This window comes from Coffea arabica, chromosome 10c, assembly GCF_036785885.1.
Source record: "Coffea arabica cultivar ET-39 chromosome 10c, Coffea Arabica ET-39 HiFi, whole genome shotgun sequence".
In the NCBI taxonomy this organism is placed as follows: Eukaryota; Viridiplantae; Streptophyta; class Magnoliopsida; order Gentianales; family Rubiaceae; genus Coffea; species Coffea arabica.
In genome coordinates this window covers 2,620,968-2,757,492 of record NC_092329.1, presented here as the reverse complement: position 1 = coordinate 2,757,492, position 136,525 = coordinate 2,620,968, and the positions used below count along the sequence as shown (strand labels likewise).

Below are 136,525 nucleotides of genomic sequence, written 5' to 3'. Positions count from 1 at the left end.
CTTTCTGCATCAAAGTGATTAACTTTATTCTCTTGCATTTCAATGGAGGTGAACAATTGGCCAAACAACTATAAGAGATTCACAGCCTCACAAGGTGGCACCAGTTACAAAAGAAAGCATATCGACAAAATTTAGGTTGACCAATTTCTCGCACATGATTATACAAAATTATGGTAGTTTCTGTAACCCTTAAAATCAAGTGATACTATTTGGTCAAAAGATCAATGATTGTAAAAAATACTTAAAAGTTCTAACCTTCGCAGCTCATCTATATCTTCGCCTGTAAGAGACTGGGCTGTATTATTATCCATCAATTCTCTGTTGTCTTTGGAACCATAAACTGTAGGAGACTCCTTTTCCTCTTGAAGATCATTACTACCTGAAAGTGAAAATTCAGCAAAATGCTCAACACAGTTCTGGAGAAAGTTTGCTAAAAGAAGTGTTTTTTTTTGGGGTAGGGGAAGGAACCCAAAATTCAAGATAAAACCAAAAGCACCTCTCATGTGAACTCCGAATTGCTAAATTTAGAAGAAAATGACCAAATTTCACCCCCCCCCCCTCACACTTTCCCTGTACGCTACACACATTGTGAATATAAAAGGAAAAACCAGAATTCATTTTATGATTGTGCTAGCCTTCTAATCACCCACATTTACAGTGATCTGTCAAATGCATACTCCCAAAGAAACTTTCTTGGGTACAAAAGACTGTTTTCTGGGGGTCTATGAGCTGTTTGGCATGAAAACTGCCCTCATTCTTAATTTGAAGATATGGCAATTGTCAAGCATCTTGTACCACTTTATGCCATCACTGCAAGTGCAAAATGTAGCCTACTCTTTTCAAGAAGTGTGGAATTTCAAATAATCAGCAAGTAAAGTCTGATCAAATTTGAACCAGGCTTACAGCAGAGGATGATAATAATTTGGACCATTTAATATAATCTGATCAGGGTTCATATTTCAATATTTCCATACAAAATTCATTTTTTTTTCATTTTTAAGTAACCAAAAGAACAAAATAAAGAATCCCTCGAAACTGCCATGGACCGATAGAGTCAGAAGAGGAGCTGAATTTAGATTGGATGTTAAGATAATTGGAAAAACACAAATTAAATTAAATAAGTAAACCTTCTGATGTCGAAAAAATGCGAGACAAAAAAGGCCCATCTGTTCCGTTCTCTACTTGAAACAGAGACCCAAATGGACAATTAATAAAAGGCTGAAGAGAGCACTTCTTATTTCCAACCTTCAATGTACTGCAGGGGAAGGAAATTAAAAACCAATTAACTTAATACTCATCGATCAACATTCCAAAATTTAAATCGAATTTTTTAAAAAAAATTCATGCAATGCACCAATTGCGCGGCTAAGAAAACTTACGCGCCTGCAGTCAAACGTTCAAAAACCATTCGTTCACCATCGTTGATGTCAAGCAAGATGCTGCAGCCTTCCCAGGTCAATCTAGCATTGTTTTTACTGGTATTTTCCTGGATTTTACTTATCGACATCTTTGGATTTTGATTTTGATTTTTTAAAAAAATAAATAAATTTCAATATTGGAAGATTTCAAACGATTATTGAAAAGATTAAAAGAGCTAATAGGCTCTGATTAAGGATTTGGAATTTTTGGGACATCAAAGATTGAAGGACTAAAACCCTAGAAAAGGGTTTACCGGAAACTGGAAAGTAGTAAAACAATCGGCTCCAATCTGTGCGCTTCTGGGCTGCTATTGTTCGATTCTCGGTCTATTAAATGGCCCAACTGTTTGGGCTGCTCAATGGGTAGTCAATGGATGGCCCACTAGGTCCAGTAACTTTGTAGTTCTCGAGTTGGTTTTTTTTTTTTAAATTTTTATTCTGTCTTTTATTCTTGGGATGCATTTTCTACTAAACTTAATGCTTTATCGGCATGTCTGTTTTGTTGGAAAGTCTATTCTGTTGTGAGCCAGCATAGCAATTGGTATTCAATATATTTTGAAATTAACCTTATAAAATTAGGTTGTGGAATAATGACATTTGATTAGCTAATTGCAACACACCCAAGAGGTAATATTCAAATGCCTAATTGATCCATCAGTTCTTCTGTCCAAGCTAGTATGTCACTTGAGAAGAGAAATTAACAGGAAACTTAATTATTGGTTTTACGAATAAGTGGTTTTGTTAGCACGCCCAATTTAGTTATTATGGATCTTTTTATTGCGCTCAACTTATTATGTAAATGCATACATTTACGTTTATTGCCTTCTGCATGCAGCAGTTTATACATTTTCTGATCAACTTTTATTTTAAAAAAAAAAAAAAAAACTACACTCTGTTTGTTTAACTAGACCCATCAATTATATTGCAAAAGCAAATATATTATTAAAAAAAAAAAAGAAGAAACAATGATCCTATCAATTGACTAGTTCAACTTTGGACCTCTCCTTAAAAAAGCCTCAATGGCATTTCTGTTATTGTTATCGCAATTTTAATATCAGGGAAGCTTGACAAAACATTGAAGACTATCGAAGGAAGCATATACTATTTTTCTTGCTTATATAATTTATAATAAAGCCAAAGCCAGTGCTTAAGTGTACAATACGCTTGTGGAAGAGCAAGTTAGTTCTCAATTCGATCACCATCAAATTAAAGAGGACCATCTTTTTAATACTTCTACTGCTGATGGGAATCGTTTACAAGTCGTTCAAGTTACGTTGTGATGAATCAGATTCAAGTTAATTAGATACAAAGTCACACAGGTTCGCATGCGTATATGAGAAAACAAACATGAATAAACATATGCGTCTATCTATGTATAGTTGTTGGCTAGAATCAGCATCACAATATCTGACTTCTAACTGCTCGGATTATCTACTCTTCTTATTATTATTGAGACGATGATGCTTGCACTCAACCAAGAAGATGCCACGCTCTAGTTTATTATATATGTAAATACAAAAAAAAAAAAAAAAAAAAAGGGCATGCCTTGTCGTTGACTGCTGTATAATTGACGACAAAAAAGGCACACCAATAACAATAATAATATGCCAACATGCTCCTGAAATTTTTGTTTTTTGGGTTGCTGACGCTTTAGTCCTCAATATTTGCACAATAACTTGGAAATGCTTTGATATTTGGAGATAAAGAGTGAGTGGATTTTAGGATGCGTAGGAGTGGAGTTAGAGACTAAGCTTAGCACGTTCGTTGTATTTCACATGGTGGCTGAATGATGGTACGTCACTGATGGAGATTCGTCATGGGAGAATTCTAGCCCAGTTTTTGGGCAAATGGGACGGATTGGTTGGATTAGATGTACCAATATATATGGATTAGGAAGAAGACATTGAATATGCAAATACGCCAGTTGGTCAATCGTTGTTTTTGCTCCCGTTGTGTTGTAGCATGCACGACGCCTCTCTCTTTTGGCTCTTGCGCTTTTTCTTATGCTTGTGTTTTGGAATCTTGATGCGCACTACCCATATATATGAGGCTCAAGTTGCTTCAAGAGTTTAGCTATGCCCAGCATGGTAGGAAAATATGCGCTTCGTTTTCAAGGAAAGAAGAAGAATAAACGCACGAATACTAGTATATGATTATAGGCACACAGATAGGTGCGTAAATATCGATAAGAACTATCAACTACGGTTCAATAAAGTCCGATAGTTTTCCTATCAAACATATCATGAATGATAGGAAGAAACATTTCAAAACAATCCACTAAATAGTTCAGAATATAAGTCAACAACTCAACTTTAACCCAAAAATTTAAACCATTAAATCTTGGATGGTCTTTTTCTATTTCTCGTACCAATGTAGGACATATTTCTCGGACCAATGTGGGATATAGTTTTTTACTCATGAATCTAACAAATCTCAGTAACCCCTCACATTAAACCCAAATTTATAAGTTCTTCTTCAAACCAACTATAATACTCAATGTTAACCCATATTATCGCCTAAGGTCACATATTTTCCTAAACATGAACTCGCTTTTTTTCAACATCCAAACTGCATTCTAGACCTCTGCCAACTTTTAGCTCCTTGGTCTAACACCAACTGGACTCCCTGCTAAACCCATGACTTACCTGGTCCAACACCAACCAAACTTCTTCACACTTCGATCCACCACCAATAAGAGAATTTTCACTAGTCCAACTTCGAAAAGGATCGACTTGCCCCATGAGTAGTCCAGTCTCGCAATTTAAAACTTTGATACCAATTTGATAGGGAGAAATATCTCTCGAGAGTACATCAAAGAATCCAATATGTAAGTCAGGAACCCAACTTTGACCAAAAAACTTAAGCCATTGAGTTTCGGGCTTTACTTACGTATTAACCGCTCTTTTTCTATCTATCGAACCAATGTGAGATATAATTCTTTACTCATGAATCTAACAATAAACACTTTATGTCTGTTGACAGGAGTAGCAGTACAGCAGGTGAACTAAGACACTACACATTTGTTCGTTACCCGGTGGACGGGGGCTTGGTGCTTTTTTGGAGGATAATAAGCAAAATCTTCATACGGGCTAGTTAGCGTTTAGTCATACGTTTCTGACAAAAGTTCATGTGTTTGAATCCAGTTAACATATAAATCATATTAGTGGACGATTTGTAAGAATTTTTGCAACTGATTTATGATTTTGAAGTCATATCATGACCTATAGTAGTGATCAAAATTGAACCGGCTTAAACGAAAAGAAATACATAATGTTTTTTCAATTATACATGGAGGAAACCAAATCGAGTAACAAATGTATGCTCAACATCAGTTAACTCGTCGACAATAAGGAATATCCAGTATATATTGAATTAAGCTTGCCGATTTCTGGAAAACAAGCAAACAGCATCCGAGAAGTATCACAATAAGCTAAATACACAAATCAAAATGATAATCCTATAATCTTCACTTGAGCTGTCAAGCACTTTGTTCATCATTTAGAACCTTAAAGCAAAGGCGTCAATTTGGTATCCCTAGGCCTTCCACTGTTTTTCTTTTAGAATGACAGGAAGAAAATGACATAATGCCTTTCCGATGCAAGGCAAATCCTGTTCTGCTAGCTTGCTTGCTTCGCCACTTTTTTTTTTTTTTTCTTTCTTTTCTTGCTTCGCCACTATTATTAAGAGAAAAAGATCAAAAGAAGAAAAAAATGCTATAAAATTTACCATATAAAAGCAGACTACCTGCACGCACAAGCGAAGTTAGCCGGCCTAACCCCTCCACACGCTTTGCTCTTCATACCCAAATTCATAAATTGGTTCATAAATTGGATGATGGGTCCAGCTTAATCGAGTAGTCCTTACCACTTGATGTGCAATGGCTTGACTTGGTCTCCTGAAATGTCAAATCTAATGAGAGCAGAGATTATAAAGTAGGTTTGATTATAAGCTTTTGCTTTTAATCTTTAATATGTAACCCGAATGGATTACTAAGGAAGGACAAACCGCAAGGTAAAGCACATTTGAAAAATTAAAGATGTTTATGATTATGGAAGTCTAATCAAGTAGACACAAAATCCTTTTAATCAGCTTCTTTGTACGTCTTTACAGTCTTGCATAGGAGGTTTGACTGTCAGCACTTTAGACAAATGAAGAGATTACTTGTTAATTCTGAGGTATAGGGGCAAATAGAATGACAAACACGAGGAGCAAAGAGCAAAGAGTAATTGGACCCCATAAAGAAGTTTGATTAAAAGTACATTAGACAAATCAAGTAATTACGGGATAATAGTAAAAGTAAAGGGGCATATTGGAATAGAGTAAAGAGGAAACATTATTGACTCCCCCAGCCGAAATCAAGGCCCGGCCAACTTCTCTTTGCCTTCCCTGCTGCCCCATCTTGGATCCCTCCCCACTTCCATTAAAGAAACGTCCTCCCTCTCAAGTCTCCAAGTTTTAAAAACCAATTTCCCCATTATATTCTTTCTTTCTCTCCATTCCATGAATGAGAGAGGTCCCTCTTCATTACCACAACTTCGCTTGTGTTTTGTAGCTCTACTTTTCATGGCACTGCTCACTTCCTTACCAGAACCACGGAAGACGCCATCAGAGAAGACCAGTCATAATAACAAGAAACATCCATCAAAACGCAGGAAAAAGCAACAACCTCAGAAGCCACCATCATCGTGGGACCAATTCAAGAACTTGTTGACTTGCAAGCAGATCGAAGGGTCAAAAGTTCATGATCCCTCAATCCCAAAGTTGGGGTCTTGCAGCTCAATATGCTCTTTCAGGGATGTTGTTTATGGGAACACGAGCAGGGTGGTCCACAGAGCTGATAATTCTCCTGAAAGCAGTAGCGTTGGACAGGAAACGCGACTTCTTAGCAAGAAATCTTCTCATGGATCATCCTCCAGGTCTTTCTCAAGCTCACTCAGATCAAACGGTACTAGTGTGACGTACAACAATGGGTCCTGTAGAGGCATGCAATTCAGAAAGCTCTCTGGATGTTATGAGTGCCACACCATAGTTGATCCTAGCAGGTCATAAGGCATAGCTGCTTAACTACAATTACTTTTATTTTTTATTTTCTGTCTTGAGAATTGAAGGTTTTTTTTTTTGGGGGGGTTATGCAGGTATCCTTTGCCAAGGACAACCATATGTGCTTGCTCTGAATGCGGAGAGGTCTTCCCAAAAATTGAGAGCTTGGAGCATCATCAAGCGGTCAGGCATGCTGGTACTCTTCTTCTTTCGTTTTTACCATTTCTATATTTTTAACTGTGTATAATTTTAGCTAGGTTGACCCTCCTATAGAAGGCTGGAATCATGTCTTGTGAGCCTATCCCTTCTAGTCTATGGTTTTGCAACAGCATTCGTACTAAAACTACTAATTTTCATAGTTTCCTCTTCTATTCATGGTGACACAGATGAAATTCAGTTTAGCAATAAATATGAGGATGCCCTCTTTGAACGAAAGATGGAGACGAGTGATGACCAAGCTTTTCTCAACTTGGTTTTCTTGTGCTACTATTTTGACTGTTCATTTTGCTGAAATTTGTGTCAACTGCAACATCAAAAACTTTTTTTTCTACAGCAAAACAAAAATCAAAAACTTTTTTAGGAGAAAGAGAATACTGTTTTGTGTTGGTAAAGATGTTATGTAGGAGGAAGTAATACAATACCCTACGGTTGGTATTAGATCGATTGTTAGTACAATTATACCTATAGGATCCCTCTTCATTTCGCTTCTAAGACTTTGATCAATTTATCTTGTCCGGAAAATTAGAAGCATCACACTGTACAAAGTTGAGAACTCCTTAAATTGAGGTTGACCTCAAACAAAATTGAATCTCCAAAGTTTTTGGGGGGAAAATGTGCTGCTAGTGCAAGGCAAACGGCATTAATTGCTATCTTATGGCCATATTAAAAATTGATAGTACGACATTTATGGTTCATTATAAGCATTTGCCTTCCCTTTTCTGCTACACAGACACCAGTACTTCGCCAACTTCATTGTGCTGTGGACCATCGGGTACAAATTTACAGTTGTCACCTCATAAAATCGATAAGTACCCGACGTTCAGACCGTGGCTGATTGTTATTGGTCAACAATTATTATTATCTGATTTCTACGTGTTGCTTGGATGATCTAACCTTCTAATATAGGTCAATGGCTGATTAGGATTTTCTTTTTTTTTTTTTTTTGGGTATCATTTGATTCTTGTGTGCTCTACGACCTCGGACTTTGCCCCTTATCAGTGGATTTTTTCTCTATTTTTCATTTTTTGTACTACACATTTGAATGCATGATATATATTTTCATTTATTAATAATAATAATAATTAATCAAATTTAAAACGATCATATTTTTTTTCAATAAATGATGACACATGTCATACATTACATCATACATCTACATGAGATGTTTATTATAAAAAATGGAGAAAAAATTTACTGAAGAGAACCAAATTCTCCTACCTCTTCTACTTCAAGATGTTATGAGTGGGCATGTATTCCATTTCTAGAAAATGGGAATTACCTCTATATAAGAGTCTCATATTTTTTGAGAAGCTCTTTTTCAATCTTACAATTCTTCCCTTCCATATAACTATTCTCCTTGCTTGTAAAACTAGTTTTGAAACATATGCAGGTGACATTGGCTTTCAATTTGCCACACTGATTTTTTTTAAATTAATTTCAATCCTAGAAGAGTATTTTTGGTAATTAAAACAAAATTGCCATGGCATTAAACTCTCAGTTGCCACAATATCAACTATGTATTATATATATGAAAGGAAAAGTTAAAATTTTAAGAATTAATTTTATATATACTATAGAAACGAGCATGGATGCATATGATATCAAATTGAACTTTAACCCTTTTTTTTTGGGTGTACATGTGGGATGCATCCAGCAGCCTATTAGTGCATACAAGATTTATTCAAATCCTTAATGCAAATCAATTTGCAGTTAGTCTATCTTTGTGGGATATTTTCCTAAAAAAAAAAAAAGGAAAGGGTTATTTACTTATGTGCATGCATGCTACAGTGGGTGAGCTGGGACCCGAAGATTCAAGCCGCAATATCGTGGAGATAATCTTCAAATCAAGCTGGCTCAAGAAGGACAATCCAATCTGCAGCATCGAACGGATCCTAAAGGTCCACAACACTCAACGCACGATCCAACGGTTCGAGGACTGCAGAGATGCAGTGAAGATACGTGCAAACAGCAACAGCAAGAAAAACCCCCGGTGCGCCGCCGATGGCAACGAGCTGCTAAGATTCCACTGCACCAGCCTCACTTGCTCGCTCGGCGCACGCGGGTCCTCCAGCCTGTGCGGCTTAGTCCCCGGCTGTGGAGTATGCACTATCATCCGGCACGGCTTCCAAGGTAACAAGTCGAGTGGAGTCCGCACGACCGCAAGCAGTGGTAGGGCCCACGACTGCCTTGGCCTGGGCTCCGACGGTGGCCGGAGAGCGATGTTGGTTTGCCGTGTAATAGCAGGGAGGGTGAAGCGCATGGCGGATGATGCGGCGGTGGAGGAGGACGATGCTGGCACGTTGGCTGCCGGCTCATACGACTCGGTAGCCGGGTACGCCGGAGTGTACTCGAATCTCGAGGAGCTTTACGTATTTAATCCCAGGGCTATCCTACCTTGTTTCGTAGTGATCTACAAAGCCCTTGAATCTTAGGTTTGGCGTTTTCTCACGTAGTTTTCTGTGTTGTATTGTACGACGCGATTGTAGTTTTACCATTTTACTGTGGCTATCCATATTCCCAACTGTTTTTGTTGGGAAGAAAAGTTCCAAAGTCTGAGGAAGAAAACAGAGGGAAGAGAAAAAGAAAAAGAAAGGAATAATAAACTAAATCTACGACTACAGATGGCTAGGAGATGGACCATTCTCGGTGTTGTACATAACAAGATGCTTTCTGGGTGGCATTTACTTGTCAAATTGTTTACAAAAGAGGAAAAGGTTGACGAGCCTTGTCTGGTTCAACTGCCCCACTTTATGAATAATTTGTGCCTTTTGTTTTCTTTTCAGGTTAATTTGTGATTTACATTGGAGTTAATACCCGGGTTGTCTTTTAATCCGCTTTTCACACAACCGTTGGGTTTGCCTTTGTTGGCAAAAACCGGGAATCCCATTAATTACTTATCTTGACTATTACATTTGTCCTTTTGATACCTCGATTTTTAGGAGAAAAGAGCGCAAAATTTTAGTCGTATGGATTGCTATTTTTAGAAGATTTTTTAGAAAGATATACTACAACGATTTGATGTGTGTGAAGTAAAATAATTGTATTTACAAAAAACGTAAAAATTTTCCGATCCAAACAAATCTGCAAACACTGATTAGTATCTCACCTCCGTAATATTTTCATAGTGATATGTTCTCTTAGTTTGATTCTACTACCCCATAGTATTTCGAGGGAGCTGGCACCATGTCCACATAGTAGTATGCTTGCTAGCTGCGGTAAAACGGGCCGTGGTGGGGGCACGCGGGATGACCATTAAGTGGGAATATGGAAGAAAAATGAGTTTGACCAGAGACTGATCATTAGAGCAAAATTAAGCACATCCTAGTGATCCCTGAGAGAGACCAATCGCATTTGCGCTCTTCCCTTCTTTCTTTCTCTCTCAGAAAGATATTATTGCGCGCACATGCATCCGTGCATCGGCATATGCTGCAGCGTCATTACTCTCCTAGTTTCTTTCTTTCTGGTTAAAATTCCAAGTCTCTGAATTCAAGATAAGGTAAATTTATCTGTCCATTAGCTGATTACTTAGATCTCCACCAATTAATACATTAAACTTTAACCAACTACCCTATTAATCAGAAACTTGCATGGGGGGTTAGGTACGTCCTTCAGTGTTTAATACTAGTACTACAATATGTGTACCTACCTACTGCGGTCGCGGAATAACATGCAGGAGGTCGTACATGAAATTAGATGGAAAATGATGGTTAGCATTATTAAAGTAATTTCGTACACCCATCAGAAACTTCCCGTTTTTTGTCAGTAGTAGTTAATCTCACTTGTAGTAGTAGTATTTGTTAGACGACTGAGATTCGCGTGATTTCTTAGGTAGCGCTTAGCAGTGTCCTTGCGAGACTGTCCTAAATCTAAATGGCGTCTGCTATTTGTCCCCCAACCCCATCTGCTGCAGTAATCATTGGCCCTCCCTCTTTAACTTCTCCCAAAAATTTAAAAGTTTGCCCGGTACCCATCAGCAATGGAAGGCAATAAGAGGTTTTATTTTATTTTTTGTTGGTAAAAAAAATAAAAATATTGGTTCTTCTAGTAGTACTAGTTTACTTTATTCTTTCTTTTCTTTTCTGAAAATTAGAATGGGAATCTAAAGGATGTATCTGGACAAAAGACGGGGTTGATTCCTACAGGCCTCTTGCTTTCCTGGTGGCCTGCAAGCTCCTTTCTTTCTGTATCAAAGGTAAGGCCGAACAAGCTTAATGTGTCGTTGCATTTGCACACACGGGTTATTGCATGTGATCCTTGGAACAATCAAAGAAAGTGCAGACATAAAAGAAGAGATCAATACACGAACAGGAATATGCGATTTAAAAGCAACCATTCAGAGTTTAAGACAGAAGAAGATGCAAAATTAATACTGTAGAAGAAGGTCCTATATACGTATTTAAGTCCGAACGTTTTGCATTGTCTCCAAGCAAAGCATGTTGCTATCGATTGAGACTAATAATCAATGTTTTTAAACCCGGACTGGGAAGTGAACCGGAAAACCTTCTAGTTCAACCGGTTCGACCCCCGGTTCAAAGGTTTAATAATTTTTTATTCATTTTAGTATTAAACATTTTGAATAAAACTAAAATATTTATTTTAAAAAATAAATACTTAATAAAATCGGTTGAACCTCCTGATTTTTACCGTTTTGACCGGTTCAATTAATTCTTTGGATTTTTAATTGAATTGGACCGAAGGCATCGCCGGTTCGTGGTTCAATCGGTCGAACCGGCCAGTCCGGTCCAATTTTCAAAACATTGCCAATAATAGAAGAGGTGACCTGCTTTTCAATTGGGTCGGGCACTGCAGGTGAACCGCGAACCGGCCATGCCTCCAGTCCGGTTTTCAAAACATTGCTAATAATAGAAGAGGTGACCTGCTTTTCAATCGGGTCAGGCACTACAGTAACCTGCATTGTGCATACTTTGCATAGTTGCAGCTGGGATTTATGTTGAAAGTTTACTTGCAAGGAAAAGTTTCTAGTTTGAAACTTTCCCCAAGGATCTGGACTTTGAAGAATTAATGATCACATGAACTATTCGTCGATGGCAATTGTTTTGCAATCTTGAAATTCGAGGATTCATTTTTTGTTTTGTCTTATTAATTTGACGAAAGGATTCATTTGGTGATGGTTTTCATCATTCGTTTTCGCTAAAAATTAGAGTTCAAGTTTCAATAAGTTAGTTGACATACAAAATTTCGATCTTCTTAACTACACCACATAACCTATTAATTATTTATCAAGTAAGTTCCATAAATTAAAGGGATAAATGCGATAAATTTCGACATTCTTGACTACACCACTAGATGTTGTTGGAGATGTGTCAACGATGGAATAGGAAGTGAGACATGAAATAGTTTGATAAAAATGCTTGGCAGTCGATTCCGGAGTGGAGCTTCGTAGATGTACCGCGTGCCGTAACAGAAGATTGTAGCATAACTCATGAAACTCCAAGAAATAATAATAGGTTCTTGATGGCTTTTGAGTTTTAATGCATGAAACCATAGCAACTAACGTTACTTATGGGCCTGCGCTTGGGCAATACTGAGGGCCTGGAGAAAAGGCGGATGTGACAAGTACTCTCAGCTCACTGGGCCAATCTGGACTTATTGCCAACTTTTTTTTTTTTTTTGGATTTAAAAGCAGGCGTGGCAATTTTCGACACGATTTGAAAATACAACATGAATATAATACGAAATTAATGGGTTTGGATTGAGATTTCGTGGGTTCAGGTCAGAATCGGGTCGAACTTGATGAACCCAAAAAAAAAAAAAACAAGAACAGGTCAAATTCAGGTCACCCACGAGTTGACCCAATAACCCGTTTATAAATTAAAAATAATTAAATAAATATAAAAATATTTTATCTAACTAAACTAAGTTATTCTTTTTTCCCCAAAGGCATTAACTACTTAATTCTAAATGAATTTGTTTAACTTATGTGAAGTTGGAATTATTATGTTTGGATAAATGATATATTACATTATTTTTTATTTTTATAGTATTTTAATTTATTTTATATCTGGTTTGGGATAAAACACTTTTATGGTGTTTTAATTTATTTCAGATTTGGTTTGAAATTGATTTATCGAAATTTTTATTACTTGATTATGCAATTAGTCTTGTGCAAAATTGGTTCTGTTAGAAACTAGGGATAATTGCAGAAACCTCCCCTGAGGTTTCTAACACTTGCACTGACCTCCCCTCTAGGTTTAGAAATGACATTCAGCACCCCTGAACAGGAACAATTCGTTGCAGAAACCTCCCCTGAGCCTTGATGTCCCATTAAAAAATTATTTGTAGAAGTGAGATAAGAAATTTCTTCCAATTTTGCCCTGATCTTGCTTGACAATTAGTATTAACAAAGAAGGAGCATAGGCATTAAGGATCAAGCAAGTTCAGGGGGTATAAATGCAACATATTTTTCATTCCAATATCTAGCTTGGTTTGATGAGTGTTTTGGAATTAAATGCAATTAAATTTCAAAATTACTCCTGATATAACAATTATTATAAAACAAAAGAATTACACATACGACAAATTAACATCTCCATAATTGTAAGTACAATAGTTATTAACTTTTTTTATAAAATATAAGAAAATCATAAACCATAACAAAAATTAATATTAGAAAATAAAGGGTGGCGATTTTTAAATTAACTTTCTAAAGGGTGGTGATTTTTGAGTCTCTTCCCAAAGGGTGAAAAACGCATCGAAGGAATGCGTTCTTCCAAATAAAAATGCAACTTTCAAATACGTTATTTTAATTTTCATAAATTTGTTTAAATATGAAAAATTGGTTAAATAACGCATAACATATCAGCTCTTTATGGGAAACTGGCAAGTTTTGTAGTATGTTTTATACCAACTCTTTATGGAAAACATACCAGCTCTTTATGGAAAAAATTGGTTAAATAGCGCCCAAAGGAAAACTAGTATGTTTTGTATTTAACATAAATTAAATATGTGAAAGTAAAAAAAAAAAATTGCCCAAAACATACCAACTCTTTAGGGGAAACTGGCAGGTTTTATATTTAATGTGCTATTTAACCAATTTGTTGGCCTGTGGAGCTAATTAACCAATTAGCGCATTAACTAATTAGTTAATTAGATAAACAGAAATTAGTTAATTAGTTAATTAATTAATTAGATAATTAGTTAGTTAATTAGTTAAGCAGTTAATTAGTTAATTAGTTTAACATGCAAATAGTTTGTTAGTTTCGAATAGACAACAGCTTTAGTTAATTAGTTAATTAGATAAACAGAAATTAGTTAATTAGTTAATTAGTTAATTAGTTTAACTATGCGAAAATAGTTTGATTAGTTAATTAGTTAATTAGATAAATAGAAATTAGTTAATTAGTTAATAGTTAATTAGTTAATTAATTTAACTATGCAGAAATAGTTTGATTAGTTTAATTTGTTTAACAAATTAAACGTTGGTTTTGATGAAAGTACTCAAATCTTTCGTCTAGTAAAATCAAATACAATTGGGGGTACTCTAGTAAATTCACACACTTTTACCTTTTAAATTGGTTTCAACTTTTTCTAGGGGAGGTTAATGCTATTTCAAAATTGATAGGGGAGGTCAGTGCAAATGTCAGAAATCTCAGGGGAGGTTTCTACAATTTTCCCTAGAAACTACAACGGTAAATTAATAAGCTGAAATTATGTTTCAGGTCATTCAGGTTGGCCTGTCATCCCGAAATTTCCGGGTACTGACCCGTTTCGGGTTGACGGGTCGCGTTCGGGTTAGCAGGTTTTCTGTTGTATCCGGATCTCAACCCGATCCGCCAATCCGTTTTTGACCCGATTGCCACCACTATTTGAAAGGACCAATTAATTGCCTTCTTGTCAAATTAGCTACGTCAAATTAGCGGCAAAGCGTCGTTTTTAGACCTTTTCTTTTCCCTGTTTTGAAAGCGTCATTGTAGCTGTAGGTATAAAAATAATCATGAAACAAACAAACTTATTTAAAGAGCTAATAAAGTGTACCATTGAAAAAAAGGGTCGGACAATGAAACGAAGGTTGGACAACGTCGTTTTCTAATGGGCTTGATGCATCACAGTGGTCCTGCGAACCAATATATAAAACTAAATGAATAGATATCACAAGGACCCACAAGTAAAAAGTCTGATTTGTTTAGTCATCCCCTAGGAGTACATGATTAGGGGATAAACAATCAAAGATAGTCGCTCATCATATATGTTGAGTGGTAAAAGTCTCTGTGTTATGGTAGATTAATTCCTTATGCAATTATGCTGATAAAAGCTTGTCTCAATTGTTTGCCTCTGGAGTCTGGACCATTTACCTGCTGTTTGCTAACACACAATTATTTTGATAAAGCTTGTCTCAATCGTTTGCCTCTGGACCATTTACCTGCTGGTTGTTAACACTCGATTATTTTGATAAAGCTTGTCTCAATTGTTTGCCTCTTGGACCATTTCCCCTGTTGTTTGTTGAAACTCAATTATTTTGATAAAGCTTTAGCTTCCATGAGGGGCTTTAGAATCACGGTGCTTAATTATTCCAGAAGTCGATTAGTCACATAGGCTTCTTGAACCATAAATTTGATGCTACAAATATATGTCGGATCTGCAGAATAAGACATTGAACTTCATCTGCTGCTTTCGGATATGAAACTTTGATAAGGACAACGACGGAAGTTAGATTCTCAACTTTGGATAAACCATTTTTATGCATGCTTAATCCTATATTCATCATGAATTCGAAGAGATCGATACCTCCGAAATTACCTATGAAATATTTAAAATATTAACTCAACTCCAAATATGCATACTTGAATCTTCTTGTATACTTGTCCTTCATTTGTTGTACGGCCATTCTTGTATTAATCCCCCATCCAAAACTTTTTTTTTCCCCTTTTGTGGCTTCTGTTTTTCTATCAATACGTGCTGCAAGGATTCAGAATAGGGCAAGACGTCAAGGACATGCATAATTATAGGCGCAACAAAACTGAAAGTTTGACATTCAAATTAGACAAAAAAGAATTCGGGGAATTTTTCTATTTTGGTATGGAAAGCAAGGTTTGAGATTGTAATTGTTACGAGCTTAATAATCAATTGGTTCAACATTTAATTTTTTTTTTGAGGGGGGTGGAGTGTTTTGAGAGAGTGCTTACGATTGAAGATTGTGACAGAAACGTATTAAACTATAGTATTTGGTAAAGACATTGGAAGCCCATGTAAATGATTTAGTCACATGGTTGAGACAACATCTTTTGCTTCTTAATATTAATATGCGCTTCCCTTCGGTCATCATCTCCACATACAACTATTGTAGAATAAAACCGATCTTGGGAAACATCACCCTTTTATTCCCCATATGATAGACATGATAGCGTTTCACTTCCAGGGGAATATCTTCTATCCTGTTGTCTAGCTTCTAGATAGAAATTAGAATGCATAGGACGCAGAAAGAGAGCTTTGTTATTGAAGTCGTTGGTGGCGGTGGTGACCTTCAACTTCATCAGAACCATAAAAGACCTGCTAGTGCTAGGGTTTCTTCTATTTCTCGTCGGGCGAAATTCAGTTTCTCCACCTTCAAAATGAAGCTGTTTGATCGCTTTCGCAAAAGTTTAATGCGCTTCATTCTCTCGATCCCTTCTTCCTCTTCTTCTAAAGGTTCACAAACAACGTCAAGTTCAGCACCTAGACGTAAATCATGTGACACGCGGCCTGATCCTCCAAAGACTTCATGCAGCTCTTACTATTCTTCCAACTCTCACCACAACGAAGCCATTGCTGATTGCATCGAGTTCTTGAACAAGTCCCATCAGGGCTTGTTTTCGGGCCGCAACTCCGATTTTATGGTGTGATGTTTTCGCGTTTTGGAGAATCATCCAACCTTGGGTATGTACGTGATAATAATACACAAGATCATGGCAGCTTTTCTGTTTAACACTTCTTGGTGAAGTTCTCAGCTTCTTATTACCTTGTGGGCTAGTGATCTATTGCAAAATAAGAACAGAAGGTTCCCCGTGTTATGTACATTATAGATTGTCCCATCGAAGCTTCTATTGTATGAAAACGTTTGGTGTACGAACGTGCACGGTATTTCATGTGCCTTTTGATAGATTTCTTCTCATGGCTTTGGTTCTTCATTAGTAAAACTCAAGGTAGAGTGGAACTAGAACAACCTGCTATTGACATATACAGTTTAAATTAGATGAGATAGAATTCTATTAATATTATTCCATCTTCAGTTCTCCTAAGAAAAATTAAAAACGGCACTATAATAAATTGAACAGGAGAACAAAATTCTCTTGATAGTTCGTCGGGGGCCGACAGACTACAGCTAGCTAGCTAGGGACTGAAGGCCGTCAGTACTCACAATTTGGTCAAGAAGGAGTTATCCTTTGCAGTTCAAATGGAAGACATTCGTGACTCGCTTGTTGACAGGGCACCAATTATACAATACCTGATTTTATAACAATTTCTTATTACGTTTAATAAGATTTTATTGCCTTTCATTTCCTCGATACGTAGCTTTTCACCTAGAAACTTTTATAATTTTGAATAAGCCCACTGAACTTTTCCAAAACCATATGAAGCCAGCCTTAATTTTTTTTTTCTGCAACAATGCCCTATGTGTATGACAAATATTAGAAGATGGTTTTGTCCTCAAAGAGCGTCTAGTACTACCATATCCACATTATAGCCCGTGCCTAAGCGAAGCAACTTGAAAGTAAAACTAACATGGTAAGTTAGTAACATGATATGATCAGGGGAAACAAGGGGAAAAAGGTTCACTTGGTCTTACATGATTCAACCACGCATCTCGAAACATATCCTAATTCTCATAGATTCAAGGAGAGATTACCGTCAAAATCTTGCTCAAGTTTTCGTAGAATTATAAAAGGGAAACACATAATTCAATTTTAATTCCCCACCAGGGAAGAAAATCCATTATCGGACACTATAGCATCATAATCAATAGACAAAATTACAATAACTTCCACTGTTCTTATACCTTATTTGAGATTTTATCTGGGAATATATAAATTAATTACACTATTGTACGTATATCATCTTCGTTTTGGTGTCAAAAACTTTAAGATAATGTTCTTATGGTGGGAAATGAGTCCTTGATCTCTTCCGATCGAATGGCATGTGTGCTTTTCATGATCAAGCTCCTGCCGGTCCAACTCCAGAGCTGCCTATCTTCCTAAAGATGCCCTTGATCAGCGGGAGCAAAGGCTTCTTTTTACTCTTCCTCAGAGAAGGGTGCCTCTGTAGTAGAGCATCAGCTGGTGGTACAACTTGGGCTAAAGATGGTGGATCTGCGAAGGTTACATATCTTTTCTTTTGAAACTCCACGTTTTGTTGTTGGTGGATCATAGTTTCTGTGATCTTGACTTGAAATTCTTCTTCATCTTTTATATCCTCAACAAACTTGAGATCTTCAATCTCAAGCTCGAGGGCCCTTTTCTGGGATTCTCTTTCTTTTAGGTGTTGGAGCTCTCTTTTTGTCCGCTGAAGTTCTTCTTGTAAAGAAGAGAGGCAAGTAGCCATGACCAAGCTTTCTGCTTGTGCCTTTTGGAGACTTTGCTTTGTCTCCTCTAGCTCTGCCGTGATATTTCCAAGCCTTGAAGGAGCGTGACCATTCTCGATGCTTCCATCATGCATCTGCTCCAATTTTGAAACACAATTAGGAATATACTTTTCCTCCAACACAATTTGGTCTGACCAGAAAAAAAAAAAAACACTGGTCTACCATTGTTAATTACTCAAAACCATAAAAAGCGCTTGTACTCACGTTGAAGCAAACTTGCACTTTTTGGCATAAATGTCGTCATCAACAAAGTGTAAAGAAGCAGAACCTAAATATATATTGTTCCTTTTTTCCACAATATAGATGGTGAGATACATGCAAGGTGATGGTAGTTGATTCAAGAATTATTATCACACATCAAATACTTGCGTCCTTCTGAAATTCAACGCGATCAAGTTATGGAATTTGTCAAAAATAAATAAATAAATAAATACAAGTAGCACAAGTTCTGTAAACGTCGCGTCGTGGCCCAAATGGAAAGTCGGAAAATGAAATTGCCTTCCTTAATTAGATGACAAGAAGTTGGATTTCAGTACAATGATCACTTAATTCTCTGAACAAACTTTGATTAAGAATAACACATACACAATACTGGGCCATATATCTCAATTAGGACCTCAAGATCAAAGTTTGACTGGTAAATGCTAAACAGTTAATCAATGCTTGCCAATGATTAATTACCTCTTTGAGTTTGTTGGCATAGACTTCGCCAGCCAAAATTCTCTCGCCGAACAACAATACAGCCTCCTGAACAGAACGAAAAGGAGCGCTGGTGTCAATCTCAGCCTTCCTCATCATTATCACTCCCTCCTCATCTGCGCCACCTTGATTCATTCTCGACATTTTCACCAACAATATGTGTATTTATATATGTATATGTATATATATATATATCAGCCTTCTATAATTTCTTCAAATTTTCTTTTGGCTGTCGCTGTCTCTTTATCTACAAGTGAGAGAGCAAGACAGAAGAATAGAATCGTTGGAATGACTTGTCGAAGCCTTTTAATGGAGAGTGAAAAATATTACTTGTCACTACTAAATATATACATTCATGTGAAAAGCTTCGTTACTTCGCGTCTACTTCACTGGAGAATTGTCCTTGCTATTTTTGAAGCTCAAGCTGGTGATCGGTGAACCAGAGGCGGATGGGCTTTCAGGATTATATTGTTCTTGGTTCCCCGGGGGCCCATATTAGATAGTTTGGTACTAATACCATCCAACAGTTGGCCCACCAACTGCATCTATAGGTCTGTTTTGCGGCGCGACCGTCACTGTTATTTCTTTGCGTGATTGGCCCTATGAGAATGGGAAGGTTTTGTGATGCCTTTATTTCGGAATGAATTGGTGTCATTTTTTTTGGTGGAACATTGGATATTAGGGAAAAGAAACATTACAAAGACAGACAAGAGTGTGATTTGAATTTTATTTTTGTCAATGTTAACTCTTACGAAACTACTCCTACTTCTAATCTTATTTCAACCTGTTTAGAGAAAATTCCAATTGAATCAAGGAGATTAGAGGAAGTGATTCTCACTGCTAGATCGAACGGACACATCACTGTATATTCTTTGAATATTACTTGAAATTGATCGGGGGTAAAAATTATGCAATTTAATACAAGAAAGAATTAGAGGGTGTTACGAGAGCAAGAACAAGAGAGGGAAAATTGACTCTAAATGAAATGCTGTCTTTGTTCGTGTTGGCATAAAATGTGGTATAAGCCTTACAACTTTGAAGACCCTTAGATTCTATTCTATTAAAGTTTCTGCCATTGAAGATGAATATGATTTGGCTCTTGAAATAATACAGCTGTTGAGGTGATTCCCAAAGAAGAAAATATCGCTACTTGAGAAACTTCAAGGCCTATATCTCGCATGGCTACCAATTGTTATCCATTTTAATTAGTCACCCCTTCCCTTTACTTTTGATTGCCTGCTCAAAAAATTTTGATTAAAAAATCTAAAGGGTAGATAATCACGTGCTACTTATGCTATACATAAGTGACATATTAATGATGCGAGATACTTTCTAGATGTTTTCTGATACTCTTTATGCATTCTACCTTTGTTTTCTTTTTTGGTAATCTACGATGAGAGAGGCAATTCAAGCGCCCCGGTTGAAGTGTAAAAATAAAGACTTTTATGTGGAAATTTGTTTACAAAAGAAATAAAAATTTTCTCCCAAAGACTACGATGCAAAAAGCAAATTAGAGCGCGAGGCCCCAATGTACCATTGTTCTCTTCGTGCGGCAATTCCTCGTTGAGCAATCCTTGAAATTCTTTATGATGTGCAATGGAGTCAACGAAATCATCAAAAAATCGGATCCAAACAAGAACAAAGTGGAAGAGGGGCATGAACGGTTGTAGCACGAAACATTGTTCCTGAAGGTTCATAGCCAAGATTTGATTAAAAAAAAAAAAGATCTAAATTACATTTTATATAGTATTTTTTATATATTATATGTGAGAATCATAAAATTTTATTATATAATTATACATTGTTAAAAGCAAATTACATCATATACATACAAATTTACATCTCGTATACTTTACACAAAATCTATCTGAACGATTTTCCTAACAACAGTTCGGACCTGTCCGAACAAAGTAGAGATGTTGCATCAACATCGTCTTGTCCGCCCATTGCACCCCCAAACCTGTCTGGACTCTGGTCCCGCAGCACAATCTTGTTTTCCACAGGCCCACAACATTAATTTAATTAATCCGAATCTAATTATTACCAAAATATAATCAAATATATATATATATATATATATATATACACGCACATTAACAATAACAATGAGACTAACGACCAGCTAAGTCATAAACAAATAAACAAACGACCAGCTAAGTTGTCAGCTAAACGAGCCAGACTCAAAAATTACCCACAGAAGAAACAGTTATACTCTTAAAATTTCTTGTTTGTTGTCCTCAAATCTGACTGTTCAAACTTCCCATCACGACACAAAGATTCACGTAACGGTCACAGTTTTAACACTTCATAATTCATAATTGTAGTAGTAGCTACCGAACCCTTTCACTAGCCTGTCTTTCTTGTGAATCACATATTTCTTGATCTCACCGACAATGTCAGTCACCGTTGGCTCACCGGGAGTCCGATCCATCTATGGAAGTGCAATTTCAGCTAAAGCTTTGGGTTCATTTTCGCGGCCCCGGGTGATCATGGCCGTCCAATCTAATGTAATCTCAGTTGCTCCAATCTTAACTAAGTTGAAGGAGGACTGTGCTACTCCCTTGCCAGTCTTGCGCCACCTGGCAGCCGCCATGGCCTCCGTCATGCGGGCAGGCCTCGCTGTCGATGGTGGCAGTGATCTCCCGATGATCCCCAGCTACGTTGACGCGCTCCCAACCGGGTATGTTTTAAGTGAACAATTTGCTTGCTCTCTAGTTTTCCTTGTGTTAAATTTCTCTCGACTTCTGTGGTCTATGGTTCACTGTTCCTTGTCATTTTACTATATTTGATCCTTGTGTCATTTTCCCAATTCTTAGACAAATTTTCACTTATTCTTGGCTTGTTTTCAGAAATCAGCACTGCCGCGTGCCAAACACATATTCTTGATGTACTGTACATCAGTAATACTAGTAAGAAAAGAGAGAAAATTTGGTCAAATAAATGGTTTAGTTTCAAACTTTTGGAGTTATAGAAAATGAAGGCAGTTCGATTTCAATTGCATTATTATGAATTTGGAGAGAATGGTCCATTTAGAAAAGCATATGATATACATGCACTTTTCTTTAACTCAGTCTTTTAGTAGTGTTTGTAGCTAGGAACTAGAGATTGATAAGCTTGCCTGTTTGTTTTCTCTAAGAAACGAGAAGGGATTGTTTTACGCATTGGATCTTGGCGGAACAAATTTCCGGGTGCTGAGAGTCCAGTTAGGAGGAAAGGAAGAGCGGGTGATTGCCACCGAGTTCGAGCAAGTTTCTATTCCTCCAGAATTGATGTTTGGCACCTCTGAGGTTTGTTGATTCTGTACTAATAAGAAATTCTTGTCGACAAGTCATTGTTTGTCATCATTGTTTAGCTAAACGTGCCACACTTTCTAGGAGCTATTTGATTTCATTGCTTCTGTGCTGGCAAAGTTCGCAGAGAAGGAGGGTGGAGAGTTTAATTTACCAGACTGCCAGACAAGGGAAATAGGATTCACATTTTCTTTTCCAGTGAAGCAGACTTCTGTCGACTCAGGCATCTTGATTAAATGGACCAAGGGTTTTGCAGTCTCTGGAACTGTTAGTATTTCTTGACTTGTGTAAGCACAGTGCTTACCAATCAATTTGTTTTTGAAAATTTTTCAATTAAGCTTCATGTAAGTAATACATCCCTCCTTCGCTTCCTGAAGGTTTACTTGGAATTAAATCTTGGTTTCCAGTAAAAATTTCCCAGTAAGAACAGTTGTGACTTTTCTATTGCAGAGTATGCACTTTATGCTTTCGTTCTTCTTTACCAAGAATTTACATATTAAATTTACAATCTGCCTCACTAAATCAATGAATTCCCTGTAGGAATAACAGTAAAGACTATTTCTGCCTATGTTAAATTATCTTATGCATCGGTGAGCTGGTCTCGATTTAGTTCTTTTTACTGTTATTATCGTTCATGCTCTCTAAGACAAGCTTAGCTCATCACAGGCAGGGAAGGATGTAGTTGCATGTCTGAATGAAGCCATGCAAAGGCAGGGATTAAATATGCGGGTTTCTGCTCTGGTACCTTTTCATCTTCTTCCTTCGTTGCCTGGAAAAGAGGGGAATGATAATTTATAGGCAACTATCTTGCAATTTTTAACATCTCTTAGCAACGTTGTCTGTCGTCAAGTTAGGTTAATGATACTGTCGGAACTCTTGCTGGAGCTAGATACTGGGATGACGATGTAATGGTTGCCGTTATTCTAGGAACTGGAACTAATGCTTGCTATGTAGAACGCAAAGATGCTATTCCTAAGCTTCAGTCCCACAACTCAACTTCTGGAGGAATGGTCTGTCAATTTCCGGTAGTTAAATCAAATTCTCCAACACAATAATCTAAGACCGTCAACTTTATTTGCTGTAATGTGTTTTCAGATCATAAATACTGAGTGGGGAGCATTCTCAAATGGCCTTCCTTTGACCGAGTTTGATAGAGAGATGGATGCTGATAGTATTAATCCTGGTGAGCAGGTTAGCTAACAAACTAGGTTATTTTTCACTGGACATGCTAATGTAGTACCATTTCACTAGTCTGCAAGCTGTCTAACAAAGCGTAGGATTGACTGGAATAGATATTTGAGAAAACAATTTCTGGTATGTACCTGGGTGAAATTGTAAGAAGAGTGCTGCTCAAGATGGCTCGAGCTAGTGAATTATTCGGTGACTCCATTTCAGAGAAACTGTTGACTCCATTTATGCTCAGGTTAGTAGGCATACATATAATATAAATGCGAGAATTATCTCCATACATATTAATCACCTCACAATTTATCACAGTGAGCATCTTTATTTGTCAATCAAGGAGTCAAATGACACAGATAACACAGAGACAGATATATGCTAAATAAGCTATGCAATTAGGACTTGGCTATTCGAACTTTAATAAGATGAAATCACTTTGTAACATCATCCAAGGCATCTCATCTTTTCACTTGTTTGTTATTTATATTCAAACTCTGTCACAATGGTTGACAATTGTCAATCTTGCAGTCTCATTTTTGATGACAATTGTACTTGATTCGAAACGGACAGAAAAAAACAATAGTTCATTTTAAAAGCGTGCTCAAATCAAATGAGAGTGAAGGGCTTGTGCACTTAGTCAGACAATGGTTGACATGTTTATTCTTAAGTTGTTGTGTATGAGGTATGAAAATTGTGCTATTCTAAGAAAGAAAGAAGTCAAGGGATCAGTTGTGTTTAATAGAAAGCTGCCAGAGTTCCAGTTCTTGACTTTAGCGGGTGACAAACCCTATGTTTCTTTATTGAAGCAAATTACAATTATCAATTTGTTTTCCATGCTTATAGGATGACTATATTTTCAAATTCATCATTTCATGACATGTTTTTTAACTGATAGTGATGACTCAACACATAAGAACTTAGTCGAAACTAGTCTTTGCAACACTAAAGCTATCTGACTTGTGTCATTTTGTGGTTGATATGGTCACTTAATCCTGGACCAAAATCAAGTCAATATTTGCTTATACACTCTCTGCAATGTATCTTGTAGGACCCCAGATATTTGTGCCATGCAGCAGGACACTTCGGAAGATCTTGAAGTTGTGGGGACAATCCTCCTTGATGTAGTCGGGGTAAAAAATTTCAATCTTGTCTCCCTCGCTCGAATTTGTCAACTTTACGTTGGCTTTGGTCAAATTGAAAACTGTCTGTGGATGCATCTCCTGATGATTAACACTTTCCAAAGGACCTTTAGTAAAATATGAGTCAAGCTAGGAGCATCATGCATCTCTCACGAAAAATGATTATTCTTTGCAATCATTATGTAACTAAACGAGGAAAATTTTTAGCATCTAATTTGTTTCAGTAGCGTTTAAATCAATATCCGTTGGAGTTACTAATGCTTTTAAGGTTTATGGCTGATTTGTGTTTCTCATTCGAAAACACTGGTAAAGAGGGTAGTCATTTCTGCTGACACTGTTATTGATATCAATATCAATACTACTGGACAATGTTTTAACTATTAATCTGGACATCAGGTAAGTTCCAATGCAAGTGCAAGGCAGATTGTGGTGGAGGTATGTGACACGATTGCGAAACGTGGAGGCCGACTGGCTGGTGCAGGAATCGTTGGGATTCTTGAGAAGATGGAGGAGGATTCAGAGGGTCTTATATTCGGAAAGAGAACAGTGGTGGCGATGGATGGAGGCTTGTATGAGCATTACCCACAATACAGAACGTATCTCCAAGAAGCCGTTCAAGAGCTTCTAGGACCTCAAACCTCTACAAACATAGTAATTGAACACACAAAAGATGGATCTGGAATTGGTGCTGCCCTATTAGCTGCTGCAAACTCGAAATATGGACACCACTTTTAAGCCAGTGTTGCTTTTAATTCATTGGACTGGTTATTTTTTCCCCCCCTCAGAAATTCTCTCTTTAGCAGAGAATCGAGAAGGCATTTGCATTTGGATTCAGATATAGGGATTGCAACATCGTGAAATATAATCTGTTAAATGACCAACTGCTGTACTTCTTAATATGAATTCAATGCTTTTCCGTTTATGAGTAAACATGAACTGTTTTTGATTTTATGCTGCTAGGCTATTCTCTCAGTATTGCTAATTTAATATGCAAAAGCTGGGAAAAAGTTATGCTGTGTCTAGAGGATGGGATCCTAAGACCTGTGGGATTGAAACATCAGAAGAGTGCCAACTGACAAATGCAATACTATCCAAAACAGGTGTTCTGAATTTAATCCAGCGCTATATGAGTGTGTTTCAAGTATTTATTTTCCTAATCCTGTAGCACCTACAATTTCTAAGTGTTTATTTCAAGAAGTTGTTATGAAAGTTCAAAGAAAAAAAAAATGCAGGAAAAGACTTGCTTAGCAAGTAGAATTTTTTTTTTTAGTTTTTCTAACTATGTCTTATATTTAAATCGTGCCTAACTTATCAATTTATCACGTGAATATACAGTAATAATTATTGTTACCTTACTTCCCTCTTTAGTCCACTCTGGCATCTCTTCCAATTTTAAAAGATAATTACTCTATTAGATTACACATAAAGTTTATAAAAAAATAAAAAAAAAAACTGTGAGGGCACCTATATCTCATTTCTTTAGATAGACCCAAAATTTGTAAGCTAGTAATATGGATGCCGGATGATATAAGCTAGTAATAAATATCGTCATGAAATTTCCCCAACATACTGCTGTTTAGATGGGATTTTCTATTTTTCTGCTTGAAATAATCACTTTTCTTTTTTTTTCAATCTAAACAAAAGACTATTTATTTTGGTAATAATAGAAATGAATAATAAAAATAGAAAATCGTTCAAAATATTTATCGCATTTCACTAATTGAATTTTTTTTGTCATTCACTTTTAAAATGTTAATTTTACGTTTTTTACAAATTTAAGTTAATAACATTTTGTCAAACCTTTCTTTTTTATGAAAAAAATAAATATAATTTGGGTTAGATTCCATTGAATTTTATAAAGGTCATGAAATATTTTAGAAGTGGATTACGAAGAAATCAACGTGAGATGGTGGTTTTGAACGCTATTCCCCGGCCCGTCTGCGATTTAGTCAACAGTTAGCGGCTTTGACCTTGGACTTGTCTTCCCAAAGTTCCCCTTTTCTCAAGTTGCTGCCCTTCGATTTGCCTCCCTCCTCCATCTCCGTCGCCCGGTTTCGTCTCCAGCTCCATCAACATTGTCCTAAAAAATGGTAATTTTTTTAAAAAATTTAAGGCAAATGAAGAAAATTTTACAAAATTGATCTTTATTCGTAACATTAATCAAACCATTATTTCTTCTACTGTGGAAATAAGCAGGTTGATTAGAGTTTTACTCTTTTTTCTGTCCTTTTTTTTTTTGCATAAATTTGGACAACGGTAGATCCGATTCATATTGCTTCAGAACAGGCAAGGCAAGACTCGTCTCGCCAAGTACTACATTCCTCTCGAGGAATCCGAGAAGCACAAAGTCGAGTACGAGGTATTTTCACTCTTATCATTCATTTCCAATTGAAGATTAGTCTTTTCTTCTTCCTTTTAATTATCTCCATTTGTAATATGGCCGGTAGGTTCACCGTTTGGTTGTCAACAGAGATCCGAAATTCACCAACTTTGTAGAGGTAAAGTATTTCGATCCTGTTATATATGGAAATTATTAAGTTGCTTTTGAAGGTTCTGATTTTCTAAGTTTCATCTTCTTGATCACATACTAACCTGAGCTAAAAGGTAAAGAATTTCGGATCATTTATGTATAACAAGATGATATTGTAGTATCAGTCAAATTTAGGGTATTATCTTGGAAATATGGTAGAACTAGACAAGATTATATTGTAAACATGAATGCAATTTGAACAGAAACTAGATGAGATGCCTTAGGCATTTTTGACATTGACCAAAGGACATCCAAAATAACTGAACTTAAAGTCTCTATAATGCTAGTCCTACAGCAAGAGACCAGAATTTTTATAATACTAAGAAAAATTTTGGCAACTCGCAATGCTAATATATGATTACCTTGCAATGACCGGCACTAGAAACCCCTTCTCCACCCAAACTGATTATCTAAATCTTTTTTTTTTTTCCTTTTAGAAGTTCTTTTTTTTTACTGCAATTCTTAAATTTTATTGTTGCAAAATGTAGCTGCCCATGCAAGAGTAACGTTCCTGCCTAGGCTTTTAAGATCCGTTAAGAATTCAATTTTTCTGTTGTTGTTGTTCATATCTGCTTGTATTGTGGTTGTAATAGTTGCTCAGTTATCTGTTTAACTTTAATCTAAGTTGCATTTTGTTACTCTGCATGTGACATTATCGTATGCCATTATTGGAAAGAAAGGTTTATATCTTGTTGTTTGTATCAGAGAAAGAGAAAGAGATAGACAAGAATATGAACCTTTGTCACTGAGTTATGTGCCTAGTTGACATGAATCATGTTGTGACGAAGATAATTGACTGAATTCTTGGGTCTGCTGCAGCTTCAGAAAATATGCCTAGGGATCGCAATACTTTCATATGGCTAATAGATTTTAATAGACTTTAATAAATAACTATCAAGCTATTCTTTATTTCTTTCATACATGATTGTGCATTGACTAAAACTTGTTACTTCATTTCACATTTGAGATAAGAAGATAGACAGCATGGGATGTAAATGAGATCAATTTAAAATTATAAGGACCATTACGCATAAAGGAAATTTGTAAGGTTTACCCTGAATTCATTTCTGTTCTGATAGTCCTCTAAATCAGTAAATTGTGCACCCCAAAAGGAGGCTGTTTTGCATTTTCCAGTGAAGAATTGCCTCTCCTATTGCATGAACTGCATAGAATTACCTTCTGGTCTTTGGTGTTTACCAGGATGGTTTGTTTCAATCTCCATTGTACTTCTCTTGGCTAACAATTTACGTTAATTTTCATCACCTTCTTGATCTGCTGATGAATTCTACATGATTTTGCTCTCAGTTCCGCACCCACAAGGTGATCTACAGGCGATATGCAGGATTGTTTTTTTCCTTGTGCGTGGATATAACAGATAATGAATTGGCTTATCTCGAGTGTATCCATTTATTTGTGGAGATACTTGATCATTTCTTCAGCAACGTATGTGAGCTAGATTTGGTCTTCAATTTTCACAAGGTTAGTCAAATTTTACTTTCCATGATGCATTCTGTTATCACTTATCTGTTTTTGTTTTGATTTGAAGTTTGTCATCTATCTTTTTATGTAGTTCAAAATTCTACTTTTTTTGGGCAAATCATTTAGTTGTCCAGTTGAGCACATTTTTTGGCTGATTCCGTTTTTTCTTCTGCATACTTTAAGTTTTTTAAAATGCCTACCATGATTTTCTGGATTTCGAATGCTAATTTTTAATTTATGAAAGTGAAATTCAATCTGGCTGCAACCTTTTTCGACATAATATATCGGAGATGGAAACTCTTGTTGCATGCTTAATGCATTAGGTTAGTGACTTTCTTGGGAAACTACAAAGTAAAGTTCAAAGCAAACACCTCCTTGCTGGTACGGATAGAACACATTTTCTTCTCCGTTTTGAAGGTTGAACGAGTGATTAATAGTTGTTAATTTGCTACATGGACATTTCATAATTTTTAGTTGCTTCTGTGTTTTAAAATTGTTCTAACAAGGCCACTACATTCTTCAATTTCATGCCCAGGATAATGTTCGTGGAATTGAATTACAATCTTTTGGATTCTTGCTTTTCCTTTAAGTTCATAACAACTTTACTAGTAGAATACTGTAAATTTAATGATAGACCATAAGGCCCAGTAGAATTTTGCTATGTTTGTGGCATACTTGTGCAAAATGTACTTCTGCTAATGTGAAAAATATGTGCTCTAATGTCATCCAAAAGGGCAGAACACAGCATTAGTATCTTTTGAGAATGGTACAATTGTAGTGATGTGGGGGCTTTTTACCTGAAAGATCTCTCTGAAACGTATGTAGCAAGATTTGCCCCAATGAATATGCTAGTTGTAATAGATTTGGTATGTGAACCAATAAGCTCTAACATATCAAAACTTATGACGTGCATTATTTTGCATTGTGCTCTTTTGGCTATAAAAATAAAATTTTTATGAAATATGCCCTGCTTATGTATGAGGCGTTGATTTGTTTTTTGTCTTGGAAGGTATATCTCATATTAGATGAGTTCATTCTTGCCGGAGAACTTCAAGAAACAAGCAAGAAGGTAATCCCTACCTTTCTTGAATCATTAAGCCTTTGCACTAATATATCAACTTGATTCCCTCATCCCCACCCCCTAAACCCCGCAGTCTTTAGGTTGATAAACGATGCCATGGGTAAACTGTTAATACACGGGATAAAATAAAATAAAATAAAAGTTTAAACAAGATTATGATTTTCTAGCCATGATATTGAAATTCTTATGCAGTTTCTATTGTTGGAAATTTGGGCAACTAATATCAATCTTGAACGACTGCAGGCTATCATAGAGCGGATGGGTGAATTGGAAAAGCAAGAGTAAAGATTAATTTGTGGCACATTTTTCATGAGCTCGAGAATACAGTCTCCCCCTTTTGTCCCCCAATTCGCCAAATATTTGGTCAAATTTTACCATATTTGTGAATAGTGCCCCAGTTGTATTCCTGTTGCGATGTCTGCATTTTTTAAATCGTCCAAGACAACCCTACCACTAGGTTTTGTGAAGATATTTTGACGTTGCTTGGTTGTCTAATTGATTGCGAAGTTCCAGTTTATTTACGGGTTGGCGTGATGGCATTCTCCTGAGGGGAAAAAATGGGTGTGTTTGGACAGGTGATTATTTAGGAAAAATTATTTGAAATAGTACTGTAGCATTTTTTTTTCTTTTTTTTTTTGGGTAATTGAAGATGCATTCAAGGAAAATAAAGCAGTCTACAACATGAGATTAGTTTCCGAAAGAAATGGGAGAACAAAAACAGGACAATGACGCGAAAGAACTTCTTGTGATGCGAAATAATTATGTAGCTTCAAAATCTACTTTTATTTATCGCTTATAGCTGCTTCTCTGAGGAGCTTTTGAGTCCATTTACGTTGTCGTTGCTCTGCCGGAGAAGCTCGTCCGCAGATAGCAGGATTGCAGTTAAAGAAAAGCTCTTCTTTTTGCATATTGTTCACGGCATGCAGGGAGTCCTTCATTAAAAGATTTTAATTTACTTCCAAAATCCTTTTTGTTTTTTGGTTGGGTTGTACTTATTTCCACAGTACGCAAGCATATGCTTCCTCTGGTTCTTCATTCACCTTTTAGTCAGGGCAAATCGAAGTCAAAATAGTTTGGTGGTTGATGTAAAGATGCAAGCATAAAAGTGAACAGGAAGAGCCTCGAGTCAAGGCACTGGTCTTTTTGTTGTTATTTGTTGCCCCTATTGGCTCTTACTTTCTCGTGCTTACTCTGTATTTCAAGAACAAATTTACATAATAGGCATTGGTAATGCACGCAAAGGTAATGAATCATCTTTACATAGAAGCCAGTTGGACTCGTTCTCACAATAGCAAATTTCTGTATCTCCTATATTTGAATTAAATTATTTGTAATAGTTAAATTTTTTGTTGATCAATTTAGCAATTAAATATACTGATTGCAGATTATCCGCAAGGGTACACTGTCAGATCGTACTCCACCTACATTTGCTTCATGGACAGAAGGGAGATGATGATATTGTTCTTTCACTGTTGGAGAAGGCAACAGTGAAGTAGCAGACAGAAGCTGCTGTTGCAAGACTGGAGCATATCTGGCGCCGAGTACTTCTACAGAAGATAGGGAAGGTGAGAAAAGGGTTTGTACATGCTGAAACACAGGAGGAATGTCTGGCCCTTCAGTTTGCTTGTTTGGTATAACTGGCGGGGCAACTCCGGATTTGTAACGAGTCATTAACAGCGAAGCGCGCTTTTGTTGTTGCTCCTCTAGCTGCTGTATTGACGAGAGAGTAGCATCCATAAGGGTAGCACCATAAGATGTGCTGCCAACATTCGGGGGCACCTGGAACTGTCACAAATTAAAACATCGATGGTTAAAGAGGTTGTAAGTTGTAACAAGTAATAAACTGATAGGTTTTGGTCATAATCTGGTCACTGGTGGAAGCAGGTACTCCGAGGTTTCTTTCATAGATTTGCCAGTTATGTTCCCAACAGAAAAATGAAAACCATATAAGTACTCAAAAATGAAGAAAAAAAAAGAACAACGAAGACGGACTTTTTGGGGAGCATCGAGCACGTTAACCTCGTGAACTAGCTTAAAAGATCGATGACAGCATATTTTGTAGAGAAAGAATTGACCAGGAGGAGAAGATTGGAGGTCCATGTCCCAAAGAAAGGACCTGATGTTAGGGTGGTTAATCTTCATCCATTACACAGGATTGATAACATCGACTGTTGAGCGTCTATGTTTGACCTTCCAAGTCCAATTGTAGATTAAATTTAGCAACAAAGACCATTCTATTTATTGAGTTCAGGAACAACCAAAAGTTTTCTTGTTATAGCATCATCCATTTTTAACTTGATGTAGGTGAATCGTTTAAAAATTAATCGTTGTGAAGAATTCCACATACTTCAGAGAGAAGAGCTAATTGAGGCAGGGGAACGTTTTTTTTTTTTTTTTTTTTTTTTTTTTTTGGGGGGGGGGGGGGGGGGGGGGGAGGGGGGTGTGTGTTGGGAAATGATGAATTAAATAAATCTGCAAACTTTCAAGCCTACAAGGCAGAAGTTTGAGTTAACCATATAATAGAGGCTGAATAGTTGTATTACCTTCTGCCCCATGGCTACTGAAGGATGACTAGAGAAAGATGGAGACGAGTAACAATTTTGGGGCACTGGAAAAGGAATGGATGGTTGATTCTGGGAGAGCAGGCCAGGAAAAGGAAGCTGTGTTGAGATTTCCCGACCATTTCCTGCTCTATTAATGCCATTACTAATTTCCAACTGACCACTTCCAGCCAGCAAAGATAAGCAATCTAAGCTCTGTAAAGGAAAATCAAAGACGTAGATAACAGTGAGTGGGTAAATGAAGAAATTCGACGGCAATCAAAAGTGACAAAAAGAGAACAAAACTCGCCTGCTTCTGTGCATTGTAGACCTCATATGGAGCCTGCTGCTGATCTTGAATGAGTCTCTTGTGCAAATGAACAGCATTTCTCACTTCAGTTGCATATTTCTCAGTAGCAGCGCGTCTGAAACTGTCAGAACTAACAACTCCAGTCATACCGTTCCTCCCCTCATTTAGGTTAGCAACAGGTATACGCGCCACTTGCTTTGGTGCTTCATTTGTTCCGAGTTCCGAAGAAAGCATTATTGATCTGTTTTTTCTTTCAGTGATTTGGAGGACCTTAATGAATCGACTAATATAAACATGAGCTATACATCTCTTCCATGGATTCTTTGAACGAATGGAAACTTGAGCATCCTGCATGATTAAAGTTGAAAAGCATGCTTACAAGTGATTCAGAAGGGTGAATTCTCCAGATAAAATGTTGAAAAAGCTGACAGCTTGAGCTCAAAACAGATGTTCTAACTACCTTTTTAGCTAGGACACTACTACTCAATTTTGGAGACTGTGCAGAGCAACTAGTACTTTCAAACCAAGCAGGATGATTAGCAATATGTGGCCTGAAATAGTTTTGACATGTCAATAAGCATAAAACATTATGTTCCAATAAGTATATTGTTCCTAGAAAAGGAAATTACTGCAAGGGAATTCCCAGCTCCTGAGTGTCACATGATGTTATTGAAGGCAAATCTGGCCTCAATGAGGAACCTGTTTCAGAGCATGAATACTGTGACTGATAATCATCGAAATGATCAATATCTTTGACTACCACAAGTATCGCAACTGGGTAAAATTACCATTATTTCTGGTTTCCTTGATGGTATGTTGTACCTCAGCTTGGCCACAAGCAGCTGCAATCTAAAAGACACCAAAAGTCACCACCTTTATTTTCGCCCCTTTGTTTGATAAACTATAACAAAGCTGTATCTTTAATCATAATTAAATGATCAGAAGCAACACAAAATTATACCGGTGCCAATACAGTTGTTGGACACTTGACGCTTGCTAGGCTTTTATTAAGATTTGGCAATTTTGACCTGTCCAATAGATGCTCAATCAAGAACTAAAGAATGATGGAGACAGAAATATGCATAGGCTTTAACAAAAAAAAAGTTAAAAAAAAACACGTACACACACAGACCCACAAACCTTGTCTTGCTCAACTCACTCCAATCCTCAGAAACAACAGAGTCACATGTTTTTTGGATGGTTTGTTGTTTATCAGATTCGAAAGTTGTCAAGGGAAGATTTACTTCAGGAATATCACTACCCACTTCAATGGTTGTCTGCTTGCCAACCAAGATATCAGGCTGTGAAGTGCCATTTTGCCAATGAAGTATGATAGATTCTCCACCTGAGTGTTCTGGATTTGACGAATGATTAGGTGCCTCATCTCCATAACTTACTGCCTTAACCTCCTCTTCCACCTTCCCTACTGCCATGTCTATAGACATTATATAAGTTCACGTAAAGAAGAAACAAAGCAAACAATGATGAAGGCTGAAACAAAAGGAAGCGAACAAACCATCAATTGGAGTTAAAAGACTCTCAGCTTTTGTCAAGTTGGAAGAATTTATTCCCAATTCTTGAACAGCGGATCCAGCCTTATCTGTCTTGTCAGTGTTAGAGAAGACTCCTGCCAAAGCATATAAGGCCTCCGCCACTTCTTCCTCATCCTTGGTGACAGGCCCTTGGGTCCCGTCTGCAACACAGCCATGAGCTTGACTCTGTTTCTGCAAAACCAATTCCAATTGTCAACATACTTATTCTATAGATTTCGTTCTATTTTGTGCAATTTCTTTTTTTTTTTTGGGGGGGGGGGATGGGGGAACAAGAAATGAATAGAATAAAATTAATTTCTGGCCATTATTTTCTGACCATTTTCAGCTTGTATTTCGTGGAACCATCTTTTGTTAGTAATTCAACTCCACCGGCTACACGAGTCAGCTTCTTGCAAACTGGCAATGGTGGAGAAACAGATTCACGACTTCTCTTCTTCATGGCTGTGACATTTGATACAAAATTCTCAATATTGCCCTTTTCTTTTCTAGTGAATAACTAGTGATCTCAATGTTTAACCGGAAATTAATGATCCCAACCCCCACCAAACACGCTAATTGCAGATACCAAAACTTCAACCTCTCAAGTTGAATTGCGGGAGTAGGAGAAACAACTCGAGAATTTCTCATTGCTTGAAAAACAAGGAAAAGCAAAAGAAAGAAAGTTTCCACAAACACCAGGGCTATAAAAATATCAGGAAACGTCCCACAAGACCCACCACATTCAGATCCAAATTAAAATTAGTGGGCTCCAACTACTAATCTTCCCTGATGAATAAGCAACTGAGCAGTAAGTGGATAACAAACCTGATCGTAACTTCCTGGGAACAGAGAGATTACAAACAGTAGTGCAGTCACCTTTCATAAACTGCAAAAAGCTCTCTGAATTTTAGAATAATCAACATTTTATTTACGCTAACGGCCAAACAAATAACAACAAACGCTACGTAGTCCAGAGCACTGAACCAGAGACAATAAACAAACAACTTGTTTACCTTTTTGGGAAACTTAAATCCTTCATTGGAAGTACTATTTCTGCTGCTAAGACGAAGCTCAGCTTCACCGTCCGACCCCACACGCCCCATTCTGAGCGTATGTTTCCTCGATTTCTTCAAAAATGCAAGCTTCCCACCGTCAAAAACAGAACCTTCAATTCACGAAAACCAACAAACTTGAATTGGAGAACAAAAAGACACGTACCCCACACAAAAAGAGCGAGAGAGAGAGAGTGGTAATAAAAAAAAAAACGGAAATGACAATAAATTTTTTTAAAAAAAAAAACCGAAAGAAAGGAAAATCAGACAAGCGGTATATTTGTCAATGCCGCCATCCAAAGGGCCAAAATGCATCAAAGACTAGAAGAAGATAAGCGCAGATAAAGCCAAAATTGCATTGATGGCTTTTTTTTTTTTTTTTTTGGGTAGCATGTTAGCAATAATATTAACTGAAAATTTGGGAAGAATGCATGGACATTTGAGTAAATTGGAGTATGTAATCATGTATAGCGTAGTAGTAGTACTAACCACATTGTTGGTGTTGAGTGAGGTGGGGGTTTGGACTTTGGAGGCAAAAACAACGACGAAGAACCTCCTCCGCATTTTATCGGATTGCTGTCCATATGTGGGACTGGGATGAGAATAGGGACACTAGTGACATGGGGGGGATTGATAATGAATTAAAATCTGACAGCTGCTTTCAAGGCCAACATTTTATTTAGTTTTGACCCTCTCTGGCCTCAAAATTCAATACAAATGCAGCAGTCTATAGATCTTTATTTCTGTCTACATCTCCTACTCCTCCAGAAGAGAGCGGTGGATTAGTATAACCATCAATCCGCAAGCAGAGCTCTGCATGCGCAGAATTATCTGCAATAACCCAAAAAGGAAAAAAAATTTTGCAATGATCAGAAATAATCTAACTGACAGTAAAAATGTGGACTAAAAGAGGACGAAGTGGCATTTAAATTTACAGAAAACGTTATTTAGTGAGTAACTGAGTAACCGAGAAGGTTTCCAGAAAGCAGACCCGATAAATATGGTTTTTGGGTTTAGCTCAGTTCTGTTGTTAAAGGAGTACTATATATCAATAAGAGAAGTTGGAAAGAGAAAAAGAAAAAAGGAGAAAAGTCAATTCAACAGAGGAGGAGGAGGATTCCATGCCAGATTTATCTCTGCCTGAAATTGCAATCTCTCTTTCTTCGTTTCTATTCATTAGCATTTTATCAATCCATCAATCAACCTATCTATCTATCGAGACATATAATCGTAACAAAGGATTTGTAATTTTACTACACATAAGGATGAGACGAAGAGAAGAAGAAATGCATTTAGGTAATAAGTGGGGACTGGACAGCCTCAAAGGCTCAAAGAGAGAGAGAGAGAGAGAGAGAGAGGTAAAATGGTAAAAGCTAAAGAAGGATAAAGGGAAAAAGGGAAAAAAAAAACAGAGTGAATTTGATCCCTTTTCAAAATCCTTTTTTCTTCTTGGTGTAGAGAATCTGGTTCTTCTTCCCCAAATAGGAGTACCAGTAGTAGTAAAAGCTCTCTCTCTCTCTCTCGCTAACAGAAAAAGAGAGAGAGAGAAATAAGGAACGGACCTCAACTAAATTGAATAGTTGTTGAAGAAAAATGGCTGCAAAGCTGAACAACCTTAATAAAAGAAATTGGTTTAATTATTGAAAAAAAAAAGGAAAATATGCATCAACAGAAGTGAGCAGAGCAGAGCAATCCCGGAAAGAAAGTCGGAAGTAGAAAAAGAGAGCTGGAGGTGATAAAAGTGCCTCCTGGTTGCTTAATTGTTGTTTTGGTGATAGAATGCAATAAGAGGAGAGGAGAGGAAGTAGTCCAGAAAGGATGAAGGAAGCAGCCACAGGAATGAAGAATGAAGAATGGATGATGATTATACCTCCACCCCACTCCACTGCAGACTGCAGTTAAACCAACTAAACAACAAAATGCTCTCTTTCTGCTGCTTCTTCTTCTGCTCTATTCATCCATCTATGCAGTAGTGTATTTACATTTCCCTCTCCCTTCTCTTTCCTTAACAGTAACAGTCCCAGAAATAGAGAAAAAAAAAAAAAAAAAAACCAACCTGACTTTTTCCACTGCAAACAGATCCTTTTAGATTTTTCCTTTAAAAAAAAAAATTGGTTCGGACACTGCAAAGTGCAAACAAACACACCGCTTCCTTCCTTCCTTTTAACTAACCGCCTGGGGTCCACAAACACACACACACTCTCTCTCTCTCTCCCATATATATATATATTTTTTTTTCATTTTTCTACGCCTACGTGAAGCTATGATCCGGGGATCATAAAATGCTTGTGGAGTGAGTAGTGTCTTGACTTTTCACGACCCAAAGTTACTTTATAGTGGTTGTAATTAATACACTCCTCTGATCAAAACGTGAACTTATTCAGCTTTAGAAAATGCAGCTAGCTAGTAAAACGGATGGTGGTTCACCGGCGGATTTGATTCTCTGTTTAGCCGTTTTAACCCGCTCCTCCCCCTCAATTCTGAGATGGGTTGTAATTCATCGTAAACAAATTTTACAACATTATTGTAATAGGATCTGAAAATTTATTGGTGTTTACAACAGAAAGTCGGTAAAATACTTCACCTGTGTGACCGATATCATTTTGAGCGACGGGTGAACTTTCATTATCTATTCTTTCTTCTTAAAAAAGGTACATATTAACCAAAAATGTTGTAGGTAGCTGTTGGCTGTTGTTGTATGTCGCAACTGTGTGCCCGTCCTTAGGCCTAATTATACTTGCTCTATAAATGTAAAACATGAAAATTCACTTACCGTCTGACTTGGATCTCAATTCTATACTTAACCACTAAACTGAAGATCAACCTAATTGCGGGCCAACACACGTGAACAACAACAAAAAAATTATGCAGTACACTAATATTTGATTCAATTGAAGTCGTTTGCATAATTGCATCCTTAACGTACACATCATCGAGTCGAATTCAAGCAACACTGTGTTGAAGTTTGAATCCGATGAATTCTCAAGCTATACTCAATCAAGTAAAAACTTGTAACTCATCTTGATTCGTAGGTTAACTCGAACTCGACTCTGTAAGATTCGATTCTATTCTCAAATTTTTTTGAGTTCAAGTACTCAAACAAAAACTCGAACTTTACTAAAACATAAATCTATAATGATCATTTCATAATTAAAATTAAAATAAATATATTGTATAAATAATAAAACTACTCGATTAGTCTTATTGAACACTCTAATAGAATGTAAGAGAATTTGAACTGACTTGAGATCTGAAACTTGAATTCGAACTTGATTAATTCGAATCAGGTTCAAGCTAAGCGTTTGACCGAGCCGCCCGCCGTTGCCGAGTCGCCAGCACTTCTATCTCCAGCCAGACTTGTTTTGAGTAATGATCTGATTCGGCGGTCTTGTTTCGTCAATTTCTAGGCTAGCTTCCTCTGATTGTCCGATCAGCTGAATTGATATGCCCATCAGCGCGTGTCCTGCATGCAAGGCGCGAGGTCCATGGAGGAAAAATTATCATATTACGTACATGTTAATATGTTGTGGTAAAACATCACCGACGATTGATTGAAAAAGACCCCTCTCTCTCCCTCCCTCAGGTGTGTGTGTGTATATATATATATATATATATATATATAGAGAGAGAGAGTTGTGAGAATGTGATGATTTGATATTTTGATTCTCTGGAGCTGCGGGCGTGGCTTGGTCACGATCGCTGCGTGATGTAGGGTATTAATAGAGCTTAGGTTATGAATGAGCAAATGTGCGAAATTTGAAGCGTCAAACAATTCATTCTCTTTTTCTTAGCCCCAGCAATTGATCAAATAAAATCCTGCTTGCTGAGTTGGGTTTTTTTTTCTCTTTATTTTTTTTAATGAATCATGTACTGAATATTTAGAGAAAAAGATAGTGTTGAAATGTATCCAAGTTCATGAATTCACTCCAAACTCGCACACGAGTGGTGGCCTGGATCTTTATTCCTCGAAGTGCTATCGTAGCCAGTTACTCGAACAAAAGAGAGTGTCCAAAATTAAATGGATTGGGCTTCATCACAAGTAAAGATAGCATTTGAATGAAAGAAAGTACGGTGGGTAGCTATTTCTCCTTTATTGGACACGCACATAGTAATAGTAGCAGTACTTAATATCTGATCCGACGAAGAGAAAACGCAAGTTCACCGATATGCATGTACGCAATCTATCTCTATCTATGAAGTTGTCGTGCTGTAAAAAATTTTCATTCTTTTAAAAGGGATTCAAGGGCACTTGTGTCTGCCGCCGTGAGTGGTCATGTTGGCATAGCAGGGGCAGACATCCTCATTGCCGGAAGTGCCCGGAGGAACGCAGTGGCACCGCTCACAGCATGTCCCGCATGCTCTCTTGCACAAATTTCGCCTCTTCGTTTCCGCGCACCTCGCGTCGCATGCAGACTTGCAATCTGATCGACAAAGATGGAGTTTCCTTAGTTTCAAGAAAGATGAAAATTACTTTCAAAGCCAAAAAAAAAAATATATATATATATATATATATATATATATGAAGAAGAAGAACCTATATCATTATTCTGGAGAAGAGAGCGACCAACCGCGTTGCTGTCAATCTGCGGCTGCGGGACGAACAATGTATCAGCCTCCAAATAATCAAAATATGTTAATATGGATTAGAGAACTCAACAAGTTTTGTTAATTTGTTCTCTAGCTAATTAAAAGGATGCATATATAACGTAGGATCTTGTATTGAATGAGTGAATTAATGTAGCCAGCGTTACGTACCACTTGAGCAGCGTAAACAAGGGAAGCGATGATGATCATCATCATCATCATGAGAGCCTTAGGAAAAGCCATGGCTTAATCTGTCTGTAGTGTACCAATTATATAAAAAAAAAAAAAAAATGTGGAATCGCTTTGTGTTGGAAGAATTGAGAAGGTACAGATGCATTGCATGGTAATTAAAGTAAGGCCCCTTTTTCGGGAACAAATTGGGGAACTTGTACTACTAATAGAGTAATTGTCCAACGCGTAAAGCTTTTACTATTTACCTTCCTCCTCCTATAATGTATTACTGGTACGAGTTTACTTTGTCTTGCAGCTAGCAACTGTCTGTTTGTCATGAAGAAAGCGGAAAGTGTAAACAACGTTTTGTGGAGACATTCATGTATTTGAAGAAAAGAATTAAAATTTCATCAAGTATCGGCATATTCAACAAAAAAAAAAAAAAAAAAAAGGTGACCGCATATTTTCAATACTTAATGTGTTAATTAAGCAAGAGAAAAACTACACCAAATTTCTTGCTTCTCTCTTGAATCAGTAACTAAAATGATATTGAGAAACAACTTGCGTGCATCACATCACGGTGATTGATCAAATTTCTCATCATTGTCAGTAGCCAAATCATAAAATCGTACAAATTTGGTGACATAACTCTTATTCAACAAAATTTTATAATAGTAACTCACAAAGTGTTCGATAATTAATTGTTACATCGTTCAAAAAGGGTCTAACAATTGTAACTGTACGTCTACTGGTTCAAAAAGGGTATTTCTGTGTCTTTGCTAATACTTTCTTATTTAGTATCAATGGAATAAAATCACATAATTACGCATTAATGCTACTAAACGAAGACTTTGACGAATGGGTCTATGTCGTATTGTTGTTCCCGGACTGCATTCGACCGTATGTGTACGAGTTAAATGAGTGATCGATCCCTAAGCAAAGGTGTTTTAATTACTCTCTCTTTTTTTTTTGATAATTTAATTACTTTCTTTAAAATCCGGAACAGCCCTATCCCGCTACACTTTATACCTTGCCTTATTATCCGACATAGGATCCCCGTAAACAGAGATGTTTATTAACTAGGGCCAACAAATCCACTTTATCATTAATTTAACGTGTTCTTCAATACAGCCATACTGGAAAGACGAGCAAAAATGTATTACGATATTGGAAATGATGTTGGTGGAAGAAGGACCAATAATGTCTCTGCAAAGGTGCCAGGCCATGCACGAGGAAGATCTTCTCATCTCATCTGGGGCTTCACTTGTTTATCCTCCTCTCCAGGGATATCTCATTCCCAAATGAGATGGATCTTCGGGCATCATTTTGGCAACCAAGTAACCTAGATTAGATGACGTTAAAATTTTAGAATAAAGAAGTATTACCAAAAATGAATTTTCATTTTCTTTTTTGAACTCATTTTACTTAAAATTTCTTAAAAGTTTGTGAAGGTTACAAGTCTTTCCATAAAATCAAAGGAGATAAGCATTATTTTTTAAACCTTAGAGGAGATGGTCACAATTGCCAAAAACCTCAGGGCTAGAGCTGTTAAACGAATCGAACTGTTTAATAGTTCGGTTTCTTTCGACGCGTTCGTGTTCGTGAAAAACTCGTTCGAAATCTTAAACGAACCGAGTTCGAACGAATTTTTTTGTTTGATTAATAATCGAGTGAATACGAGCATGTTCGTGAGTTTTAGCGAACGTTCACGAACATGGGCATAATTATCATTTGACAAATTTTAGGGTTAATTTTATAGCTAGACTTTTATAACTGGAGGGTTTTATTTGTTATTTTTATGTTAATGTTAGTTATATAGTTAATGAATAATAGAATTTAGTCACTTAGTGCTTTAATTATTTTTTAGAATGATTAGTGATTTGTATGGCATATTTAAGGCTTAAAATAATTTGGATTCGAGTATTTCGAGCATGTTCACAAACGGCTCGTTTATGTTAAACGAGCCGAACACGAACACGAACTCGAACTCGAACATGAACTTTGTTTAACGAACCGAACACGAACACAGGTTTGGAGTTCGAAAATTAACGAACGAACACGAACGTTGTTCGAATCGCTTAACGAACAGAGCTCAAACATGAGATATTCGGTTCGATTCGGCTCGTTTACAGCTCTACTCAGGGGTTTCTAAAATTATCTTAATTTTAATTTCAAGAGTGCTAAGTAATAATATTGGAAACCTTAGGGGAGGTTGTGAAATTATCACAACTTGAAATAAAAGCTACTTCTACATTTTCGACCGTTGTGTACTTTACTAAATCCAACGGTCATATGTTCACTCTCCCCGACCCCCACTTTCTCTCTGCACTCTTCTGCCCCGACGGGAAAAAGTTAAAGAAGAAAGAAAACTTGAAAAAAACTCCGAAACCCTAGGCTACTCTTCGCGTCAATTACCCAACAATGGCGAAAGCCAAAGGCTCAAATGACTCATGGGACCGTGAAAAATGCAACAAAATATTTAACGCTATGGTCCACTTGTTGCAGAATCAGCAGACGCAAATTCAATATCTGGCTAAAGACAGGAAGCTTCTTGAAGACATAGTTAAGTTACAGCATGAACGCTGGACTTCTGATGTTAATCTTCTAAAAGAGCATATCTTCCAGGTGAAAATTCCATGCCAAAGTTTTGTTTTCTTCTTTTTTTTCTTCTTAATTGCTGTTGAAATTTATCAAATTAGGGTTCTTCTTTATAAAGTTGGGATTTTTATTTTTTTTTTGGCATTGAAATTGGTGGTTTAGATGAGGAGGGATTTGACCATGCAAGAAAAGGAGCGCATCGTTGAGGCTACTAAAGCTGATATGGTTATGGGTTTGAAGTTGAGGGAGTCTTTCCTGTACAAGCAGAAATTTGGTTAGTTTACTTTTCTTTCTACTGAACAAGAATTAAAGTGTTTTTATTTTTTTCTTTGTTCTTCTTTTATTTTCTCGATAACTCTGTAGAGAGTATGTTTATGCGTTTATTATTGTACACCTGTGGTGTATAGTTTGGATTATGCTGAATTTTTTAAAGATTATTTTAGTAGATGGTCGCGAAAAGCTTTTTAAAAGTTCAATGTAAACACATGGCAAAAAAAGGAGTACCCAAGAGAGCGTCCCCTGCAAAAGAAACAATTATCTTTAAGAGACCTATAGTATGTGCATGTGGTTGTTATAGGTTTAAATTCATATGCAAACTGCCACAAAGATATGAGAGCACAAGTGCTGGAAATTGCATAAACTTCAATTACGTAGTTCTGTGCATCTCTGTTCCATTAGTCATTTTGCGCTGTTATAGTGCTCTTGATCAGTATAGTCTAATTGGAAAGTCGCTCTCTGTTACCTGTATATAGATTAGGAAAGCAAAGAAATGAAATATCATGTCCTCTGTGGTTATTAATCTTGATTTTTTTTAATGCACCTGCTCATGTATTTTCTCCTTTTTGGTGCTTATTAAGCGCAGAAAATGCAGATAGTGAATTGGCTGATTTTAGGGAATGGTTTGAACGCCTTGCTCGTAAGTGCTCGGAAAAGGTATTTTTTGAACCCCTTCTTTAAGGAGATGTAGGTTGTATTTGATTCATTTTTTTTAGTCTCTTCTTCAAAGAGTCACTTGTTTCATGTTTATTTGCAGGATACATCTGCTGATGTGATTAAAAAAGGAGAAGAGCATCGGTATAAAGCTCTGGAGAGTAATTTGAAAAGGCTGCAATGTGAAAATGAGAAGCTTATGTTAGATAAGAATTCAGAGATTTCTGCTCTGCTGGCTGAGAAGAATTTTGTCTGGAACCAGTATAACCTAATGGAGACCAATTTGAATGAGCAATTGAGACAGAAGTGTGCTGATGTTGAATCTGCAAATGAGAAGATATGGGGGCTTCTGTCGAGCATGGAGGATATGCAGTCTTCTAATTCTGTAAAGGATAGAATGATTGCAAGATTAAACGATGACATTGCTAGGCTAAGATCTGACTTAGTTAAAAATGATGAAGAAGTTTCCAGACTATCTAGGGAGCTGGAGGCGTTAAGGAGGTTGAGAAAAGATTCTATGACCCCAGTGTTAGGTCGCTGCACAACTGAATCTGGGAATACCAACTCAAAAGCCAAGAGTGGGATGACAGTAACGACAAAGAAAGAGTTAGATTCTTCCCTTACACTTGAAAAGGTAATTCTGCTTCTAACAAGTTGCTGACGATTGAAATGCATTGCTACTAACATTGCAGTATACCCTGGATGTGTATCTGATGCATTTTATCCCAGTAATTATTAAAATATAAGAATGTCATTGAATTCTTGTTTCTCCTTCATATATAGATTGAATTTGTGCTTTTGTCTGTCACATACAGTTCAAATTGAAAGAAAGAACTTTGTCATACTTATACTGTACGAGTTACATTTTCAAAAACAATTTGCCAGAATAAATTAGAAATATAAAAGGACAGTTATTCTTTAAGATGTTAGTATACAAAATTTGTTCTGGCCTGCAATTTATAGTATGCTTCCCCTTAAGACAGAATCTGGCAGTGATTAACTCTTTAATATATGCTAGCATTGGAAAGATTCCGTTTCGATTCCTCATTTTTTGAAAAACAAGTTTTTCATATACAATAATACAGTAATGCACAAACAAAAATAACTCCAAAAACACCACATCTATACAATATATCAAAAACAACTCCAAATATGCAAAAAAAAATAAAAAATAAGATCTATGCCATTTTCTTCTGCCATCTATCACCACTCCTCTCTTTTCTCCTCTCTCTCTCCCTCCCTCTTCAAAGATTGAGTTGTTAAATTTTGGATTAGCTGTTTTTTGGGGTGTTTTTGAAAAATTTTATTGTAGTAATGTATATGAAAAATTTTTACTATAAAATTTTTTAAAAATATTGGATATATTGTATGGATGGGATGTTTTTTGAGTTATTGTGGTATTGTATTTGAAAAACTTGTTTTTGAAAAAATGACCAATCCAAACGGAGCCTCATATGGGAGCTTGTGCTAAAGTGGTTTTCTTGTCAAGCTTGTTGCTCTTTGTACATGCTTAATAGTCTTGAGTTGAATATTTTTTCTGCTTTTTATGTCTTTGAAGTCTATAATTTTTCTTATTTAAATCTGGTGTCTGTAGTAGAACAATTTAATTGTGGTTCAAAGTTTAAATCTCAGTTAGCTGAGGAAAAGTACATATACAGTCATGATCCACATGCTGAAGTCCTGTTGAAAGCATGTCTGGTTTTACAGGTGTTGGTGATTGCATGATTCAAGTTGAATTAATTGTGGAATGACCTGCTCTTAATCAGATAAACCTTCGAAATGCTAAGCAAATTCCACTATGGTGTTTGTAGGGATGCAAAAGTTCAAAGAGGAAAGCAGTTGATACCATTCAGGCCTCTAACACCCCCAAATTGTTCACGTCCTCATTTAAGGTTCCTAAGCTGAAGAATTCATCTCCAGCTGTCCATTGACCTCCATCACCATTTTCTTCTATTCTTTCAATTTTTTTTTTTTTTTTTTTTTTGTGCAAGAAGGCTAAGCTGTTTGTTTGTGCATATATAGCTTTGAGTTATCTATGTCCTTGCTAATCCTAGTGTAACTTTCCCCTTTCTTTTTGTGCATTAAATTAACATGATTTCTAGCTGAAATCAGATGTAGCTTTTAGTATATGTTAGGGGAGCGGTAGTCAAGTAAGATATGTATAAGTTTGCAAACTGGGTTTCCCCTACTGGCCAGGGGGAAGACCCCCCTAGGGAGGACTTCCTGCTGCCACCAACTCCTGCCCAGCGCAGGTAGTCAGTCATGTTTGTGTGTAGTGAAATGTAGTGCAGGGAGTACGTCTGTTGTTGGTTCTTTGAAACTGGGAGCTTCATCCTAAATTAATGTATGTGGGATCCTTGCACCACATTGTGCGAGGCAACAAAATACTTTGTAGTGATGTTTAATTCCCCCAACTAGTTCCACTCAACCACATTGTAAAATTTGGAAATGTGTTAACGAGAAATTTTGGTTAGAATGCTACACTACAAGGTGCGTACGCACCTATGCAATTGTTTGTACTTTGTACCAGCCTCCACCTGGCCAGCTGAATTGATCTTATGGCATGCAAGTTTTCAGTGTTCGGTTTGGGTGTGTTTATATTCGATTTTTCAATTAATCTTTTCATGTTTATGCTTTAATAGTTAGGATTAAGACTACTATGTTTAGCTGAAGGAAGAAAAAGGGGGTTTTTTTGTTTTTTTTTTTTTTTTTGGGGGGGGTGGGGGGAGGAGGGAGAGGAAGGGTGTGATTCCAGCAGACTCTCAATTACTACAATTCAGTATCCAGCGCCAGAGGCCATTGTGTTCCCAGGTGAAGATTGGGCGGAGGGAGGTCAGAGCTGGAGGAACCCATTACATTTGCAGAGATGTACAAGAGGAAAAATAGCAGGAACCTTGATTTTGCGAGGCTTCAGAAACTCTCTAAAGAGAAGCAAGACTTGAATTGAAGCCCACCACGGGCCTCCGGGAATTCTAGTCGGCGATGTCATGTTGACAATAAGTAAGGGTTTGCTTTCAAGGGTAGCGCCAAGATCCATTTTTCAGTCGTGTTTGAATCAAGAATGTTAAAAGATAATGTTCAGAAAATTACTCCTATCAAACTTTCTCTTCCTTTAAATTGAATTCCGATATTCATTTTTAGTCCTGCATGAATCCTCGAGGTTAAAAGATAAGTGTCCAGAAAGCTACTTCTATCAAACTCTCTCTTCTGCCATACAAATAAGATTAACTTTAGTAAAAAGAAAAAGGGTTTTTATTATTTATTGATAATTCAATTCATTGACTCCAGAATTCAATTCTGCTTATAACCTCATTTTATTTAGAAAAGATCAAGATGGCTGATCACGAATACTCATTACTCGGAACTCAATACAACAGATGTTTAAGCCCCATATCACGGATTTCCTAATGATTAATAAGCGACGCGACCAAATTGGACCAGACTATTGAGCTAGCTAATATGTGGCAGGCTAATCGCTACATACCCAGTAAATCGACAGCGTAAAACAAAAATCACAGCAGCAAAAGATCGTTGGTGTAGCTAGACCCCAACCAGGAAACACAAAACCAAGAAAAGATGTACTACGACGCACCAAAACCACCACCTTGTCTTCCTTTCTGACCATTCCGCAGTTGTACTCGGATATATGCTAGCTAGGACATGTGAAGAGCATGGAGCCTGGATTTTGGAACGCCAAGTACTGTTTAGACAGGAGGTCGAAACCAGCTGGACTGGAAAGAAGAGTGATAATACACTAACACCAAAAGCAGCAGCACCACCAGCACCAGCCCCCAAGGAGGGGAGCTGTTGCCTTGTTGGCTCGTCGACTGATCCGAAACCGGCCTTAAACCTCTGATATAAAACCACCTCCTGCTAAGCATCATCAAATGAACCATCAAAATCAGTAGCAACGGCAGCAGAAAAAGAAACAGCTTGAAACCGGTCATGGTACGCTCCATCTGGGCTTTGTAGTCCCAGTAACTTGCCATACACATTAACGCAGCTACCAGCCCAAATATAACCATCAAAGGCGCGGGTGGTAGTGAGACTGATGCTAAGGTTTGGTCTCTCCAGCTTGTTCCCCTTCCTTCTGTTACAAACCAATTGCCCATCTTTTTCTTTTTCCCACTTTTTCTCCTTTCTTGTCCTCAGAAATCTATCAGCTAAATTCTTTCTGGGTATTGTTGAAGTCGAGGAGTTGAGAACAAGCTTGGTTACTGCATAGAAGATCAATTCTGCAGGGGATAAAGTTAGTGTTCTGAAAAAAGCTAGATGCTTGCTTATAATTTATGTAAATTAGTAATGGAGTTTTAGATTCTATCCCCAACCGACTTCTTTTCTGGATGCATCCAGCTAGCTATCTGAAATGTTCCATATGCTCTAGTGTGGTACCATTTTGCTTTACAAAACCGAGATAAAATAATATACAAGAATGCATTTCTTTTGTAAGTTGTTACTCCGTTATTTAATCTTTTTAAGTGAAACTCTGGAGTCTATTAGGTAGTATAAGATTTATTTCATAGTTAACCAAATACTCTTAGTACCTCAAAATGTGTCAACAAACAGAACAAATAAATAATAATAATAATAAGGTCCTTTTTACTATTTTCTTATTCTCTGTTCTCTTGTGTGACTAGCTACTTTCATCTTTTTACTACTATTATTCGTATATTGTTTTTTTAGTATACTTGAACTTAAGCTTTTTTTTTTTTTGATCTTGTTATGTTTAATTTTTTAGCACTAATACTAATCACAAATATATGTTAGGTATGTGCAAAGCATATCTCATATGGTTTCAAATTATTTAGATACATCTAAAAGAAATGAACTTATAATTAATCAATTATTAATAGTAAAAGGGACAAATAATAAATCAAATTAAAAATGAAAATATTAATCAGTCCATTATTATTTAACGATACTTTGCTTGAAATTTTTTTATTCATTTGAGAGGATAAAAAGCCCATAATTTCCATTTTAATTATAATTTAACAAAAATAATGTATTCAAAATTTAATGAAGAATAGGGGTACTTCTGTTTAATCCGCACAGTCAAAGATTCTATAGGAATTCCAATGAGAAAAGAGAGTTCCATTAACATCTTCCAACTATACACATAGTAAGAAATAAATAAATAAAGATAACTAAAAATACTAATTGTTTTGGTTATTTGGCATTCACTTTCAAACATTAAGTAATTGTACATTCTAATATGTTTCTATATGTTAAGGTAATTAAGTTGTTAGATTATATATGTTTTTCCATTATGATAAGGATATAGCAAAATTTTTTTTCATGCCATATAGTTTGTTATGAATTACAAATAGGGAAAATACACAATCAAATAAATTACAACAAGAATAAAATTATAAGTAGAAGAAAAAAATACAATATTAACTTGAGCATACAATTCGTAATATTAATAGGAAAGGATGGAAACAATGACATGAGAGAAGAAAAACTAAAAAAGAAAGAGAAAAAAAAGGGAATGAATGAAGAAGGAGAAAAAGAAATTAAGGACACCTTTGTCCAACAGATCAGAAAGGAGGAATTAAGTGCCTATTGAAGAAGTTTATGGGATGAAATAATTGGAGTTAAAGTTCACAGAGGTTTAATGCATTTTTAACGAGTTTTTTCTTTTGCTCGTTAAAAATTTGAAAGTTTATAAATAAATAAATCAAATTACATAAATTTGGGCCACGGTGAGAAGCTTGTGTGGACTCGGTGTGAGGCTTCATCAAGGTCACGCCTATTGGAAATAGAAGTGCTTGTTTAGACTAACTTGAAATGCCCAAGTACTACTGCTCGGAAAGAAAGTTGAGCTTTCAGTACTTGCCATGATGTCATTCATCCAGCCTAGAAGGTGAACGATAGACTAATGGGCCTGTTGGACTGCCTTGGGCCACTAATTTCCAGTTTGCAGAGTTGCAAATCAACCCGACCCGTGAGAGAAATTACAAGAATTAACCGGGCGCTCCCGTTCTTGAATTTGGAATCCAACCAACCAGAAGAAAACCCCCTCGCTTCACCTGGTCAAGCATTCCCTTCTCAGGCATCAAGCTAACCGGCAAAATATCCCTCTGGCAGTAATTATTGGGCGAAAATGCCATCCGAGGATGCAAAAACAGTGAAGAAGCAGAGGGTTAAAGACGAAGATGAAGAAACTTTGGATTCCCTTAAGAAGAAAAAGCCCAACAATGCCACCCAAAAGGAAGCCAAAGCCAGAAAAGAAGAAACTAAGAGAGTGAAGAAAGAAGAAGCAGATGAAGATTTTGAGCAGAGCCCTCCGAAGAAAAGCTCAAACAAGTCCTCTGATAAGGTTGATTTTCAGTACACATATTTGTTGGTGTTCTTTTTTGTCTCGATCTTTTTTTCCTCCTAATAGTGTGGGTTATTTTGTTCAAAGGTGCAGAAAAGGAGGAAGAAAGAGGACGAGACAAAGAAGAAGGAGGCTAAAGAAACTGAGCAAACAGCTAAGAAAAGAGAAAAGAAAGTTTATGATTTGCCTGGTCAGAGGAGAGAACCTCCGGAGGAGGTACTTTTTTTTTTCCTTTTATATGAAAATACATGTTTATGTTTTGGGGTATTTTGTAGCACTGACCAAAATAATCTTTTCATTTGCAGAGAGACCCATTAAGGATTTTCTACGAGACTTTATATAAGCAAGTACCAAACAGTGAAATGGCAGCAATCTGGTATGGATATATCCCCCTCAAAGCTTCTCTGTAATTTTTTTTTTTTTTTTTTAATACCTTTGTTAGTAGTTTGTTCCAAAAAGATTTAGGCCGTCGTGTTTGTTGCAACTACAACTTCAAGAATGGCAGCTGGAGAGCTGTCATGGCTAACGATTCTACTTGTCTTAATGCAGGTCTAAAGGAATTGTCATGAACTCTTTAATTGTCTTTTGTAGCTCTTATTGTCTGTTTGGTGTACACTGCCTCTATTCCTTGGTCTCTAAATTAACACCTAAAAGGAAAAAGATATAGCTAGTACGTGTAAATTGTGATAAGAAAGGAGAGGGCGATATGCTTTTAGAGTTCTGTTTTAAATCCAGGCAAGCTAAATCATTTATCTTCTAGCAAGATTACAAGTTAAATTTCCAGTAATGACAATTGCCTGATAGTGGCTCTGCCTTGCATTTTCGGCCAAATTAAACTGGGATGGTCTGGGAATAATTGATGAACCATCTCTTGCTATCGAAGAGAGACAACTTAGTATAGCATCGTTCATGGAAGATTTCAGAGCTTTTTACAACAAACTCAAGTGATAATTGTTATGTTATGAAGTTGGTCTACCTATTGATATTTTCTGCTCTCTGCTTGAGACTCCATTTGTGTACACTCTGTTATACAAATTGTGAATAGATGGCTTGATGCACTTGTACATTATGCAGAAGGATGATTTTGTAGTTTTGATTTAAAAATGACCACTAGCAAAATGTCAGGCATGATGATGATTTTGTTATGGTTTAGACATGAGGATCAGCAGCATTATGGAGCATTTTTTATGCACCATCCAAATAGCCTTATTAAGTGAGCAGCTTATTGAGTTATAGGCCATCTAGGAAAAGTTTATTGAGTCAGCCAAGCAGTGATTTTTTGTTTGGTTAGCGTTCACCAATAGATAAAATAACTTAGGGTTCATTTAGCAGAAAAAATTTTGCTCAATATTACCGGGGGAAAAAGGAAAGAAGAAAGGAAGAGGACCAACCTTGTTTAGATTGAGAAAGCTACTTGCTTTTTTGTCCTTTGTAGTATTTGTTCAGGTAGTGCAATGTCTGTTCCCCCATTATTTGTATATGCCTGGTTTTTCATGAAATCTAAGTTGGAAATCTCATCATTGGAAAAATTTGAGCAAGAAAAGGCTCTTGTTTGTTAGGAGTTAAGAGCAATTCGTCACTTTTTATATTAGATATTCCGAGGAGGTTCTGGTAACTTGAAGGAACTAATGTCTTGTAAATGCATATTTTTACTATGCATTTATGAGAGGTACAGTTTTCTGATATGCTCAGTATAGGGATTAAACTTCTGCGTCGTATAGTTTGTACTTGATGGAGTTGTATTCTTGATTTTGTCTTTAATTAGTGATTGATGAGTTTTGGATGCGATAATTACGTGTCCACCATATGAAAGTTTTTGGCTTTGAAGTGTGATATGTGATACACTAGGAATGTGTTGGTGTGAAATATGATCAGCTAGGAGTGTCTTGGTGCTTGCAGCAAACATGCTTCTTAGACACATTTTTGAGATTAGGCACCATCTCTGATTACCTGATAAAAGCAAAGTTGAATCTCTTTATTGTACTTTAATCTTTAAGCATGTTGTTTAGCATTTTATCATATAGAGGTGAAAGTTATAGCGGACTTAACTGAACAATATTTACACTAGAATTAACAGATGTTCTATGTATCAGTAATTGTTCAATATGCTAAGCCACCTCTGTCTTTTCCAGCCGCCATGTGGTCAAAACTTTGATTGATTGACTGATAGGCTTGTTCTATATCATTTATGTAATTCCAGGATGATGGAATCTGGTCTGCTTCAAAAGGAGGCGGCGAAGAAGATTTTTGAGAAGAAACAGAAAAAGGCTCCGCAACAAAAAGTCAAGTCACCTGTGAAAGCTGTTGGTACCGTCAAGAGCAAAGTTGATTCTGTTACCATCAAGAGGAAAACATCATCTGCAGTTTCAACCCAGAAAAAGAGGACACTGGATTCCAAAGTTGTGTCAAAGCAGTCAAAGAAATGCAAGATTGCTGATTCGTCCTCAGAAAGTGGATCAGACGATGACGATTTTATTCTGAAAGCTAAAAATTCGAAAAAACAGAAAGCTGGTTAAGTACATTAGTGGTTGGTTATATCATTAGGGATTATCGCGTCTCAATTTTCTTCCAGGATTGCTTCTGGAGTGTCGTTTAATTCAAATTGCTGAGTCTTTAGATGTTGGTCAAATCTTGGGCAAAAACCTTTAGCGGACGCTAAACTATTTTGCTGATACGTTTTTAGTCACTCCAGTATTTTTTTAGTATTTGAATAGGGTCACTGAACTCTTAAATTAGTCTATTTATTTATGGCCATTCCTTCAAATGTTGCTGTTAATGCTAATAAAACGAGTTCCATGTGTAATTCACATGCCAAAAAAACAAGGGTAATTTCACCCAACCAAAAAACAAGGGTAATTTCACCCAACCAAAAAACAAGGGCAACAAATTTTATTAACTGCTAATCTATTCAAGTTGTACATTTTTTGCCACTAAAAGATTTTTTGTTTGACATTACCCATTCAATTTAGCGAATTGGTATAATAGTTGCAATGGTATCGGTTTTTTCTCTTAAGATCTTTGTTTTTCACTTGATTCAAAACTTTGATCTCTTTAAGTTTTTTCTTTTTTTATTTAGAGTTTTAGATTTTTCAATAGTACAAAAAATAAAATTTAGAATCCATAAGAGTTGTCTTAGTAGATTCTGATTTATAAGTTTTGACAAAGTATTTAAATCATATAATGAAGTTCTTTGAATTACTTATAGAAGCCCTGAAACTAAATAGAAATAGTAGATTCAATGACAAAATTTGAATGAAGACTGCTAATAAACTACTTTTGCTGAGCTTGAGTGACCAACTTCAAATAAAAAATAATTGAGTGGCTAAAAATATATTATTTGTATAGTTCAGTGATATTTTAATTTTTTTTTATCTTCTGTAGTTGGACGAATTTACTTAGGATTTTTGCATGTATGATGCACATGCAACTCAATCCGTTAGAATTAACATTGAATTTGGACGGAATGACCACTAACATATACATTTACAAGTTGAGTGGCTATTTTAAATCAAAAAATAATTGAGTGGATATGAGTTTATCAAGAAAATAGATTAGTAGTCGTCGGAGTTTTTTGCCCTTAAAATCTAGGCAGCACATGCACCACTTTTTAGAGTTTCATCCATAAATGGGCTATAGAATTAAGAAGTGCAAATTTGTTGTTCCGAATATTACTTGTCCATTTAAAGGAAGAAGTTACGGTGGACTAAGACTTTTTTTTTTTTTTTTGTCATCACAGAGGTGTCCGATCAAGACTCGAAGGCGGCCCGACTAATCCCCTGCGCCCAAGTACACCGCCACCCCAAGCGCACCGGGAGTTAAGTGGGATTCGACCACTTGACCTTGGAGTTCAGCCCAAGACCAGATGGTCTAACCCCGGGGCGTGGATTAAGACTTGTTGGGAATTAGTTTCTATATTGTGATTACACCCCTTACAAAAGCTAGCCTCACCCAAAAAAAAAATAAATAAATAAACATGAAAAGAAAGTGTTTGCCCAAAAAGAATAGGTGAGGAATTAATATTTTATCTGCACCACCACCACCACCTAGTCAACACGACCAATGAGGTTAGTTTAATTCTGTGTGCCCTTAATTTGCATACCCCTTCTTCGCTCTTGCAGCTTTGCTTGTGTTTCTCGTTTTTAGTTTTGCTTATTTTATTATGTGGGGCTTTCTTGATTTTCTTGTTTTCTTGCATGCGGTCCAAATATAACATACATCTTTTTATCGGTTTGCTTAATCTTGCATTAATATTTTGCCTGCTTCGGAAGGGTTGAAGCAGGATTTAAACGACTCGATATAAAGGAAGAATGTTTTTGTGATGATACATTCTTTATTGCCGACTAGAGTTAGTTTAGAGTTTCTTTGAACTAAACTAATAAATTGACCTGCTTTCTTCTAAAATTAGGAGTGAGAAAAGATTCTAACTCATCAAAGGACTTTCAATTTGCTGTTGAAAGAGACCAAGGAACCGAATTTGCAGCAGGTAAGTCCCTTTTTGTTGATTCATTCTCCCTAATCAGAAAAGTTTAATTTTCAATCATTCACAAATGGAAATCTTTTGTAACTGGGTAAGAACCCAAAAGCAAGTTCCAATTAAAGTGGAAATTGAACTTAGTCCAATGTTTGAATTGGGTGATAAAGCATCATCAGCCAAAATAGAAGCTCATGGTCAAAAAAATCAAGAGCTGAAAGTTGCCGGTGAAGAAGCATCAGCAAACGTAAAACTTGAACAGAATTGTCCAGTGCTAAAATTTGGCTTTGAACCATCATCAACCAGTGGACCAGAAACTCATGATCAAAGTCAAGAGTTGCAATGTGGTGGGATTGTACCATCATCGACAAGATCATCAAAAGCTGATGATCTAAATCAAGAGGTGTTATGTACAGATGAAGTATTGGAAAGTCTGGAAATTGATCAAGATGAAGGGCTGCCTTATGGCGATGAACCGTCATCATCAGCCAAATTGGAAGCTGATCAAACTGAACGACGTCCGTCATAACACAACAGGGCAAAGCCTGATCAATATCAACATCAAGACTTCCCTCATTTTGTGGTTGGTTTCAATTTACTTGCGATGTTGTGATAGATAAGTTTCATTCCCTTCAACCTTTGATGGATCCGAGTCTTGTGGAGAATAATCCAATGAATATGAGGATTTCGAGTTTAATTACTTTGCACCATTTAATTGAAGGATTCTTGTTCAGGTGGATGTGATGTGGGTTCTTATTCAATTTTTTGCACCCTTACTACTTAAAATGGGGTAATTGCGTGAGTGATCATGGTACCATATCACGAACAACTAGTATATACGTGCTTTAGAGTTATTTACTACTGTATGTTATCAGTCGTTTCATTGTTTCAAAAAAGAAAAAATTTGTTAATTTTAGTGTCACAGACAATCTAGGAGACATACCTAAAATAGAGGGTGCATAGCCTAAAATCTAGGGATAAGAAAATATACTAGATACCTAATTCTAGTCAAACCCAAATGCATTTGGTGGTTAAAAATTACCATAATCTCCAAAATCGCAACATCTTTGATTGTGCCTTTTTCCTATGTATTATTTAACATTACTTGTTTGAATTGGTTGATAGTTTTCGTCGGGAAGGAAAAGGAGGCGGAAAAATGGTCAATATGTACCCGAGGTGAAGATGAAAAACAAATAGAGGCAAAGGCATGTTTGATCTGCCAATAGATATTAGCACTAGGCTTCATTTAAACCGTGCAACGGCCTGCGATAAGTTTTTAAGGCTTTCGACTCGCATTGCAGGAAAAGTGCAGGAACGATCACAAAATTAGCGTTTTGTAAATTGTGATGCGACATATCGTATGAAACAATTGGACAACTGGTTGATCTCGAAATACTTAGGTAAAACTTTAACCGAATTGAGTTGAATACTTAATCAACAAATAGGGGTATTCGAGATTGAACTCGAACTCATCGAGTACCTTTTACTGAATTCAAGCTAGAACTTGAAATCTAGCTGAATGAAGCATGCTTGATTAAATTAAAACAAATCTAATTGAAAGTTTTCACTAATCAATGTGCAATTACAAAGTTAAAACACTTGAACTAGTATTAAAATGGTAAAACAAAATTAGCCATGTCTAATTGGAAGTAGTGACTCCATCAATAAAAAATTAAAAACTCAAAACTAAAAATTCATAAATATAAAAAATGAAAGTAGACATTAAAAATAAAAAAATACTTGATTAGGCTCGTGAGTATAGAATTTTAAAACTTGACCTCAACTCAATTTGCTGATCAATCTTGAACTCGAATTTGATAAACTCTCGAGTCGAGTCGATTATTTCTTTAAGTTCGGTATTGAGCTACTGACGTAATAATCGGAAAATCAAAATCCAAAAACAATTCAAGTGTCTTTAAAAGTAAAACATCTGTGGAAATACCACACAAAAATATAGGAAATAGTTGGGGCAAACTAAAAAACTAATTTATTTATTTCGATAATCATCAAAACAATATGCAAGTACACAAAATCGGCAGATATCTAAAAGTGGTTTGATTAGTCCTCAGTTACTTGCACATCAAGCACTCGGAAGAGAAACATTTTGCAGTAAGTTTCCAGTTTCTCATCCAACAGAAACTGAGTCAGATTCCAATCCAGGTCCATGTCGAATTGTTAAAATGTTTGCTAAACTATAAAATACCAAAAAAGAAGAAGAAAAGAAAAAAAAGGGTGAGTACTCACTCACTCACAAGAAGCGTTGTGTCCCAACACGCTTTTTGTAGCAAACGTGTAAACCCTAGAGCAAACCCATCATCCCTGGACGAACGACACGTGGCGACAGCCAGCTAGTCCTACACTCCCGTGGATTTTCACCTCTGCTTAAAAGATCCCACTTCCCCTCCAGGAAACAATTCGCCCCTGCCCTCTGCAAATAAAAATCTCTCTGAAAACCAAGGTCTAATCCTTTCCTTTTTATGCCCCTTTCAGTTTTTTCTTCTAAAAAAAAATTTATCTTGTTTAATACTCATTATTGATAAAGCGTGAGAATTAGGAAAAAGGAGAAGAAGAATGGAAGAGAGTATTGCAGAGGCGGAGCGCATTCGGTCTCTGTTCAACGAGGACGAGATTGAAGTTTGTGAAATACTGTTGAATTTAGGAAATCTAGTTGTAGAGTCCGAGTTAAGGCTTCGAACGACTACTCCTCGTCTGAAACCACCATTCCTGGTGAGATGGGGTACTCAGAAAAGATTGATTTGCCGCCGCGGTGGTACGAGGAGGGGATCTTCTACCACTAGCCTTTCTCCTCCTCCTGATAATCCCGCAACCACCCTTTCGAAGTCTTCTTCCCCATTGCAGTCCCTGCAAAACAACAAGATTAGTCAACCAGAAGTCAAAGTTGTTGGCTCTACAAGCCCAGATACGCCGCTCTCTTTCCCGGCTAATGCTAGTTCTGAATCCGATGACAAGTCTTCCCGCCGCAAAAAATCCAAGAAGAGGGTAAGTTTCTTTCCTTTTTTCTTGTTAATCTTCTTTTTTCCCACTAGTTGTACGTATATGCCGTTTGATTCATGGGTTTTTGTTTTCTCGGAGTTTTAAGACGTGGATTGTCTCTGCAAATTTGTTTCCTCCCTTCCTTATGTTTCTGACCTTTGACGTAAACCCCTGTTACAGGGCTCTGTTTTTGCTTATCCAGTTAGTTTAATTGCTTTACTATTTTTTTTTCTCTCTCCCTTTGGTTCGAACACTACTATGTTTTATTAACAGTGATTTTACCTACTGCTATTCTTTCGTTTCAGGCGTTGTTGACGGAGCAGTTGAGAAAGAGCATGGAGGGATTGGCTGAAAGCAGAGAAGTGCTAATAAAGGTTAGCCTTTTTTTTTTTCCTGTACTAAATTCATTTGTCTTCGTTTTTGTTCTGCCTACACCCCCCTCGTTCCTTAGGTTTCACACATTAGAGCGTACTATTTTGTATGAAATACTTACTGATTTTGTTTGGATAAGAGTTTATTTGAGATATTTATTATAATATTTTTTGTGATGTGATGTGTGTGAGATAAACAGGTAATTGGAAAGATAATAAAGTGATTGGAATTTGTGAGGCAAAATTTTTTTTTCCAAAATCTCTCTATCCAAACAAACTCACTGTTTCTTGTTCTATTTCGATTCGATGGTAATGGTCTTCCCAGCGGAGAATTGACAGACTCCGTTTTTCTACTTTGGTGAATTTAATTTAACAGGAGATACAGAACGTGAAAAGTTACTATAACGAGCTGTTGGCTTACAATAAGAAGTTGAAAGCAAAGAAACAACAGGTACGTACGGCTTTTTTTAAAGCCCGCTTTCACTTTTCTGATAACGATGACGTTAGATTTTCTCTACTGTACCATAACCTTTTCTCTCCAGTTTCCACCCTGTAGCACTACTATTCATCGTCTTAATAATTGTAATCATCCATCCTTGCTTTATACAGGTGCTGTCTACCAGTACTCATCGTACAAGAGAGGAGCCCAATTTGGAATTGGGCAAAAGCTTCAATCCTGGATTTAATTGCGTCCGAAGTTACCATGTTCTTGCGAACCCCGATCAGAATCAATTCAACGGGGAACAAATGGCTGCAGAGTCAATAATAAGACCAGCGCTGTTCCACCCATATGGTAATGGCCAAGTGCAAGTTAGACCAAGCTCGTTCTCGTCCAGTACCGGATTGGGTGAGGTCAATGCCGTGGGCCCACCAGACATTTCTAATCTCAGAGCTGCTGCTAGTGCTACTCCTGAGGGTACTTACGGCGTGGCCTCGTCTCAGCCTTTGAATTATTGCAGGGCTTTTGCTGATGATAACAGGACCAAAGCTGCAGAAGCTAGGAGGAACAGAAAGATGATAAACCAACAGAAAACCGTGCTGAGACTCAAATTGAAGGGTATTTCTACGACGGTGATGATGAAGCCACCATTAAGCAGAAGATGATTTTGGCATTTTTCTAATTTTGCACTCTGGTTTTTAGTATTAATCAATAACTATCTGATCTAGGAGATGATTTGTTCAAGGAGCCTTGAATGTGTTGGCATGGTTAATTAAGTCGGTTTGTCCACAAGTGTAGATAAGAGAATCATTGTTGAGGCCTCTATTTGATATTTTTTTTTTTCGTTTTTTGGCAATGCCAGACGGGTCTTACGAATTTTCTTTCAACTCCTTGCTGGATTTCCTTAAAAGTTTAATGCGGTATGTTTCCTTCACCAACTTCTTTTGTTGGTATTTGCTATTACTATATGGGTTTGGAGTAAAAAGCTAGAAGCAATGGCCTGATTTGAACATGCCTATCCATTTTGTAAAGCATTGGTCAAAACAGAAGCAGACGAATTATGCAAGACATTTAAACCAAAATGGAGCACATGATGATGGTGCCAGTAATAAGGAATGCAAAAGAAAGGTGAATCTACTTACTAGAGATTGATTAGTTGAATACTTCAATTTGGTTAGTTTGCCTCTCTTATTTCGGTAAACAACCACACTAGTACTATAGCACTTTTTTGATGATATATATATATATATATATATATATATATATATATATATATATATATATATATATATATATATATATATGAGATAAAAAAATGATTCAAAAATTTGTTGACGATGCAAGTAAATAATTTTTTTTGTAAATAATTCACCATCCAAACAAATGAATCCTAAAGGAGATTATGCTTCTTGTACAATAATGTACTAAGCAAGATTTCAACTTTCAACCTATCTCGTACACAAGACAAGACAGATTTAAAGGGATTCTCGCTTGTCATTGCACCAAGACCCAGTGAATTTTAAGAAGAAATATACGAGGCCTCCGGTCCTCCTCCCGCTCCCCTTAAGGTAGCGGAGGACGGTACAGGGGGATGTTGTGGATTGTTAAAAAATGAATAAATAAATAAAAGGTTTACATAGCTTTTGACTTCAAGCAAATATGTTTCGCTGTCCGGCTTTGCTGCAGCAATAGATTTTTTTTTTGGTATGCAAACATCTATGGGCCGTGTCGGGCTACAGATCTTTGGTCCATTATCCAGTGGCTGGAGTTGGCGGATTAACTAAAAATTTTACATGTAGCCCAAAGTGGGTATCTTTCGTTCAAAATGAAAAACCACCAACTCCACCTAGGGTTTGGCAGTCGCTCGGCACGTGTATATAAGAAAGAATCTTCGACTACTTTCATTGGGGAGGAGTGCCGAAACTCTATCCGTCTCTCTCAATTCTCTTCTTTGTGCCTCCTCCTCCTTCTCTTCCTTGCCCCGATACCCCCGCTAATTCATGAGTTATTTTATTGCCAGGTTGCAGAAGACTGTAGTGTGTTTCTTTTTCTTTTTTTTTTTCAGTCTATGTTTTATTTAATAGCTAGTGAAAGAGGGTGATGCACATGACGATAATTAATTATCTGGGATAATGAGAAGCTTGTTGCTGGGGATATCCGAAGCCAAGCAATGTTTATTCCTCCTACTACTTCCATGACTCTGATGCATCACCACCACCACCTTCACCCTTCCTGTTTGTTTTCAGTATAGTTCCACATTTCCGGCGAATAATTTCGTCTCAATATCCTTTTTTACGCCGTATTAAATTAAATTAATTTGACAGCTTTTTTTTTTCAGTTGGTTTCCTTAAAACAATTTTGCAGTATTATAATCGAGAGAATAAACAAATTGAGACTTGTGTCGTGCAAGGGTGTGAAGTGGGGCGTGGTTGTGGTTGTGGTTGTTAAACAATCTGCTAATCGGCCAGGTTAAATCATTCATTTTTGCAGAAGATAATTATTATGGTCTTTCATATAATCATTGCCTGTCGAGCTACCTTCAGCAGCAGACACCCATTAATGAATCTATATATATAATGGTTCAAAAGTCTTCCCTGTGAAAACAATAATGACGCCAGAGATTTCATTCATTGCCTGCCAAGGCTACATTCTCGAATTTCACAGAAAACAATAAGTGGTGGTAGTACTGATTCCTGGACCATTTAACGTTATTCACACCAAATATCTCTCTCTGCAATATTTCACTCATTTCCACCGGCTGGATTTGTAACTTAATGGGCATACTGAACGACGCAAATTATATGCAAATATGACAAGCGACGAAAAGGTTCTTCAATCAAAACAACGGAAACTAAAAAAAAAATAACGACAAATACATATCCTGAAGAGATTCAGGAAAATGGAAAAAAACACATGCAGACAGAAGCAAGCATCGTCCACTCAACAGCAGCAGATAAACAAGGCCTTTCGCACTCTCTCGTGATATGATCTCATCTGCTCTTAGTTTTCATACGCCTCGTCGGCACCATCGTCATACTCTTCCTCGTCCTCTGCAGTGGCATCCTGGTACTGCTGATATTCTGCCACCAAATCATTCATGTTGCTCTCAGCTTCTGTGAATTCCATTTCATCCATTCCTTCTCCAGTGTACCAGTGCAAGAAGGCTTTGCGCCTGAACATGGCAGTGAACTGCTCGCTCACTCTCCTGAACATCTCTTGGATTGAGGTAGAATTTCCGACAAAAGTAGATGCCATCTTTAACCCAGTAGGAGGAATATCACAAACACTTGACTTGACATTATTTGGGATCCACTCTACAAAGTACGATGAATTCTTGTTCTGCACATTGATCATCTGTTCATCCACCTCTTTGGTGCTCATCTTCCCTCTGAACATTGCGGATGCAGTGAGGTAGCGCCCATGTCGCGGATCAGCTGCACACATCATGTTCTTGGCGTCCCACATTTGCTGAGTGAGCTCTGGCACAGTGAGAGATATGTATTGCTGCGATCCACGGGAAGTAAGTGGCGCAAATCCCACCATGAAAAAGTGAAGACGAGGGAAAGGAATCAGGTTCACAGCCAGCTTCCGCAGGTCTGAGTTGAGCTGACCTGGGAATCTCAAGCAGCAGGTAACCCCACTCATAGTTGCCGAAATCAAATGGTTCAAATCACCAACTACAAGCAAACAAGAAACGACCTTATCATTCACTTAGTAGCAAAGCTTTGGCCTATGCAGCAGAGAAAGGAATTAATTATTAAACTGTTAATGCCAGCAATGAACGATTCACTTACAGCTTGGAGTGCTAAGCTTCAAGGTCCTGAAACAAATGTCATAAAGTGCTTCATTGTCAAGGACCATGCATTCATCTGCATTCTCCACCAACTGATGCACTGAGAGGGTGGCATTATAGGGTTCTACAACAGTGTCAGAAACCTTTGGTGAGGGGAAAACTGAGAAAGTGAGCATCATTCTGTCTGGATATTCTTCTCTTATCTTGGAAATCAATAGGGTTCCCATTCCAGAGCCAGTGCCTCCTCCAAGCGAGTGACACACTTGAAATCCTGGCCCCCAACAGAAAACAAGGGAAACTGTTAACCAAAGCCCATCCATATCACAAGTTCCATGACAATTGGTGAGGGCAAAATAGTCCCCCCACCCTCCCATCTTGGTCGATCACAAAAATGTAATCCCTCGAGCCGAAAGGGCACTAATGCATCGAATATTACCTCAATCTCAGCCATTCAATTACGGTATCCAGCAAGTATATCAGTCAGACAGCAACAATATTTTTAAAAGATTAGCCGGTAAGACCTTTTTTTCCCCCACATGAAGCACCTTCCTTTTGTTCATGATTCTGTAAAGACAGCTAAACCTAGAACTGAACTTTCATTCGAGTTAAGTTGACAAAAAACTATCAGACCTCAGGCAAAAATCCTGTAGATCTAGGGTAGAATATTGAAATGGCTCCAGGATGACTACCATTGCTATACAAACTTGGTAAAATCTCTTGTCAAGGCATCTGCTTTGTACGGTTAGGGAATTTATGGCAGAAAGCGTCGGTCGATCCATAGTACTTCTGAAGGAATTGCAATTATAAATGAAACCAGAAGGTCAAGTTTGAACAATGGAATAACTAATTGTAGCATGGAGATATTTGTCCTAATGACTTGCAAGCAGCCCCAGTTAAGACAAAAAGTGGGCCCCTCCAATAGAGTACAATAGCAAGTGGCAAAATAAAAATACCGTGGAAAATGGTCAAACGACAAGAAATTATGCAAAATCTCTCCTTAGAACCCGATCCAAGACAAAAGAACACAAGTTAAATACTTTAAATTAGCATTATTGCTAGCAGAAGAAATTTTAAACCCCAGATCATGACAAGGATGAGTAAACTTTTGAGCATCTCCCCCACCTCCAAGGGCACCATTCAAAAAAAAAATCTTTAATTTACAACTGGACTGAGCCCACTTCTCTTCACTGGTAGATAGGACAGCAACAAAACGTAGTACTACAAAATCTCATCTCCAAAGATAGCTAACAACTTTGGCGCCTTTTCGCACCTACTTTATCTCCCAGAAAAAGGCGATCCTACAGATCCAGAAATACCTCAGATATTCCACCAGCCCATTCAAAAACGCGAGGACTGTTGGCTGATCCTTTTCCTAGAACATTTAAAGTGTACGATGCAACTAAATTTGTTTACATCCAAAAGTCAGAGGTGCGCACACGACATAAAACGTATACTCTACACCATCAATTCGTCCTATCGATGACAGACTCTATCATCAAACAAATACCATATCAGAAAACATCACAACCACGCAATCATTTTCTGTAGATTCAAAGCAGCAAAATAAGAACACCGCGTAAGTTAATGTTAATACAGCTTGTCAATCAAGCCTACCCAGAAATATTTGAGAAAGAGAGAGAGGGAGAGAATCACGTAGAGAACACCAAACACCTCGATTGCCATTTGACAAAATGAGCAGAAGAGGTGAAAAGAAATCAAAAAAAAAGAAAAATGAATGAAAGAAGGGTGGGAGAAAGAAACCTTGCAAGCAGTCACAATTTTCGGCTTCTTTACGCACGACGTCGAGAACGGCATCGATCAACTCAGCACCCTCAGTGTAATGTCCTTTAGCCCAGTTATTACCGGCACCAGACTGACCAAAGACGAAGTTGTCGGGCCTGAAGATCTGGCCGTAAGGGCCGGATCTGATGCTGTCCATGGTGCCGGGCTCGAGATCCATGAGGACAGCCCGAGGAACATAACGGCCACCGGAAGCCTCATTGAAATAGACATTGATGCGTTCCAGTTGAAGATCATTGGAGCCATCTCCCCTGTAACGGCCGGTTGGATCAACCCCGTGTTCGTCGCAGATTACTTCCCAGAATTTGGAACCAATTTGATTCCCGCATTGACCTCCTTGAATGTGCAAGATTTCCCTCATTTTTTTTTCTTTATTTTGGATGGGAGAAAATTGAAAATGTAGTAGGAGGAGGGAGAAGTTTTTTCTTTTTTTTCCCTTTTTCTCCTGGGACGAGGAGGATGAAGACGAGGGGGGAAAGATATTTGTAGCAGCAGTAGTAGTAGAATAGAAATTTATATAATAGTATGATGTTGGGATGGGGGAAGAGGGAGATGGAGCCAAGAGGAGAGAGACCGACAGAAGGGGGGGAGGGGTTAATGAATCAGCAATGGTGAATATATAATTGTGTGTTGCTAATGGTGATAAAACACTACTACCGCTCCAGTACGTAGAATAAAAATATCATAGTGTTAAAATTGGGCGAGGTGAGAAAAACAAACATAATCGGTAAAAAAAAAAAAATGGAATGGTTGTGGTAGATGGGGTGAGAGGAGCAGGACGGAAGGGGGAGGGTCACGATCATCGTCATGTGTGACAGCGGGAATACAGACAGCATAACCGCTACACACAGTCACACACAAGGTCCGGGGAGGGCCCCACGTGGTCTCCCCCAGCCCCCTCATTCATCAGATCAGGTAATTCATTGCTGCTCCTATTAATTGGGCTACACATTTTATTTCGGGCCAGCACCAGCAGCAGCTAAGCCATGCATGCGCCTCTGCTTATAACTTTGGTTATTACGCTAATTATGTTGTTTGTGGAGTACTTATCATGTTGCTACTAGTATTAATTGCTACTTTGTTATTCTTGAAAATTTTCACTTTGTTTACAAATGGAGTAATCACTTTCCGGAAAATGTTTCCAGAATTGATAAATCACTATTACAATTCCATACATTTTATTCATCCAATTAAATACGTTGGTTGGATATAAATTTGTTTGAAAAATTATTTAAAATAATACTATAATACTTTTATAATGCGATGCATGTAAACTAAAAATGTAATTGAAAATTATATTTAAAATGTAAACTATTTACACAATTTTTTTCTCAAATTATACTACCCAAATAAACATCTTTCGACCAAAATAAATAAATACATTTTATCAGTTGGACGGACCATTTATCTACGATTTTCTTAGACAACTAACCTTTCTAGGGCGGTCAACTCTAAGGCACATTTCTAGAAAAATATTATTGTTAAATTCAAAAAATATTTCAAATATGGTGTTCTGCCTAATTGTTTTCTCCACTTAAATTTACCGCATTAACCAGAATGAGTGAAAAAAATTTGTTTTTTTTTTTCAATGCACCTGCACGGTCACCGCTGTGAAATCGAGTCAGTCGTTGCATCTAGAGCTGCAAACGAATCGAGCCGTTCGCGGGTCGAGCTCGAGCCAGCTCGAGTCAAACTCGAGCTCAGAATATTAAGCTCGTTAGCTCGCGAGCCGGCTCGCGAGTTTGAGTATATATATTTATATATTTTTTTTATTTTTATTTAATAATAAAATTACATATATTATATATAAATATATTTTAATTTTTTATTTTCATAGTGAAATTACGTATATATCCTTAATATTTTATTATTTATTCAGAAAAAAATATTAGTTTTTTATTTTTTTAAAAATAAAATAATTTTTTTTTATTTTTTTCGAGCTCGAGCTCGAAAATTGCCAGCTCGTCGAGCTCGAGCTCGAGCCTGGTAAAATTTAGTCGAGGCTCGGCTCGATTAGCTGAAAACTCGACTCGTTTGCAGCCCTAGTTGCATCCACGACAGGACAGACATGTCAATGCTCACGAGGGCGTACAAATGAAGCGATTGTAAGTTTGATCAGCGGCAACAATGAATTGATACAAATGAGGAGAGACGAATTCTATAAATACTGTACCAAATGCATCAATTCAATCCGCACTGACCCCATTTCTCTCCTCCCTCGCTCTCTCCCGCTTTATACACAAAAAACAAATCACGGAGCTGCAACGATCAATAACTACATTGAGAGATGACAAAATGAAATGTACGACCCCAGGAAAGCATAAACCAAAGCGGAAAAAAGGCTAAGACAGATTTTACAGAATCCTAGTCAAGAGTGCTTGAAGAAATGGCACTAACGCTGTTGAAGCATGGTTTCATTGCAATACCTCTTGAAGTTCAGACATTCTTCCACCAGAAAGTCACTGAAAAAGTAACTTGTGAGATTAGCACCTCTTCACGGGCCACCATTTCAATCAACTTGTGAGATCGTTCAGAAAAAGCAAAAACTTTCAGTACTATGTTTTAGTATCAAGGAAAAAGTAACTTACAATATCCGCTCAGCCATTACTGACGTTTCCCACCTCGGACTCCATGGGTAATCGTTCATGATAGGTGATTTTATGGGCACATTATGAGAGTTAAAATGCTGCGCAAAGACAAACATGGAGATACATCAGACACATTTAAATTTTGAACTTGATATATAGCCAATGCAGAGAAAGAAAAGAGCAGGGTAAGCAGCTACGTCAGTTGGTTTGTACTTTATCACAAACCACACTTTAATCCCCAGTACCATATGCCATAGATTTTTTGAATAAATGCAAGTTCCACGGAATGCAAAACTGCCCGATAATGGTCATTCTCTCATTAAAAATAATTGGTCAGTACCTGAGAGCTTTGAAGCACCAAAACTGGTTGTTGCTTTGGGAACTGAAGTGGGATGGAAATGTGAACCTACATGACAAAAGAGGCCCGTAAGATATCCAGAAATGCTTTCGTCTGCTTATCCACAGGAGAATGGAGGCCGATCTATTGCTCATTCCGTTCCATGTCATATTCTAGCACTATTTGTTTCAGTTATAACTGTTGATCTTTCAAATTCACACATACTTCAGTGTTTTAACTTCTGTAAGATCCCAATAGTTACTAAGAAGCACATATAACTATAGAACATCATCCTACCAGAAAAGCAAACGTCCCAGAGGAAGCTAGAAATGACACCTTCCTGCAAAACACCTGGAATATAAAGAAAAGAGATGTTTAGGGTTAATGCAAGAAGCTAACAAACAAAAATTGCATTACCCCAATGCAAAAAGTGCTCACTGGGTCAGCTTCAATGGGCCGTCCAAAATGAGGAGCTAATGCAGTAATAAACTTTCTTCTAACTTCAACTAAAGCTACGGCCTCTCTAATCTGTAGCATCGTACCAATCAAAATCAAATATTAGCATTAAAGGTGACCAGGTAAAAGATGGTCCATGGAAAGCTAGCATGTTACAAGCAGGTAACCTGATTTTCAAGCATCTCTTCTAAAGTGGGCAGATATTCAGCCATGCACCTATTGCCATAATATAGTATTTTAGACAACAAAGTAAGTCTAAGGTTTTGATAATATCTGAAAATGGAAAAGAGAAGGAAAAAGAATTGACACAACAAAAAGCTTTGTGAAAACAAAATAATATTGACTGATAACGTACATCCCATCCAACCATGCAGGCAGCCTCGACTCTTCAACAGAAAACCAAGATTTCAGCTCTGGAGAAGAAACTAACTTCAGTCTCGGTGCTGATGGTGTGGTTGAATATTTTCTACCTACAGGATAGATAACCTGCAGGTGTCAATGCAGGGTGAGCCAAACTAAATTCAGCAAGAAGGAAGCGGCACAACTGAGGTTAGGCATTTAACCAGATAATTTTTGCTCGCAGCCATGACAAAATTCACAAAAATAAATAAATCAATCAATCAATCAAAAGGAGGAGGAGGAGGAGGAGGAGAGAGAGAGAGTCAAACCAAGTCTATATATCTCTCTACTTGAATATTAAGTATTAGTAGAAGTATCAAGCAGTGTCTAAGAATTATGCACTGTTTAATTCTTCTATTCGTACTTGAATAATGCATACTATTCCTTTCATTTTTTCTTTGGGTGGAGGGGGAACTACCGTCTTTAAGTGATGTGATGATTTCTAGTGCTCATATTAGAAAATAATGGCATGGATGGACAAGTATGTTTGCAGAGCCATATTATCACAAACTTGCCTGCAAGTAAATCTTCTGCTGATGTCGCCAGGTGGAACCCAAAACCATTTTATTTAAATCCATGTCCAATAAAGGTACAGCAAATTTAACCTCTTCAGGCTGCAATAATCCTAATTATCAGGAGAAATACTCGTTAAAAAATGAGAACTATCAACAATTCCCCTCAGCTTTTAGTTACCTTGTCAAGACCAGAACTCATCAACATTTCAATTCCCTGCAACAAAAAGATGAAGCTCTCTGTAAGATACAGTCAACAAACCACAATTCAATCGTCCCAACAAACCACAATTCAATCGTCCCAAGTGATTAGATGAACAACAGAAAGTCGTTGTTTCCTTACGTTTGGGAGTTTAGGAAAAGATTTTCAAGGGAAAAAACAGAAAGTCTAATGTCTAGAACTACCTGAGATATTAAAGTGTAACAGGATGACCTGTTTCCAACAGCAGACTGGCAAGTACCACAAAACAACCCTTCCTCGGGAGAGGACAACAGAAAGAACTGCCTAATACTATTTAATAGGCTGAAGAGCAAAGGGAGAGATCTATTAAAGCATGGGTTTGCTTCTGATCCACTAGCTGTTGAGACAGTAGTTAACAAAGGCAGTGATCAGCAAATAGTCCATGAGCATGATCAGCCACAGTAGGACTAAGAGATGGTTTACACTATAATGGCAAGAAGTACAGGGCCGCTGAGAGGTAAATGTCTCACTAGTTATAAACTTCTTCCAACCAAAATTTATGTGCAAGCTGAAAGCACCTGTAGCAAGAGTCCTCCATTCTACATAACATTACTCGTATTGTTCCAATCAGCTGAACATTAATTATCTAACAAGAGTCTAAGCAAGGCGTAAGTTCAGTATGAACTCTAGTAAGATATCCACAGAAGTGCAAACAACTATTGTCCTCCAAGAGACCACCACTGGAAATAACTATCACCAACCAAAGAATACACTGAAATTCAGGAAAACAGTATACTCCTATCCTACTAAGAGCTACAGCACCTTCTTCCACCCTCTCATAGGTCCTTAAACATAAAATGGAACCAAAATACCCAGTAAAATACAGAACCAGCATCTCTTTCCACAACTTGATAAGCAAATTAATCAAAACCCACCTCTCTTGATAACATTGTGCTGATTTCAAACTTCAATCTTTCATCATCGACCTCTGCAACGCGTTTCTTTTGGTAATCCCTATATAAATCCCTTAAAAAAACAAACCAATAAGTACTCAGCAGACCAAACAACTAGGCAAAAACTTCTTCAACAAACCTAACAATCTTAGCTAATAGCAAAAGTTAAAAAACAAAAATTCCCGAACCTAAGCTCCAGAACGAGAGTCAAAAGTCGAGTGGGGTCTTTACTATTCCAATCAGTGAGAGCATTTTTGGAATCAATGGTACCACGATATGGCCTAAAATGCTCATCTTCAGGTCCGAAAATCACATCGGGCTTGGCCAGCGGATAAATCGCATTATATATTATATCCCCTAATAGAAACCAAAGCGTCAAAATTGAAAGAAAACCAAAGGAAAATTTCAGTAGAATCAGAAAAAAAAATCACAGAATACTAACATCTGACGTATTCAAGGCAAAAAGGGATGACTAAGGTAAAGTGATCGAGGAGGCTAGAGTTCATGCATCCAGACCACATCTGCTCCACCTGAAGATTAGACATTTATGTAGTAGTACAATTTTTCCATGCTTTCGAGGTATCACACACAATCAATGGATTAAACGTTTTACCTTGATGGAGATGGGGCAGTGAGCAAGGAGGTGAGTGAGCTGAGTGGATATAAGAGGAGGGATCCTATCGCTCACCATGATTGCCCTGTCCAACCACCTCCGATGGTTCAGGCCACGACTGGGTGTCCAACTCCGGCGACCGATTCCAGAATAATGGTAGTCCAAATCTGCTCTTTTTTACGAACTCTCTCTTTCTCCTGTTTTACTTTACTTTTCACTAAGTTGGGCGGTTGGGCTCAATTTTTTTTTTTTTTTTTTTTTGCTTTTGTGTTGTTTGAGCAAGCCAGCAAGGGTAAGCTGGTTTGTTCACAGTCTAAAATTAACTCAACATTATACTATTGTTACAAGTGTTTTTCCAACTAGCGCTAAAAGCGCACCCACATGTGTGTAATTTAAGAATAAATTAATTTTTATGAAATTTTGTTTAATAAATTAGTAGTTATTTTGATAATTATCTTAGTAATTAAAGATTAATAGATTAAGTTAACTAAAAGTTAATGGATAAATTTAACACCAAATTAACTCTAGAGACTCTTTATTATTGTATAGATAAGATTTTACTTTCTAGACCATTTTACAAATTGTATATTTGTTCAATTTAATCCGATCATTCTTCAACTCAAAATCAATTTACATATTATGAGGTGAGCTTGAGACCTATGTGCCGAGGCTTTAGTAAGCTCCATGTGCCAGTATCTTAATATTAGAGTTCATTTTTGTCTAAAATTCAATTTTTACATGCATGTCATGAATCTAAAGGTAATAGCGTATGCACTGTCAGTGTATATAAGATTTATTCAACATAAGATTAATCTTTCCTACACTGACAGTGTATACACTATCAGCATTTGATGAATAACAACTATGAAATTCAACTTTTGCACACATATCATGAATCTAACGGTGATAGTGTATACACTGTCAATGTATATAAGATTTATTGTTAAACATATTATCTCACTTTTTTTTGGTTGAATTATTACAAGACAAGAATTATTTCATTTGAATTGTATTTTTTAATAAGTTTTTGTAGGAAAATTATACCTTTCTTGAAATTTAATAAATATAAGGTAAAATAATGGATGAACAATGTGCAAGGAAAAATCTCCAAAACTACAAAAATAAAATAAAATAAAATAAAAATTCACATACATTGCAGCCCAAACCAGAAGCAAAAAGACAAAATAATTGTAGCAATTTCTTACGAAAGGACAAGTTTATCAAATAAGTACATGTATTAGAATGTGTACATATATATGTTTGCTTGAAATTGCTTGGAAATTTTTTTTTTCTCAAATAATGTTCTTGAGCTTGAATCCTTTTTTTTTTTCTTTTTTGAATGGGAAAAACCGAAAAGAATCACCCCTAAAAAATAATGCAAGGTTGTGGGTTGGATGAGGGTAAGATGGTAATTGTAACAGCTTGAAGGAAACCCTAATAACACATCGCCCATCACTTTAAATTGCGCAGATGCGTACCTGCATGAAACAGTCGGATTGAGGATCTTCTTTCATAGCTAATTTCTCAAAGGTCTGATTCGATGGTTGGGTTGATATTCTCTTTATTACTTCTGTCTTCTCAATTGTCTAATAGTTCTCTTCCCCATAGGATAGCCTACTTTACATGTATGTTGTTCATGCTGGTAATTGAAATTTCTGGGGGGCGCCAAAGGATGAATATTGGATTAAAATTCTCACGACGGTCGTCTGAGGCACCCTTTCAGGTGTCTTTGTTGATGCAATAATCCAATTTTTCTGATGCTCTCTGTTGCTTTTTCTGTCCAAAATGTCTAGCTTTCTCTTTTCGTTCAAAAAAAGAGATTTGCTGTTTTTGCCTCTTATTTAATGGTCTAGCAGTAGTTTGTTCTTCCGATTGGGGCAAGCATAATGATGATGAATTTATACTAATTATTCCGACTAAATTCATGAAAAGGAATACTAAACCTCCTACTCATTCTGAATGCTTGCTTTTCCAATCACCCATCTTCATACTATTTTTCAACCTTTTCTTTTATTTTGATTTGATTATATCTATTTTTTTTTCTCTTTTTTGATGATCATTACTGGGCTGATAGGCTACGTTGGAGCCTGGAACAGAAGCTAACGAGGATCTCCTTAATAAGAGAACTAACAAGTTTTGAAATTTTCACCAAGTACTGGAAACTCTAGGTTGGCACCATGAGGATTAGTTTTGGATTGAGATCGAAAGATCTTTGATATTTCCCAGATTTTTATCTATCTAGTCCTTTTCATTCTGAGTGCTGATGTGGGGTTTACAGATCACTCTTTTGGTTTTTTTTTTTCCAAATAAAATAAAAAATAAAAATAATAACAGGTTAAAACATGGTACTGGCTGGTAAGTTGCAAATAATTGAATGGGAAACCTGGTTGAGATTAAGATCGAAACGCATTTAGATAAATTGAGTTTAGGGGTCAAATGTGTTACGGGGCTGGAGTTTGGCTCTTTGGCTGCATATATTCTATATGCCTTAGGGATGAATGCAGCTCCCAACATCACTACATTCCTTCGGTTGAATTCAGGTTGGTTGTTTTAATACTTTCCTGAACATCTGCGAAGGAGACATAACATCGTATAAAGATTCTCATTTGCTATTTTCGTGGTTTGACAGAGGCTTCCAATGACGCTGATAAAAAGTGTTGTATGATTAAGTTTTTACTGAAAGATTCGGATTTGTTTGCCATACAAATCGAAGAAGAGGGAGAAATGCAAGGACGAGGACCTCGAATTTGCAAGCTGGTGAAATTGTCAGTGCTTGATGCATCTGTTTCAACTGAAACCTTTCCCACATAATTTAGTACTAGGAGAATCAATGGTGACAAATGCAGAGAAAAAGAGCTGCAACTCCGCTCAGAAAAGATTAACATACTAAAATGAATTTAAGATTATAGTTAGAACTGGTTCACTGCAAAATTGTGCATCGGAGAGGGCAGGCAAACTGAGCGATGCTACAACCAGCATGAGGCGGCAATCAATTGGCGAACCATTGCTAAGTTTATACAGGAAAACTCTGCGTGTTTCAACATTCAATTTAGCGTCCAAATCTGCAATGCAAGGGCAATTAGTGAGATCCAGTCTTAAAAATGAACGACATTTGACGTCCAAGATAATCAAGAAGTCTGTGGCTGACCTGGATTTTGCCATCGGAGGAACCACCAAAAAGCATTTGTCCATCCATATCGGAAGCTAATGATAACAATTTCGTGTTATTCCCACCGGACATTCTGATGCAACCAATCTTTGTTACTCTTTCTTTCAGCCATACTTCTATTATTCCACATTTTGAAGCTGTAAATATGAAGTCATTGTTGGCTGTTATCTTCTGTATGTCCAAACCAGTGGACAGCGTTCCTAGGACGGCCTTGCTCGGGAGAGAGAACACCTTCATACGCAAATTTTGGGTCAAAAATGATAGGCAAGTCAAGAATTTCATGTTTTCTCGTTCATGTCAGATACAAAAACGTAGATGGTTTACCTTTCCTGCTATTCCATCAACCGAGGAACCGCCAGCAATAAGAAGACCGCCGCTGTTGACTTCCAAGGAGAATATTGTTTGTTTCCCTAGCAATTTCCTTGTACCAGTGTAGAATATGGTTGATGTAAGAGTTCCTAAATCCACCTCCTGTCAAGTGAATTATGAATTTAGTACTAGAAAAACACCAGTTTTATGCTACCTGTGTTTATTGCTGGCTATGCTGGAGCTGGAGCTGTTTATCTCTCCAAAAACTGCATGACTAGGTCAAAAGGACAATTATGGAGGTCATTCAAAGAACTGTACCTGTATGCTGTAACTGGTACAGCCACAATAGATCTTATCGCCCAACAAGGAGATACATTTCACATTTTTGCTAAAATTAACATGCCTAGGAATTCCCGACCAATCATAAACCTGCAAAAACTTGATGTTCAGCAGGGGTTAGCTGTGTGCTTTGTGACATGTTTAGATGAATTAAAAAGTTTGCTGCACTGACCTTTACTCCAGTTCCTTGAGACGAAAAGCAGGCGAAGTTGCTATTGGCATACAACTCCAGCACTGCCTCCTTAACATCATGCATTTGAACACAGTGAATTTCTGCCTGCTTGATTGCCCAGACCTGGATACGAGACTCATTTAGATTGTTTTGGCTATACCAAGGCAATGAATGCCTGGATTATTCAAATAACTAGTTCAGGCGCATTTGTCACAGGAATTAGCAAAGAAAGACACTAAGTTCATAACAAACTGAAGAGCTCATACACAGGGCTCCATTGCAATTTATGGTAATGCTCTTAGGTAGGTGAGTAGGTATATGATAGTGGTTTCTGGAGGCTAACAATCAATTCGCTGTGAACTACACTCAATTTTGCTTGCCATGTAGTTCCCAATCTAAACTGACAACAGAAGTGTTATTGAGTTCAATTTAGCTTTTGTTTCACCTTTCAAGTACATACAGAGGACTGATCTCTTACCCGGATTGTCTTGTCCAAGGAGCCACTGAACAGTTTGGTACCAGATGATGAAAGGCAGAGACATGTAACCGCTTTACTGTGCTCCCGAACTTCTTGAATTAATCTTGGAATCTTCTTTCCGATATCCCACAGCTGAATGAATAAAAATTATTAGAAACGAGAAAATGCTCTTTTAAAACATCCTTCTAGGACTTCCCAACAAAACGGATGTAAGTTGATGAGTGTAAAAACAATAATCACATGGGACTTCCCACCAAAACAGATGTAAGTTGATGAGTGTGAAAACAATAATCACATTATGAGGGAGCCGATAAACTGAAAGAATGTTGGGCTCATACTTTCATGGTTCCATCAGAATGGCTGCTGATAAGTCGGCCTCTGGTGTGAAGAATGGAAAGAACTTCACCATTTATGGATGCATCTAACTCCGGACCTTCAGCGTAGCACCAGAACTCTGCCTGGAATTCATCTTGTTAGACAAAATTGATTAGTTACTCCATAAAAAAGGATGCATAATTCATACTCACCGCATCAATTGATGGCAAGTTTATCAAAGCTTTCAACAAATCATTGACCACTACAGAGTTTCGCTTCAGCTTCCTCAATGTTTTGTACATGTTTTTGGCATATATACCCAGTTCATTAAGTGCACCTTGAGAAAAATGAAGATTGGCCTAAGCAACTTGGCTATAAGTAGTCAACTTTTGATCTGTACATCATCAGCAAACTACGTTTATACCTGGATCAGTAATAAAGCCTCCCAAAGCAAGAGTTGCCAAAATCTTCTCCTCAAGGTTCTTTGATGATTGTAGTATGGTTATAAACTGATCAAGCAAATACTTCCGAGCTGCATCTCTTACCCCAGTATCAGGAAAATTGTAAAGCATATGGATGAGCCATGTGCTGATGACAAGACAAGATTTTGCTATCTCTAGTGAATTGCTCTTGATACACTCCTCCAAAGCTCTGAAAATTGCTCCTTTTTCATGGTTGCAGAGAACAAATCCCACTCTTTTTTCCCAAGATCTAGCAGCTCTTTCTTCTTCTTCCTACGGATAGTTATTAAAAGTTGGAATTTCATCTCCAAATTCATGTTTATGTTTGCATGTGAAATAGAATAATTTGTGAATTTATCAGAGACAGTTAGGCAGGTTACACTTATATACCACAGTTTCGCTGAATTCACTTTCATAAGTTTGTAGCTTTTCTCCTTTCAACAAAGCATTGTAAGGTTGATCAAATCCAGCAAGCTTAAGCAACCAGGCTTCAGTGTAGGGCTTCCCCGAGGTGTTCATATGCCCTGGAAGAGATAATAAGGCATCTAAAGCTGCAATTTGAGAGGCTGGGAATTCCTTCTTGCGAAGTGCTTCTATTAATGCCTCAATTGCCTCTTCTCTATAGATACTCATCTTCCTTGGTTCAACCTAAAAAGAATATCCTTGTTAGCTCAATTTGTATTGCTTTCTTGATTAGAAACAAACCAGTGGCTTTTTAAAAGCAACTAAACAAGAGTCCTTAGAAGACAAACCAGGAGATCCAACTGAAGAAGAAGGGAAGCAATTGCAGGTTTCTGCTCCATTGGAGCCATTTGTAGATAAACAAGAAGCGTGTGCATGGTACTAAATGCTCCTTCATCTTTAATTATTTGCAGAATCCGGTTGCACAAATTTCTCCTGTAGCATAAAAATAAATGAGCTACAATCTTTTGTTATTCCTCTAGAATTTTGGGGCGTTGGCGGAGCTAAAACCAGCATTGTTGCATTAGCATATCAGGCACTTGACAAAGTGATGTACTCTTTTTCGAAAGTAAGATTAACAAGCATATGCTAAGGAAGCCTATAGCACGACTTCCCCACAAAGGAACATGCATCTAAAGTTGTTATGATATAAATATAACAGAGAAACTATGAGCAGAAGCAGCCTAATCAATATATCTGTCTAACAATATTCACAAAGTCTGTTCAGGAAGGAGAATAATATGATGATCACTGAAAGCAATATGATAGACGTGGAATGTGAAAAGGGGAGCAAGTTCTGATATACCTGCTCAAATGCACTAACTCAGAGAAAAATTCTATGCATGTGCCTCTCACACTATCATTTCCAGCATGAAATAACTCAAGCACAGGAGACAACTCAATTCTGCTGGCTATTGTATTTCTGCAACTCTTATCTGCCCTAATGCAGCATAGCAGTATTGTCACACTGGAATGTCTTCCATCCACCCTATCTAGGCACTTAAGCAAGGCAGGAACTGAACCAGCGGATATAATATCCATAGTGATTGTCAACCTGGTCGTCTCATCACCTCCTGTAATGATCTGTTCAAGCAAAACTAGTGCCGCATCCTTGGGCGCTATAACAAATTGAAGATCGAGGGGATCTTCGCTCTTGCTGGAAATGAGCTGTGTCAAAGACGGTATAAGGTTGTGAGCAGAAAGCTGAGAGAATGACGGTCTTAGAAGGTATATAAGTATTGCTGCCTCAGCAAGACCATTTTTCATTAGAGAAGCAAGGCAATCAAAATCAGTGTCCACACTGGTAAGAACTTCTCCAATACTATCATCTGCATATATGAGCTGCGAGAGAATGTGAATTGTTGTTCTGAGAACTTCCCTGTTTAAAGATGCTGACAATATCTCAACAAAGCCATTTACTATTGCTGGTGAAGACAAATAGGAATGAATGCCTGATTCAACCTTTGAGTCGTTCCATATCCTGGCTATTGTCAAGACTGCTGCTTCACATTCTTGTAGATCCTCTGAATTACAGAGACATGAAATGTAAGGTCTAAGTCCATTTATAACTGTTTCCACTGCAGGTTGAGATAGTACGCTGGTTGGTGATGTTGACACTGCAGCTCGCATAAATCTTCGGGGTTTATGTTCTGGATCGTTGTCCATTAATCTTCGAATTGGATAACTAGTCATCCCGGAAGGATTGGAATCTGATGACATCTCATTCAACGAAGGCGTGCTTAAGTTACTTCTTGGAGTTTCAGCATAGGACATCTCCTGAGCAAGATCAGGATGCTGTTCTTTCCAAGAGGTAATTAGTCTTTTTAGGACATAATTTGTTTTGGGCAGTTCAGTGGCCAAGAAAGGCTGCCGGGTAATGGGACAAGTTGTGTTTCCTCTGTCTATCCACTCTTGGATAGCTCTTCTTTCATACGTCTGTCCTGTTTCAAGGGTGACTGGGTCATAGAAGATTTGCCCTGTTATAGGGCATACAAAATCTTTTGGTGGCCTTGATTGAGGAGTCTGCTTGTCGGATAATGGCAGAGAGATGATGCTATTGTTACCTTCATCACTTTCATTTGAGAAGCTGCCATTGTTCAACGTAAAAGGAATATCATTCATTTAATGTTCAGAATGAGAATTTCTGAAAGTAGTTTCTTAAAGAATTGAAGCTATGCTTAACGTGCAGTTGAGAGATGGCAAATTCAATCTTCGTTCTCACAAATTATGGGGGTAAGGGAAAGAAGTGACTTGTCCATCTGCATCCCCATTACCTTTTCTCCAGGACTTGACTGCTCCTTCGAGAATGACTGCTGCTTTTCCTTCCAGATTTCTGCTGCTCCTGAGTTTCTAAGTTTCTTTAGTAAGACTTCATAAGTAAAGTTTTGGGTACATAAAAGTAAAAAAATTGAAGACAAATGCCAAGTAACTTAAGATTGGTAACATACCATCAGTTCATTATCATTATCTACTGAACTAATGTTTGAATGCCGAGATGAATATGGAGAATCAGCCAAAGAAGCAGAGGCTGTCCTTTCCTTGGCTCGGGTGGACACCAAACGCAATAAAGATGTGGATTCCTTCCTACCATGTGTCTCTGGTTTTGAAGGTGACTCCTTTTTTTTGGGAGAATCCACAGGGGAGAAGTCATTGGGTGTTTGGTTTCGACTCCTCACTCTAGTCGCCTGCACTTTCAAAGTCGCTTCTATATCATTATTGATTATAGTGCTGCTATAAGAAGGTGCAGCTTTTACACCTCTGTTTGTAGATTCTTCACATGCCTCAGGCTCATAATCGAGTTCGTCTTCACTCTCCTCGGGAATTCCTTGCTGACAACGGAGAACAAGGTAATAAACAAAACAGGTACTGCCACTATGAGCAATGAAGTTTCACTATAACTATAAAACAAAATTGGTAATCTTACAGTTGGATCCCAACCGGCATAGTCATCGAGATTCTCATCAGATGCAGAAGCTAAATTTAATCTGCTTAAAGTCAAGAGGAACCACATTCAGCAACTTCCGTTCCATAGAAATATGAATAATTTTTTTTTAAAAAAAGTACTCTATAAAGTTAAAGTTACTACCATGAAACTTTCAATAAATTAAGGACGACTGATATGATATTTTCTCTGAGCAATTAATGTAAAATCAGATTTACCTAGACGCTTCGCTTGTCTCTCCTTGAGCTTTCAGAACAGGAGAAAACCCAGCACTCTTGGGCAAGATTGGACCAAATTTGACATAATCAGGGATTTTATGGCTCACCTCATGCAAAGGTGTCATTGGTGGCTCTGCAATTGGCATCATAGGGATCACCTTCTTGGTTGTGGCAGAGTCATAGTTCATGCACTCCTTGTAATATCTGGCATAAAGCCTTGTATTCTCATCCAAAGATTGCCCATAAAGATGCTCTAGCTTTTGCATTTTTTCTGCTTGATCTGGCCTCACAGATGTGATTAGTGATTCATTGAAGTAGTTATCAAAATCGACCGTAAAGGACAAGTCATTAGAATCAGGAATCACATCCATCACTATCCTGTGCCTCTCCTCCGAATACCATCCAATAATGGAACTCATGTGCGGAAGAAACAATGATTTCCAGAGCTCAGGAGCGAAATCAATCCTGGAGAAAAAAGGGTCTATGATAAACATGTCCAAGATATGAAGAACCGAATTCTGAACATTGTTTCTCAACTTCCACAAGTAGGAAAGATTCAAATGTGCCCATGCAGACAAATAGAAATTGGGAACCCCAGCAGTTCTCTGACTAGAATTCAACATTGCACAAACTTGTAACATTTTCTCAGCATAATCTAATCTTGCCATTTTAGTCTCCATGTTGGAAGTGCTAATTGCCTCTTCGAGGGCCTCAATTCCCCAGTCAAGATTTGCAAGGACGGCTTGATCAGAGTACCTAACTTCGGTATCTTTATCAGAGCTTCCATCTTCAGCTGCTAGTCTTTCAGCACAATGTTCTTTTTGCAGGGCTCTCTGTTCTTTATCAATCAACCTATCTTGAATAAAACTCCCAGTGGTTGTGATTAATGATCTCACAATATCTGTATGATCCATCTCAAACCTATAATTTCCAGCCATTTCGTAACCAAACTCACCAAACCAATGAATTTCAAATGATATGCCTAATGTTTTTCTAACATCAGGTAAAATTGCAATTTGTTGGGTACGTAGAAACCTAACCTATTCTTCCACGTGCTACTACCACCAATCGTCTAAAAGCCAACTATCCCAGAAGCTTAAAAATAACTGGCTTTTAATTACTGTACAATGTATGGAGAGAAACTCTCGATAAAAACGATGCTAGAGATAGATAAAGTACTGAAATTGCAGAATGAAGGATAACTCTCTGGGCAGAGTCGTGCTTGCTTGTTTTTGCCTTCTTTCGCCTGAAAAAAGAAGCAGCAATCTCTGAGCTGGAGTGTTTCAGAATTTCAAGAAACCAACTGAAGAAACTTGTTGAAGAAGCTATAAGAGCTTCCGAATTCAGATGATCTATCTCTTGTCTCTGAATGGTCTTTCAGTCATCAGAATCTATGATACAGAAACCGACTTTTAACAGGACTCAAGAAAATCTGAAAAGTACGGATTTGACATGAACAGTCAGCACAAGTCTCATTCATGATGAGCAGGGGGGGAAATTGTAACAAGAAGAGGGAAAAGGGAAGGATGCCGGCTTTTTCGAGGCTGCTAGCTGGCTGCCGGCTCCCTTTGGATTAAGCTCTGTAATCATCAACATTTGATCAATCCAACAGCAAAGCGTGGACCGGGGGAATATAGCATTTAACTACTCAATTATTTAGTAGCAGTTAAATGCTAAAATATTTTATAGGCGACAAAATGGATTGAATGGCATTTTCAGAATTTTTTGCTCATTCGTCAAAAACGTCAACTGTTCCTTTCAAGACAAAATCCTTTCACCAATCCTTTCGATTCAGGAGAATCGGAATAGAATTTTTCCACATTTGGTCGTGATAATTGATCTTGCTTTAGTTGTTAGCAAACTTCGAACTTTGTTGAAGTTTAGCTTTTGTATTAATCGGACAGAATTAAGGTTCAGCTAATGTTTAGTTGAGCGAAAGCAACTTTTGATATCGTTTCTTAATAAGTAGATGCCAAAATTTGTGCTCATCAATCAAAGATTGAATTAAAATTAACGGGTTGATGTTAGGGACTTGGCTTTTTTTCTCATGGGTTCTTTTTCCATTTTCTATGGTTGTATGAATTGGAAGAGAATCCACTAAAAATGAGTCATGTCCAAGATGCTAGTACTTGTTTAAGGTTTAAGACTAGGTTGATTCATTTCTCAACTAAAATTTTTTCACATGTGATTATTCATTAGTGCTCCAATGGTACCCCAAGGTAATTATGAACAGTGCACAAAACATACGAATGTGTATTTTGAAGCAGGTATTATTTCACTATTTCAAACAAATCCAGATTTGATTTTTTTTTTCTAAGCAGATAATTTTTTTATGAAAAAGTGATTCATGCTTGCTAATTGATTGTTGTGTTGACAATTGCCAATTGGCTGCTGATCCTTCGTTAATGTGTTACCTTCACTTCGACCATAGTTGATGGCAAAAGCGCATGACAACGCCCAAGGACCAACCAAGAATCTCCATGGCTTCCTTAAATAGGAAAAAAAGAATCTCCTAGGCTGGTTTGGTCTATTATGATGAATTTATGTTGTAAAATGTTCCCAACAGGCATTCGGAGTTGACTAAGCTCTTATTTAATAACCCAATTCAACATTTAAATTAACGAGTTTAATGCATTTGATAAAAAAAAAATATATCTGAATTACTTAAGTGATACTAAATTTTCTAAACAACGGTGATAAACTATTTACTTATCACTTAATTTAATGTGATATATACTCAAATGTCAGATTTACTATTAATGATTTAGTAACTTAACGAATTCAGATTTTAATTTTCAGTTTTTAGTTTTCAGACTTTAGGTTTATTAAATGCGTCCTAAGTTGTGATAAGGATAAGGAAGCAAAATAGTTGGAATCCAATTGGCACATTAAATTCCCATTTAATTTAAAGGGTTATTATTTAATAAAAAGGTCAGTTGCTTGGTGAAACTCGTTTGGTTATCAAGATTTGTAAAATAAAAAATAAAAAAATTAGATTTTATTCTAATTTAAGTTCAATTTAATATTCGATAGACTCAAATTCGATTTAAGATATCAAAATGCTATTTAATTTTTTAATTTTAATATGAAATTATATATAATATCTATGTAGTAAAATAATAAACGCATAATTTTACATAAGTTATTAATAAATATTTTAAATAAAAATATTAAAAATTGTTCAAGCCTTAACGGGCCAACTATGTACAAGTTCAAATTCAATTTGATATATTAACCAAATCTTAATTCTTGTTTGAATCCGTTAAAATTTTAACTCAAACCGAACCCTCGAGGCCGAATTGTTTGTTAAGGGTTCAATTCGTCCAAAATACGAAAATGGCTCAAAATTCAAAGTGACCGGTGGGGGGGAATCGGGCAGGCGGCAGCTTGAGAAGATACATTTCCGGTTGTATCACGGCGGTTTGGACTTTAGAGTCGTAAAACTTCCTCCATGCTTATTAGTTGTTCATTTAATGTTTATATATTGCTGGTTAAGGTTATTGCTTTCTTTTTGTATTCATTGAACAAGAAGAGAAAATATTCGGAATCCCTTCTCAAACAATACAGGGCGGAAATTTGAGCACCTTACTGATATAACAAAAAATGGGTTTTTAATAGGCCGCACATATAAATCTTAGCATCAACAAAGCAAAAATGATAACCGTTGAAATAACAATAGCGAAATTGCTTCAGAATCTGATGCCCTCGAGATATGTTTATTAGCATAAATTTCACAACTTCCACTTATTAAAAAAAAAAAATTTAATGGGAGCAGGCATGAGTGCGTCATAACATACTTGAGTTACACAACTCTTTTACATAATATATATATATATATATATATATAAAGAAGTTAAACAATTGATTGAAAATCCAAGCGCCATCGAGCATGGACGGCCACTTATATTTAATTCTTACACAAGTGCAGAAGCAGAGCCGGTCCAAAGAAAAGACGCTTTCTTGGACCTTTTTCTTTATTTTTTTTTTTTTTGCGATTTGTCTCCCTCCTTGTGTGATTCGCTTGTTAATTTTTCCTTTTAATTTGGTTAGAGCATAAGTACTATAGTAGTACTCCCTCCGTCCCGTTTTGTTAGTCTTGTTTTTCTTTTTCGTCTGTCCCAAATTGTAGTCAACTTTCCCATTAAGGAATGTAGTAATCTTTCAAATTGTCTAAAATACCCTTATTAAATATCTTGTTATTAATACATTGTTATTAAATACTAACTCACTACATTGAATACATTGAGCTTTTCCAATACATAGATAAATGAAAAGTCTATCTTTGTTATTTATTGGCACTATTGGCGGTAATTGAAACAATCAGGGTGTACTATTGGCGGTAACTGATATTTATTGGCACCATTAGCTGTAACTGATATTAATTTGCACTCTTTGTGATTAGCATAAGGGTATTTTAGGAAATTATTAATCTAAATTTACGTTTTCAACCAAATTAATTACACTTTCTTAATCTGTGTGAAAAAAAAACCAAGACTAACAAAATGGGACGGAGGGAGTATTATTCTATTCTGGGTAGATGTTCTGCATTAATGGTCTTGTCTTAAATTAAAAACCGCAGCACAATGGTACCAAAACTCAAACTGAACATGACAACAAGACAGATGAAAAGTTGAAAACCTCAAATATCCACGCCAGTTTGAATTGAGTTAATTTAATATCAACCACTCGCCCCAAGGCATATGGCGCAGCAATTGAGGGGTCGGTGCTGTGTTGCTGGCTTCTTCACTGATCGGGGTTCGATTCATGCCCGCTGCGCTGCACATCCTGACTCGCCCGGGAAAGCTGTATGGGGCTATCGGCTTCCCTTCGGTTTGGTGTGCCGGCTCGGGTCCAAAGGACTCGGGTTCGGGCATGATCCGGATTACCAAAAAATATATATATATATCAACCACTCCCAGGAAAACACACACCTCTCTGCTCTATTGTTTTTATGCCTTTTAGCCAGTGGTAGCGCAGGCTGCCTGGAAACCAAACGAATCCAACATTTTATACTCTCAAAATCCAAATATAGGGTAGGGTCAAGTAGGAGTTGAAGTAGGTTAGTTTAAATTAGATGTGCCGTTACAAAAAAAAAAAAAAAAAAAGCCAACAATATATCGTTCTCTTTCTTTCAATACCTCATATCAAAATTTAATCCCCAACCCAAAAAAAAGGAGTGCTTTTGACACCAAGTACATGTTCAAAGAACTTTATCATCCCATCACAAAAAGAGTCATGAAAAGAAAATTGCTAAATATCCTCGGGCTTCCAAAATTTTAGTACTAGTCAATTTATGGAGTTCAGCTTTTTTGTCATAGCATTTTCTAATCTGAAAAGTAGAGGTCCTATCATTTCCAATATTTATCCTCCAGAATTTGTTTCTTGCACGTTTTTTTTTTTTTTTCCTCCTGAAGGATTCTTGCACGTCTTTAAGCACAAAAACAAGGCTAAAAGATAAAGATTGGCAAAGGCAGGTAGAAAAAATTTTGAGAGATTTTTGAAGGAACGACAAACTTTAAGCTTTATTTAAAAAAAAAAAAGAAAAAAACAACGAGCCGACTAATACTCCATCATTAATAAAATCCAACCCAAATGAAAGAACCAAGCCCATAAGGACGCTTTATGGCAACCCAATCCAATCCAGAGCAAGCCTCCGTTCGAGCTCATTACTTTCCGCGGAAGGCCCATCAGGATTAGGTTAATGATGGATGAGGAAGATTACCGCATCACGGCACGTGGTGCTTTAGTGGCCCCCACGAACCTCCACACTAACCGACAAAAATCAGCGCATGACATGCATGTGGAGGCCCCCCTTTGCTCTCTCGTCGCCATCTCCTTTCAATTCATGTTATCGCTTGACGACACGTGTCCCGTATCAACGGTCAAGATCAAAAGGATAAAGATATTTCCCGTCCCCCGGCACTATAAAGGGCACCGCACCACATCAAGCCTCCTCGTCTCACTCGCTTTACTCCTCTTCGCACTTGCTGGCTCACTTGGGTTCCAGTCCAATTGTAATCCTATTCCGAATCCTTAACCAGAATGTCCAACCCTAAAGTCTTCTTCGACATGTCCATCGGCGGTAGCCCTGCCGGCCGTATCTGCATGGAGCTCTACGCAGACACGACTCCCCGCACCGCCGAGAACTTCCGCGCACTCTGTACCGGCGAGAAAGGCGTCGGAAGGAGCGGTAAGCCCTTGCACTTCAAAGGATCGACCTTCCACCGCGTGATCCCCGGTTTCATGTGCCAGGGAGGCGACTTCACCGCCGGAAACGGCACCGGAGGCGAGTCGATCTACGGATCCAAGTTCGAGGATGAGAACTTCATCAAGAAGCACACTGGTCCAGGGATTTTGTCCATGGCTAACGCCGGACCCAACACCAATGGCTCTCAGTTCTTCATCTGCACCGACAAGACCGCATGGCTCGACGGCAAGCACGTCGTGTTCGGCCGTATCACGGAGGGTATGGATGTGGTGAAGGCGGTTGAGCAGGTTGGGTCTTCTTCTGGAAGGACCTCCAAGCCGGTGGTGATCTCCAACTGCGGCCAGCTTTCTTAGATCTGGGTTTTTTGGGGGTAATTTGATGTTTTAGACATCAAGGAGGTCTTGTAATAAATAATGGCCAAATCACTTTTTTTTTCCCTATCTACCCTTCTGTATCCTGTTTTGAGTGTTGGTGGGTTTTGAGTCCTTCGGTTTTGGGACTTGAAATTGGATTGGGAGGCTGACCACCACACGATTATCCGTCTATCATTAATGCGGTTGTGGTCCTGTTACTGCTGTGTTTGACCTTTTTTTTTCCTTAATGTGGAAGGTTAGTGCGCTTAATTATGAAATAATTGGTGTGTTCAGGGTCTTGTAAATTTGAGATTAATTGCTTATGGTTGTTTAATTTGATCTCTTGTTTTCTTAATTTTCAATCGGTTCCAATTTTGGTCGAAATTCAATCATTGGCATGTTGTCAGTCGCATAAACTTTCCCCCATAAGACAAAATAAAGCGGTGCGCATCCTGGTTGGATGACAGATGGTATGTACTCCTATGAGAATACAATTTTAAGCTCTCTCGGATAAGGTCCAGTAGAAGCTTCTAAGGGGTAGAAGCTTCCCTTCCAACCTTTTCGTTGTTCGATTCTAATGGGTTCGAGGGTCGGGTAGTTAAGTTCCAAGTTGCCTGAGTTGCCTGCTTTTGAGATGGATTTGGGATTAGGTTTAATTGCTTTACTTGAAAAAGTCTGACAAAAAAAAAAAGCTCTCTCGGAGATATCGTATCGTATAAGAAAATTTAAGATGAGAAATGGGCATTTTTTGGAGGTTCTGAACACGCGACCCCAACGCAAAAATGCCCGGCCGGTATTACTTACTAACACCTGTGGCTGGAGTACGATGGGCTTCCTTCATGTCCTCTTCTAGTCGTCTTCCTCTCATAGTATAAAGAGGGTTGTATAACACAACTAAGATAAGAAATTGACCGGGTTTTTCCTTCTAAAGAATTTCATCCTTAAGCTGGATAGTCTTAATTTAATTTCGTACTTAAAATTTAATAAAGTTAAATTTTAAAATATTCGGATTATTTGGTAACTAAAAATTGAGTATTTAAATTAATTAAATGTTATTGAATTTTTTAGATAATTTTTTTTAAATTAAATGATAAATTATTTATTTATTCAGTCAGAATTATGCATTTAAATGCATTAAATTTAATATTTAATAATTGCATAATTTAATAAATTTAAATTTAAAATTTAAAATTTAAAATTTTAGATTTAAATTTTATTAAATGTGTCTTTAGTTAGTTAAAATGTAATTGATGATTTTAACTCGATATACTTGTAATTGGTGTGAGATCAATCGAAAGTTTGCACGTCCCCTTTTGAAGAAGAAGAGTTAAGAAGTTTATGACTAATCAGAATTTCCGGCCCAACCAAACGTTTCAGCATCATGGCCTGTGTGTTTTTTTCTTCTGGATTCATGCTTTATTCAACCCTTTATCATTCGAATATTGGTTAATTTTTTCAAGTTGATAATTCAGTGGGATCTTGAATTCAAGAAATAATAACCGTAAAAGACTGAAGAAATTTTCAAAGTAAGGATAGCCGATGAATGTAAATACTAAGAGAGAGAGAAGATTTCTCAGCTTTCGACTGATGATACTTGGAAAACCAATCCTGCGGCAGATGATACTTGGTGTGCCATACCTACGTCAAACTGGCTGATTCTCCAGCTTTCAACTGATGATACTTTGGAGTATCATTCCCACAATAAACTGGACGCGTCTTAATGATCCAAGTAAAAATAGTTTGCAATCTTCTTGTTTGGGTTGGTGGTGGCAGGGGAATTGCCCCACAGTCATGTACATGTGACCAAACAAAATTAAATCATGTATATGTGGCCAAACAAAAATTTGAAGACGAGACGAATTCATCTTTTTAAGCAACAATCACCAGATTTTTCATATTAGTCACTTGTGGAAGACGCAGGATAAAAGGGAGACGAAAGGAGCATCTGTCAAAATGAAATAATCAGTTCAACAAATAGAAAGAAAAGTTTTGAGCACCCTTGTATCTAGATCCCAAACCATTGAAACTTTGACTCAATGGTCATTAAATATGTACTAAATCTTTCTTTGAATCGTAGGTTGAGGGTTCAAAACCCACCTATAGTGAAGAGAATTTAAAAGAGGTGTCAGAACACTCATTTGATCTAGTCAAGTCCGTATGCCTACTAATCTCTTACATAACCTCTTTAGGCTTTTCTTTCCTATAAAATATGATAGATTCGATTATACAACTATTATCATTGCTGAAAAAAAAGTATCCAGATCCCACAAGGGAATTCAGCCTCGAGGCAAATGTTACAGGCTAGGCACCTTAAATGAAAAAAAGTATTCAGTAACTCAAGTCAATCTCAAGTGACGCAGAGTTTCACCCTAAAAAATTGAATGGTCTAAAGATATTTTCAGTGATGAAACTACCTATGCAGCACAGCATGAATGCAGGAGTGGGTTCAAGCTTTCCCAGACCCCTTCTTATCAATGAACGCTTGCTGGATCACTTTGTTGGACTTTACCTAGCTTTTGATGATTCCTACTCGTAAGGGCATCTACAGATGTCCCAACCTCCTGAGTAGAGGTTTTGTTCAAATGCTTATTCAAGCAGAATCCTTACATTATGTGAATCTGAGTTGGATGATCCACATCACACTATTACAAGGCACTGATGCTCATCATCCGCAACCATTCCAAATGTAGGTCAGAATTTCTTCAAATATGTTTTTAAATTCATTCAAGATGTCCCAGAGCTCATATTCAAGAAGGATATGAGTCTTGGGTTACTTTTAAATTCATACATATTTTCTTGAGTTGTTTTCCTGAAAAATCATACGGTTGCATACCACAACATCCCCATAATAAAAAATCCTCTCTCGTAAGTTCTATACTACAGTATCAATATAAACTATCGTTTAAAAAACAAAAAAAAAAAAAAAAGTTACCATCGCACTTGGTCTCATAATGTTTAATTAAAATCTTCCCTTCCTCTTGGTCTCACAAGTTTTATATCCTCAAATGTTTACCATGTTTACCCTAGTATGTTCGCAAATTTTGAGTCACAATCATGATATTTTAAGAAATACTTTAGTGTGTTTAGATAATAGATTGTTTCGGATAATTTTTTTTTTTTAAAAATACATGTGATATATGCGAGTTAAAAAAGTAAATGATTGAAAAAAAATATTGATGATGCAACCAAATAGATTTCTGAAATAATCCACTATCGAAACTATTTGATAAATAAGTTTGTTGAGAGGGTTTTGGTCTAATAAGTAAGATTGAGATCTCAAAAATTAAAAATATGAATTCGAGTCCCCCTTCCCCATCACACTTCCTAAATCATATCTCTCCCTTACGAGAAATTAAAAAAGAAAAGATAAATACACAGTTATGCAGCTGAGACCATTCATGCATAGTGCAAGTTTAACCATTCGGTCCAATGAACTAACCATTAGTTTAGGCCCGGCCTCTAACTTGACTGAATAAGGAGTTAACCTGATCAAATTTGAACAAACTTGTTTGATCCGCTGGTTCAACTAGAAATTCGTCCGGTTTTTTAGACTGATTTTTTAAAAACAATTATGGGTCTTTTTTTCGTTAGAAACCAAGTGTATGTAATTTTTTTGACAATGTGTGAACATTGGATTTTCATTTAAATGTGTATAAGACTTGATCGCTCACTTAGTTTTTATTTGATAACCAAATATTTCTTTAAATAAGCTTATTACTTTTTTAATTATACAGTTAATCTTTTAAATTTCAAACTGAAAATGTTATCATCATGTGACAACATTTGAGTAGTTAGAAAATTATTTTTATTTTTTTAAAAAATGAAATAATAAAATTGTTTGTGTAAAAGTATGACAAAATTAAAATAAGTTTTTTGTTTAGTTGTATAAAATTAAGTCATCTATTAAACTTAAAATTAAGGTTTACATTTGACTATATAATTTTTTTGTGACCGTAACTAGATGAGAGGAAGGGAGGGGAGGAGGGAGGAGAATGAAAAGCGCGAATGAGAATGAAGGAGAAAGGAAGGGGAGGAAGAGAGAAGAGAATGAGGCAGGGAAAAAGGGGAGGGAAAAGGGAGGTAGCAGCGATGAAGGAGGGAGGAGGGGAAGGGAATGGTGGTGGTGGTGAAAATTGACAAATTAAAAAAAATTAACCCCATGAATTTTTAATTTTAAAAAATCCCAAAATATTTTCCAAAAGCACTTAATCCATATGAAATCCATCCACACTAGAAAGTTTTTCAATACAATACTATAGTGTAATTTTTCAAAACACATCTAGAAACACGTAATTCATACAGACCCATAATTTTCGATTAGACCATTGAAAAGCATTTACAAATCTATTGAATTTGAGTTGCAATGATTCATCGGAACACAGGATGTTTTTGAAGTTTCAATATTAATTGTCTTTATATTTATTACTTATTGACCTTTTAGATCTGTTGATTTTTAGATTTACATAAATTTATGTATGTATTTTGTATCTTGTTTGATGTAATTTTTGCAAGTAGTGCAGATAATACAATGAAAATACATGTTTTTGATTAAAAAAAAAATCCAAGTAGTATATACGTGCCAAAATGACATTTGTCGAGAAGAATGATTGGAAAAGAACGCATTCTAGAAGGAATTGTATTTCCATTCAAAGCCTCGACCATGGATTTTATTAATGAATATAATAACTGCAGTATAGACAAGCATTGAGATACCTCGAGTGACAAAACCGCAAATTGCTAGATGGCATTTGTTACAACCGCATCGGGCATCAAGAGAATTATTCCACTGATAGTACTGATCTTTGCTTGCTCATTAAAACTTGAGGTTCAAAATTCAACGCATTTCCTTTTTTTTTTTTTAAAAAAAAAAATCGATCAAATCATCACCAAGTAAAATTCTTCAAAACCTTCGTCATCCATTCCCTTACCTAAACGTCGGTTTACTTCTATGCACTTATTGTGCTGTACATTAGAAATTCCAACTTGAATTATGAGGAGAATTCCCCAAAGACGATAAGAAAAGAGGAGAGAGATAAAGTCCGAGCAATCCAGAACGAAAGGTCAAAAGATTAAAAAGCATGGACGTGCACTTTATCTTGATCACGAACTCTCGGTCTGGACCGTGGACCGAGTCAGCTTATGACAGTAAACCTAGCTGGATCTGGAATTTTGCATGCGCTTTTTTTTTTTTTTTTTTTTTTTTGTCGCTGGGTATCGAACACTCCGGACTGGTAATACCGTATGTGCCACTAGTCCCATCGCCCAGGGAGAGCGGACCCCACCGATCCCCGAGAGTATTACCCCGGTTGCTCAAGCTCAGGGTTGAACCCCAGACCTGTCTCACCTAAGGAGGCTACACAGGCCACCCGAGCTAACCGAGGGGGGCTGAATTTTGCATGCGCTTTCAGTTCCAAATATCCGCGTGTCACTGTTATTTTTTAATTTATTTTTTTTAATAAAGGAGGGTTGAGATTTAAAAGATGAGAATTAAAATTAAGAACATTAACGCATTTGCTAATTACTTTTTTTTTTTTGTGCACGTACATCAAATTTTTATAATATATTTTTCTATAAAAATTTCAAAAAATAACAATCCAAACGGATTTCTGAAACCTCAATCTCAGGCGGATCACTACTGCCTATTTGTGTGTGGGTCGGTGTTTTTCTGATTTCATATAAAAATGGGACACATTACTAATTTAATTCAATAGCAATAGTAGAATATAATATGATGACTAGTAAAAAATCATGTGAGGTGTGAAAGGTACTACTACTTAGCAAGATTCTAAATCAATGCTTTGGCGTCTTCGTTGGGCTTGGTAGTTGACAATTGATGTCGAGGACCGGTACGATACGAGTAATCCAATGGAAAATGCCCACGTAAGCAGTTTAACTTCCTCACGCCATTCCTCTTCTTCTTTTTTTTTTTTTATTAAACAAAATAATGTGTTTTCTTGTAAAGGCCAGTTTAGCACTTTCGCGCAGCATTTTTCAATCATGCCCTCTCTAAGAAATTATAATAAAATTTTCCCTTATATTTAAAGACAGCATTTTGGTAATTGGATACTTGAAATAGTCGATTTCACAAAAAAAAAAAAAAAAAAAAAAAAAAATATATATATATATATATATATATATATATATATTGCTGAAAACGAAAAGGGGTTTGAATGACCCTTTCATTATCGTTGAAACGGTAAAAGTACGAAATAATAGTAAGAGACTCAGAGGAAGAGTGGTTGAAGCAGAATAATGGCGATAGACTCTTTTACAAATCTTATGTACAAATCTATCAGCTTTAGTGGGCCCCGACAACCCTGACCAAGTGTAAATGCTGTTTTCGTCAAACTGACCATTATATCCCTTGTTTTGGATTTGGTTACGCTTGTCATTCACCTTTTGGCTTTGCTACAATAATATAAACTAAACTAGTATAAAGTACTGTACCGATGGGCAAAAAGTCAAATTCGTGATTTTCTTAAGCAAGAGCATATTCCTTTTCTTTTCTCATTCCTTTTGCCTTTTTGCAACTCCATGTTGACTACTAGATTAGAGTTTCATATATGGAAGAAATTCATTAGGTGGCGCCGAGTGGGCACCATACCATGGTGAGCTTATTATACCTTTAAAATTTTGATGTCCAATCTGTAGAATTTAATAACACGCAAAATTACTTAAGAGTAAATTAATCTAATATTAATAATGTTTTAGGGCCTGGATTTAGTGGTCTTTCATGAATTTAAATATTTAACTCAAAAGTTTATAAAATATATACTGTATTTAACTCGAAGTATGTGTGCGTGTATATATTACTCAACCAATAGAGACACATAATTGAATTTGTCAACTTTCTTAAAATACCTGTCAATTTGGACTTGTTCTGTTGAAAACAAAATTGCTTAAGTTTCATAGAACATTTACTACTCCGCAATCAATGAAACAGAAATAGTAATCTGCATCATTTACAACAATATCCTTAATCTTTACACAATTATCACAAAAGTCAACAATAATACTACTTTTTTTTTTTTCTGTAGTCAAAGGCTAACCATTGATGTGAGTATTCTTTTGTTGTTTGGGCCACCATCTTATTAGCATTCAAACTTCAAAGTCAGTAATTGTCTAGTGGAGAAAGAATGCCCTTGAGAAGATGATCAAATGATGTAATGCCAAGTTTTAATTCTCTACTTTAGCAAATGTTAAAAACAAAAAGAGCAAAACTGTGCAATTCTTTTCTTCCCCTCGAGCCGATAAAGACGAATCAAACCCAAAAAAAAAAAGAGATGGAAGTTGAACGGAAGTTCCCAAGTTCCTAACCCACAAGACCAATAAGGCCATTCTTTGGGTCAATGCCAAAACCAGCACTATTAAAAGTTGGAATAGTAATGATCATTTCATCTTATGAAAAGGGAAAAAAAGAAAGGGTTCAAAGAGCTTCTTGCTTAAACCACATCTCAGCCAAGGATTAACATAAGCAAGAAAAAGGGCAAATAGGTAAAAGAGCAAGTCCAAGACTGAATGTGACGTCAGATGCTCACCAAAACCCCCAAACAAGGTAGGCGGGGAGGGGCGGACTGGCTGACTGACTTCACAAATCACAAAATCACAAATCTCATCCCATCCCATCAAATGGCAGCCCCATTCAGACCCGCCCAGCAAGACTTTTATTTTGCCCAGGAATTTACCACTACTGCCACTGCTGCTGGGAATTCAACTCTGCCACCGCTCCATTCCCATTGCCCTTTCCGATTCAATTTCCATTTCCACCCGGAAATCAAATTTTAGTTCGCAAAAGAAAAGAAAAGACAAAAAAAAAAAAGAGCAGTCAAGCGTGTCTTTTTGCTGACTCCCTCCTCTGCCTCTCTTCCGTGTCCGCGTCTTCTAATTGGTTGTTGTCCTCCTCTGTTCTTATTCTACTCAGTCAGCCCACTTGGCTGCTCACCACCGTTCATCCCCAATTCTTGAATCTTGATAACCCTCAGACTGTATTTTTGTAAAGTCCAAATTTTTTTTTTCTTTTTCTTCAATCAGCTGGTAACGATACATTTTTATTTCCTGTTCGTTGCATCTGTAAGTTTCAGCTCTGCCATTTTTCAAACACTTTTCAGTTTTTCCTGATATGGGTTGCTGACAGTTTTCATTGGTATTGTGTTTTTCCAGGTGTTAATTTTAAAGATTGTAGCTTTTTGTGGGTTTTTGAGTTTTTCTTTTTGTTTTCTTGGGGGCACGGTGAAGAATGGGAGGAGTGTGCTCAAATGGGATAAACAAGAGGAGTATCAACAAATCGGAGCTAGAGGAAAGAAACCATGAGCATCACGACAAAAGTTCTGGGTTTTCTGGAAAGCTCAAGTCTGGGAAGAGTTCAGGGGGAAAGCAGCAGAATAAGATTGATGATTCTTCCCATGCATATCCTGATTTCGATGCTTTTGAGAAGACTTCAAATCTCTATGATTCTGGTGAATTGCAATTATCTTTTTCTAGAGAATTGAAACCTTCTACCCCCGCAAGGACACCTGCAGCTGCCAAGGTACAGATGAAATGCATTTTCCCTTTTTTATGCTTAAATATCTTGTTTGGTTGAAGGGTATCATGTGATCAGAATTTAGTTTTGTGTGAACAATTGGGATTGGAGAAGATGGTCATTTTATGCCAGCATAGAATGGTACTACATGGATCACTTAGCATCCCTTCGTATTATTTTAGCTTTTGCAGTTTTATGCAATCGGCTGAAAGTGATTGGCTGTTCAGGTAATTGTAGAATAAGAGCGTTTTGTTAAAGGAGGAGCAATGAGATCGAGGATTAACTGCTGGAATTGTCAGTGGTCTCTCTTTTATGTAGCTAATTGTTACAGTTATGTGATTGAGGAGCTTTTGAAACGCATTTCTATCAAGTTATAATCTTGGTGATTGGAGAAGTTAAGACTCAGAGTTTTCATGGGATGGCAGAAGGATGCGTTACTCTACTCTGATCGACAAAATGGAGAAAGTATGTCTCTGGACTGCAAAGGACAATGTTGGGAAATGAATGCCAGAGGTAGACTAAAAATAGAACGAGTTGGAGACACATAGAAGTGTGGATGGTGTATGGTTGTCGCACTTTGGTTGGCAATTCTGGCTTCTATTGATGAGTCAATATGGATAAGCTTGTTACTGTCAAAAAATTCAAAAGAGTGCTGATGGTTTGTTAGGGAGTTGAGATCATATTGGAGGCACTTCATTTAGTCTTGTGCCCTCTTCTGCTTCTAACGCCATATATCTAACAACCTGCTAAATTCTTATGCCGTGGGCTTATCGTACAATGTTGTTTCAAACATCATGGTTATGGTAGATCCTGCAACAATCAGTATGACCTTCCAGAAGTCTTCTCTAGCCAATTTCTGACAACAGAAAGGCTCATACATTAGGAAAAATTGTGGGAGCTAGAGCTCTTCCCAATAATCTACAAATCTTGATTGAGGATACGTTCTGGCATAAATTTAAAGTAATTTCTTGGTCAGAAGATACTATACATATTCTGTCGCTTTGCATGTAAGTAAAGCGCCTAAGATCGATAATTGGTGCTATATCATGTGAAAATATGGAGAAAGTAAATGGTGCTAAGGTGATGGTAAAATTTTTTGTCTGAGATTTATGAAGAAATTAAATGGTTTCATTGTCTGATATAGGTTTGTGAAAATATCAGTTCAAATTCTTAAGCCTTGGGACGTGCATCAACAAAAGCTACTAAAACATGAGAATGATAGGCTTTGAATCATTTAGGAGCAATATTTTTGCTCTTTGATAGTGCTACTTGGCATATGCTGGAAAATGCCATGTTAGTTCAAAGTTTGATTTGTCTAAGCGTAGTATTCTGTAAGCCAATTCATTCACAATGAAAATGGAAATGTATTCCTGGAGTGTGCCTTTAACAGGAATATCTCCTTGTACTTAAGGTGATTTACTAACAAAAGTTTTTGAACTAAAACGATGTGAATGTGAAACTAATTCATGTATCTGATGTTCATTTAACAGGGGCCTCAAGTGAGCTCATTTCTTGGAAAGGCTGGGATAGCAGGACTAGAAAAGGCAGTCGAAGTACTGGATACATTAGGTAGTAGCATGTCAAATTTAAATAACAGTGGATTTATCGGTGGCATGGCTTCAAGAGGGAACAGAATAGCTATCTTGGCATTTGAAGTTGCCAATACTATAGCCAAAGGAGCAAATCTATTGCAATCCCTTTCTGAAGATAATATCCGCTTTCTGAAAAAGGAAATTCTACATTCTGAAGGGGTACAACAGCTAGTCTCTACTGATATGAAGGAGCTGCTCAGCATTGCAGCCACTGACAAAAGGTTTCTAGCTTCTCTCTGATCTCTAGTTTTCTTCCTGGTTTATGTTTTCCCCCTATTCAGTATGGGTCATTGTTACCCGCACAAACAAATTTTCTAGATTTTGGTTTTTGAACTTCATTCTGGATTGAGCAAAAAAATATAAAATAAAATAAAATAAGAAAAATCTTATGTCATTTATTGGCTTCTGCATTTTGTAGGGAGGAATTTGATGTCTTTTCTCGAGAAGTCGTTAGATTTGGGGATCTGTGTAAAGACCCACAGTGGCACAACCTGGGACGATTCTTTTCAAAGTAAGCTGGATTGCTTTAGCCTTTGGCAAGGCTCTCTTGTCAAAGATTCAAAAAATTGTTTGCTAATACGGTCTTAATGTCTTAGGTTGGACTCAGACCCTGTAAATCCTAAGCTACCAAGAGAAGAGGCAGAAATGACCATGCAAGAATTGACATCGCTGGCTCAGCATACTTCTGTGAGTGTTCTCGTGTTTTACAGTTTCGTAGTGTATTAAATGGTTCTCAATTTTCATTTTCGGATACTTTTTACATCTTATTGCATTGCTGTTGTTAACTGGATGGCATTGCTACTAATTGTGTTCTAAACATGGTTAGTCCTTGTTGTTTGTTTTTCTTTCCTTTGAGACACTTTGCATACAAGTCGTATGAACAACTTGAAGGGACATTTTATTTACTAATATTTGCCCTGTTCTAGAAACTTAAGATTCAATTTCCACACTCAGCTCACTATGCAACATTCAAGAGTTACAAAACTTGATTCTGTCTCATTGTTGAATATATTCTGCTTACCAAGTTTATGTGTTGAGGGATGTTTAATAGCCTTGCAATGTAATATTGATGTGGGCACAAAAATGAAAAAAAGGGTTCTCAATTTACTAATAGCAGGGTATCAATTGCCTTGCAAACACAACCCCTTTTGATAATCTTTCATGCTTGTAAAATTTGGGCAGCAATTTAGATTTATTCTTACCATTTGTACTTGATAACGTCTGCTGCGTGTTTTTTGGGTTTCCAAGGGTTTATTCACACACCATAGCATTGTTACCTTGTTTGATTCAAAATTTCTTTGTAAACTTGTTTGCTGTAAAGAGTACACAATCCAATATGTATGAAGCAAATTTTGAAAAATTACTTTATACCAATAAATAAATTGTGCATGGTTTGTTCTCTGTGATTGAATCATATCAAAAAGAAGGAGACATTTTAAATTGAGCCTAATCTATTGAACCAAGTAGAAGTCTCTATTGCTATCTAATTTGGGGTGGTGCACCTGTTTCTTTGCTGCAGGAACTATATCATGAATTCCATGCTTTGGACAGATTTGAACAAGATTATCGTCGGAAGCTTGAGGAAGTTGACTCCTTGCACCTTCCTCGGAAAGGTTTGGGCATGGATACTTTTCACGTTTAGTTTTGTGTTTTCACTCTCACTTGGGTTTCTATTCCTTTATATCCTTTTTTCTTTTTCATTTTGGGCGGGGGGTGTGGGGCGCGTAATGGAAAATGAGAACTTGTTGTCCTCCTCCTGTTCAATGCCTGTAGCTTTATGTGTCTTTTGGACTTGTGCAATAAAACAAATATCTGTGGAAATATCAAATTACCTGATTATTATATGAGAGATTTCATGGTTTATGTCAATGGTAACACATATATTTTGGTATGGATTGTTTCATGTGATAATTTAAGTGTACAACTAAAACATTCTCAACCTTTACTTCCTATATCTGGTGTTGGAGGTTCAATTGATGTTTTTTATTTTTGCTAGACCTCTCCTTGTACCATCAACAGCTTGTACCTTGGCTTCTTCCCCTAAATTGACTCATTACACTACTTCCTTTTTTTTTTTTCAGATACGATTTAGTGAAATCATTTTCTGTTTATTTCTGAGAATACATGTGGTGGAATTTGTTCTTTACCATTACCGATGACTAGTGCTGATAATTGCTCTTGTTAAATGTCTCACAGGTGAAAGTCTCATGATATTACAAAGTGAGCTAAAACATCAAAGAAAACTCGTTAGAACCTTGAGAAAGAAATCTCTGTGGTCTAAACCTTTGGAGGAGGTATTCAATAAAATCACTTGCTTTATATTCTTTGCTGAATGCAGCCTTTTTGGGCAATCTAATAGAGGAGTGCGATGTTCATTCTTTGCTGGACCCAGCTTTTACATTAGCATGGATTTATTGTCTAAAGAGGACATTTACGTCTTAAAAGAAGAGTATTGCCTGTTGAGAAACTGTTTGCTTTATATACCAAGTTTCTCATTTTAATCTGTGCCGCTAATCATCTGCTTTTCTTTTTGCCCTGTGTGATGCCACTGCAGGTTGTTGAGAAACTGGTTGATGTAGTTACCTTTATACATCAAGAGATTTCAGATGCATTTGGAGATAATGGTATGAAAAATACATTTTCACATGTTCATTTTTTGTTACGGAAATATTCCATGCTAGTTCTGGTGTGGAAATAGTTCATGCTAGCATGCTTGGACACAAGATTCTCAAAGAAAAGAACCGATGTTACATGTGATACTTTGCTATCAAATTTATGATTGATCTACAATTTATATTGCCCAGTTTGAATGGGCATAATCTGTTTTTCATTACAATACGTTTCACCTTTTCTCTTTTGGTAGTTTTCTCTCCTAGCTGTCTGTTGTGCTGCAAAATTGATAAATCGGAAAGAGCCTAACGACATTTTTATTACAGGGTTGGTGGCTAGTGGGAGAGAGCCTACTAAACCAGAAAGACTAGGTGTAGCTGGTCTTGCTTTACATTATGCTAATTTAGTTACTCAAATTGATAATATTGTAAGTCTCTCTCTCTCTCTCTCTCTCTACATGTGTGTGTGTGTGTGTGTGTATAATTATTTTGTAATTTTAACTTTATTTATTTATTTGTTGTGGTGATATCCCCATGTGCTTTGCCTGTGTTTATGGTACTCTTCTGCTAATAAAGTTGATGTTGGATTTTAGGCATCACGCCCGACCTCTCTTCCTCCTAATATGAGAGATACTTTGTATAATGGGCTGCCTCCCAGCATCAAGACAGCTCTACGCTCCCGGTTACCACCAACAGATGCCAAGGAAGAGGTTTGCCCTCCAGACCACACTTCCCAATATTGTTTTCTTCTCTTCCTTGTTTTTATTCGTGTTTGGTGCGCTGGCTTGAAAATTGTGAACTTCTCGTGTAACCATAACCTTCATGTACATAATTTATATGTTCTTTCGCAGCTTACAGTTCCTCAAATTAAGGCCGAAATGGAAAAAACTCTACAGTGGCTTGTTCCTGTTGCTGCAGATACTACAAAGTATGTAAGATGATTGTCAGGAATACTACGTTATGAACTGCTGTGACCGTCTTTTAAGTAAATAATAATCTTCCATATGATGTTTGATTAGTATGACTACTTCAAATATGGTGTTACCAAGATTGTTGGTAGGCATGGCTGGAAACTAACACTGGCATTTTCTTACTTGTGATGAAAGCAGAGCGCATCAAGGCTTTGGGTGGGTTGGAGAGTGGGCAAATTCAGCAGGGTTAGTAAATTTGTTTATATGAACCAGCTATAGTTGGATTGTTGTTAAAGGATCGAGAAACTGAAAAGCTGTTTGTCTCTGTGGCAGGACTGAATTTGGTAAGAACACGAACAAAAGTACCAGCCTCATTCGCTTGCAGACACTGTATCACGCTGATAAAAAGAAGATGGATACATACATCCTTGAATTGGTGACTTGGCTTCACCGTCTCATCAGCCTGGTAAAGTATCGGGACACTGGAGCCAAGGTTCTGCCAAGCCGGTCCCCAACTCGCAAGGGGCTGAATATGCAGGGTGAGGTGTTAACCAACAACAGCAATGTCCACGGAGCTCAACTTTCCGTGGAAGACAGGAACCTGTTGGAGGAGGTTATGAAAAGGAGAAAAGTAGTTCCTGGGAGAAGCAAAAGCCAGGAGTTCGTTGTGGCCAAGAAGGGAAGCAAAAAGGTGTGGGCGCTCAGTCGGAGCACTGGAAGCTCGCCAAGAATAGAGTTGGGACATCCAAAAGCTAATGTTTTAGACATACTAGACGGGTTAGATAACTCATTTGGAGCTCTTCCATAAGATTTTAAAGCTGAGCATTATTTATTTTTTATTTCATTTGATTCTTCTGCTCCTGCTTGTCAAAATAGTTTTTGTGTATATATATATTTATATATATGTAGGCTTATTAGTAGTGGTAATATATATATATATATATACATGCGATGATGTGATGGCGATTATGTGAAAGTGTTGTTCATCATTTCGATGACTCATTGGAGTTGCGTATTTTTGGAGAAAAAAAAAAGGAATGTCTGTATTGGACACATTATATACAAAAAAAATATGTCCAGGTTGCATTTTGCATTTTCTTTGGCAAACTATTGAGTTCCCCGGGCACAAGTTGTATTAATTTCTCTGTGATGTCAAATTGTTCTGTGTTCATACCTACGTGGTCAGGTGCAGTAATATGCGTCCATTTGATCCTGTTCTGTTATAATTGATTGGTCTACTTCGGGCTCTAATCAAATCTGAAAATTCATTTCCAAAAGGTGCAGAATCCCTTTTGAGGAAGATTTTTAATCTTTTCTCTGGAATGAAATGATCAAACCAAAGAGGCATATATATTATAGAAAAATGGTTTTGGCAAATTGAGGAGGTAGTCATTATCGTGGACTGTAACCAACAAGGGAAAATAAAAAAAAAAACAAGTTTTGGGTTGGATGGGATGGAATGGATCCAATTGAAGAATCATTTAAAAGAAAACACAAAAACAAAAATGGTTTTTTGGATTTGGAAGGGCTGGGGTTAAAAGTAAAAAGGACTCGCACAAACCACAATCCCATTATGCCCCTTCTCTTCTCCGGTTACAAGGGACTCGGCAGAAAAGCAAAAGAAAGAAAGGACGAAGGGATCAGATTGGTAAATATGGGAGCGCCCGGGTTGTCGTAACCAGGCTTTGGGCCGGGCACCCATCTCGCATGTTTAAATGCGAGCTTTGACCGCTCATCACATCCCCGTAAACTGCCTGAAGGATCATGGTTTTCTCCCTGGCGCCCATCTGGGCCTTTTATTTATCACCCCATCAACAATCTGCTTCTCCTCCAGTCGGTGTGGGACTCTCTCTATATTAGCATATATAGCCGCGCCACCCAAACATAAATGAACTCTTTTGAAAAGCTGGGTCAAACGTAAACACCGGCCTGTGATTGTGGGGGGGAGTCGTTGATTACCTAAGCATGGAAATCATACCAACAATAAAATTAAATTTGAAATTTGAGGAAGTGAATTCCTTCAATCTCATTACTCTGCTAGATAGATGAATAGTCGAAGATTCAAAGAAGAAAAATGTCAAGCAAAATCAAACATGATCGAATGAACAAGCCCTCCAGTATAATAAGAATAACAGAGTGAGGATGGATTTAAGAAGAGAGAGCCAACATTTATGGCCTCCAAACCTACCTAGATTAAAAAAACAACAAACATCTAATCTTCTTTAACTGGAGGTACAAGTTTCAGGTCTTGAAGTTTGCATCCGAAAAGGGTTGGTCGACCATCTTGTGAATGGAAAGGAAATTACTCAAAATAGAATCCAATGAAAAACTAGAGACAGTCCGCAAGCTATCCCCTGAAATCATGAAAGCGTCTGCTAAGTACTAAGTCGCTGGAATTGGCACCAGAGTACAAGCTTCAATTCTTCTTAACCTTTCATGCTTTTATTCTTGTTAGAACAATTTTTCCAGTAAGATAATTCGTGACTTTGGATTGGATCTACAAGCACAAACGTTCCGAGGATAAGAGAATAAAAAAAAAAAAAAAAAGAAGCAATAAATAGTTGCAGAATTAGGTTGGACATCAAGCATCACCGTCGCCATCCATTATCCATACTCACACGTCATGTTTGTGTGTCCTCTGTTATCCGTTTCTGCAATCTAAATTCATGCCAAGCCTCACACGTATGGAATACGTCCAAACACCGACTTCTGAAGTCCTTCGTCCCCTGCTCGTATTAATGTTCACATAAAGCATTGATCGTCTTGGGCCACAACCTGCATCTCAGTATAGGAAGATCAGAACAAGTAAGACGCTAAATTTAGTAGCAACAATGGTCAAATTTATTCATTTCAATACTCAATATATTGTTCTGAAATTGAAAACAGACATTCCCTAGATTTCGATTATCACTCTCAACGCCCTAATATAAACATCCACCAGTGTCCGACCCACCAAAGAGGTTCCCCTAACTTAAGTTGATCTAATGTTTTACATAACGCTGCATAATCTTCCTTTTTTTTTGAATGAACGCTGCATAATCTCGACACACATAATATATACTCCCTCCGGCCCAAATTATTTAATTATGTTTCGGGAATTCAATTTTTTAAAAATAGTAGTTTGATTGTGATGTTTGTGCTTCTCTTTTTAATTTTTTTCCTATAAATTCAAATTTTAAATTTAAATGGTAACATGCAAATAATTAGAAAGAATCGTGCTGACCATTAAACCTTAATTTTTTTTTCTCATAAGATTATATATAAACTCACAATTGACATTACAATTAATTCAAACTACAACTATAGCTAAGTTCTACGCTTGGGTGGGACATATACTAACACAAAGATAAGAGTTGAATTGTTCTTCGCATCGAGAGTCGCCAGTAGGGATGGCAATGGGGGCGGGGGCCCGCGGGGGGCTTTCGGGGCGGGGGTTGGGGCGGGGGGTGGGGCGGGGGCGGGGGGGAATTTTTTCCCCCCACTTAGAAACGGGGCGGGGGGCGGGGGAGTATACCCCCGCCCCATCCCCCGCCCCGCCCCCCGCAAAAAAAATATATATATATATATATATAAATATATATATAATTATATATAATATGTAAATTAATTAGTTATAAACTTATGATAATGATATTATTAGTTAGATGTATAATATAATGTATATTAGTTTATGTAATATAATTGATATTATCAATTATATGAATAATTCTACATGTCTACTAATATAATTTATTAATTAGTTATACTAAATTTACTAATACATTTATACTAAATTTCTAATTACACTTAATAGAATAACACTTTTTTCTCAAAAAAAAGCACAAACACAATAATGAATTAGTGATTGCATTTGTACTAAAAGTGAAAACTTGACTATTTTAGTTATATTTATTTCATCATATTGGATTGTATTCAAATAACTTATGTTTGATTGTTTTTATGAGTTTCAATTGTAAAATTACAATGAATAATAATTTGGTGATGTGTTGATATTTTAGTACTTGATTATTTATTAAAATTTAATTATAATAAAATTATATAATAAAATTTTATTAACCCCGCGGGGGAAGCGGGGCAAGGCGGGGCGGGGGCGGGGCGGGGCGGGGGGAGCAGGAGGCGGGGGACGGGGCGGGGGACGGGGGGAACTAATAGGCAACGGGGCGGGGGACGGGGGAGGGGTCCCCCGCCCCAACCCCGCCCCGTTGCCATCCCTAACTACTAATCTAGAGATTAGTCACATCAACGAGTATTGGCACTTTATACACACACATATGTATATAGGAATTGATTAGGGATAATTTTAGAAATTTCCCTTGAGGTTTCTGACAATTTCACCGAGCTCCTCTAAAGTTTGAAAAATTGCACTTACCTCTCTGAATTTGATAGATTTAGTAACAAAATCTTAAAATAATATTTGACTTTGTCAAATTTTTAAGTGAATACCCAAAAATACCCTTATGTAAGGAGTTTTAATTTATTTTTTCTATACAATTATAAGATTATCTAGTATAATTATAAAGAAAAGATGCTAAAATTTTCATAACTATTATTTGATAAACAACTATATTAATAATAATTTTATCACTATGATATGATATTTTTTATGGTATTTTGTTATGAATTTAGATTTATAAAATAGAAAAGAAAATGTTAAAATAATTCATTTAGAATTTATGAATTTTTTGAGTAGTGGGATTATCATAATTTAGTAGTGATTTTGGGCAATTTCTTTTTTATTTATTGGTAATTTTAATACCAAAAAATAGTAAACAAAGATCATCAAAGCATTGGATTGCATATAAAGTTAACTCATTAAAAAAATCACTAGTTTGACATTTGATTACAATGGAAACTAGAGGTAATAGTGGTAATTCTATAGTTTTATTGGCAAAAAATTTTTTAAAAAATGAATAAGGAGGAAAAAGAATGAAAAAAATAATTTTAAAAGCTATTCTTAGTATAAGCATACTAAACAAGGGAATTTCATTAAAATATTTAAGGGTAGTATTGTCCTTTTAAATGACAAGGGAGGTATGTATAATTTTTAAAATATCAAGGGAGCTAAAGGAAATTGTTAAAAACCTTGAGGGAGGTTTCTGAAATTATCCCAATTGATTAAAATGATATTTCTGCAGAAAAGGATTGGGAAGAATTGGATCCACATATTAGACTTAGACTGTGAAGCTAGGATTCTTCCGCTTCATCACCACCCAAAATGATAAATAAATGACAAACAAATGATACTAAAAGGACCAAATTCCGAGATTGCTTTCACCTTTTTTTTTGCAATCCAAAAATATCATCATGATATTGCTATGTCTCGAAATGCAAAATATTAAAGTTATCTAAGGAAATATCATGCAGCAGAGGAGAAAGAAGCTTTGCCCTCTTCAATTAGATATAACTCATACTCCAATAACCGATCTTATTATTGTGATGAAATTGAGATCCATCAAAGTAAAAGGGGTCACTGATTTGATATAAACTTTTCTTCTCTTAAAAAATGATGATTCTAGGATGGATTTAGGCCTTATTCAGTCATTCATCGTGTTGAGAGAAAACACATCTAAACTTTAAACACAACTCTCGTAACAAAACTTGTACGAGCTAGTTTGGCACTACAATTTCTAACAAGATTTCTTAGCCTAAACTTGGGTGACTTTCCTTAAAAGTGAATTTAACATTCAAATGTTAAAACACTCTTGCTTCAGCAAATCACCAAAGCAAGAGTGTCCGTGTGAAGGTGTGATTAAAATTAATGTAGATGGGGCCTCGAAGATAAATCCTGGAAGACCAGGTGTGAGAGGGCTGATTAAGGATGACAAGGGGACGTGGGTTGGGGGGTTTTGCAAAGACTATGGACTGGCAAGGGAATCGGCGATCGCTTCTCCTTACCATAATCTGCTTAAACGGATAAGAGGCATGAGTGACAGAGACTGGTCATGTACCCTGCAGCACACCTGGAGAGAAGGGAATAGATGTGCAACTGGCTAGCCATCTCAATCACAGCTATCATATGATGGACTGTTAGAGGAACCACCACCAGGACACGAGCAGCTCTTAGGAGCCGATGTGATTGGGGTCACGATCCCACGTTTAGTACCGCGTTAAGGGGCCTTTGCCTCTCCTTTGGATATAAAAAAAAAAAAATTTATGCCAAGTATCCCCGCGGGGTAGCTCGAGCGGTCCGCTCCCCCTCCTTAGAGTATGGCGACCTTCCTGGCTTGTCTAGGGTTCAAGTTCCGCTGTTAATGTGTTCGGTGTGGAGTGGGGTCTCCTTTCCCGGGCCGCAGAGGATTAGTCAGGCCCCGTAAGGATTGACCCGAACACCCCCGTGTCGACAAAAAAAAAAAAAAAAAATTAAAGTTGCCCAACTGATTTCAAATGCAGGTTCAAATTCCCAGTGCATTGCTAAATGGGAAACTATATGTGAACGCAAAGCTAGCACGAACATTTTCTTTTCATTTTCGACAGCATATTCTGAATCTGTATTTTTATAGCGCTACTTTTTTAGAAACACAAAAAGAAAAGGAAAAAAAAATTAAAAAGGCTCAAGACATGGGCTTCCAATTGTCTGTTCCCAATAGGCAACAGGAAAGGTAGGCCAGTATGGTATGTATGAATGCATCGTGATGTTGGTCCATTACATTTTCAAGTTCATATAATCATTTGAGGCCCAAATCCAACTTAATGGACAGAAAACAATATGAGCCCATAATGATGATTGCAAACCCATTTGATTTGGGCGTAGCAGCACCTTCTTCTGAAATCTGAATTTCGAGCAACCAGCGACGAGTGGGTCAGTCGCTCCAACTCTAGGCTCTAACTCAGCAGCAATGGCGCATGTTTTAAGGCCTCTGGCGCGGTTGCCCAGATTACATCACCAATGCCACTGCTCCGCCGGAGCATTCTATTATTTCCTTACCTCCTGCTCCCTCCCTTCCGCAGAAACCACCGCCAAATTCCCCCACCAACTCTTACTCATCAATTCCTCCCCCCTGGTCTCTGCTCGCAACCTCCACTTCCGTACACGCGCTCTCAAATTGCGTCAACTTCCCTTGCCGTCCGATACCACTGAGAGCGACAGCGACTCTTCCGACGACGGTTCCGCCAAGAAGAGCCGCAATGAGAAGAAGCGCGAGGCTAAGCGCGCCGTCCGCTGGGGGATGGAGCTCGCTAACTTCTCTCCACCTCAAATCAAGCGCATTCTCAGGTGCATTTCCATTATTACTCTCACTCTCCTTTTTGATACTCTCAGAAATTTCTCATCAAAATGATCTGGTGATTGCTGCTAGTTGAGTATTTGAAGATGAATTGCTTGTTTGGTGTTTTGAGTGCAGAGTGGCCTCTCTTGAGCGTGAAGTTTACGATGCTCTCATGCTAGTTAAGGTAGTATAATCACTACTCAGTGTTCTCTTGATTAGTTTAGTTTTGTTTGTTGCAAAAAATTTACAAGTTATTGCGGTGCTCTGGTTGAGGTGGTGAGTGAGTAGGGTGTTTTTGTGAAATTGTCGCAGAGGCTTGGTCGCGATGTTCGAGAAGGAAAGCGAAGACAGTTCAATTATATAGGTATGCGGCTTGAATTTCTAGCTCGATACTTTTCCCCTATGAATATTTTACATTTTTAATTCTCACTATCCGAAATGTATGTAGGAAGGTATTATATATAGTAGTATGTAACGGTTGTGAACCGATGGTACGGTGGAGTTTGAAGGGTAAGACTAGGAAGAGGAAAGCAATCATTTCGTTGTTCATTGATATCAACTAATTCGGATATGTAGGCAATGTTGGCATGCAATGTTTGATTATAGAGGAGAAAAGTTTGGTCACTTGGTCACTAGTTAGTTGCCATGCAGGGCAATGTGTGGATCTTTGCATCTTTTCTCTTAGTTGTCCTGAATTGAAAGGCTCGTTGACATTTTGCATCTCCAGTGAAGGAAAGTCTTTGTGCCTCGTGAGGGAAAGCTCTAGCATCATATTTGGATTCGAATTCCTGATATTGTCTGCAGGGAAGTCACAAGTTTCAATGATAGTGAGAACTGAATAAGTAGGGACAAGTTTAAAGAAGTTATATCATCATTCTTATGAGAGATAGGATGTAATCTTGTTGACAAACAACAGGGGATCATTGAAGGATTACACGTTTTGAGTAGGAAAAGGGGAAGAGAGAAAGGAAGTGAAACAATTCTTGTATTAGTTTATGACCATGTTTTTGCTGTTTGTTTATTGATTTTCCTCCTTCCTCCTGTATATAACAACAAACTGGTAAAAATGTTGTTCAATCTGCTCGCTGTTGTGCATAGTTTTAGTAATTCTTTGTTCAGTAAACTGGACATTATTTTTGTCTGATCACATAGAAATCTGTAATGATAGTTAGTATAATGGACAGATTTTGATGTCTTTCATCTCCATTTCAGGAAGACTGCTCCGAGAGGTAGAGCCTGAATTGATGGACGGGTTAATCCAGGCCACAAAGGACGGCGACAATGGCAAGTTTCAAACTTTATGTGGTCCAGAAGCACAGGCAATTGAAGATAGTGATGACACAGCAGAAGAAACTGAAGATGAGTGTGAAGATGTATGCCCTGGCTTTTACACGATAACTTGAACTTATATTGGATGCTATGATTCTCCCTCCATTTTCTCATCCTCTTCTGTTATTTGAAGTAAACATATTGCCAAAACGAACATGTTACAGAACATAGAATGACCTTTCCCTCTTATGCTATATCAGAATAAGGCATGATGTGAATTATTCCTTATCTTATGGTACCTGACATAAATAATAGGATATTCCCTCTCATGCTGTTGCAAAATAATCTGACATGAATCCTCTGCAAAACTCAATGCTTCTCCTGTCTTTTAATGAAATTAGTTTTGATTTATTACTAAAAAGAATTGCCCTACCTTTCTGGATTTTGTTGACTCAGATCAACTGCATCATGTGAAGAACAGTGATTTACTTCACCAATGTCTTACTTTCCTTAGCTTTTGTTTACAGGATCCAGAGTATTGCATTGAGATAACAACCAGATGGTTTGAGGGATTGATCAAAAAAGATATTGATGTTATGAATGAAATCTACTCACTTGACAGCGTTGATTTTGACCGTCAGGTTAGGTCTCTTTCTTTTCCATCACTTGGTTATTTTTTAAACATTGATTTTCAATTGGATGATCAATTTGGCTCTCAAGTAACTTTCAGTGAAATTGAAAACTGAACACATGCAATTTAATTAAAGATAACAAGGGCTGGACACTGTTGAGTGTTGCAAGGTTGAAAATTGAGACTCTGAGTTTCTCTAAATACATGTCAAACATAGTTATAGGGAACTTCAAGCGTGTTATTCTGAATTGACCTATGGGTCAATTATCAATTTAGTGATCATCAGTTTCTAGCATGGTGAAAAACTTCTGTACATTGGGGGTGTTAGTTTCATGCCTGAGATTTGGTTTAAGGCTTGAGATCAAATTATTTGGGTATATATGCAAAGTTTGCTGGATTTCATGTGTCATTGAATTCTACTACAAGTTGGATATATGAAATCATGAGACACTTAATGGGGATTTCCCATGTGAAGCTTTAAATCACTTCAATTTAAGGGGCTTTTTCTTGGGGATACCTTGCACAGTTATTGCAATGGTGCGGGTTCTACCTTCTTTTGGCTTCATGTAGACCAATTATGGAGTTGATTGATTTCTTGGTGATATGTAATTACGAGAGTAGTTTACTAGAAGAAAGGCTCTGTCTGTCGTAAAAGTGGGTAATTGAGCTTGGAAAGACAATGACTCTCCTAGTGCTATGTGTGTGATAATATGGTGCTTGTTGATACTGCTGAATACTATCCTGTGTTCCAAAAACAGTTTGCGCATTTCCTTCAAAATTAACAAGCAATGCTAAATTGCAGTTCTCTGTTGGTTTGTCTGGATAGATCTGAGGAAGAGGAAAGGAATTGGGTTTCTTGATTAAGAGGAAGACAATTCCTCCAAGTAGTTGGCGAAGATTGTCCAAGAATAGTTTTTAATATATTATTATCTTTTGTACCAACCCAAAAAAGGAAAAAAAAAAAAAACCAAAGCTTGTCCAAGGATTCCATGCACGAAAACTTAGTTGCAGTTCAGTGGCTCTTTGATATTTATTTGCCGCTTGATTCCGTGTCCAGTATTCACTTTCCTTTGTGTCCTCATTTAACAAATGATATTTAGTTGCTTTATATGAAGATATTGGTACAGATGGAACTATGCTTTGTCATTTCCTATTATTTCAGAAGATTGGTGATATAATTTTGGAATGTTTGAGGTTCCCCGGTGTTTGTGATATTGCATCTCAGTGTAGAGAAGTAATTTGTGTATGTTTCTGCTGTGGGAAACTGAAAATAAGAAGCTTGGCACTCGTTGAATACATTTGTGCTAGTAGATATTCAGTGAAGCTACAGACAAATTGATATAAGCGCAGCATCACCTTTTCAGAATGATCAGAGTTGTTTAAATTTTTTATGTAATGGTGCTTGGACTATTACATTTGTCTCGGTTTTCATCTACGCTTCTCAATTTCCTTGATAGGAACTAAGAAGGCTTGTAAGGAAAGTGCATGTCATGCAAGAGCATCAGGTCAGCTCAGAATCAGAAGAGAAGGGGGAAGAAGTGGAAGCAAAGGTCGTGGGTGCTAAAAGGCGCCTCACTCGTTTCCTTCGGAGCCTTGTAAAGCAGCTTCCCATAGAATAAATGACTTAGTTGTCTAGTCTGTATACCTACGTCTAATTTATCTGTTCTGTCCAAGCACTAATATGACGGTCTGCCATATCAAATCCCATTTTTTATACTGTTTAATCCAGTAAAAAGGGAAAATAGAAATGAAGAATTCCCTTGGGTAATATTTAGTTTCGTCGCAGGATCTTTATATTGTCACTGCTGTACCACAGGGTTTCGTAGAAAGTGAGGAGGCGGTGGACTGCTTATGAGGAGAATAGGAAAGAAAGTTAAAGACACTGAAGGATTGGTGTTTGTCCTGTTGAAGACCATATGATGGTGGCTTTTTATTTTGTTAATATCATCGATTGTGATGTGATCACGAGTCGAGGACAAAGACTTCTTTTGTATCGGTTGAAATCTCCAATCTATCTGATGATGTTTTGAACTTTTTTGTTTTTTGTCATGTCTTCCCGTCACAGCAAATCACGCAAGGACAGAGCGAGGCATGAGAAAAGGAAGAAGAATTAGAGACCCTCCATTTGGACTTTAGAGAGTGTTTTGGCGGAGCAGATGTTTTCTGCAAATAGAAGGTGACAATTGGAAAGTACTTGGTGCAAATTACACGCTAAAACCTGTCCTGTGTGATGTGTGAACTGGATAATTGAGTTAGGTAGGAGAACTTCAAAAACCTTTCTGATGTTCAATTGTCTATTTTTTTTTTTAAAGCAAGAATCATGTGCAGCACTAATTTGGTGTATCCGCTGACGAAACTCGGTACAGGAGTGGTCATGCGTCTGCTTATATTCAAAATTAACGGCAATGGGCGTGGTCCGGGATGCTTTCACCATCCGATCCACGGTAGTCGTCCATTGATCTAACTCAGCCTCCTCCTCAGAAAGAGGTAACATCCCACATATATATCGTTATCGTTGGTGTAGGAAGTCCTTGCGTATTCGAGTTCTCATGCATGAAATCGGCCTGAATATCTACTATGGTCTGTCTAAACCGGGAACTAAAATCGTGCGAGCGTCCTTCCACAATTGATGTTTCTACTTTCTACCACCAAAGTCGTAACACGCACTACTCTCTCTTTGAAAATGCATAACGAAAGCAATAGGTCAAATTAAAAGGTTACAGTGAAATGATTTTTTTCATGTCACTGTACATTCGGAAGGCAGGCAGCCCGGATGGGTTCCGCCATTTATGACTGGGAAAAAGAACGTATCCTTTGCGGTAGCAGCATCATCCGGCTAGAAGGTTGAAACTAAATCAATAATATTACTACCAATAATGTCCTGGAGCGGTCCATTAAATGTGAGCAATAATAGTGGGTCAAATGAACCGGAGTTAATTAACAGCAGGAGTATTGGTTTCACAAGAGCTATGATCAAGGAAAGAAACCTGATATTCAGGGTTTTTTTCACTGGCGGCTCATTTTAAGTTACTACTCCCTCCGGCCAATCTTGGACTTTTATCTGCTCAGCTGTTACGGTGATGGCAAGGCAAGCTTCGGTTCATTAGACAGACATTAGTGTCTTTTATGCATATATGTATTTCCTGTAATAATTCCTTGCTTACCTTACAAAGCTAGCTTACTAATGCGAAGGAATTTTCCGTTGATTGCACACTAATTTGGTCTAATTTTGTAGCAAGAAATCAATCAAAATTGACTAAATTAAAGAGGTAAAAGCTAGGGCAAAATCGAGTAAACCGGTTATTATATATTTTTGTGATTTTTGGTGGTGTGGATGAAACTAAATCGGGTTTGATGTCCAAACCAGATATCAATATCTTCTTTAAAGGTAGATGTTGCAACATATCAAAGTGGGATGGAAGGAGTATAACTTATCAACCACTACCCCAAAAAAAAGAAAGAAAAAAAACTCTTAACGTATTTATGATCTTATGTTAGTGTGTTTTTCTAGCACCTAACTCGTAGAACATGTCGGCCGGCCCCGCAGGAGGGAAAATGGAGTCTACAAAGTGGGGGACAAATGCAATTGAGATAAGATAAGCCCACAAGACGCATTCTTTTTTTTTTTTGAGACGATAAACCTATTTTATCCTACACTAAGGGGGAGGGGGCGGACCTAAGGAGGTCCAGGAATAATCCGGAGGCAGTGACGGAGCCAGGATTTTTTTTGGGGGGGGGCCAAAATTTTTTCCTAATAAAATTATCTTAATATATTATGTTCAAAATAATTTTCTTCTATTTAAATATATGACATCTAAAAATATCAAATATTAAATTTAATTATAAAGGTATGTCTATTCATAAATATGCGGTATAGTCATAACAAAAATTAACAAAAAAGATAACTTTTGATTAAACATCTTATAACATCACAAACCATCCAATTTGCACATTATGAGAAGATGCTCTCCAATATGTCACCTATGCAATATATATATATATATATATATATATATAACCGTGTAATATAAATGTAACTATTTTCAATTGAAAAAAGATAAAAGTTATGTTAACATAATTTGAAATTTCAACATCTTTTTTTAGAAGTAAATCGAGCTCTACCCTCTTTCATAGAACTAAATTCATCTATGATTGAATCACTGCTAAATTTTTCAGCAACTTCCTTTTCTATATACACAGTTAGACAATTATTCAAGAAATTATCTTCCGTCTTGTTTCGGAGCTTTGTCTTGATTATTTTCATAATTGAAAATGCCTGCTCTGTAGTTGCAGTTGATATAGGAAGAGTAAGAACAAGTCTAATAAATCTGTCAATAAGAGGATATATCACTGATTTTCTTGTCTTCACCAAGTCTTGACATAACTCATGAATACCAGATAATTCTTGCAATTCGTGATGATTTGGAATGTCGAGCTCAAAATATTGAAGTTCTATTCTTAGACGTACTAGTTACAATTATGAATTGGGTCTTTTTAGCCCATTAACAATTATGAATTGGGTCTTTTTATTCTAATACATCACATTGGGTCAATTTACTATGGAACATCAAATTATACGTTTAATTTTTGAAAGTTAAATAATTAGTACAATAAAAAATAAATAACTTTTTCTGAAGAAAAAAAGTAATTCAAAGATAACTAATTCATATATATATATATATATATATATATATATATATATATATATATATATATATATATATATATAACTAAAATTGTAAAAATTTAGGGGGGGCCGATTTTATTTTACACACATATTTATATATTATGAATTAAAATTTTCAAAACTTAGGGGGGGCCATGGCCCCCTCTGTCCCCCCTTGGCTCCATCATTGTCCGGAGGGGACTGAACATACCACCGGACCAAACGGATGCACAGCACACTCGCCTGGATTTTTTTAAAAACAAGCCACTGAAATGTGGCATTTTTGGTGGGGAGGCAAAGGCTGCTAATTTACGCATACACAATCTACAAATGTTTCTTCATTAGCAGTCAAAGCTCCCGGTTTCCTCCTGGTTGCTGGTTGGCGTTTCGGAAGTAGTTACGGTCCCAATGTGGCAGTTTCATGACGACGGAGCATTATTTTAGCCAAATACGATTCTACAAGTTAAGTTCAATGTTCAAAGTTGAAACCAGATTCTGTCTGGAAGCCTTCAGAGTTCAGCCTGTGACGATGTCTGGTAAGAGTCAAAATCGTATTATAGGATGGGAAAATGCGCATTGGATTGGATGAGCCATTTGGTTTTGACCAAGGTTTCCACATACAAGCATACTAATCCAAGTTCCAAACGGGTACAAGCATACTAATCCAAGTTGTACATTTAAAATCGGAATCAAACACTGGAAAATTTACAGATATTCATACATTTAAGAAGGTAGCCCGGTAAGCATGGAGAAACGTCACTCCGTCATTCCTGAGTTTGGCCTCGACACAACTCCCGCGTCACATCATCTTTTTTTTGTTTTCCACCAAGAACTACTAATCTGTGCTCTTCATTATTTTAATTGAACCGGACCAAAGCAAGCACTACCGCCGCCTATTAAATATTAATAGAAGGTGGCGGCAGTTCAACGAATGAAGAAACAGACCGTAAATGCAGGTAAACTAAGCTACCACTTGACAGTCAAATGTTAGCTCCTAGTCTGCTAATTTGATCCTTCATGCCTGCCTTCCTAGTACTGGTAATTGTCGTAATCCGATTGATACCCCATCCGTCAAGTGCATGAATTGATGAAACATTATTATTTGTTTGCTTAAATTGAGCTTTAAAAAACATGAAAAGATTTTTGACGCCAACAATCTACTTTACTCTTTTATTGTGATAGTAATATTATGGTTAGGTGAGACCGTGAGAGAGAACAGAGGAGCCCAATTGGACTTGATGAGACACCGAAAGAATGGCATCTTTGAGCTTTGAAGTCTCTCGAATTGGTCGATGGAAAAAATATCACCAAATGGGGATTCTTTCTGTTTTAATACTACAACTGCTGCTACATTCAGCCGCCAATTTTTCCCACCTAGCACAGTAACTTCAATTCTCGAAATCCCCTTTTTTTTTGGAAAGCAATAATGATATGGTCTCGTTGACATTTCCTGTTTCGTGGTGTGCTAACTGGATTGTGGAGACGAACCAAACGTTGTGCCAGGAGCTTCTTCCCCCCAAGTTTAGTGGTATTGAGCAATGATGTTTATCTGTTCAACCAATTTATTAATTTGTTTATTTAATCGAAATACCAAATGTGATTGGCATGCTTTCTACATATTTCCTGTGGGTTGTAGAAACAATCAGAATCATTGATTGAATGCTCTCCTGAAAATACCAATTTGGCTTCAACTGCTCGTGTATCTCTTGATCAATATCTCTACGACAACAGGGTCCTCTTTATTTAATGGTTAGCCTTTCAAAGTGGGGACCTTAGCAACGGCCAGCCGACGGTTGTTTCCGGGCACACTATGGATAGAAATGTCTTCTAAATGCTTGCATAACAGCCAAATTGCCAATGTAATTACGCTACAGCGACTGATCCTTTGAGATTTTTTCTTCTACATCTACGCCCTTTTTTGTGTTGCCCTATCTTTTGCAGGATGGGGTTTTTATCCCCCCTCAAAACCAGCCCTACACTCAAAAAGCTTTGCGTTACATTTGAAATTTTATGCCATATATATATATATATATATATATATATATATATATCTCGGTTGCATCATGCCCAATCAGCGACAATTATATTATTGAACTTGGATTGTTTTTTCTCTAATCGGCTTTAGAAATGCGCTTAAGTTCGATCATAAAACTGTTTCGATCAATGTCGAATTGAACTAAAATATCTTGAAGAAGTTATGGATTCTAATCCCATTTCCTCCTCTTCTCTTCTTAAATCTCGCCCCTTTTCTAAGTAAGAAATTTTTTCTTTTAACCCAAAAAAAAAAATGGTAAACACACTTTAAGAGTGCTAATTGGCATGATTCCTTGTGGTTCTATCATGTGAAACCAGTTCCAAAAAGCATATTGCATAGCAGTCGACTGTTGTGGTGGATCCTAGTAGTGAGCTTTAATTATTTAAGCTAGCTACCCGGTAGTTGATGCTTGCAAGCATTCCTCTTATCGCTTCGTGCCTCCAAACAGTTTTGTTTTTTTGTTGATTTGATAAGAGTAGTCCTCTTCAATTAGAAATTTTAAGCAGACAGCCACTGATGTAACATTTACATGTCACGTTCTGCGTCTGCCCCCATTTTTTTCTTAAAGTTATTGGGAATAATGATACTCGCATAGAATATCTTTAGGAAGCTGTGATAGGAGTCTTTTTTTCTTTTTTTTTGTCAGCAATGATACATTTGTATAACTTACTCTATCCCAATCTAGGGAGAGGGGGAGCCTAAGGAGGCTGTGGTAAGGAGCTAGTGGGTATACAGACTCAACTAGATCAAGGGAGTGTTATGACACAACCCTTAGATTTTTTTCGCTGGCTAGTGGGTATACAGACCCAACTAGATCAAGGGAGTGTTATGACACAACTCTTAAATTTTTTTCGCTATATATGAGATTTGAACCTCACCTACAGTTCAACGAGGGACTTAAGCCCCTCCCTGGTGATAGGAGTCTCTAGCTTAAACGTTTCAAATATTTCAATTTTGTATCTGTAAGTAGATGCAGATACGGCTACTTCTAAACTTTGCTTTCCGTGTACTCTACATTACATATTCAATCCACATACTAAGTACATATAGCACCCCAATCTGCTGAGGTAAAATATCGGTAAAAATGAGATGTATAGAAATTAGAACATGTGTCTTGACCACATTGCCAAGGGTCAAACATCATCTATATATTTTTGGACTTGGGTCCCAAAACAAATAGTACGTGTTCCACACAATCATCAGATCATCATAACTTCTTCTTCTACAGTACGTGTTACTTTTGCACTTTGGTTTGGAGTCTCTTACAAACGGCAAATTTGACTGAAAGGCAGACCTCCTGATAAATGCACTCCCCCCCAAAACACACTGGTCCTTCTTCATTTCCATTTCTCTTCTCAAATGGAAAGAAAGAAAGGAAAGAAAATGCACTTATCACTTATCATCATCAAAGCCAAAGGGCTGCGAATCTCTACAGTGTCAATTTCAATCGTGGAGCAGAGTGTAATGCATGTATCAGTACGCTAATGCTGAAACTAAAAACAAGAAACAACGTTTTAACTTCTGCATCATTCACCACAACCGCAAACGTAAAAATGTGTACTCCAAACCTGAAATGACGACTTAAATTTACTGGAAAGCCCATTTAATATTTGCTAAATCCATTCCATTTTATCAGCAAGTGTCCAATTGGGAAGCTATCTGCACACATCGCAGTGTTAATTTAGGAAGAGGGCTTTCTTGTTAATACTGAGCAGTAAGTAGCCTTTACAAAACAGAGAACGCCTTGCTTTACAAAACAGAGGAAGGCGGCGCCAGTTACAAACTCAATGACGCTGGCAGCCCAAATTCATCATCCCCCACCTCGTCTCATGGGGGCCCATCACTACTGCAAAAACTACCGATCGCTCCTACCTTCTGATTCTCTATATATACACCCCTGCGGCCATCCTTGCCCACCAGAACCCCCTCCCTCTCTCTCTTCACACCACCCCCCCCACCACCCTTGCATTTCCCCTGCTTTCCAGTTTTCCTATAGCAGCAGAAGAAGAAGGTTGATTTCCATTGTCTCCTCCTCTCAAGCCGCCACCTCCTTCTCCTTCTTTCCATTTTTCCAAGTGTAGTAGCACGATATCATTCATGGCTCAACTCTATTTATTCCCCCTGCTGTTTACACTCATTAATCAATTCACATCAGGTAACTAGCCCAAGCTAATTTGCTCCAAAAATCACGGAAGAGGAAACATAGCATTCACTAGCCTGGAATTTGAATCAAATTGATGCTAATTAAACGAAACATTGTCCATCTTACTTATTTACAGCATTCATTAGAATTTTGAACCGTGCAATGCATTTGCGCTTCACACATAACAGGATTTATTTGTCGTGTCCTACGATAACGCAGGAATTTATGCATCAGCAACATTTACATTAGTAAACAAGTGCCAGTACACAATTTGGCCCGGCATTTTGTCCAATGCCGGAATTGCCCCGCTTTCCACCACCGGCTTTGCTCTTCAAGTTGGAGAGTCCAGGACCATTCAAGTACCTTCCTCCTGGGGTGGCCGCTTCTGGGGTCGGACCCGCTGCACGGGAGACTCCTCCTCCGGCAACTTCAGCTGCGTCACGGGGGATTGTGGCTCCGGAAAGGTAGAATGTGCTGGCGGCAACGCTGCTCTGCCCGCCACCCTGGCTGAATTCACGCTCGACGGGGCCGGTGGCTTGGACTTCTATGACGTCAGCCTGGTGGACGGCTACAACCTCCCCATGCTGGTGGTCCCGCAAGGTGGCTCCGGTGGCAACTGTACAACCACGGGGTGCGTGGTTGATTTGAACGGGGCGTGCCCTTCGGACCTGAAGGTCACGAGCAGCGACGGGGAGAAAGTGGCGTGCAAGAGCGCGTGCGCGGCGTTCGGGCAAGCTCAGTATTGCTGCAGCGGCGCGTATAACACTCCTGATACGTGCAAGCCATCCAGTTACTCGCAGGTGTTCAAGAACGCGTGCCCGCGCGCCTATAGCTATGCCTACGATGATAAGACCAGTATCTTCACGTGTGCCGGCGCCGACTACATTATTACCTTCTGCCCACCTCCCAACACCAGGTAAATTCTGAGTCCCTCGCTCCCAGTAATGGCCGTAAATTTACGCAGAATATTCAGATAATAAATTTGTATGATTTTAATTTAATTGTCAACTTAAAAATATGAATTGAACCGATCTGAATTAGGGAGAGATTTTAATTAATTAATTTTGTGAGGCCTTGATCCGGTTTTTTTTTTTTTTCCACTGGGTCCTTAAATGTCACGCGTTACGAGGCCTATTCTTGTCTCCATGTTCTCCTAACTCTGTCGTTTGGGGGGCGGGGGCTGATGAAAGCGACAGTATCACTTGTTAATCAGAATCGGGAATTTACAGGAGTACAGTACTATAGTATTGTGCGGTATACCTAATAATTGGAGGAGGTTTCTGCGGTTCAACGGCTAAAAAAGTTTTGTCAACCAAAATTTAGACAATTCGGTGGAGGTTTGATCGAAACTTTAGTAGTCTTTTGCCAGCTTTGAGTGAAGCATGGGTGATGGGATTGTCGTCATTATTTGGGGGGGTCAATATGTGCATGCTGATTGTGATATAAGTGATATTGTCATAGACCAAACTGCTGATGGTCAGCCTGAAAATTTTGACATTTTTTTTTTTTTTTATGGGAAATTGAAAACGGGATGGGATAAAGAATTGGATGGACGGCAACTGACTACTAATTATTTACGCCATTGAAGAGAATGGATGGACAGCCTGGTGGGCAAAAACTCTGCTCCAGTGCCATTAGATTAGATGCAGCCTGGTTGTCTAATCTATTTTAGTTGGCGCCAGGAAACCCCGACTTCGATTAACTTTTGGCAACCCAAGTTGATAGCCATGTCCCTTGTTCCTTATCCAAGTTGACAACATGCATGCTATGCTACTTGAAATTACTTATTATTAATAAGGCTGCCGTACCTTTTTGCTAATAATATATGTACCATGTGATATAACCGCAGCCAAAAATCAACACAAACTCCGGCGGGCGATGACGACAACAACACACCGCTGATCAACGGAACCATGATATACCAGGGTGCAGATTTGGAGGAGAGCGGTGCTGCAGCATCCTCGTGCATGCACGCGTTCAGATCGCAGGCCATTGCCGCTGCTGTCGCCATCGCTGCAGCAATGTGGCGGTTGTGTCACCACTTCTAACTTCTTCTATTCCTTTTGGCCTTTCTTCCATCCGTTTCTCTGCCCCTCTCCCTCTCTCAGTCCACATCTAGCACCAACTTTTCGCGACCCATTACCTTCCACGGAGGCCCATCTAACCTTGTCCGGTTTCGGGTGGCGTACCACCTGTGGGCCATTCAGTTTATCTGGTCCTTGCCGTTCTGTGGTCCCAAATTCCGGCCCACATGACGACGAACCCAGTCACCATGGAAAGCTAGCTAGCTTAGCAAGTGGGACCAAATCCCCTCTGCTCAGGTCACTGGCAGTAGTTCGTTTTCATGGAGGAACACAAATAGCAGAGTCTAATTATAGCAGACACATACACAAGATAGTAGGCGGAGTAGCTGTAGGGGTGGTGCCAATTGTTCTTAAATTTTTGTTTGTTTTTTTTTTTTTTTTAAGAATATAGCGTAGAGGGGTAGGAGATTCAGAATTTAGGTTACACAAAATATTTATTGCGTTAGTATAGTGATAATAGCCCTAGTATGTATATACTACAGATCAATCAGAAGAATCTTAAATTATTGTTTGGTCATGTATTGTTGTTTCCTCGATCTTAATGTTTTGCTGTTGCTGATACCTGTGAATCAATAAAAACAAATAAAAGCAGCTGATGGAGCAATATTAATAATAGAATGTCGAGGCAGCAGCACAGGTGGATGGGATATTGTAAATTGTACTAATATGATATGATATGATATAAAAAGGGATTGGTGATCAGGGGATGAGCTCGCTCCGTTTTGGATATTGTTCTACAACATGACTGGTGGTGACGTTTAGGCTGAATTCCTTTCCCTTTGCATTTTACACCCACTTGATTAGTTCAGTGCAAGAATGAAGAATCCTCCATCCTGAGCATTTTTGTTTCTGAGATGGATCCCACAGAATTTTGTTAATTGATTTACAGCGGGATGAGCCACTGGCCATTTGGTCCAGTGGTCATCCCCTTCTTTGGGGATGCTGGAGGTCAACCTCCCACAACTTACCATTCTACGTGGCTGGTCTTTGTTCCTGCGGGATAGCTTGAGCGATCCGCTTCCCCTCCTTAGGATATGGCGATCTTCCTGGCTTGTCCAGGGTTCAAGTTCCGTTGTTAACGTGTTCGGTGTGGAGTGGGATATCCTCTCCCGGGCGGCAGGAGATTAGTTGGGCCCCGTAAGAATTGATCCGGACACCCCTGTGTCGACAAAAAAAAAAAAAAAAGATTTCCAGTGGGATGAACTTTGATCCGTTTTTTTTTTCCCTTTTTTTTCATTGTCTGTTTATTTTTCCAATAATTAAACATTTAAACTTAATTAGCTGAGGTCAAACTACGATGGCCTAGCATTGCACCGTATCCTCCGACAGATTGATACGTGGCCTTGAGTAGAAATCCATTTTTTCTTTTGGTGAACTCTATATCCTGGATTCATTCGCAATAGAAGCAGAAAGACTGAAGTTTTCTAGGAGAATAATTCAGATAGTTTCGTCAAGGCGATATATTCAGATAGTTTATGTCATGCATATATATGTATACTGATTTCAACAGGAACCTTTCCTTAACTAAATCTTGAAAGGCATAGATATAGCACAAATGCCATCTGATTAGGATACGATAAGTTAATAGACCCAACAAATTAAGGACCATAATTCCGAAGGTTACCCTGATTTAACTGGTAAGCAGTGTGGTAATCTGGTTAACCTAACACCAAATAAATAATCACCAACGAAAAACCCATTCATTATATTTAGCTCTCCAAATGGTCTAAAAAACACGTATTTTTAGCCCTTAACAAATGAGTGAACCAGTCCTAGTCCATTGACCAGAAGACAAGAAAACATGCCACAAAAAAAAAAAAAAAAGAAGAAGAAGACAAGAAAACTTAGCTCAGAAGGTAGTAGATATATAGCATTTACGTAGTAATTAGTTTATAGTTGGGGACGTTCCATTAATGGCTATTTTTCTCGGATGAAAAGCGATGTGTTTAGAGAATGCTTTAAATTGGTTTTTTTTTTTTGTTGTTGTGGGGGAAGGAGGAAGAAAAGAGTCGATCTTCTTCCGACATTCTACGCCATCACGTTTGCTTGCTTTTGAGGTTCCACATCACGTATCCTTCCTTTTTCCACGTCCCCTCTCTTTCTTGCATTCCTCCTTATAGGTTCCTGCAATAGGCTATTTAAAGAAGCTTCTTTATGTTAAGATAGACACCAGATTTTTCAGAGTGTTTACCATTACCACCTGCTGCCAGCACCCCCCACTTTTATGCGTGCAATACTCTCTACCATGCATGCACATATATTTATGTACACACATATATATTAATTATTGCCTTTAAGTAATTACCAAGAGAAAACAGAGAGAGGGAGAGAGCATAGAACATGCATGCCCTAATTAAGGGTTCGTACCACATCTGCAATTGAAGAATAGTACTAGTAGTCCAGAAATGGGACGGACGAATTTTTAGGTTGCTCTTCTTTCTTGAACGAACTTTTACCGAATTACCTGCGGGCTGGCGGCAGGAAGACAAATGGAAGAGCAAAACCACCCCACTCCTTAATTAGGGAGCTTTCCAATCGACCAAGGGCACGTAGCTTTTTTTTTTTGTTGAGAGGATGACACAAACCTTTTGATAAAGGAAGATAAAATGGGATAACGAATCAAAAGGTACATGGATGGGGAAAAAGAAATACAATTATCCACATGGGATATGATCCCTTTACACGACACCAAAACATGTCAATGCACGTTCTTCCTCGTAATTAGTTGTTGAGTACAATCGAATCGTATGTTAACTGTTAAATAGGTCAGAAAGAGGGAGCACCGACCGACGTTGACGGTTGATCTCATTCTGGATATGGTGACGCGTCATAGACAATATGTTGACAAAGTTTATCAGCCATGACAGTGAACCTATGAAGAAAGCATTTTCCATCCATCAATTTACTACTTTCCTCTCTCCTTCTAGCTAGCTAGTTGCTCCTGTATGACAATTCTTGTTTTGCTTTGTATTTAACCCGCATGAGTCCAGGCACAAGAATCAGGGGGTTAATCATGACAGCATGATGAAATGAGTCAAGAAGATAATGCCACTATGTCAAAAAGATGTAATTCGGACAATTAAGAAACATTAATATTATGTTCTGAGCCTTTACCAATCCATAGTAAGTGGTGGAAATCTCAACTGTTTGTGTCAATGATCACTCGACTTACGTTTCTTCTCCCACGTAAGAACCGATCAGCAGATCAAATCAGCACCAGCCAGTGAGCAGACTTTTCCTCTACTGAACCTTTTTTTGGGAAAGTAAAAGCTTTTACTGTTCTTTTTCTGTTTTTCTTTCTTCCCTTAAAATTTTTTTTCCTTAAAGAAAAAGGTACCTAAGTAAACTTTTCGAGTAGAACTTATCTTAATTTCCCTGACGAAGCTCACAGCATAAAGAAGACAGTTGCTATACAGCGTAAGCATTTTCCTTCCTATCCGCACCATGCATCGTGTAGCTTTCTGCAACTCTTTATTTCTTGCCAGTTGCTATAGCCTCCCTCCTAATTCTGACTGATCATTTTCCAGCATTTACAGTAGCACCCAGGGGACCTGATGCTTGTATGTTTATTTTCTCACCATGTACGCTGCTGGGGAAAAAAAAAAACAGAAAAATACTGGTGTTATTAATGTCAGAAGTGGGATTTGAACCCACGCCCTCTCACGAGGACCAGAACTTGAGTCTGGCGCCTTAGACCACTCGGCCATCCTGACGTGGGTGCCCAAGGTCGTCAACATCAACTCCTAAAGTAAACACTATAGCCAATAAGTTCTACTTTGGTTCACTTTTAGAATAATTAATCTTCTATACAAAACAAAATTATCCAGCAAAATGGTTCACTTTTGGATAGGGGTGTTTTCATTTAATTTACGGCAAATAAGCAAACCAAATGAATGAGTGGGACAGTGAATCTTGCTGCTTTCCACGCCAGCACGGACACAGTGACGTGGAGTTGCACAATTTCTTCTTTCTTTTCATTCTTATGTCCATTTCTTTAGGGCAGCCTCGCACTTTTCAGTTTTCACTTTTCCAGCGCTGCCTTCTTCAGCTCGCATTTACGGATTTCAGTTGCAGTCGTAATATTCATATGGCCAGGGACCTTAGCTACGTACTCGTACTTGCAGTTTCTTTGTGAAATTTGAGGGAGGGTTTGAATCATATCTCTTGCACATCTTTTCTACTTCCATCACCAGGAGAAGTATTGTTGATGCTGAAATGACTTGTCCTATGGCTTAATATTGACAACAAACGTCTTAACAGAAATTACATGAAATGGGTTCGTTTCAATCCAATCCACATGGATTAACATGTCTGTGGACGTTTACGTTGATTAAAATTAAGCTCCGGTTCATTGGCGAAATGAGATGATGCAGCCGAAATCCTCCATAAATTCCGATTTCATTTCCGGCGTTTGTGTGTACATTTATTTCTGGATAAGAAAACACAAGCCCTTTTTAATTAGCTACGATCTCTGTTAAGCAAGCTTGGTGGCAATCCAACCAAAAATTTGAAATGACCTACCAATGCGAGTGGATTTTGAGCATTATTATTATTCTCGTTTAAATGCAAGGTTAAAAAAAAGAGAGAGAGAGATGGAGATAATTAAAGAAAAGGAAAAAAGCAAACACCGCCCCACGAATGATCACTTGGTCGATCCAAGATTTCTTTTAGGAATTAAACCCAAATATGGGCCAACACTTGCTATGATTGATGATTTCGTTGACACCGAAATATTGACTCAGTGGTCTCCATATCAAATATAACATCAAATGTGCAGTGATGACTGAGAACAGAAACAGAAAAGTGTTTTACTCTTCTTCTTTCTTTCTTTTTTCGCAACTATAACATTTGTATATAGCCTCTCTACTCTAGTGTAGAGGAAAAAGAAGCCGACAAAGAACTCGTCACAATTAAGTGGTATATATGATGGAAGGCAAAGATTGAACATTTGACCTCCCGCTCCCACCAAAATTTTAAGATTTTAATGATGAGCAACAGTTTAATTTTGGTCGCGTTTTACTCGGTACATCATTCCTACTTCCTTTTATTTGGTCCTTCATACAGTGACTAACAGATTATAAATTGTTGCAGATATACGGAGTTTGAGTACAAGCATGTCACAAAGTTAATTTATTTTAAGAAATTTACCTTTTCAAATTGATAAATATTTTTATCCCACAATACCAGAGAAGAAAAAAGAAAAGAAATTCAAAATCCATTTGCTAATGGAAGACAAGTGAAAGGAACTTCAAATATTCTTGCTGAACGTTTTGACCGATCGATTATTGGATGGCTCACTCGAATCTACAACTTGAATTTGTACATTTCCTACAGATCATCGACTAAGCTCAACGAACTAGTTTTTTTTTTGTATCTTCAATTGAAAACTTGATTAGGAATCTAATTCCATGGAAAAGGGGGTCGAGACTTGAGACTGTAGCAATGTAGGAATCCTGCCACATTGAACGAAAGAAGGAGAAAGGCTAGATTCTTGATCTCAATTTTCTGATCGCTATAGTTAGGCGGAATATGTTGACACAACTAGGGCGAGGCCCCAGCACCAGTTCTCCGCGGAATAATAGACTGTTTCAGTCAGAATTGTTGCACACCACAGTTAGGGAGGTTTGTTCCCTTTGAGCAGCCCCGATAACAAGTTTCATCTCATGTCGGTTCCAGAACCAATAGAAAAGTTTCATTTCACGTAGAGTGCCAATTTGCTTGTTACTTGGGATGCACTTGGCATCTTAAATTAAACAAAAGTGAGACCCTTATATACAAAACAATACAGCATACCACAGGAGTATACCGTACATACCACAGGAGGGGCCATTGCCAATTCGCCAGCCGCTTCCAATTTGTTTATTGTTCCAGGAAATATCGTAAACTTGTGCAGATTTGACACTACTAGTCAACCTCCTATTCCTGCATTCACACCAAACTTTAGCATATCTTACTTAAACAGCAACTATATATATATATATATATATATATATATAAAGACTTCCATATCAGCATCCCCCCAGCCTCATTCCTCGTCAGATCACCATTGTAATCAATCTCCTCCTTTCTCCCCATAAAAACCTGTCATAATTTTATGGGTATTACACCCCAACTGCCCAAACCCCATTGTTGTTATCTTACAGCTACCTATCATCCCAAAAAACCCTTTACTTATCATTCCACAGCGTCCTCTTCTTTCCTAATACAACCGTCCTCATTTGATCACAGAAAAAGAAAAGCCATCTTTATATATTCTTCATCTTCCCGTTAAGTTTCATTGATTGATTCCAATTCTGCCAATGTCCTCGACTTGTTTCTGTCTTCGCATCATCTTGGTTTTCCTAGTGATCAACAGCAAAGGTTTGTATCCTAATGGATGCAGTAACATTATCTTTTACTATTTCCTTTTTCTTTTAATTTTCAGTTAATTACAAAAAAACCTACTCTATTAACGTTGATTCAGCTAGCTAGTTATATATATATATACACATATACATGTAACATGCACGTGACGTTTGTGTGTGTATGTAACTGATGATCATACTAAGAATCACATTAATGGACTGATTGTTGACGTTGTATTTATATGTGTGTGTGTGTGTGTGTGTTTTTTGGCAGGAATTTCAGGGGCTACATTTACATTAGTAAACAGGTGCAACCACATGGTATGGCCAGGAATATTAGCCAACGCCGGCAGCGCCAAGTTGGACAGCACCGGGTTTGAACTTCCACCGGGGGGGTCCAGGTCCTTCCAAGCTCCTCCCAGCTGGTCAGGCCGGTTTTGGGGCAGAACAGGTTGTACATTCGACCCCTCAACCGGGCAAGGAAGCTGCGCCACCGGCGATTGTGGGTCCAACCAGCTGGAGTGCAATGGTGCAGGGGCAACCCCACCCGCAACTCTTGCGGAGTTCACAGTCGGGTCTGGCCCTGACTCGGGAACCCAGGACTTCTACGACGTCAGCCTGGTGGACGGGTACAATCTGCCAATGATGGTGGAGCCAAGTGGGGGGTCAGGTGCTTGCGGGGCAACCGGGTGTGCGACTGACTTGAACAGGATGTGCCCCAACGAATTGCGGGGCGGGGAGGGGCAGGCATGCAAGAGTGCATGCGAGGCATTTGGCAGTCCGGAGTACTGTTGCAGCGGAGAGTATGGCTCACCGTCGACTTGCAGGCCGTCGATGTATTCGGAGATTTTCAAGAATGCGTGTCCCAGGGCCTATAGCTACGCCTACGACGATGCCACGAGTACTTTTACATGTAAAGGCGCCGATTATACGATTACATTCTGCCCTTCCACCACAAGGTAACCACTAACCAACCAACCCACCAACCGTTATTAAGAAATTGTTTGTTTGTTCTCATTCCAATATTCTTTTGCTGATCGATTCCATCTCTACTCTACTGCTTTCCGTACCATTTCTTATTTTTAGGGAAAAAAAAAAAAAGATTACTTATGGAGTACTATTTCTTTTTCCTACTTTTCTGAAGCCATTGACGAGATGAGGGATTCAGGGCCTCCAACTTAATAATTTCTGCTTCTACTTTTAAACTGTGCTGCAGTATTGCACGCACGTAGCTGCAGGATTTTACCATGCATAATCTGAATTGGACTATGAAGTTATCATTCGATTTAGTAGGCAGCATTGGTTTCATTATTTTGTACTCTTATTTGGTTGTAAGGAAATGGAATCGAAGTAGGCAACTGTTGAGAGAATCTTAAAAGTGACAATACATCTCTTCTGTGACCTTTTCTTCTTTCTGAAAACAACCAGTATCTTTGCTTTTTACTACGAGACACATCACTTTATATCCCTCTGAAAACTGCCACGATCGCTGCCCGGCCCGTGTTCGTCAAATTTTTTGGGTAGAGGAGAGATACCGATAAGTTACTTGCATAATACCCTGCTTACTCGGGACAGCATTTTCTCCACTTTATGTTCTTGTCAAGGCAAGAACCACATAAAAAATTACCACCCATTCTAATTAACAAGTATTTTTACTGTGCATGAAAACATGTATAATTAATTGATCGACTTCAGTAGTCAATTCCCCCCCCCCCCCCCCCCGTGGTGGTGGAAACATTCTAATTTAGAATTTACAATTTCATACTGTTCATTCGCATGTTTAAAAGTGCTTGTTACTTGATGGTTGATTTTTTTTTTTCGCCCCCCTGCAGCCAGAAGTCTTCGAGAGATTCTTCTTCATCAGACTCAACAAACGGGCCACCGGTTGCAACAGGAACAGTTGGTGGTTCGAGCAACCCAGGGTCACAACCAGAGGATCAAGATCCATTCACTTCGTGGATGCCAAACTTTTTGACAGGGGACTCATCAAGGACCATTTCTAACTTTGGCTTGCACTCTACTCCAATAGCTTCAATCATCACCTTTGCCACACTGTCTTTGCTTCAGTTATACTACTAGTTCATTTCTCGACTCTTTGCCCATGCACGTGATGATGATGATGATCCCGATGCCACCGTTTTGGATCGAGACGTGGATTTAGATTCACCTTGACAGAGACTATCCACTGAAGATTGTAAAACCACAAATTTTCCATGCAATTTATGTACAGATCCTATGTAGATTAATTTAATTGCTGGTACTGACATTCACCCAACGTATGCGATTCTTTTAACAATCGTGAATCAAATTCATCTTGTTCATTTGCCACGTCTGAAAGTTTACTAAAGAAAATTTTTCTTACTTTTGCTGCCCCAGTCGATATGATCAGAAGTGAAAAAGGAGGAGAAAGCGCAGAGCTTTCCGAAATTCGCATTTCGTTTCTTTAATATCCTCAAAAATGATCGTGCAAGTAATAGTAGAAGAAACTAACATGTGCTTTACGATTGTGCAAACAAAAAAGGGTTGGCGATTGGTGAACGGTGAGTGGCCCGCCTCAAGTTAGGCTCTGCTACGTTGCTGGAATTTCAAGATCAGTAGTTGGCCTGGGAATGGGATTGGCTCCAACTTGGAATGGAATCATATTGTCCGCCACAACTTTGATGTTGATAAGTACTTAATTACTAATATGTATAGTGCAGTGCGCACAAGAAAACCATATGCTACTACTACTATTTAATGATACTAACCATTATGGGTCCCCTGATTGGTTAAGCTGACACTAGTCTTATTATACCACATCGAAAATGATCTTGGAATCGTCCTCCAAAGTGTCTGGTTCATTGCAAATTTGGCCGATGCAACTGCGAGCTTAAATGAAAGTTTAATAGCGACCACTTGCTTGATAAATAAATGCACAGTTAGTTCAACTCTAAATTACCCAACCATCCATCCAATTAGCACATTTTAAGCTTGTATGCTTGATAACATGTCATAGTAGAGGTTCACAATTACAATGGAGTTGCTATAGACAAAGAGCTCATTTTTAAAGCTACTTGCAACATGCTGCCAAAACCCCTTTTTAATGTAAGAGTCTGCTTTCTGGGTTATATTCGTTGGTTCCTGGAGAAATTCATGAGAAAGACAGGTTGAAAGTAGTAGTTTGTACTGTCCTCAAATCAAGCGGGATCACGAGCAACGATCAACTGAAACTTTGGAACTGATGTCAATTGCCAGAAAAAACGCAAGAAAAGGTTCATTGTGCACTGAATTTAAATCCCCAAAGGCTTCTGCTGGAGAAAGGAACCGAGCGAGGACAAATGACGCATACATTGACTATAGGTGGGTGATTTTATAGGTTGAATGAGGCCTTTGATTGACAAAACATTACATGCACCGCATCAGGAATCAACAAAAGCAACCAGAATTGGATGAGCTAGTGGCACTTTTCCTAATCTTCAATTAGTCCCATGTGCAAAATTCATATTGAATGCCCTAAAGTCGAGGAATCAAACAAGGACGAAGACAAAAAAAAAAATTTTTTTTTGACAAAAAAAAAAAAAAAAAAAACAAGGACGAAGACAAAATGCTCTGATAATATTAAAGCAAAGCTTTACAATATTTCATATAGGGGAGATGACACCGAAAGCGTCATCCCCCTATAAAATAAAACTAATTTGTTGTCAATCAAGCTTCCACTAATATTAGCGAAGTTATTATCAAATTTATGACTGTCTTGTATTTATCATAATTTCCCAGGTTCCTTACCAAATATTGCTGCATCATTCTAAGAGCTCAAAGTCAAACACGGGCTCCTCATAACTGTAATGTAAGTTTGACCCCTAAGAACAGTCAAAAAAGTTTACTCTCCTGTAGTATAACTCATATTCTTTCAGAAGAAAAAGAATAGAATACTAGTAGCCGTCTACTTCTTTTCCTACTCGGCCTCCTTTGCTTGTTAATTTTTAGGGCTTAGCGATGTTTTATTTAATAACGGATGGTTGCAATCAAAAGGTTCGGGTGTGCGGTGGTTGTGCCTCAATCAATGGAACGAATCTTGAGAAAAAGTTTTCCCAGCCTTTGCTACAATTACATCTGAAAGTATTGGCCATGTTTGTAAGACATCTAGCCAGCAGGTGAAAAGTGGGAATATTTCTTCGTAGTCTCAAATTTGCTGTTTCAAGATACTTGGGAACTAGGATCCATCCATCCTGCCCTCTACCGAGTTCCGTGGCATATTCTTTGGAGGTAGCACGAGGAAGCCTCGCTATTTTAAAATGGACTGATATAGGCTAAAATGACGAGTAAAGACAACGGCAAGCTCAATTGTGAAGAAAGTGTTTGGCAGGATACTGGCCCGGTATCACCGCATTAGTTGATTCGCTAGTTGAGTGTAGTGTTTGCTCTTTTGATTGCGAAGAACCGCAGAGATGACTTCCGTGCTTCATTTGGCATTTTCAGCTATGTTCCTAAGGTTGCGAAGAACCGTAGAGATGGCTGCAATGAGCAGAATATCTCACCAACAGCCCCCCCAAGAGCTCTATATGCTAGCTGCATAAAAAATGACAGGCATTATTGCATTTTCTGGCTCCCATATGCAATGCGGATTAAGCCGTATGTATTTCCCCCGGGAAAAAGAAAAGAAGAGAAATAAGGGAAATAGATAATTTCAGATACGCGTAGGAATTTGTACAACAATAGAGCAATTTCATAAGCTCCACGCTATTAAACCCAAATCATGCTGCACGGAGATAATCCACGTAGTGAGACAGAATTTGCTGCAGAGCATCTATTTCCCAATTAGCTTTCAGCATGAGTCAGTTAACCTTCACCTAACACCATCCAAAACTTCTATCGTTTCCTTTAAAGCTCAGAACTTCAAGGTATCAATTTCACAAGCCGAAACCACAAAAAATTTCCCAAAATGAAAGGACATCTGCATCATCTAATCGTGATCCTTAATTACCCTTCTGTTGAAGGACATCCGCACCATCTAACTGAGAATTAGTGAACACGACTACTAACTTCAAACGTTTGCTCCATTTGTCCTGGAACCAGCAGCAACCAGTTTGACATTTTGCTTCGAGCTTGGAGATGCACTTTCCGCTGGGACTGAATTCACATCTACAATTTGCTGAACCACAACACCAACTCCGCCACCCCCCCCCCCCCCAGCGCGCGCGAGGAAAAAAAAACCTGTCGATTCCTATCGTGCATGCTACTTTTAACATTCGAATTTGGTAAATGCACAAGACCTACCCAGTTGGATTATTGATTGGTGAGAGAGCAAGACCAGGCACAACTTCCTATTGCATCCAAGGACACAAAGACCAACAGATTTGGGCCTTGAAGCTTCTCAAAAAGTAAAACGAAAGATAAACAAAATTCCTGGTGGTTATGTTTACAAAAGCCTATAGACTTGGGTGCTCCGTGCTCTAATTACTCGATGCACTTCTAAGACACAAGATCCATCTCTAGAGTTTTCCTAGAACTGTCTCAAATGGGAGGACAGCTAAAACTGAATTCTCCTCTTCAAGAGCATTCCTTTTCTTTAAAGACATCTTACAATTCATCCTTGACAGAAGAAGGCTCCGCTTCTTCAGCATCTTCACCTGATCCTTCCTTTGTACTGGATTCTACCTCAGCTTCTTCAGCATCTTCCTCCTCTTCAATAGCTGCATCCGGACTGATATGCAAGCTGCTTTTCACAGAGTCATAAATACGTGAGGCAAAGTCCTTGGGGTCATTGAGCATAAATCCACTCTCCATGAGAGCTGTCTGGTACATCAGGTGTGCTGTTTGCTTCACACTCTCACCCTGCAGATAAAATAAAACCTCACATTAGCAAATCCAACAAAAGCCACTAAACAACAGAGTTATACTAGACAAGTAGCTGAAATTAAGATACTTGAAGAGGTTATATGCAAGAAGAGAGCCAAAGAATTACTTCAGGGTCTTTCACAACTCTCTCACGGAGCTCCTTAATGATTGGGTGCCTTGGATTGATCTCCAGCACTCTCTTGCCCCGCATGTATGCCTGCTTGCTAGAATCTGATAGGGTCTGTGACTGCATGATTCTCTCCATATTTGCACTCCAACCAAACTTTGATGTCACAACTACACAAGGTGTATTTGCCAATCGATTGCTTATCTTCACATCATCAACATTTTCGCTAGCAAGGGTACCCTTCCACCATTTAGTTAAATCCTTGAAAGACTCCTTCAGTTCCTTGTCCTTAGAATCCTTCCCAATTTTAAGGCCTTCCTTGGACACATTTTGGAATTTCTTATCCTCATAATCCATAAGATACTGCATCAGGTACTCATCAACAGGATCTGTAAAGAAAATAACCTGCACCAAGTATGATATAAACAATTAAGAAAGAAAAATGACTCCTTAATATGCACTTGTCAGGTCATTTGATCATAAAGCATAGGCAGTAAACAGCTTTAATTTTCTTAGCAAGAGGTGATGAATTCTCAAGTTCTTAATAGAAAAAATTACATGTTTGTCAATTACCAGACAAATAAAAGAATTTTCTAAAGAAGATAAGTGAAAGAAAAGCCAGATCACTGTTTGACATAACCTGAGAAAAAATGTCATACCTCATAGTTTTTCTTCGTAAGCTGCTCAAGAAAAGGTGACTTTTCAAGCTGTTCTTTGCTTGTACCAGTAATATAGAAGATGTCTTTCTGTCCTGGTTTCATCCTTGAGATATACTGATCCAGTGAAGTTAGTTTACCGTCCGATTTGGTACTGCAAATTTGGAATACAAAAGGTCACAAATTCACCCACAAAACCAATCAGAGGGAATATAATCATTTTGTATAGTTTCTAAAAAGTTCCATACGTCTCAAATCGAAGAAGTTTTGCCAAACGGTTGCGGTTAGCGGCATCCTCGATAATTCCCAGCTTAATTGACTTGCCAAATTCATTCCAGAACTTTGTATATTGACCCTTCTTCTCATCACTTTCATTTGATTCATCAACATCTGCAAAAGGATTTGGTTGTGGGGGGGGGGGGGGGGGGGGAGAGAGAGATTCCAAGCCTTAAGTTCAATATTTAAAAAAAAAAAAATTCTCTGTTCTGCATTCTTGCACTTTCTTCAGGAATCCACAATTTGTTGCAGATTAAACATGGCATTGCTCAAGATCAAGTATGTGGAATCATTTTAACAGAACAGAACAGTATAGCACCAGTCACCAAAAAAACTAGAAGAAAAAAATAAAAGAAAACCACAGGACAGAGCATTTCTAGGCATCCATACTACTTTAGGCACAAGATGGCCTACCTTTCTTTTCTTTGTCATTAGCTTCATCAGGATCCTCTTCAGCAATCTTGCGAATCATATCAAGGGCCTTTCTAATCAGTTTCTTCTTTATAGTTCTCAAGCTGCTATGTTGCTGAAGCATTTCTCTTGATACATTAAGTGGTAAGGTATCAGAATCAACAAGACCCTAGGCACAAGCATCGAAAGTATTATTTTTTTTCTCGAAATATTAACATAGGAATACTTTACAAGATTTGATAGCTAATGAGCCAACAAGCTTTTAATACCTTCAAAAAGCTAAGATACTTAGGCAAAAGCTCATCAAATTCATCAGAGATGAAAACCCGTCTGACGTATAATTTCAAGTTGGATTTGTTGGTGTTGTAGTAGCTCTCGTACAAATCTTGAGGAGCCTTTGGAGGCACAAAGATTACAGCCTTGAATTCAACATCACCTTCAGCAGTGAAATGGCTCCATGCTAGGGGCTTCTCTTCACTGAAGTCCTGTTAGAGAACAAAAGATGTTCAAAACAGATAGGTACCATGCCACAAAATTCATCAGTTGTCTACATAGCACTGAGAGGTGTCCTGCAAGACAAAAAACAAGAAGATTTACCTTGGCAAGAGAATGATAGAACTTCGTGTACTCCTCATCTGTCACCTCCTTAGGGTTACGCAACCATATAGCCTTCACATCATTTAAAAGCTCCCATTCATAAGTTGTTTCCTTAACCTTCTTTGTCTTGGGTTTTTTCTCATCCTCCTCTTTCTCAGCATCTTCCTCTTCTTCCTCAGAGGAGCTGCTTTCAGCTGTTAACATCACAAATGTGACCATGAAGCAAAAATGAGATTGAGGTTTTGCCTTGTTACCTTAACTCATGGAGAGGGGCATAGAACATAGTAATTACAACAGAGAATTTTGTTGGAAACTGGGAAAAGCTCTAACAGGGGTATAACAGAATCATAACAGGAAGTCAAATTGTACATACGCTTTTCATCTTCATCACTGGAATCATCCTCATCAGCTGGAACTTCAACATCCACTTCTTTGCTTGCCCACAAATAAATTGGGAAATTAATAAACTCAGAATATTTCTTCACCAACTCCTGAAATCATGGAAAATTGAAATTAATTTAAAAATGAAAACCACAAACCCAGGATAACATAGGTATTGAACTCGGGAATAGATGAGTTTAATCGCACAGCAGTAAATCCAATGTGTCAGTTAAGGGGCACATTGGTCAGTAAGAAGCAAACCATTTGATAAAGAAACAGGAATTGTTTAAGAAAACTGACTGAAGGAAGTGCTCATAGTTAATTAGGGTGCATGAGGTATTTGAAAAATAGCTCAAACATCTTCCGTTACCAACAGTTGTCACAAATACAGATATACCATGGGGGGCTACTTGAAGATCAAAGGCTTAAGGGCTTGTAATCCACAACGTAACAGCCATCTTGCGGATGAAAAAGGCTTGCAAGGTTTCAGGACACATGCATTTGTTAGACAATAAACTCAAAACATACCTATAACCATAACAATTATAAATGATCCTCACAGAAACTTTATATTTAGGAGTGGCTTGTAGAACTTGAGGACTAAAATTAAAAGAGAGAAATTATGAAAATGATAACTAGCAAGTAATGCAAACAATAATTGTTCAAAATCAATTTGATATTTATCCCATCTCCTCACCTTCAATTTGGACTCATTCAAGTATTCCTGAGCTTCATCTCGGAAGTGTAATCTGATTTCTGTTCCACGACCAAGCGGTTCGTTCCAGACATCTTCAGAAATAGCAAAGGCACCATCAGCATTTGACTCCCATACATACCTGAAAATTGAAAGATGTCACGTATTTTATCCTTGTCAACCATTCACTTGCAAAAGCAACTATCACAGACAAATTCATGAGGGACAAAATAGTAATACAAAACACATACTGTTTGTCATCATTGTGCTTGCTAATGACTTCAACATAGTCAGCTACAAGGTACACGGAGTAAAAACCAACACCAAATTGACCAATGAGATTAAGATCCCCACTTGTTTGCATTTTCTCAACAAAAGCTGCACCAAAACAAAAAAATTTGATGTAGTTACTAGTTAGATCTGTATTTAGCAAGTACAAGAAAGTTGAAAATGCATGATACGAAACAGTCGCACAGAAACTTGCGCACCTGAAGTTCCTGACTTGGCAATGGTTCCCAAGTTTTTAACCAAATCCTCTTTTGTCATACCTATACCTCTATCACGGATCGAAAGGATTTTCTTTTCTTTGTCTAATTTAATCTGCATTTATTCATTCAGATATTAATTGAAAATCCAATTCATGAAGTTGATTCTACACGACATTTAACAATAAAAGACAAAATGAACTATTTTAATCAGCAAACCAGAAGAGAAATTTGAAATAGTAACCTGGATCTCAAGTTTAGCGGTGTCGCCTTCACCCAGTATTTCCTTGTCAGTGAGTGATAGGAACCTAATCTTGTCCAAAGCCTAATATTTATTAATTAAGAAAAGGAAAACATTAGCAACCATCTTGAGTGACTCGTATAATATTATAATTCTTTTCTTTCTTTCTTTTTTGAAATTTGGCATGCAAGTATGCTTACGTCAGAAGCATTGGAGATCAACTCCCTCAAGAAAATGTCCTTGTTACTGTAGAGGGAGTTGATAATGATATCCATAAGCCGAGACACCTCAGCTTGAAACTCGAACTTCTCTGCAGTAGCACGAGGCGTCCGTCTCGACATGGACTCCGCTTCTCTATATCAACAAACTCCAAAATAACTATGATTTCTCCCAAATGTTTTAAATCAACAATGATACAGAATAAACATAGCAGAGCAACTCAGTAAGCAACAACATACCTCTTGACAACATCTGAATCAGTTGATAAACCGTTAGGAACAGCTCCGATCTTCTCTTCTACCTTTCGTGGATCCACAGGTGCATCAGAATCAACTTCAGCATTTGCATGTATTTTTCTACCTAAAGAACCAGAAAAGTCATCCACCTCCTCAAATTCAACAACCAGTCATATAGATTCAACATTTTAATATCAATTAGCACAGCGTATTGTCTTCTACCAAAATCAAATTTGATCCTGAAAACCTTAGCTGCATCTACTAAAGCAGCAACAACATCACCAGAAAATCTGAGATTTACTTCGCGAAATGCCATCTTACCACATGCCAACTTATGATGGCAATGATACATGTCTAGTTCAAAAGGATTAACTCAACCAGAATTTTCATCCACTGACTAGCTATAACAAATTCAGCATTTAATCACAATGCAACAGCGCATTATCGGTACGCAATTCGGATCTACTACTGAAAACCTTGCTGGTGTACTAAAGCAGCACTCCATCAACCGCAGGAAGTAAAATATAAAATATAAAATATACAAAAAAAATTCAAATTCACGAGATCCAAAAGCATTAATGGAGGAATTTAAACCCTGAGCTAGGGATGGCTCGCCTTTATCGTACCTTGATCAGGAAGAAGGAAGAGAAGGCACAGGAGAAACAGAACAGCAGGAACCGTCCACTTCCTCATGGTCGTTGTTGGTTTCCGGTGGCGAGCAAGATCTTCCTCCAGTGGCAAATGGTGTAAATTCAACTTCACAGTTTCCTTATGCGGGGCAGGATTATTATGTAGTGACTAGTGAGCAGAGCAACCAAGAAAATTGTGCGATCTCACGTGTCGGGGATTGCCACGAGTTATTTCTCTCTGATTGGCTCTACACCTTGCCAGGTTGGATGATCCAACGGTCCTAATGAGTTGCTCGACGCGTGGCGAGTTTGTATTGGTGATTCTCTCAGGGAACGGACGTGGAGAAGATGGAGAATAAGCAGGGGTTCTGGAAGACTCTATAGGGTCTTCTTTAGAAAGACTTGACCTCTTTGATGGGTTATGGACCCATGGTGGGTTCCACAACATCGCGATGGAAGGACCGGTCCTGGATGGGCCAACACTGGCGTTGTTGCAACGTGGCGGGGTACCATTGGTAACTGGCCGGGCTTCTTTTGCACCGCTAGGAAATATCGAATCAGTTGTAGGCTTGCCGTGCTTGACGGATGATTGATTGAAGCCGGTTGGCATTTATTACCGTGTGATACACTAAAGGATATGTTTCGTTAATCGGAATCATACCCTCCACCGTGGGTATGATTTTTTTTTTAGCAATTTATCCAAGTAGTCACTAAACTTTTTGAATA

The 136,525-nt window shown here is 37.7% G+C and overlaps 18 protein-coding genes, 1 long non-coding RNA gene and 4 other non-coding genes across 32 annotated transcripts in view; 14 read left to right on the top strand and 9 right to left on the bottom strand.

Annotated features, from left to right (window-relative positions):
* The window catches only part of LOC113711098 (uncharacterized), a 5,181-nt gene extending 3,524 nt beyond the window's left edge, over positions 1–1,657 (bottom strand). Inside the window, exons 1-4 of the mRNA XM_027234252.2 lie at positions 1,380–1,657; positions 1,128–1,255; positions 256–379; positions 1–4 (exon numbers count right to left, since the gene is read on the bottom strand). The exon at positions 1–4 is cut by the window's left edge and continues 78 nt beyond it. Coding sequence (XP_027090053.2) covers positions 1–4; positions 256–379; positions 1,128–1,255; positions 1,380–1,507 — 384 coding nt within the window. The 5' untranslated portion in view covers positions 1,508–1,657. The remainder of the gene's footprint in view (positions 5–255; positions 380–1,127; positions 1,256–1,379) is intronic.
* Positions 1,658–5,777: 4,120 nt separating this feature from the next.
* On the top strand, positions 5,778–9,227 carry LOC113714649 (uncharacterized). The gene is made up of 3 exons (XM_027238630.2): positions 5,778–6,460; positions 6,554–6,654; positions 8,466–9,227. Exons 1-3 carry the CDS (start codon positions 5,919–5,921, stop codon positions 9,107–9,109), a joined length of 1,287 nt encoding a protein of 428 aa, XP_027094431.1. The 5' UTR covers positions 5,778–5,918; the 3' UTR covers positions 9,110–9,227.
* Positions 9,228–17,530: 8,303 nt separating this feature from the next.
* On the bottom strand, positions 17,531–19,224 carry LOC113713250 (WEB family protein At1g75720). The gene is made up of 2 exons (XM_027236929.2): positions 18,934–19,224; positions 17,531–18,326 (listed from the first exon to the last, which is right to left on the bottom strand). The coding sequence occupies exons 1-2, from the start codon at positions 19,093–19,095 to the stop codon at positions 17,826–17,828; spliced, it is 663 nt and encodes a 220-aa protein (XP_027092730.1). The 5' UTR covers positions 19,096–19,224; the 3' UTR covers positions 17,531–17,825.
* A 1,842-nt stretch (positions 19,225–21,066) lies between these two features.
* Positions 21,067–25,513, top strand: LOC113714791 (hexokinase-2, chloroplastic). Its single transcript, XM_027238864.2, has 9 exons — positions 21,067–21,631; positions 22,088–22,238; positions 22,326–22,508; positions 22,908–22,982; positions 23,096–23,251; positions 23,337–23,432; positions 23,534–23,664; positions 24,472–24,553; positions 24,959–25,513. The coding sequence occupies exons 1-9, from the start codon at positions 21,345–21,347 to the stop codon at positions 25,295–25,297; spliced, it is 1,500 nt and encodes a 499-aa protein (XP_027094665.1). The 5' UTR covers positions 21,067–21,344; the 3' UTR covers positions 25,298–25,513.
* Positions 25,514–26,464: 951 nt separating this feature from the next.
* On the top strand, positions 26,465–30,169 carry LOC113714522 (AP-2 complex subunit sigma). Its single transcript, XM_027238407.2, has 6 exons — positions 26,465–26,652; positions 26,823–26,921; positions 27,010–27,060; positions 28,398–28,571; positions 29,581–29,640; positions 29,896–30,169. The coding sequence occupies exons 1-6, from the start codon at positions 26,650–26,652 to the stop codon at positions 29,935–29,937; spliced, it is 429 nt and encodes a 142-aa protein (XP_027094208.1). The 5' UTR covers positions 26,465–26,649; the 3' UTR covers positions 29,938–30,169.
* Positions 30,170–30,883: 714 nt separating this feature from the next.
* On the bottom strand, positions 30,884–38,614 carry LOC113714521 (uncharacterized). 2 transcript variants are annotated; one of them, XM_072069152.1, is made up of 14 exons: positions 38,330–38,614; positions 35,576–35,917; positions 35,048–35,199; positions 34,860–34,920; positions 34,372–34,496; positions 34,019–34,226; positions 33,643–33,937; positions 33,464–33,530; positions 33,291–33,351; positions 33,132–33,201; positions 32,963–33,053; positions 32,503–32,850; positions 32,196–32,408; positions 30,884–31,437 (listed from the first exon to the last, which is right to left on the bottom strand). In XM_072069152.1, the coding sequence occupies exons 3-14, from the start codon at positions 35,135–35,137 to the stop codon at positions 31,018–31,020; spliced, it is 2,049 nt and encodes a 682-aa protein (XP_071925253.1). In that variant the 5' UTR covers positions 35,138–35,199; positions 35,576–35,917; positions 38,330–38,614; the 3' UTR covers positions 30,884–31,017. The 2 variants fall into 2 exon arrangements, with proteins under 2 accessions (XP_071925253.1, XP_027094207.1); XM_027238406.2 differs by lacking the exon at positions 38,330–38,614 and having other exon boundaries at positions 33,643–33,928; positions 35,576–35,711.
* Positions 38,615–42,121: 3,507 nt separating this feature from the next.
* Positions 42,122–45,951, top strand: LOC113713641 (uncharacterized). 2 transcript variants are annotated; one of them, XM_027237419.2, is made up of 5 exons: positions 42,122–42,466; positions 42,602–42,713; positions 43,302–43,372; positions 43,473–44,003; positions 45,181–45,951. In XM_027237419.2, exons 1-5 carry the CDS (start codon positions 42,263–42,265, stop codon positions 45,298–45,300), a joined length of 1,038 nt encoding a protein of 345 aa, XP_027093220.1. In that variant the 5' UTR covers positions 42,122–42,262; the 3' UTR covers positions 45,301–45,951. The 2 variants fall into 2 exon arrangements, with proteins under 2 accessions (XP_027093220.1, XP_027093221.1); XM_027237420.2 differs by having other exon boundaries at positions 45,077–45,240.
* A 3,396-nt stretch (positions 45,952–49,347) lies between these two features.
* LOC113713439 (uncharacterized) lies at positions 49,348–52,452 on the top strand. Of its 2 annotated transcripts, none has more exons than XM_027237165.2 (4): positions 49,348–49,688; positions 49,782–49,904; positions 49,994–50,064; positions 51,889–52,452. In XM_027237165.2, the coding sequence occupies exons 1-4, from the start codon at positions 49,473–49,475 to the stop codon at positions 52,202–52,204; spliced, it is 726 nt and encodes a 241-aa protein (XP_027092966.1). In that variant the 5' UTR covers positions 49,348–49,472; the 3' UTR covers positions 52,205–52,452. The 2 variants fall into 2 exon arrangements, with proteins under 2 accessions (XP_027092966.1, XP_027092965.1); XM_027237164.2 differs by having other exon boundaries at positions 49,776–49,904.
* A 4,124-nt stretch (positions 52,453–56,576) lies between these two features.
* On the top strand, positions 56,577–58,850 carry LOC113714323 (uncharacterized). Its single transcript, XM_027238119.2, has 4 exons — positions 56,577–57,159; positions 57,459–57,527; positions 57,901–57,975; positions 58,134–58,850. Exons 1-4 carry the CDS (start codon positions 56,731–56,733, stop codon positions 58,626–58,628), a joined length of 1,068 nt encoding a protein of 355 aa, XP_027093920.1. The 5' UTR covers positions 56,577–56,730; the 3' UTR covers positions 58,629–58,850.
* A 1,894-nt stretch (positions 58,851–60,744) lies between these two features.
* LOC113714324 (tubulin beta-1 chain) lies at positions 60,745–64,072 on the bottom strand. Its single transcript, XM_027238120.2, has 3 exons — positions 63,518–64,072; positions 61,758–62,027; positions 60,745–61,640 (listed from the first exon to the last, which is right to left on the bottom strand). Exons 1-3 carry the CDS (start codon positions 63,915–63,917, stop codon positions 60,964–60,966), a joined length of 1,347 nt encoding a protein of 448 aa, XP_027093921.1. The 5' UTR covers positions 63,918–64,072; the 3' UTR covers positions 60,745–60,963.
* Positions 64,073–65,688: 1,616 nt separating this feature from the next.
* LOC113715106 (uncharacterized) lies at positions 65,689–69,834 on the bottom strand. 2 transcript variants are annotated; one of them, XM_027239275.2, is made up of 13 exons: positions 69,596–69,834; positions 69,425–69,512; positions 69,171–69,339; positions 68,965–69,055; positions 68,030–68,065; positions 67,852–67,950; positions 67,293–67,423; positions 67,105–67,153; positions 66,920–67,009; positions 66,779–66,832; positions 66,485–66,550; positions 66,145–66,242; positions 65,689–66,018 (listed from the first exon to the last, which is right to left on the bottom strand). In XM_027239275.2, the coding sequence occupies exons 1-13, from the start codon at positions 69,671–69,673 to the stop codon at positions 65,949–65,951; spliced, it is 1,119 nt and encodes a 372-aa protein (XP_027095076.1). In that variant the 5' UTR covers positions 69,674–69,834; the 3' UTR covers positions 65,689–65,948. The 2 variants fall into 2 exon arrangements, with proteins under 2 accessions (XP_027095076.1, XP_027095077.1); XM_027239276.2 differs by having other exon boundaries at positions 68,965–69,043; positions 69,596–69,816.
* Positions 69,835–71,257: 1,423 nt separating this feature from the next.
* Positions 71,258–71,358, top strand: LOC113715248 (small nucleolar RNA Z161/Z228). The gene has a single exon (XR_003453888.1). It is a non-coding gene; the product is annotated as a small nucleolar RNA Z161/Z228 (small nucleolar RNA).
* A 118-nt stretch (positions 71,359–71,476) lies between these two features.
* On the top strand, positions 71,477–71,554 carry LOC113715242 (small nucleolar RNA Z105). The gene has a single exon (XR_003453882.1). It is a non-coding gene; the product is annotated as a small nucleolar RNA Z105 (small nucleolar RNA).
* A 213-nt stretch (positions 71,555–71,767) lies between these two features.
* LOC113714415 (uncharacterized) lies at positions 71,768–73,286 on the top strand. Its single transcript, XR_003453708.2, has 2 exons — positions 71,768–72,135; positions 72,225–73,286. It is a non-coding gene; the product is annotated as an uncharacterized lncRNA (long non-coding RNA).
* Positions 72,342–80,117, bottom strand: LOC113714414 (putative E3 ubiquitin-protein ligase LIN-1). 2 transcript variants are annotated; one of them, XM_027238233.2, is made up of 16 exons: positions 78,460–80,117; positions 78,224–78,284; positions 77,748–78,128; positions 77,574–77,641; positions 76,106–77,386; positions 75,591–75,735; positions 75,229–75,486; positions 74,802–75,111; positions 74,590–74,714; positions 74,401–74,520; positions 74,063–74,194; positions 73,585–73,707; positions 73,392–73,502; positions 73,089–73,235; positions 72,744–72,995; positions 72,342–72,657 (listed from the first exon to the last, which is right to left on the bottom strand). In XM_027238233.2, exons 1-16 carry the CDS (start codon positions 79,395–79,397, stop codon positions 72,640–72,642), a joined length of 4,470 nt encoding a protein of 1,489 aa, XP_027094034.1. In that variant the 5' UTR covers positions 79,398–80,117; the 3' UTR covers positions 72,342–72,639. The 2 variants fall into 2 exon arrangements, with proteins under 2 accessions (XP_027094034.1, XP_027094033.1); XM_027238232.2 differs by having other exon boundaries at positions 72,435–72,995.
* Positions 80,118–84,405: 4,288 nt separating this feature from the next.
* LOC140016032 (peptidyl-prolyl cis-trans isomerase-like) lies at positions 84,406–85,325 on the top strand. Its single transcript, XM_072068902.1, has one exon. The coding sequence runs from the start codon at positions 84,502–84,504 to the stop codon at positions 85,018–85,020; it is 519 nt and encodes a 172-aa protein (XP_071925003.1). The 5' UTR covers positions 84,406–84,501; the 3' UTR covers positions 85,021–85,325.
* Positions 85,326–92,597: 7,272 nt separating this feature from the next.
* Positions 92,598–99,567, top strand: LOC113714931 (protein PSK SIMULATOR 2-like). The gene is made up of 13 exons (XM_027239078.2): positions 92,598–93,090; positions 93,181–93,547; positions 95,032–95,354; positions 95,552–95,644; positions 95,730–95,820; positions 96,653–96,746; positions 97,330–97,427; positions 97,688–97,757; positions 98,070–98,170; positions 98,336–98,452; positions 98,594–98,670; positions 98,852–98,899; positions 98,987–99,567. The coding sequence occupies exons 2-13, from the start codon at positions 93,257–93,259 to the stop codon at positions 99,459–99,461; spliced, it is 1,878 nt and encodes a 625-aa protein (XP_027094879.1). The 5' UTR covers positions 92,598–93,090; positions 93,181–93,256; the 3' UTR covers positions 99,462–99,567.
* A 722-nt stretch (positions 99,568–100,289) lies between these two features.
* Positions 100,290–100,397, bottom strand: LOC113715247 (small nucleolar RNA Z279/snoR105/snoR108). The gene has a single exon (XR_003453887.1). It is a non-coding gene; the product is annotated as a small nucleolar RNA Z279/snoR105/snoR108 (small nucleolar RNA).
* A 5,017-nt stretch (positions 100,398–105,414) lies between these two features.
* Positions 105,415–110,876, top strand: LOC113713358 (uncharacterized). 5 transcript variants are annotated; one of them, XR_011822547.1, is made up of 7 exons: positions 105,415–105,866; positions 105,994–106,042; positions 106,171–106,222; positions 107,071–107,231; positions 107,655–107,768; positions 109,824–110,014; positions 110,125–110,876. XR_011822547.1 is itself a non-coding variant. In XM_072069668.1 (7 exons), exons 1-7 carry the CDS (start codon positions 105,490–105,492, stop codon positions 109,611–109,613), a joined length of 930 nt encoding a protein of 309 aa, XP_071925769.1. In that variant the 5' UTR covers positions 105,416–105,489; the 3' UTR covers positions 109,614–109,800. The 5 variants fall into 5 exon arrangements, 4 of the variants coding, with proteins under 4 accessions (XP_027092875.1, XP_027092878.1, XP_027092876.1 ...); XM_072069668.1 differs by lacking the exons at positions 109,824–110,014; positions 110,125–110,876 and adding exons at positions 109,216–109,353; positions 109,575–109,800 and having other exon boundaries at positions 105,416–105,866; XM_027237074.2 differs by lacking the exon at positions 110,125–110,876 and having other exon boundaries at positions 109,824–110,048.
* Positions 110,877–116,377: 5,501 nt separating this feature from the next.
* LOC113714766 (thaumatin-like protein 1b) lies at positions 116,378–119,203 on the top strand. The gene is made up of 3 exons (XM_072069108.1): positions 116,378–116,614; positions 116,822–117,518; positions 118,452–119,203. Exons 1-3 carry the CDS (start codon positions 116,557–116,559, stop codon positions 118,648–118,650), a joined length of 954 nt encoding a protein of 317 aa, XP_071925209.1. The 5' UTR covers positions 116,378–116,556; the 3' UTR covers positions 118,651–119,203.
* Positions 119,204–122,315: 3,112 nt separating this feature from the next.
* On the bottom strand, positions 122,316–122,399 carry TRNAL-CAA (transfer RNA leucine (anticodon CAA)). Its single transcript has one exon. It is a non-coding gene; the product is annotated as a tRNA-Leu (tRNA).
* Positions 122,400–124,838: 2,439 nt separating this feature from the next.
* LOC113713747 (thaumatin-like protein 1) lies at positions 124,839–127,358 on the top strand. Its single transcript, XM_072068331.1, has 3 exons — positions 124,839–125,046; positions 125,305–125,989; positions 126,863–127,358. The coding sequence occupies exons 1-3, from the start codon at positions 124,986–124,988 to the stop codon at positions 127,107–127,109; spliced, it is 993 nt and encodes a 330-aa protein (XP_071924432.1). The 5' UTR covers positions 124,839–124,985; the 3' UTR covers positions 127,110–127,358.
* A 3,007-nt stretch (positions 127,359–130,365) lies between these two features.
* On the bottom strand, positions 130,366–135,961 carry LOC113713775 (endoplasmin homolog). The gene is made up of 15 exons (XM_072068330.1): positions 135,797–135,961; positions 135,174–135,294; positions 134,916–135,069; positions 134,719–134,799; positions 134,478–134,589; positions 134,241–134,367; positions 133,993–134,131; positions 133,288–133,405; positions 132,915–133,108; positions 132,587–132,802; positions 132,321–132,486; positions 131,879–132,020; positions 131,634–131,784; positions 130,975–131,379; positions 130,366–130,844 (listed from the first exon to the last, which is right to left on the bottom strand). The coding sequence occupies exons 1-15, from the start codon at positions 135,861–135,863 to the stop codon at positions 130,590–130,592; spliced, it is 2,448 nt and encodes an 815-aa protein (XP_071924431.1). The 5' UTR covers positions 135,864–135,961; the 3' UTR covers positions 130,366–130,589.
* Positions 135,962–136,525: the final 564 nt, after the last annotated feature.

Coding starts and splice junctions, on each gene's coding strand:
- LOC113713641 (XM_027237419.2), top strand. CDS start 42,263: ATGGCGAAAGCCAAAGGCTCAAATGACTCATGGGACCGTGAAAAATGC. Junction 42,467..42,601: donor TAAAAGAGCATATCTTCCAG/GTGAAAATTCCA, acceptor TTGGTGGTTTAG/ATGAGGAGGGATTTGACCAT. Junction 42,714..43,301: donor CCTGTACAAGCAGAAATTTG/GTTAGTTTACTT, acceptor TATTAAGCGCAG/AAAATGCAGATAGTGAATTG.
- LOC113714791 (XM_027238864.2), top strand. CDS start 21,345: ATGTCAGTCACCGTTGGCTCACCGGGAGTCCGATCCATCTATGGAAGT. Junction 22,239..22,325: donor TGATGTTTGGCACCTCTGAG/GTTTGTTGATTC, acceptor CACACTTTCTAG/GAGCTATTTGATTTCATTGC. Junction 22,983..23,095: donor ATATGCGGGTTTCTGCTCTG/GTACCTTTTCAT, acceptor TCGTCAAGTTAG/GTTAATGATACTGTCGGAAC.
- LOC113714323 (XM_027238119.2), top strand. CDS start 56,731: ATGGAAGAGAGTATTGCAGAGGCGGAGCGCATTCGGTCTCTGTTCAAC. Junction 57,528..57,900: donor GCAGAGAAGTGCTAATAAAG/GTTAGCCTTTTT, acceptor TTAATTTAACAG/GAGATACAGAACGTGAAAAG. Junction 57,976..58,133: donor TGAAAGCAAAGAAACAACAG/GTACGTACGGCT, acceptor TGCTTTATACAG/GTGCTGTCTACCAGTACTCA.
- LOC113714649 (XM_027238630.2), top strand. CDS start 5,919: ATGAATGAGAGAGGTCCCTCTTCATTACCACAACTTCGCTTGTGTTTT. Junction 6,461..6,553: donor ACCATAGTTGATCCTAGCAG/GTCATAAGGCAT, acceptor GGGGTTATGCAG/GTATCCTTTGCCAAGGACAA. Junction 6,655..8,465: donor TCAAGCGGTCAGGCATGCTG/GTACTCTTCTTC, acceptor TGCATGCTACAG/TGGGTGAGCTGGGACCCGAA.
- LOC113714521 (XM_072069152.1), bottom strand. CDS start 35,137: ATGGGGCGTGTGGGGTCGGACGGTGAAGCTGAGCTTCGTCTTAGCAGC. Junction 34,497..34,859: donor TCCCAGGAAGTTACGATCAG/GTTTGTTATCCA, acceptor CAAATGTCACAG/CCATGAAGAAGAGAAGTCGT. Junction 34,227..34,371: donor CGAAATACAAGCTGAAAATG/GTCAGAAAATAA, acceptor TTGGTTTTGCAG/AAACAGAGTCAAGCTCATGG.
- LOC113713250 (XM_027236929.2), bottom strand. CDS start 19,095: ATGTCGAGAATGAATCAAGGTGGCGCAGATGAGGAGGGAGTGATAATG. Junction 18,327..18,933: donor ATGCCAACAAACTCAAAGAG/GTAATTAATCAT, acceptor AAATTGGAGCAG/ATGCATGATGGAAGCATCGA.
- LOC113713358 (XM_072069668.1), top strand. CDS start 105,490: ATGGCGCATGTTTTAAGGCCTCTGGCGCGGTTGCCCAGATTACATCAC. Junction 105,867..105,993: donor CAAATCAAGCGCATTCTCAG/GTGCATTTCCAT, acceptor TTTTGAGTGCAG/AGTGGCCTCTCTTGAGCGTG. Junction 107,769..109,215: donor GCGTTGATTTTGACCGTCAG/GTTAGGTCTCTT, acceptor TTTCCTTGATAG/GAACTAAGAAGGCTTGTAAG.
- LOC113714522 (XM_027238407.2), top strand. Junction 26,922..27,009: donor AGCACAAAGTCGAGTACGAG/GTATTTTCACTC, acceptor TATGGCCGGTAG/GTTCACCGTTTGGTTGTCAA. Junction 29,641..29,895: donor TTCAAGAAACAAGCAAGAAG/GTAATCCCTACC, acceptor GAACGACTGCAG/GCTATCATAGAGCGGATGGG.
- LOC113713747 (XM_072068331.1), top strand. CDS start 124,986: ATGTCCTCGACTTGTTTCTGTCTTCGCATCATCTTGGTTTTCCTAGTG. Junction 125,047..125,304: donor CCTAGTGATCAACAGCAAAG/GTTTGTATCCTA, acceptor GTTTTTTGGCAG/GAATTTCAGGGGCTACATTT. Junction 125,990..126,862: donor TTCTGCCCTTCCACCACAAG/GTAACCACTAAC, acceptor GCCCCCCTGCAG/CCAGAAGTCTTCGAGAGATT.
- LOC113714414 (XM_027238232.2), bottom strand. CDS start 79,397: ATGGCTGGAAATTATAGGTTTGAGATGGATCATACAGATATTGTGAGA. Junction 75,736..76,105: donor GAGTTAGTGCATTTGAGCAG/GTATATCAGAAC, acceptor TTTATGCTACAG/GAGAAATTTGTGCAACCGGA. Junction 75,487..75,590: donor TTCTTCAGTTGGATCTCCTG/GTTTGTCTTCTA, acceptor TATTCTTTTTAG/GTTGAACCAAGGAAGATGAG.
- LOC113715106 (XM_027239275.2), bottom strand. CDS start 69,673: ATGGTGAGCGATAGGATCCCTCCTCTTATATCCACTCAGCTCACTCAC. Junction 67,951..68,029: donor TGAGTTCTGGTCTTGACAAG/GTAACTAAAAGC, acceptor GGATTATTGCAG/CCTGAAGAGGTTAAATTTGC. Junction 66,019..66,144: donor GTAATGGCTGAGCGGATATT/GTAAGTTACTTT, acceptor TTACTTTTTCAG/TGACTTTCTGGTGGAAGAAT.
- LOC113714324 (XM_027238120.2), bottom strand. CDS start 63,917: ATGAGGGAAATCTTGCACATTCAAGGAGGTCAATGCGGGAATCAAATT. Junction 62,028..63,517: donor AAATTGTGACTGCTTGCAAG/GTTTCTTTCTCC, acceptor GTTGGGGGCCAG/GATTTCAAGTGTGTCACTCG. Junction 61,641..61,757: donor GAAGCTTAGCACTCCAAGCT/GTAAGTGAATCG, acceptor GTTTGCTTGTAG/TTGGTGATTTGAACCATTTG.
- LOC113714766 (XM_072069108.1), top strand. CDS start 116,557: ATGGCTCAACTCTATTTATTCCCCCTGCTGTTTACACTCATTAATCAA. Junction 116,615..116,821: donor CATTAATCAATTCACATCAG/GTAACTAGCCCA, acceptor ACGATAACGCAG/GAATTTATGCATCAGCAACA. Junction 117,519..118,451: donor TGCCCACCTCCCAACACCAG/GTAAATTCTGAG, acceptor ATATAACCGCAG/CCAAAAATCAACACAAACTC.
- LOC113713439 (XM_027237164.2), top strand. CDS start 49,473: ATGCCATCCGAGGATGCAAAAACAGTGAAGAAGCAGAGGGTTAAAGAC. Junction 49,689..49,775: donor CAAACAAGTCCTCTGATAAG/GTTGATTTTCAG, acceptor TTTTGTTCAAAG/GTGCAGAAAAGGAGGAAGAA. Junction 50,065..51,888: donor AGTGAAATGGCAGCAATCTG/GTATGGATATAT, acceptor ATGTAATTCCAG/GATGATGGAATCTGGTCTGC.
- LOC113714931 (XM_027239078.2), top strand. CDS start 93,257: ATGGGAGGAGTGTGCTCAAATGGGATAAACAAGAGGAGTATCAACAAA. Junction 95,355..95,551: donor ATTGCAGCCACTGACAAAAG/GTTTCTAGCTTC, acceptor TGCATTTTGTAG/GGAGGAATTTGATGTCTTTT. Junction 95,821..96,652: donor CGCTGGCTCAGCATACTTCT/GTGAGTGTTCTC, acceptor TCTTTGCTGCAG/GAACTATATCATGAATTCCA.
- LOC140016032 (XM_072068902.1), top strand. CDS start 84,502: ATGTCCAACCCTAAAGTCTTCTTCGACATGTCCATCGGCGGTAGCCCT.
- LOC113713775 (XM_072068330.1), bottom strand. CDS start 135,863: ATGAGGAAGTGGACGGTTCCTGCTGTTCTGTTTCTCCTGTGCCTTCTC. Junction 135,295..135,796: donor CTTCCTTCTTCCTGATCAAG/GTACGATAAAGG, acceptor CTGGTTCTTTAG/GTAGAAAAATACATGCAAAT. Junction 132,021..132,320: donor TAATGACAAAGAAAAGAAAG/GTAGGCCATCTT, acceptor ATCCTTTTGCAG/ATGTTGATGAATCAAATGAA.